The following is a 144,179-nucleotide window of genomic DNA, read 5'->3' as shown; positions in this document are numbered from 1 at the left end:
AAACAGCGAGTAATAATAAATGGGTCTTTTTTGGAGTGGCAGGCAGTGACTACTGGACTACCGCAGGGGTCAGTATTTGGGTCCCAGCTATTCACAATATATATCAATGATTTTGATGAGGGAACCATATGTAATATTTCCAATTTTTCTGGCAACATGAAACTTGGTGGGAATATGAGCGGTGAGGAAGATGTTAAGAGGCTTCAAGGTGACTTAGACAAGTTGAGTGAGTGGACAAATACATGGCAGATGCAGTATAACTTGGATAAGTGTGAAGTTATTTACTTAGGTAGAAAAACAGAATGGCGGAGTATTATTTAAATGGTGATAAATTAGAAAATGTTGATGTACAAAGGGACCAGGGTGTCCTGGTACACCAGTCACTGAAAGCAAGCAAGCAGGTGCAGCAAGCAGTTAAAGAAGGCAACTGGTATATTGGCCTGCATTGTAAGAGGACTTGTGTACAGGAGCAAAATGTCTTACTGCAGCTGTACAGGACCTTGATGAAACCACATCTGGGGCCACAGTGTTATAAATAACTAATGGGATATTTTCCTGCCAAATTAACAATATTGCACAATGTTGTTAAAGTAAAATCTGTACTCTCCAGTTTGTTTAATAGTTGCAATGGGATCTTACCTATGTCAGGTGGGTCGGGCGGGATGGGTGGGGGAGGGCGCGGAGCCGATCACCATCAATTAAGGTCCGCCCAGTGTAAGATGCATTCCGTAGCGCTCAGTGCTACCTGTGCGGGCGGTGGGAGGAGGGGGAGTCGGGACCTGCGCTCTTTTGCGCATGCGTGCGAAAGAGCATAGCAATCTCCCTGAGGCACGGAGCTGCCTCAGGGGGATTAAGTACATATTGAAACTTCATAAGAAATAAAGAGAAAAATTAGTTAGACATGTCCCCTCATGTGGCGGTGTCACATGAGCTGGGGCATGTTTGTACACTTAGCAAAACTTATTTAAAGATTTTATTAAACATTCAGGATATCTCATCCTGCCCGTGGATGAGGTTTCCTGGAAAAGGCAAAGGCCCCTTGGGCTCTTCGCCTGCCCGCCAACCTTAAGGTTGGACAGGCAACGGCGTTAATGATGTTAATGACTTCCTTAATGGCCTTAATAGGTTTTGACAATTCGGGCGAACGCAATATAGGAATGACGCGCGATGATGTCAAGACACACGCCCAACGTCATCTTGTGTCATTTTGCGCACCAGCATGTCTGGCCCACCCCCGCATGCCGACAGCAGTAGTCTGGCCCTGGAGTATTGTTTTAGTCTCCTTATGGAAGAAAGGATACACTTGCCATAGAGGGGGTGCAGCGAAGATTCATCTGACTGATTCCTCGGGTGGCAGGATTGTTGTATAAGGAGAGATTGGGTCAGCTAGGCTTGTATTCATTGGAGTTTAGAAGGATGAGAGGGGATCTCATTGAAACGTATAAAATTCTGACAGGGCTGGACAGACTGGAAGCAGGGTTGATGTTTCCGCTGGCTGGGGGGGTCTAGAACAAGGGGTCACAGTCTCAGGATTCAGGGTAGGTCATTTAGGACTGAGATGAGGAGAAACTTCTTCACTTAGAGGGTGGTGAGCCTGTAGAATTCTCTGCCACAGAAGGCTGTGGAGGCCAAGTCACTGAATATATTTAAGAAGGAACTAGATAGATTTATGGACTCTGAAGATGTCAAGGGGTATGGGGAGACAGCAGGAGTCAGACGTTAAGGTAGGGGATCAGCCATGATCATATTGAATGGCGGAGCAGGCTTGAAGGAACAAATGATCTATTCCTGCTCCTAGTTTCTATTTTTCTGAGTTTCTATGATAATGGCAACATGCAACACAACTTTATCGTGATATTTTAATACCTCAAAACACTCATAAAACTACCAAGATAGAGTGAGATAATAGGTAAGTAGACAAAAGGACAAGATTCAAGTCAATGGAAAAGGTTCTTGAGAATCACGTGCAGTGTAAAACAGGTTACTGGTTCACTCTGAACCCATTTTGCACTCCTGTCCTGGCAATTTCACCCCACAAAGCCTACTCACAGGAAACTTTCATTAGCAACAAATTAAACAGAGCTCCAGCCATGATTCCACCCTCTGTTCACAAGCTAATTACGGATGACAAAGTCTATCTAGCCCATTTCATCCCATCTATCCAGAATAACATGCAAACATATATATTAGGAGCAGGAGTAGGCCATTCAGGCCCTTGCACCTGCTCTACTATTTGATAACCATGCTTACATTATATGAGTGATTACAACTCAAAAGTACTTAATTGGCTCTGAAGCAATTTGAGACATCATGAAAGGTGATGTACAAATTTAGGTTTTGTTTTTCTTTCATCACATCTGCTTGCAGTAAGTGACTGTAACAATGATGAAATTAGAGGCCCAATACTGATTCTGTAAGGATAATTAATCACAGAGCAATGAACCGATACTAGGAAAGTGGCTACAAAGAAATCACTACATTGACAAAAACAATTCAAGTCTGTAGCTAATATAACCTTTCCATTCTGACTTCCCTGACACCAACCCACTGTTGTACAATTGTATTGTACACTGTGGGTAGAATCAGCCTGGGTTTGCACTAAGTGCAGTAGTGGACAGGTAAAATGATGTTTTACCTGCCAGCCACAATGACGGCTTCTCACGCCATATCATCCCAAACCGGCCGCATTAATTATGCATTCCCATGTTTCCGTGGCGGGCGGGCTCTCGTTCACCCACCATGCCATCACCTCACTTTTCTTCACACCAGGCGCCATATTTAGAGTGCAGCCAGGCGCCCACCTCCCCGTGCTTCCAGCCCAAGACTGCTGCATGGAAGACATGGCCCCAAAGGGCAAGCCCAATGACGACTCCCTCAAGCACCATTTCAATGAAGTAAAGACCCATGATGTCCTCTAACCCCACTCTGGCTGCAGGATGGGCAGCAACATTACCAATCTGGTTTGGGAGGTGGTGGCTGCAGTGATCAGTGCCAATGCCCTGCAAAAGAGGACAGCCACCCAGTGCTGCAAGAGGATGAATGATCTCCTCCGTTCCTCCAGGGTAAGTCACTCTTCATCACTCTCAACTCACACACTCAGAAACCCATCACACATCCATAGGGCTCTCATTCACTGCCAGTGCAAGGGACATCACCATTCGCTCTCTCACACACACCTTCATTGTCCTCATCCCATCCATGAGACCACTCACCGCCCACACATGCCAGGCATCCTTATCGTCTAGCTTGGAAGGCACCCTGCATACACTCTTCCATCTGTCTTCATGCAGGACAAGTTGGCGTACAACAAGAGGGAGAGGTCGCAGACCGGAGGAGGAATGCCTGAATTCAAGGTGCTCACTAGCTGGCTGGTGAGCATCTGGACCATTCCTGTGCTGACAGTGAGGTCGGCAGTGCTCAACCAAGTGAGGATCCAACAGTGCAACGTCCATTGGACAACCATGCTGTGAGTGATGTGTCCTTTTTCACAGGCCACTGCCGTGCACTAATTTTCTCCCCTTGCTTTCGCAGGCACATCTGGGAAACAGCTGAGGGGGTCCACGACCCAGGACCTCTAATCAAGCCCCGAGGGAAGTTCAGTAGAGGGGTCTGCTGAGACAGTCCCTGAAGTCCCACCACAGCACCCACCCTCCGCCAATACAGAGACACACACCTCGGTGGGACCTAGCTTCAGAGTAGCCTCAGGATTGCAATGTTGAGAGCACATTGCACTTTCTGATCCGCGGCAGGGAATTCCCAGGTCCCTGGCACTCAGAGGACTGCTGGAGCCCAGAAATGTTTTGAGTCCGACTCAGATGACGAGCCTCTGGACTCGGTCATGTCACAGTTGCTGGAGCTGCAAAGGCAAGCTCAGGAACATTAGGAAGGGATGTCCACTGCACCTCTCAGATTGCAAAGCACGATGGAGGATCCTGTCCACCTTCAGGCTGAGGTAATAGCACCGGCATGCCAACACACCGAGGTCAACGCGGGTAGAATGATGGCCGCTATGGAGACCTTGGTCCAGGACATCGCCCCTGCACTGCTGCACTGGCTGAACTCCATCGCCGACGCCAGAGTTGGCCTCCAACAGTGTGGAAACGAGAGGGGTGCGGGGCAGCTCGGTCTCACTCCAGTTACCCCTTCTTCTCAAGGAGTCAGCCTGGGGCCCCTCAGGCACCCATAGGGAGGAGGATCAGCAGGTGTACCCCCTGGGGCCATCCATGTGGGTGACTCCAGGAGTGTCCGATTCCTGTCTTCCTTTGACCTCAGCAGCTCCAGCTCCACAGGCCGAGGAGGGTGTCACTGCCCCACAGCAGGACCCTGAAAACAAGCCGGGGCCCTCCCGGTCTTGGGCCTCCAGAGGCCACCAGCCAAGGTCATTACAGACAGGGCACAGCAATCAGCAGGCTGCCTCCAGCTCTGTTGTGGATGTCCAGGGAGTACCAAGACTTAGCGGCAGAGTTGGGAAGGTTAAGAAGAGGTAGTTGCACAGCCTGAGCATGGATGTTAGTCACTTGAATGTGATGTTTACTATTGTAAATAAACTCCCAAAAATGTCTCCTTGCCTGTGGCTCCTTTTTCTGATGAGCAGTGTTTGTGTCACTCAGATGTGAAATCTTTATGCACAAGATAAAGGCAGGTGTCTCAGTCCAGGCCCTCTTTCCTGTGCTTTGTGCAGCCTTCAGGCCAAAGACACATTACTGATGCCTGCACCTCGATGGTGCTTGTCATTGCTGCCAGAATGTAGTGGGCAGGTGTCACAGAGTTCAGTCGTTCTCTCTGGGTGCTCTCAGCACCTTTAAGGTGGGGCTGGCCCCCATTTCTTCAACATCTGTGACCAGTGAAGCTGTGCCCCTGAAGGGCTCAGGTGTTAAAGGCTGACAAAGGGCTATGTGCTCTATCTCGATATGACCCTGATCACAGAGTGCAAGCAAGCTGCCCTCGGCCAGACAGGAGTCAGACATTCTCAGAAGCTATGTGAAGATCTATGGAGTGTCCTCACTGCATGTCATCATCATCATCCTCCTGCAATCGAGCGACTATTAGGGCCTCCACTGTGTCTTCATGACAGAAGCATTATCAGAGAGGATATGTGCGCTGCCATAAGCCAGACTGGAGTCAAATGTTCACAGATTCAATATGAGGACCCATGGCATCTCCTCACTGCATGTCTTCATCATCCTCCACAAATCTATCAGCTATGAGGGTCTCCCGAGTGCACCAGCTTCGTCTGGCCAGTGCGAGAGCCTCACGCCGTCATCATCACCTTCAAGAACCTTCTCACCCTCATGCTCATCAACATCCTCCTCATCGGAGGAGGCTTCCAGCTCCTGCATCTCCTCCTCAGCCAGCCCCACACCCCATTGCAGTGCCAGGTTGTAAAGGATGCAGCAGGCGACAACGATGTGTGACACCCTCGGTATTGCAGGGCTCCACCAGACCGGCCTCAACCTTGAAGCCCAACAGGCAACCCAGGTGAGCGCTGCACAACGTCATTCTGCAGTCACCTCTGAGTTCCCCTCAAAGTGCAGCCCACCAAGTGCACGCCTTTTATATGTTGTTGTCAAACACGTGGGCGTGATGGGTGGACAATCCAGTGGGGAGATGAGTCTGGCGGGCTGGCCTTATAATGATAAGCAGATGTATTACAATGAGGTTCCCGATGTCCGATGGTGGGAGACACGGCCCATGATCGACTGGCTGTGCGGGCAATTGCAAACTGGTTTCACGACATCGTGAAACTGATTTTTGGCCTTCTTGTCATATTGTGCACTCACACCACCGAGCACGGACGATTCCCCCCTGTGAATTTACAGCTTATCAGAAGGTTCCGTATGATGTTGCATTACATTTGTACCAAATTAATGTGTAAATAGCATTTCTTAAAATTCTAATTGCTGTTTGAGGTGTGGGAGAAACAGGCAAATTAAATTGAGAAATGGAATTAATAAATAAGAATCTCCAACAGCAAAAAAGGTGTGACAGCAATATCTTGAGAGAAATCATTTCTAGAAGCTTTTAAGTCTATAAAGACCCTTTATGGTAATAACCCTTTTTTCTGTTTCTCTGGGATTTCAATGGATTTTTTTTTTGCCAAAAGTTACAATGGATGCTCGGGAATCCTCCCCCCAGAGACATTTTAGTTCCACAGTGTGACCGTCTTCAGCTAGATTTTAAACAAGATGGTGCAGGGTGGGGTGAACCTGGGAGGTAGAACCTTTCTTTCAGCAATCTCTTATTGATAAATAGAGATTTCATTCCAAACTTTGCAAGAGTAATAAAATGGGCGATAGTGAGTCAACGTCCTGTTTTCTATCACTCCTGGCTTTTAGTTCCTTACATTGGTTTTGATGAGGCCCAAGATTCTCAAGCCTCTGGTACATCAACACAGCACGTCATCAGAATCAGGCTACTTTAGGACACAAGGAAAATTTATACTGCTGTTTATATGCTTTTAAATTCAAAAGAGAATTTTGAGAAATGTACTCCCTTCCTCCCACCCCCACCAATCCACTCCAAACTCCCACGGACCCCCCGACCTCCTCTCACCCAATGCTCCCCCAACCCTAACTCTAACACCCCGACCACCCTCGACCCTGACAACACACACACACACACTCACTCAGCATCTAATTGGTTCTAAAATTACAGAGATTTCACTTACCGTTTTTCAACTGAAAGCACTCTCATGAGTGCCACACTGCCGCTGACCTTTGGGCAGCTTTGTAGTTTTCTGGCGGGCTTTCATAAAAAAAAAACAATTGGAACCACGAAGCTGCCTGAAGGTCAGAGGCAACAGTGCTGCAACTAGTGAAACTGAGCTGACAGACCAGCTTTAAAACAATTGGAACTCCCAGCCTGATGGGTCCAATTATTTTAAAGCTGATCTTTCAGGTTTGCAGTTCTGGCTGCTCAGTCTAGACAACTTGAGAACTCCATTTAAAACACTGAATCTGGCCTCCTCTATCCCACAGGACCCAATGTTTGGCAATGCCCCTCCCATGCCCTGATTACCCTTACCAAGAAAAAACCATCAAACCCAGTTTAGCTTCCATTTGGAGAGAGTTCCAGGTTTCCACTTCCCATTTGTGAAGAAGTGCTTCCTGACATGACCCCTGAATGGCCTAGCCGTAACTGTTAGGTTACACTGCCTTGTTCTGAACTCCCCAACCAGGGGAAATAGTTTCTCTCTCCATCTACCCTATCAACTCCGTCAACTATCCGCCTGAATTAGTTAATCACCCCTTAATCTTCTATAGTCAAAGGAATACAAAAATAATAAGAACTTATAACACCTTTGAGGTAATAAAACATCCCAAGGTGCTTCACAGAGGCATGATCAAACAAAATATGACACCAAACTTCATGAGAAATTAGGGCAGATGACTAAAAGCTTGATCAAAGATATAGGTTTTAAGGAATGTCTTAAATGAGGAATTCCAGAGTTTAGGGCCTAGGCAGCTGAAGGCAGGGCCTCCAATGGTGATGCGATTAAAATCAGAAATGTCCAAGAGGCCAGTGTAGATCAGCAAGTACAAGGGTGATGGATGAACAGGACTTGGTATTCAGACACAAAGAGATTTGGATGGCCTCAAGTTTACAGAGGGTAAAATGTGGGAGGCTGGCCAGGGTGCATTAGAATAATTAAGTCTAGAGCCAAGTCTAGGCCTCCTATCATCAAAATTTAACTCATTTAGCCCCAGTATCACTTTGAGTTCTGGAACCCTTCAGCGAGAACAGTGCCAAATATTAACTGTTGTTGATGCCCCAGTCTCTGTCCACTGGGACAAAGCCCAGGGACAGAAGAAAAAACAGAATAAAACTGCCAGCTCCACAGCATATTTTAAAATGGCTACACAAAAGTAATTTTGAAGATGTAACCTCATCGATGGCTGTAAATGACAGCTCGCTGTTACATTAACCTAGTAGCTGCAGCTCCCTGGGTATATTCTTGCCTTAGGGTCAAAAGGTTGTAGGTTCAAGGTGCACCCCAGTGACTTGAACACAAAAATCTTGTTTGACGTTCCCAGTACAGAGAGACTGCTGCACTGTGGGAGATGCCATCTTTCAGACATTAAAGGGGGACCCTGTCTGGCCTCTCTCAAGTGAATGTAAGGGACTCCATGGCGCTATTTCAAAGAAAAGCAGTGGGATGCTTTGGCCAATAATTATCCTTCAAATAACATCACTAAAGAACAACAGATAATCAAGTCATGATCACAGAGCTGTTTGTGGGGCCTTGCTGTGATCAGATTGGCTGCTGTATTTCCAACATTACAAACACTCCGCTTGAACACTATTTGAATTCCCTTCAACATCTAATAAACAAGCGGTAAAATCTATTGTCAGGCTTACCGCACCAGTTCAGCTTGTATAAAGAAGGCTTTTCAGACTAACAACCCTCTCCTTTCAAGATCACAGGGTTAAATTGTATGAAGGCATGTTTGATTTCATCTTTGCCCTTCCGTCTTTTAGAATCACAGAGCTGGTTGAAGATTATAAGATATGTTCAAAGTTTGAGTTCCCATTTTAAGTTGACATAAATACATGCGAAATCTGAGCTTTTATTTAGTTGTTCTGGTGGGTGGAGGTGAAATTGATGAGCCTGCGAAGCCTGTAAATTAAACTGTTTTGAAACTCCCATCTCAATTATTATACACACGGTCTAATAATATACTTTTATTGAAGCGCCTCCATAAGGCTACAAGAAATGTATTGGATTCCTCCAGAGCTCTGAGTTCTTATCGGCAATTGCATGCTTATGATTAACAAGGTAAGTTAGGCTTTGATACACCCCAAGTGAGTTCACTAACTATAGGATCTTGATAGAGTGTAAGGATTTGAAGTAAATTAAAAGAAAGACTTCCATTTCTATAGCGCCTTTCATGACCTCAGGACATCCAAAAGTGCTTTACAGCCAATGAAGTCATTTTGAAGTGTAGTCAGGGTAGGAAATGCGGCAGCCAATTTGTGCACAGCAAGCTCCCACAAATAGCAATGTGATCATCCATTTTTGATTGAAGGGTAAATATTGACCGGGACTCCAGGGACAACCCGCCTGTTTATCTCCAAGACGGTGCCCTGGGATCTTATATGTCTGCCTAAGAAAACAGACAAGACCTCAGTTTAGCATCTCATCCAAAAGATGCAAGAAGCCCCGACAGTGTAGCACTCTCTCAGTACAACATTGGAAGCGTCAGCCTAGATTGCATGCTCAAGTCTAAATGGAGTGAGATTGAACTCACAAGCTTCAGATGCAGAGGCAAGAGTGCCACCCACTGAGCCGCAGCTAGCACAGATGTACAGGCCGTTAATTGATCAGCCAGCGTGAAATCGCGGTCAGGGCCCGATTGCGGGTGGCAGACTGTTGAGCAGCCGCTCCTGGCCCCGCTCGCCCGACGAGGGGAAAATCCTCCCCATGGAATCATTTAGCCTCAGTTAGGTGGTGCGATGGGCACCTGTAAGGTCCTCTGGAGTAGCAGGAACGGTCAGATGGATGCGTCTCTGTATGTCTTGTGATCATAATGTTCAATTCGAGCATTTCCACTGGGTGTTGGCAGTTTTGTATTTTTAATCAGTGCAACCACAAAGTATATATAGCACAGAGACAGGCCACTCTGCCCAGCAGGAACATGCTCCTTTGGCCATGCCCATGTTTACGCTCCGCACATTCTTCTACCCACCCCTCTTCCTTTAATCCCAACAACATATCATTTTAACATATTATGACTGAACAAAGTCACTTCTACAAAGTACATGGTTAAAAACTGCCTGACATACATCTTGTTGATTCATGTGCATGGGACCATATTACAATATTACAATTAGAACCAGTTCAGGGGGAAAGACTAACTGCAATTAAAAATAATTTAAAGCAGCCACGTGCTGTGGCTCCACAAGTGATTTTGCTGATTCTCCCACAATGAGCCTCACATGTGAATAACTGGCACAAACCTATAAGGTTAAATGCTTACCAGCAACACTCGAAAGACGGGAACTTAACAACAACATAATGTCAGCCAGGTTGATAAGAAGCTCTTAGGACATCCCAAAGCACTTGACAGCCAGTTAAATAATTTTGTACTGGTATAATGTAGGAAATGTGGCGGCTAATTTGTGCACAGAGAGGTCCCAGAAACAACAATGAGAAATAATGATCTGCTACGATGGTATTGATTGAGGAACATCAGGGAGAATGCACTTCCTCTTCTTCAATTTGTGGCTGTAGGCTTGTTGCCGTCCATGTGAGAGAGTAGACAGGGCCTCGGAGTAACGTCTCATTTGACAGATGGCGCATTCAACAGTGCCACACTCTCTTGGTACTGGCACTGGGAGTGCCAACCTAGACTTTGTTTCCCAAGACCACAGAGCAGGACTTGAACCCACAGCCCCCTAACTTGGAGGCAAGGCTGCTACCCACAGACATGGCTGACAAGACCAAGGGTGTGTCCTGGCCTCCGAAGAAGGGTACACAGCTAAACATGAGAACCTTTCACTGTTGTTGACTGACCAGCTATATACTTGCAACACCTTTTGTTTTTGGATTTCCAGCAATTGAGGTTTATCTTTTTATTCATTCACAAGATCCGGTATCTCTGGCAAGGCCAGCATTTATAGTCTGTCCAAATTTGCTCTTGAGAACGTGATGGTGAAATGCCATCTTGAATGCAGCTAAGTGACTCGCTAAGCCATTTCAGAGGGCAGTTAAGAGTCAACCATATTGCTGTGGGACTGGAATCACATATAGGCCAGGTTACCTTCCCTAAAAGAGCATCAGTGAACCAGATGGGTGTTCTGACAATCTGACAATCATTATCACTAATTTCTTACTGTACATTTATTTAATTGAATTTAAATTCCCTACCACTGTGGTGGGATTTGGACCCATGGCTGGGTAATTAGCCCAGTCCAGCAACATTATGCTACCAAACCTCTACCGCTGTGCTCCTACAGAATCCTATCTCAATGTGAATGCAATTCTTTAACAGAAGTTTTGTGAATAGCAATCTGTTTGTAAAATTGCTAGCCTAGCTTTTGCTAGAAAATTCACTGACTATGCACAACCTCTTCACAAATAAGGCCCACCGAGGATACTTGACATGACATGTTGACTCATGTTATACTTGACACAGGACTGCTTAATATCAGTGCTATGTGTGAAGTAGAACATTATCTATTCCTTTTCATCGAGGCTGTCCAACACAACTATGAAACCCAGTCATGCTAAGAAGCTTTTTGCTTTTCTTACAAGCTATTTTGATTCATATCCATCAATAATTTAAAGAATACAATCACAGACAGCATCCTGATTGGCAGCCTTGTGTCAATTTCCCCAAGAACCCCCCCATTCTTTATACCAGGAGGCAAAATACTGTGGATGCTGTATATCTGAAATATAAACAGATAGTGCTGGAAACACGTAGCAGGTCAGGCAACATCTGTGGAGAGAGAAACAGAGTTCATGTTTCAGGGTAATTGCACGACATCCCTGATTTTCATTTCCACCATTGGCCTCTATGCCTTCAGCTGTTTGAGCCCCAAGCTCAGGAATTCCCTTCCTAAACCTCTCCAGCCTCTTCCTTTAAAATTCTGCTTAAAGCTTACCTGTTTGACTAAGCTTTTGATCATCTGTCTCCATATGATGCCCAGTATCAAATCTTTCATGGCCTTGTTAATTTCCTTGGAGTGCTTTATTGCATTAAAGGTGCTATCTAAATACAAGTTGTTGCTGCTGAAGCTTTAACTCTGTTACTGTCTCCACAAACTCTCCTCAGTCTCGCCTGACCTGCTGGGTATTTCCAGCATTTTCTGTTTGTAGCCTGTTCTTTATGCCAACCATGCAGGCATTCAACCTTGGGAGGGGCACATCAGAGCTAAACTCGGATGTTCTCCTCACCCCATATCTACACAGATGATCTGTTTGGCAGGAATTGCTGCCTCAGGGTCGGGAATGAAAGGTGATGATTCTTTAATTCCTTCCTTCCCTAGATCTGAGGCACTGAGGTCAGGTGTAAAGCACCTTTCAAAGCCTTGGCTGAGAACAGGTTAAGTGGAAGCACAAAGGCCATTTTCACCTTGCCCAGCTTGGATGGTAAAACTCATCATTTGTTTGTTATGGAAAGGTCCCGATTTTCATTTCACTGACCTGCCTCACTCAGGCAGTAAAGATAAAAATTACTCCTATGTTAGCAGTCTTTGCAATTTTGTACTCAGGATCCCCACTAAGGTAACTCATAATAGCATAATCTTTGGCCACTATATCTCATATTGTGGCATTCCCTTCTCTAAACCGTTCAACCTTGGTCCATCTCCCCCAACTTTCAAAAGCTTCCTTAAAATCTATCACTTCACTCATGCTTCTGGGCTCATTGTCTTTCATCTATTTTGAAGTTCACTCCCTCTGTCTTATATCAATGGTATTGGATGAGCAACATTTGCTATGACGTTGGGATTCATTCGACATTTTCAACACTGGGATCAACAGTTTTTTGATGGGTAAGGCCATCAAGAGATATTGAGAAGGCAGATCAATGGTGTCAAGGTATAGGTCAGCGACAATCTGGAAGAATAACGGAGCAGGCTCGATGGGCTGAATGTCCTGTTACTAATGATCTGAAATGGCACCAGAGAGGTGATCTGTGACATGTGTCATTGATATTAATTTGTAGCTCAAGATCAGCTACTGATCCCAGGTACTGAACATTACAGGTGGACAACCTACCTCTCAGAAGAAAAGCTCAGGCACCCAGATTTAATGTGTGTTGACATTGTGCTGTGTGATAATTATGTTGAGGGCACAATTCTTGCACATCTGTCTGTACAGGGTAGAGATTTTAACTTGAGTGCAAGCTTGATTAAGATCACGGCCAATGTATAGAAAGGATCAGTTAGCTGACTTCTAAAGGCTTAAATTAAAGGCAATAACTTCTTCAAATCAAAGCTACATCCCATTTTAGTGTACACATCCTCATAACGTTTTGATTTTTGTTTTAATGAACTAAATTAAAGAAAACCATTCAACCACCTCAAACTATGCTCATCCCCACCCTTCCACCCCACACTATCCCACAGCCAGACTGCCTTTAGTCCCAGTCAATTACAAACTGCTCTGGACACTTGAATTGCAGCAGTATTTTAAGAAATTACAGGTAACTGTTTCAGTAAGTCGGATTATAACATAAGACATGATTTCTACAATTGAGCTCAGATATTTTAGTATTAAGTGAATTAAACACAAGCCATTTCTCCCTTTAATCTCTGTTTAATTAAAATGATTTGTGCTTAACCGATTATTATTGACGAGAACACTATATGCTAAAAGCAAAATACTGCAGATGCTGGAAATCTGAAACAAAAACAAAAATTGCTGGAAAAAACTCAGCAGGTCTGACAGCATCTGCGGAGAGGAAGACAGAGTTAACGTTTTGAATCTGTATGACTCTTCATGCTAACTTGCTTAGCCTGACTAACTTGCAGGGAACCTCTTCAATTTTAGAGGAAGGGTCACCTCAGGGGAAAGGGGCTTCAGTAAACTTCCCTTTACACTTCTCTTGAAGGGTGTCCAGCCGACCTTTCTACAGATCTGTAAATGTATACTCATTGCAATTATACTAGCAGAATGTAGGTTTACTTCTAAGGATACAAGAGAAGGTAAAATATGATTCTTTGCATCTTGGTAAATCAATGGCCACAAAATTGGGCTCTGAGGTGCTCCTGGTTTCAGCTCTATGGGAGCCCCAAGGGGTGAAAATTGTGGCAGATCTGATTGGCTCAGTAGCAGGAATCAAAGGGTGTTTGTCGACGGGTGTTTTTGTGTTTCCAGTGGGATTCTGCAGGGCTCAGTTTTGGGCCCCTTGCTTTCCGTAGTAAATATCAACGATTTAAACTTAAATGTAGGGAATGTGATTAAGAAGTTTGCAGGTGTTACAAGAATTGGCCATGTGGTTAATAAGTGAGAAAGGAAGCTGTAGATTGCAGGATAATAGCAATAGACTGGTCAGGTGGACAGAAAAGTGGCAAATCCAGAGAAACCTGAGGTAATATATTTGGGGAAGACAAACAAAGCAAAAAAATGCACACTAAGTGTTAGGATACTGAACAGTGTACAGTGTAGAGGAACAGAGAGACCCAGAAGTGCATTTCTACAGACCTGAAACTAGCAGAACAGGTAGATAACCTGGTCAAGAAGACATACAGTATACTTTCCTTTATTAATCAAGGCACAGAGCAGGCAGTGTGATTAAGCAGGGCCAGTGACCTGACACTTGAACTCCGTTTCTCTCTCCTCAGACGTGCCAAACATGCTGAGTATTTCCAACATTTTCTATCAATATGTTTCAGTTGGACAAGGGTATTAAGGATTGGATAACCAAGACGGGTAGAAAGAGTTGAGATGCAGATGAGCCATAGCTGGATTAAATGTCGGAACAAGCTCAAGGGGAAGAGTAACCTTCTCCTGTTCTTATGTGGATGGTGCAGGTGGCAGTATTGGGTCTGGCAGTGTTGCTCACCTCCCCAGCCCACACCATGGCTGAACAGGCAGCTGGACACATCACTATCACGACTGGCCAACAATGAACGGTCACTGGGGGGAGGCAAGAAAAGACCACAGCCTTCTGTCATAAGGGAAGAGATGGAAATACAATAAAATGTGAGAAACAGTTGGAATATAGTAGCTGTTCTGTCATTACCTAACTTTTTGCAAACCAACCTTATTTGTCAGCCATGACTCAATTGGTAGCACTTTTGCCTCTGAATTTCAAGGTTCTGGGTTCAAGTCCAGAATGCAGAATTGCACTAAGTGCAGTAGCGGGTGAGAAAGAGGATGTTTTACCCGCTAGTCATAATGGATGCTTTTCACGCCATATCGTACCATCCCCAACGCATCCCTCTTCATTAATAATTAATTCCTGGGAAATATGCGGAGTCGCTCACAGGCAGCCTCTGATTCACCCGTCCTGCTGTCACCTCAGGCCTTCAGTAAACTGGGTGACATATTAAAGGCCGCCCATGCACACAGAGTTAACACTCTTCAAGGCATAGAGAGCTGCTGGGAACTGATGGCTGCCAAAGGGAGGAAACATACTGCCCCCAAACTTAGCGATGCCTCCCTCGAGTGCCTACTAGACACAGTGGAGGCCCACCGTGATGCCCTCTACCACCACCCTGGGCAAAGACCAACAAGCAAATTCACCAATCTAGCATGGGAGGCAGTGGCAGCAGTGGTCAGCACCAATGCCCTGCAGCGCCAACAGCCTGCAAAAAAGGACAGCCATCCAGTGCTTAAAGAGGAAGAATAGTCTCATCCGTTCCACCAGAGTAACTCACTCTTCTCATCATTCTCAACTCTCACATTCACAAACCCATCACACATCCACAAGGATCTCAAACCTCGAGGGACAACACCACTAACTCACACACCCTCACATCTCCATCAGGCTCATAGCCTCTTGAGCTCACGTCCTTATCCCGTCCATGTTCCCGCTCACCACACAAACATTTCATGCAGTACCATGTGTCCTGCTCACACTCTCTCCACCTGTTTTCATGCAAGAGAAGCTGGCTCACAACAGCAGGGAGGGTGGAGTAGCCCACATTACACCCCTCACTCACTTTGAGGAGCGTGCCATACCGCTGACTAGTGGGGATGTGGACCCTGCCTGCGGCAACGGTGAGGTTAGCGGCGAACACCTGCATGAGGATCCTGCACCACATCATCCCTCTCTCAACACAACTGTGAGTGCTCTCTCTCCTGCCTTTGACTCTGCTGCTGTACATTAATCATCTCAACTTTGGTTCACAGGGAGCTCTGCCAAGTGTCAAGAAGATATAATTTTCATAATGTTATTGGAATTTATTGTAGAGTAATAATGGGGTCTGTGTCCATGTCTGTGTATGTGTGTGTGACTTAATTGAATTAAAGGCAGCTGGTTTGAGGGCTTTGATGTATGAGATAAGCTAGGTTTGAAATGTTAAATAGGTAAATATAGGGGAAGTTTGAGAATGTAGGAGGTAAAGGGGACGTTTGCATTTTAAATAAACCAGACTAGCTTGAGTTCAAAGGAGGGATGAAATGTTTCACCTAGCCAGGAGAAGTTATGAAACAATGGGAAGAATTTTCTCCCCGTCCGGGGGGTTGGGCGGGAGCGGGCGCGGGTGTGTGCACAGCTGATCGCCGCCCGTGATTGGCTGGGCGCCGCCATTTTACTTGGGCAGGCCAATTAAGGCCCACCCAGCGTGACGCACACGTTGACCCTATGATTCTGACCCATGTTTCTTTGCTTGAGTCTTTTACAATCTATGTGCCTTGCTGTTGCCTTAACAAAAGTATAACTGGGAGTTAGATTAAAATAGAGGATTTAAAGTTATCATAGTAATAATTTGTAGATCTCTATGTGTACTTTAAATCATTTCTTGATTAATAAAGGCTTATTTCAGTTTTGTAAGAAACCTAGAAAACACTGTGATCTTATTACTACTGAATTCAAGGCACACATCTTGAAATTTATACAAATTGCAAAACAGTTATGGCAGCTGTTTCAAGTTTCCCTTTGGGGTTTGTGCAGCTCAGTATTTATCATCGGCTGTGCCATGACAAAGTTGGGAGCTTGTCCAGGATATATTTGAAATTCCTTGATTGGTTTGCGGTTGGTGAACCTTAAGTTTATGTGTAAGAAAAATACTTTGAATTCAGGTGTGAGGTTTTTTTTTAAAAGTGGAGAGACTGCAATATGGTTTTGGCAGTTGCTAAGACTTGTCTGGGAATTGCAGTTTTAATTTTGGCTGGTTTACAAAAGGTAACTAAAGTTAAGTTAATGGAATTAGCAGACAAGTTACAATTGGGATTACCTGCAGAAGTAAAGAAAGCAGACATATTTGAAGGTATGGCATAGCATTTAAAGTTGAAAGTGATACCTGACACTGGTGAGTCACAGCCGGTGGTAGTGAGACTTCAGTTGGAAATAAAGAGGCTTGAACATGAACAAGCAAAGGAAATGAAAAAAACCTGAACTAGAGGCAGCAGAAAAAGAAAGGGCAGAGAAAGAAAAAGAAGGAGAAAGGGATGACATATGCAGCTCTTAGAGAGGTATTCTTTTGGAAGAATTCAAAGAGTCAATTAGTAGCGAGAACTCATGGGGAGGAACAGAGGGCTCAAATGGTAAGACAAGCAGCAGAGATAGCTGATTATTATGAGTTATTTCGTAGAGCTAAACTTTTTTACTGTCACCCTTTTAAATCAGAGAAGGATAGGAAGTGGAAAGGTGAAAGGAAGGCGGGTGGTCAGGGAAGAGGAGTAGGTGGAATTTCGCGGGAAGTTTTTTCTCAGAATAAAAAGGAAGGTGCTGAAGAAGTGACAACCAAAAATTGAGGAGTTTTCATTGTAATAAAGTTGGACACATGAAATCAGTGTGTTGTAAATTGCAGGGAAAATTTGTTGGAATTATAGGGGTGCAGAAAAGTACTGGAAGTAAAAGTACTGTGTGTTCTGAGGTTCAGGCACAGGAAAAACCAATGTTTTGTGTACAATAAAACAGGGAGAATCAGTGATGGACAAAGAAGTAGGAATGTGTTCACAATTTACCCAAGAGAATTCTGAGGAGCAGGCTGCACAAATGTTTAAAGATTTTGCATGTGAAGGGAAAGTCCTTCCATGTGTACAGTGTAGAGTAGGTAAAGGTGTCAAAATTTTAAGAGACGCAGGGGCTAGTCAATCCTTAATGTTGTGCGATAAGTGACGTTTGTTATTCAGAGGGAGTATTGCAGGAACAGGTGATAATGGGGTTCATGGCGATGCTAAATCTATTCCATTGTAGAAGATAAATTTAAGGAGTAAGTGGAAAACAGGCTAGGTGATTGTTGGAGTAGTGCAAAAATTACCCATTGTAGGGGTTCAATTTAATCTTGGTAATGATATAGCTGGATTACAGATGTGGGTGATGCCTACGGTAGAACAGCCTGTAGAGGTGTTCTCAACAGGAGTGTTGCAGAGAGAGCATCCTGGATTGTTTCCAGATTGTGAGATCACAGGCTCATGGGTTGAAACAGGAAGAACAGGAGGTTCAAAGGCAGAGAGAAGATGTGGAAGGCCAATTAGCTGGCACAGTGTTTGATAAGATTGTTCAGGAAGAAAGCCTGGAAGACAGTTCAACTGAGGTGTTCAACTCAAGGCAGTTAGTACAGTTTCAGAAAAAAAAATCACAAATAAAACAGTTATATCAGACAACTTACTCAGAAACAAAGGCAAAATGTATTCCAGAATGTTATTGCCTTTAGGGTAATGTTTTGATGAGAAATTGAGGCCTTGTCATGCTTCAGCTAATGAAAGCTGGGGGTAGGTGCATCAGATTGTAATCCCATTTGTATATAGAAATGAGATTCTGAGGATAGTTCATGAAATTCCAATGGGAGGTGGTGGGTGGGGGGGGGGGGGGGGGGGGCGGTGTTTAGGAATTAGAAAGACACAGGTGAAAATGCAAAAATATTATTTTACGGCCTGGATTGCATAGACTGTCTGGTCGGTGAGTGGAGGCGGGGCCTGCTCACTGATGCGTGAAATGACATGCGGTGATGTCAGGCGGGTGTCCCGACATCAACGTGCATCATTTAGATTTCCAGTTCGGCGGGCAAACATCCAACTCACCCACGTGCCCGCCAAACTGTCAAAGGCCTATTGAAGCCTGTTGAAAACTAATTAAAGCAATTAAATGAGCTGCCCATCCAATTTAAGGTCGGCGGGCAGGCAAAGAGCCAAGGTGGCCTTTGCATTTTTCATGAAACCTCATCCACGGGCGGGATGAGGTTTCATTAGGTGTTTTAAAATTCAATAAAAATTTTTAAAATAATTCTTTGACATGACCTAGCTCATGTGAGAGTGTCACATGAGGGGACATGTTTTAGAAGTTTTTAATTACTTTATTTCAGTTTTTAAATATCAAACTGTGCTCGCTCATACATGTGCAAAAGGGCACCGGCTGCGACTCAGGGAATCCCCTCGCTGCTCGCGTAGGGAGCACACAGCGCTTCTGGGCGCACATCACAATGGTCGGGACTTAATTGGCTCACCCACGTAAAATGGCGGCATGGCCCCGATTGGGGGCGCCAATCAGGTTTGCACCCACCCCCGAAACCCCCTGACAGGGTGAAAGTTTTTCCCATGTAGTCAAATTCTGTAGAACATGTCACACATGTCAGGTGATAGGGAAGCCACAAGCAGCAATTAAGTCGGCACCATTAATTCCAACTCCAGCATTTGAAGACTCTTTTACTAGGGTCATGATTAATTGTGTAGGATCCCTCCCTGACAATAATGGATGTATCTCAAAGGTTTCCTAAACCAAGACCTTTGAGAAATATTACAACAAAGAGAATTGTGGAAGAGTTGACTAAATTTTTACAAGGCATGGTTTACCAAAAGAAATACAATCAGATCAGGGTTCAGATTTTACAAGTCGGAGGAGTGCGTTTACTTGCTCTCTGATGAAGTGCATGCATTGAGGTGGCCTTGGGAAGGATGGCAGATGCCATCGCTGGTCCAGCAGAACGCGGAGATGCGTGCAGACCTGCACTCCATCGCGGGAGCCATGGCTGAGTTCCTGCGGTGGCAATATGAGAGGGAAACCAACACCTCGACATGCCTCCAGGCACTCCTTCCCTCAAGGTGTCAAGCCGGGGCCCTCGGGTGCCCATAGGTAAGAGGAGTGGCAACTGGACACACCTGGGTCATCCATTCATGAATCTCAGAGACTATCCTCACCCACCGAGTCCTCTGTCACTGCAGAGGGAGCAACTGGTCCACAAGAGGACAGCCAAAGCAAGCCGGAGCCCTTAAGGCCTCAGCTCTCCATAGGACCCATGCTGAGGTTATCTGCAGCAACAGGGCCAACCATTGTACAGGCTGTCTCCACCCCTGCTGCCGATGTCAGGGCAGCACCTCGAAAAAGTGATAGGCCTAGAAAAGTTAAGAATTTCTGATCACAAGTAGTTGCAAGGGTGAACACATTTTATCACTTTATAATCAGAAAATCTATTCACTTTTCACTGAGTAATGTGTATTGGAATCTTTCAGCTTCATTTACAGGCTTCGCGAGTCCTCCCCCTGCATCTGCTCCCCAGCTTCAAGCAGTTCAGCTGCATGCAGCCAGGCTAGGAGTGATTCTGGAGGGAGAAGTGTGTGTGTGGCAGGGTCTTTCGGAACCTCATGCAAGCATTCTCCCACACACGCGGAGCCTTCCTCCATCACACTCATCTCACTGCCCCGAGCATTTTCAATGCTGCCTGCTGGGACTCTCTTTCAGTTGTCCATCTGAGCTGACCTATATCTCCGCCCACCCACTGACTGCACTCCCATACAGTACCTGGTCCCCCCTAACACAAGTCTCTGCTCACTTTTGATTTCAAGGACATGTTTATGATTTGTTTTTTTCTCAACTCCCCTGTCCTTTCCCCTTCCCCAGTCACCCAAGTCCCTTCTCCCATCACAGTTGACACCCAGCATCAACTTCCACCTCTCCACTGTCACCTACCAACCAAAACCCTTTTCTTTCCAGGATGTCCAGGTGAATGTGCACATTCCCTACCTTCCTGAGAATCCGACCCCCAATCACATTGACCAACAACCTCCTTCTTCCCACCCCCAGTGTCTGTGTCTGCTTCTGAGTCCCCACCAATGATCCTCTCTGTCCCTTCTACTGCTACCGCTGCACCCTCAGCTTCCCACTCAGCTCACTCTCTGATTGCTCTCATCTTCACCATTCTCTCCTACCATGCCCGCCCTCGGTTCGATCCCCAGGAGGCAGTTCTTGACTCCACAGATCTTTCCTTTGCACATTCACCTGGACATACCCCCTACTCCCTACTTCCTAGACTCCTTCCTCCCTCTGGACTCCAGCCCCCCATCCAAACTCCTTCCTCCCCCGGACTCCTCCCCCCCTCCAACTTCCTTCCCGTACAACTTCAACCCTCCTTACACCTACCTCCCCAGTTGCCGCATTCTCCCCTGTTTGACCCTCTCCACCCCGTATTCCCTCGCTGCCCTCCCAACTTCACCCTCTCCCGGTGCACCTTCCTCTCTCACTCACAGCCAGGCCTTCCTCTTCCCCCCACCTCCTCGAATATTATCCATAGCAGCCCATGGCCAAGACTGTGATGTCTGGAAGCAGACCCTGGGCATCAACAGTGACCCCCTCCCAACCTTCTATGAGCTGCTTCTCAGTAGAACCATGTCCATGAGAATCCACCCAGCATGCAATGCACATTCCCCTAGTGCCCCGTTGCTATGGGGGTCCAGTATCTCCTGCTCCTCGGATGTCGGTGATGTGAGCAAGGCCCCGACAGTGAGTCCCAACCCCCACACGTCACATTTGTCAAGGCATGTTCTGGGCCAACATGTTTTCCTGCTGGCATGGGCGGTAAATTTGACATGGGGGGGATAATTCCAGCAAACTGGGCTTATAATTAGATGCAATTGTATTAAAATGATGTTCCCGACACGCGGTGGTGGTAAAGGTGGCCCGCCATTGACAGGTGGAGCGGACAATCACAAACTGGTTTCACGACAGCGTGAAACCAATTTTTGGCCTTCTCGCCATATTGTCCGCTCACATCTGCCATGACGCTCAACGCCAACGGGGATGGAAAATTCCGGTCTGGGCCTTGTGTACAAAAATCAAAGCTGTCACTCAGTGCAGTACCGAGGCAGCACTGCACTGTCTGAAGTGCCGTTTTTTGGGTGGGAAGTTAAGCCAAGACTCTATCTTCCCTCTCAGGTGCATATGAAAGATTCCATGGCACTATGCTAAAGCAGAGCAGGGGAATTATCTCTTGGGTCCCAGCCAATATTTATCCCTAAATCTACATCACTAAAACAGGTTATCTGGTCATGTTGGTGGTGGGAGTTTGCTGTGCACAAATTGGCTGCCATGTTTCCTATAATACATTTGACTACACTTCAAAAGTATAGTATTTCATTTGCTGTACAGTGTTTTGAGAGGTCTGGCGGTATCAATGGCACTATATAAATGTAAACCTATCTTTCTTGTATTTTCTTCTAAAATACAGATTTGTCCAAATTTAATACATTAGTGTCTGCAGCAATGTGTCTAGAAGCTGGAGTAAAAAGATATCAGGCGAATGCTCTGCCACCTAATGCACTGGGTAAAACACATGGATTTTCACTGATGTTTTTGGTATGGGGGAGGGGCAAAGGTAAGTAAGAGGGAAGAGGCGCGGGCATTCTCCTGTCGGCTGACAGGTCTGAAATTTCAACTGGTATACAATGCAGGGGTGGAGAACATAAACCCAGTATCAACAAATCTCATTCAATCCTGCTTCGTAAACAAGGAGGGCTTGATGTAAGCATTTTGACAGAACAAGAGATAGAAGGGTTCAGTGAGAGGCTTACATTCAGGAATGTTCTGTCACATCCGTGTAAAGGAAACTGAAAGCAAGTCAGGGAAGTGCAATGGAAGAAAAAGACAAAACAAGCCCAGGGCAGTTACAAAGGTGAATTTTTGCAAAGACTCTCCCCCGATAGTCCATCATAACTTTGGCAGAAAAACCTTGAAAACACAAGGAAAATGGTATGAGCTCATCCCTACCAACACAGTAAGAGGGTAAGAGTTCCATCTATGTCTACATACAGCCCACTTTTTCCATCCATTAATCTTATTTCCCAGTGTGTACTCCTGCAGCCCAGCACCGGCTGTTTTGCAGGAACATTGGAAAATTTTGCCCCTTAGATCTCTATAAGTTTCTTTTAAGTCCAGTCTTTCCCTTCCCCGTATATATCTTCCTCTTTCTTTTTAACTAAGCAACTTATATAAAGGTGATTCACAGTGTAGGATGGATGCTAGGGGAATCAGCTGGAATCTTCAAGGGTAAGATCAATAAATGTTTGCTGGGTACTATAGCATCAGTCAAGGCTCAGCTGGTAGCATTTCTGTCTCTGAATCAACAGGTTTTGGGTTCAAGTCCCAATCCAGGTCTTGAGCAAAAAAATCAAGGTTGACAATCCAGTATTGAGAGGGTGCTGCGGTATCAGAGAAGCCATCTTTCAGATGAGGCATGAAACCGAGGCTCTATCTTCCCTCTCAGGTAGATGTGAAAGATCTCAAAGCACTATGTCAAGGAAGTGTAGGGGCATTCCCCCTGGTGTCCTGACCAATATTTATCCCTCAACCAACATCATCAAGACAGATGATCTGGTGCTTATCACATTGCTGCCTGTCTGTGGGAGATTGCTGTGTACAGATTGACACCTGCCTTTCCTACATTATAATAGTGACTACACTTCAAAAAACTTACTCCATTGGCTATAAATCACTTTGGGACATCCTGTGGTTGTGAAAGATCCAATAAAGTGCAATTCTTACTTTCTGGGTAAAGGTATTAATGGACACCAAATTCCAGCTATCCTGGATTAATTCTGGATCTTAAGGATGATGAACTAGAAAACTCTGTCAACCCAAACACTCCTATGTTGTTATGCATAAAATTTGGCATTGACCCAGGTCTTGATTGCTATATACTTCTGTTGGCAGAATGGTTATGAAGTTTATTAACTCTTTTCTAAAACCTGATTCCCAAAAGCCTGTCCACCATATGCAAGGCACAAGTTAGGAGTGTGATGAAATACTCTCCACTTGCTTGGATGAGTGCAGCTCCAACAGCACTCAAGATGCTCAACATCTTCCATGTCAAAGCAGCCTGCTCGATTGGCACTCCATTCACCATGTTACACATTCACCCCCTGCACCACAAGTGCACAGTGGCAGTAATGTATATCATCTACAAGATGAACTGCAGCAATTTCTCAAAGCTTCTTAAATATTACCTTACAAGCCCATGACCTCTACCACCTAGAATGACAGAGACAGCAAACGCATGGGAACACCATCACTAGCAGGTTTCCCTCCAAGTCACACACATCCTGACTTGGAACTATACCACTGTACCTTCACTATTGCTGAGTCAATATCCTGGAACTCTCTTCCTAGCAACACTCTAGGTGTACCTGAACCATACGGACTGCAGCAGTTCAAAATGGCAGCTCATCACCACCTTCTCAAGGACAATTAGGACTGGACAATGAAAGCTGGTTTTGCTAGCGATGCTCAGAAACCATGAACAAATTAAAAATGATTTAATGCCCAACCACATAGGAGAATTTTAGGTCAGATGACCAAATGTTTAGTCAAAGAGATAGGTTTTAAGGAGCATATTAGAGGAACAGTATGTGGAGAAATGGAAACATTTAGGGAGAGAATTCCAGACCTTAAGACTCAGGCAGTTGAAGGCATGGCCGCAAATAGTGGAGTGATTAAAATTGAGGATGCGCAGGAGGCCAGAATTAGAGGAGCACCGAGAACATTGTAGGGGCTGGAGAACATTACAGAGATAGGGAAGGGTGAAAATGGAGGGATTTGAAAATAATTTGACAATCAAGAATCATACAATTGGTTAATTATTAGTCTATTTACCTTCGAATTGTTGTGGGAAGGCAGGACACTGTGTGTCGGAACATGTTGGGTGACCAATAGCTGCACCATGTGTTGTGGGAGGTGGTGGGTGAGAGATAGCGAGGGAGTTACTTTCGGTGATCGATTTAACTGCATCCTCTATAACTGATTAAAATTAGTGGGAGATTCATATCAAAATTGCCTAACAGCACAAGAGAAAGCAAAGACAACAAGCTGGAAGTGTTTATTGCACAGTCCTCTCTGAGTAAACAACTGAGCTGCCATTTGTACAGATAGAATCACAGTAATGACAGGGGACGAAACTAGGGCTTCAATTGTGATTTTCTTTCTGTGAGTTTTGATTTCTTTCAATTTGGATAAGAGGCAAAATGACTTGACCAAAAATCGATGACAATGAACTGGTGACTCCGAACCAACGTGACCACCTGCAGTGAGTGATTGTCCTTGATCAGTTGCCGTCATTCTCCTTAAAATGATATCAGATGCAAGCTTTGGAGGGCAGTATGAAAGGGGTATTAGGAAGTTAATTGAAACTCAGTGTGGGGTGTCACAATACTTCAGCAGGGACAAAAAGGCATGAAAGACGGAAGTCAAGACTCTTTATAATTCTGCCTTTACTGCAGATCTCCTCTCCTCTCACTACACAGTCAGGTTGTCTGAATGCTTTCTTTCTTCTAAGTTGCAGTTTTGAAAGAATTAGAATATCATAAAGTAAATTTTCCTCTTACTGTAATCAGGTGTAAAAGATTGAAAATCAGCTGTGGCATTGTGAGGTAAATGTTGGCCAGGATATTGGGGAGAACTCCCCTGTCCTTTTCAAAATAATGGCACCAGACCTTTCGCATCCACCTAGAGGGTAGATGGGTCCTTAGTTTAATAACTCCTCCAAAGATACTGCAGAGTTCCCTCAGTTCTACACTGGGAATAGCAGTCAAGATTCTGGAGCGAAACTGAAACCCACAACCTACCTTTAGAGGTGAGAATGCTACCCACTGAGCCACAGCTAACACTAACTTCAGGTTGTGAAAAGCACCTTATAAATGCAAGCACTTTTCCTTTCCTTATTCCAAGGGCGTTGTGACCAGTTACAGCCCCTGATGTAACCTTTTCACATCCAGTGACCTGCAACATTTGAACTATTGGTGTCTTCCAGCCGAGTTTCTGGGACCTCAGTAAGTGCCACCGGAAATCAACTTCCACATCTAAACTCCTGCACGTGCTGGAAGTTGTTGTCCTGTATGTTGAGAAGGCAACGGGTATGAGCCAGATTCCTGCTCCATCCCGTAGTTGCTAAAAATTGGAAACAAACTGCATTTAATTATAGATCCTGTAACGTTATATAGAGAACAGGCACCACTTATGGAAATGATATGTGACATTCAGATCGGAAGGATACTATTGAGGTCTATCATCGAAAGATGTCAAGAATGGGTTAGATATCCTCTGTGGAATAGATCTGGTAAACCACATCCTTGAGTGTTTATAACCACAGTAAACTTTGCAGAAACAAGCTACTTGAAATACTTTAAGAAGCCTCACTTATTTTCAGTGATGAGACTCCTTGATCTTATTTACAGAGATTCCCTTGTGCCCATGCAGCATATCTCAGCAAAACAAGCCAGACGCTGTTCACTGGATTGGCTCCCTACGCTCTGGTTTTCAGAATCATAGAATCACACAGTACAGAAGGAGGCCATCCAGCCCTTTGTGCCTGTGCTAGTTCTTTGAAAGAGTTAATCCTGTTCACCTTGGTCTTTCCCCATCAGCCTGCAACAACAACAACTTGCATTTATGAGGCACCTTTAACATAGTAAAATGGCCAAGAGGCATTATCGGGCAAACTCTGACACTAAATCATATCAGGGCCTATTAGGAAACAAATGACCAAAAGCACCGTAGAGGAGGAGAATGAGATAAAGAGGCAGAGAAGTTAAGGAAGGGAATTCCAGAGCTTGGGGCTTCATTATGGAGGAAGAACTAATGTAAGACAACTTAAAATGTGCCAACCACCTTAAATATTTCAGACATTTATGTCCAATTCATTAGTTGCCTAATTCAGGTCTTCATTAAGGGACATTGCCAGGGAGGCTTACTTTTACCCTCCATACTGTTGACAAGTCCGGATTGGCTGGGGCTCACTCTCTCATTGGGATCACTCCCTCCTTTTGCACTAAACTCACCTCACACTTGAATGCTGCACCTCCTGCAGATACCAAAGGAAGCCTTTCTGCTTCTTGCACAGAGGCTCAAAAAACTCTGAAATTTACCCTAATGAAATCTGGAATGAAGTGTAGGTTCTCAGTGCCTTAACTTCTACCAGCTAATTGAAACTGTGTAGCATTGCGGTCACTGATCCATGGTGCCTTCCTGCAAGGTAGTCAGATTCTCACTATGAAACTCTACCAATAAAATGAAAAGGTGCAATATAAAGTGAAGGATACAATTCTAAATTTGATGCAGGAGCAGAGGGACCTGGGGTTATATGTGCACAAGTCATTGAAGATAGCAGGGCGGGTTGAGAAAGTGGTGAATAAATTAGATGAGACCATGGGCCTTACAAATAAGAGGTATAGAATACAAAAGCAAGGAAGTTATGTTGAACATTTATAAAACACTGGTCCAGCCTCAACTGGAGTATTGTGTCCATTCTGGACAGCACACTTTTGGAAGACTTTGAAGGCATTAGAGAGAGTGCAGAAAAGGTTTACAAGAATAGTTCCAGGGATGACAAACTTCAGCTACATAGATAGATTGAAGAAGATGTGGCTGCGATCCTTGGAGAAGAATAAGAGGGGGTTTGATTGAGGTGCTCAGAATCACGAGGGGTCCGGACAGAGTAGGTAAGGAGAAACTGTTCCCTTTGGCAGAATGATCAAGAACCAGAGGACGCTGGTTTAAGGTGGTTTGCAAAAGAAGCAACGACAAGATGAGGAAAGACTTTCTTACTCAGTAAGTGGTTGGGATCTGCCAGAGAGCATGGTGGAGGTAGGTTCGATAGAGGCCATCAAAAGAAAATTGGAAAATTATCTGAGGAGGAAAAATTTACAGGGCTACAGGGAAAAGATGAGGAAGTGGAACAAGATGAGTTTCTCTTTCAGAAAGCCAGCAATGTCATGATGGGCCAAATGGCCTCCTTCTGTGCCGTAACCATTCTATGATTTTATATCATTCGTCCTTCTTGACATGCTGAGTTAGGAAGCAAGCCTGGAGTACTTCAGTAAACCTGTCTGCTGCACTCCTTCCCACATGAGATGATATCCGAATGTCATTGAATTCCAGGATGGTCAAAATCTCCTATCAAACAGGGATCGCTGCATCTGCTTGGTGGTCACCCAAAGATCCTAGGAAGTATTTCATGTGTTGGGGCGGGGGAGGGGGTGGTGGATTATATTGCTCTGACTGCCTGTCACTCTTCCATTATCTTTTCCTTGCCTGCCCAACCATGGGGAAGGAGCATGTGGTGCATGTTGGTTCAAAAACAAGTGGGCACCACTGGAGGGGACTGGAGTGTTTGGATACACTGGGATTAATGGTATTATTTCAATGTATCAGTTTCCTTTCATTTATGGCTTAGCTCTTTATTGGATGAATCCTTTTAAGAAGGGTTTGATGATGCCCACTGTTTCCCTGTTGATCAGTTTGACAAAAAATGAGTTTGGGCATGCAGTATAATTGATTCAAACAATGGAATGCTGACCCAGTTCACCTCAAACTTTGCTCAGCTTAATTGTTAGATTATTTCAGTAGCGCCTTCTTAAAGGGATAAAAACAAAAAAACTGCGGATGCTGGAAATCCAAAACAAAAACAGAATTACCTGGAAAAACTCAGGAGGTCTGGCAGCATCGGCGGAGAAGAAAAGAGTTGACGTTTCGAGTCCTCATGACCCTTCGACAGAACTTGAGTTCGAGTCCAAGAAAGAGTTGAAATATAAGCTGGTTTAAGGTGTGTGTGTGGGGGGCGGAGAGATAGAGAGAGAGAGAGGTGGAGGGGGGATGTGGTTGTAGACCCTTCTTAAAGGGACACTTGTTGTACTGACTTTTTGTCCAGTAATACTGGGGAAATCTTTGGATTTCCAATTAAAATAGGTACATTTTAGAGGCTTCAGTAATTTGTCTCCATGGTAGCTCATCATGTTCAGATCCAAGAGCCTGGCCGATTGCCAGTCTGGGAGTACAATGACAATGGCAACCTCCAATAATAGCATTATTCCAGCTGCACATCAAATCCTTCCAGCAACAGGAAGAACACTGGACTTTAACATAGTAAATATCGCAGTACTATCATAATACATCATTATCTGTGCAAGGCAGCCAACACTGTGGAGCTAAATAAAATAACATCATGAGTCGTATTTATTGACAAAACATCAGCATCTTATGTCTTCAACATGCCATGGAAGTGAACTGCAAAATCTTCAGGCGCCCTTCCACTTTCTGTCTGCTGTTGACTTTGAGAAGCAAAATGATTGCATATCAATAAGAGAAGCGCGTTATAGCAGTTGCATGCATTATTTTGTCTGCTATTCAATTAAGACATTAATCTGTTCAGCCCTAACTTTTTTATTTTGTGGACATCACTGGCAAGGCTGGCATATATTGTCCATTCCTAATTGCCCTCGAGAAAGTAATGGTGAGCCCCCTTCTTGAACCCCTGCAGTTCATCCACTGTGTTTTGTTGGAGAGGGAGTTCCAGGATTTTGACTCAGCAACAGTGAAGGAACAGCAATAGCAAGTCAGGATGGTGTGTGGCTTGGAGAGGAACTTGGAGATCCTCCTACTGCCCCTGTCCTTTTAGGTGGTAGAGGTCACGGGTTTGGAAGGTGCTGTTGAAGGAACCTTGGCAAATTCCTGTGGTGCATACTGTAGATGGTACACACATGATAACCCAGAGGTTTGGGAAGTCTTTCGACATTCCTGTTGTTAAATATTTGACCCAGAGCCCGGGTATAGTATCTTTAGCATTGCCTCGGATAAGGACAGAAGAGACCTGGAGTTTTTTGGGTCAATGCTACATTACACTTACCAGGCAAGCAATCAGCATGGGGTAGGGGGATATTATTGCTAGGAATTTCTGTGGAACTCCTCCTGGTCCACCATGCAACTCCAATGGAAGGTTATTGAAAGCCCTGTTTACGACGAATTCCTTAAAATTATGAATGGAAGAAGTTTCCAGGAAGTTCCAATCTCTTAATTTATTTTTTAATAGCTTCAAAACTAAATTTAGCTCATGTTATTATCATGGAGCCAACAACCAAATGAGCATTTCTGTAAATTTATAGTTGAGCATGTAAGGGGTTAAAGCCTTTAACAGTCTGAAATGTTTTACCCACTGACCATTTTACAGATGGGTGTTAATTGGGTTGGATTCATCATGAAACAAAACTAGTGAGTCACTTGCAGAGTGATGTCCTTGTAACCACTCCCAACAACATCTCCTTCAGATAGGATTGCCAACTCCACTGACTTTGTGTTAAAAATTGGAGAACAAATCTTCAACTGGTTTAAAATGCCACCAAAATGACCAGCCTACTGTGTCTATCAGATATTTTCATTAATATGGTTTTATAATTTCGATGGCAGGGTCTGTGATTACAAGACCATTTGAAAGGGGGTCCTGCAACCAAAACAGTTTGGTGAACCACTGCTATAAGCATGTCGATGCACCTCTTGTTTCTATTAGTTCTGAAGAAGAGCCTACACCCCAAACATTGACATGTCTGTTTTCTCTAAAGATGTTGACTGAACTGTAATAGAGTTTTTGGCTTGATGTTAATCAGGTTTCACAGTTAGTTATGCATTTACAAAATAATTATCCTGATATAAATGGTACACTTATCCTTCAATATTGACCAAAAACTGGCATTATCTATCTGTGAATTCACTGTCCCACATTCTGATTATGTTTTTTGAAATCTTCCAGTGCCTACAGTTCTAAACAATTGATGGCTGCACGGATATTGCTGGCCAGAAAAAGATTATCCCTGCATCCTTAGAAAGCAAGTGCATCAAGCAGAAGTTTGAATAACAAATAAAAGCTGTACTTCCGAGCTTATCACAATAATGACTGCAGTAGCAGAAAGTATGGGAGTACAGAATGAAATGGTTGGCAGCCCTTCCTGGCAGAAAATCAGTCAGCAATGTGCACTACTTCAGAATAGATTTCTTGTAGTTCTGAAGGGTTTGTGAGGTATGCAAATTTTCCCTCTGCTTCACACTATTAAGACACTGAATAGCTACTGCTTTTATCTGCACTGAAATGTTTGCAAAATGTCAGTCGCTCAGGCAACCCTGTTATATCTCGTTCTGTGTCAGCACAAGTTTTGTCAGTAATGGATACCCTGCAGATAAAGGGTTGCACTTGCTAGACTGATCAATTGAGTCTTGACAGAGGAAATGCTTTCGTAAAGACAGTGTGCCAATTGATCAACACTGCATTAATAAGGGGACAATGGGTTCAGCAAGGGAGAAGGTTTTTATAACGGATTACAACTAATGATGACCCTTCATCTATAATCTCAAAGATTTAAGAATCTATGAAGTGTGTAAAAGAACTGAGAGCTCTGTAGCATATCCAAAGAAGAATTTACTTGACATCCTTTCAAAATTTGCTATATTCAGCAAGGCTGATGGTTGGAGGACACATTGTATGATGATAAAAGGCATGTTATGTAGGGTATAAAAGCAGGGACACCTATTGTGAGTGAAAAAGTCAAATTCTGTTTTTATTACAGAGTATTCTGGGGGTTTATTTTTTTTATTGGATTTGGACGTCACTGGCTAGGCCAGCATTTATTGCCCACCCCTAATTGTCCTGGTTCAGAGGGCATTTAAGAGTCAACCACATTGCTGTGGGTCTGGAGTCACATGTAGGCCAGACCAGATAAGGACACAGATTTTGTTCCCTAAAGGACATTAGTGAACCAGATGGGCTTTTACGACAATCAGCAATGGTTTCATGGTCATCATCAGACTTTTAGTACCAGATTTTTATTGAATTCAAATTTCACCATCTGCCGTGGTAGGATTCGAACCATAGTCCCCAAAGCATTTAATGATGATTTTAGGATTAGATTTTATGAATGTTAATTATTTTGCGAAAAAATTAAACTTAATCCTTTATTTTACACACACACATTCCTTTACCTTTCTGAAAAACTTTACTGAAGACAAAAGAGAAAGACAAAAATTAGACTCAATGAGTAAATGTTACTTGCATAGTGGCTGTAAAATAGTATTGTGAATTGTTATTCTGAAATGTGCTGTTTTAATTTTGCTTAATTTTACCTTTATTTTGGACATTAGAAAATTCAGATACTGAAAAAATGGTGGGTGATTTTCTTTTAAAAAGGGCAGTTGGAGTCATTTAATTAATTTGTCTTTTTAGTTGTTTTTTGCTGTAGTTATTTTTACTGTTAGGCTCTCCCAATTAGTTATTCAGGATTGTTTGTTTTACTAAGTCCTCAGTGGTTTATCATTTATTTATTCTAGCAAATTTCCTTGTTTTTGGTTCCTAACTTATCAATTTTGATTTGCTGCTGTTGAGAAAAGAGAGAGATGTATTTTTATGATCTTCTGCATATCTCAAGATTGCTTGACAACAAACGAATTACTTTTGGAATGCACACTATTGTTTTGTAGGCAGAACATTAACCAAATGAACGTGGCAAGGTCCCAGAAACAGTAAATGAGATGAATGATCAGTTAATGTGTTTTTCTAATTTGATGATTGAGAAAATGATGATAAATTGAGTCTCCTGTTGGTGTTTGCCTGGGTTTAGTGATGCATTTGCAGAAGTAGAAGAATCTTGTGCCTCGTTCATCATGGAGTTAACTCACCTTGTGCAAGGCATAACTTAATACTACAACCTGGGGAACATGGCATACATTCCCTTTGGCACAGAAACAGAAAACTGTGCCCCATGCATCAGTGTGGGATTCTCCAGGCATTCAATACGTGGAACTGCCCAACTTGGATAAAATTAGACAAATGGCAAATCAAAAATCTGTTTCTGTACTGGCAGGAAAGTCAGTGATCAGAGGAACCAGATTTAAGATAATTAGCAAGAAAATCCAGGGAAAAATAGGGGATTTTTTTTTACGCAGTAAGTTGTTATGATCTGGAAATTGTTGCCTAAAAGAGTGATAGAAGCTGATTCAGTCATAACTCTCAAAAGAGAATTTGATATATACCTGACAAGACAAATTTGGAGGGACATAGGAAAAGAGCAAGAGGTGTGGCACTAGTTGGATAGCTCTTTCAAAGAGTTAACACCAGTTAAGGTGTTGATGAGACAAATGGCCTCCTTCTGTGCTGCATGATTCTATGCAGCATGGACAACTTCTCTGCCAACTTATTGCAGGCAGCACCTGAGATTCACTTGTTTCAGAATTTACAACATTTAAAATATCACATTCAATTTAGTTTTTTTTTCAAAAAACTGACATGCATTGCACTAATTTAACTTTGCTTGTGCTGATTAAATCCAGTTTGACATGTACCCAGATACACGTACCACGTAGCAATTTGGAAAATGCAGAAAGCTACCCTAACCTGAGCCCTAATATTAAACTACATTGATGTGCTCATTTCACCAACATAAAATATTTACTACCACACTAAACCATGGTGGAAAATTCAAAGCAACATGAACATTGCCTGAATGTGCCAAGACAGGGCAATATCCGGAAGGCAGTGATTTTGTGTAATAATTGCTACCAGGTGGAAGTAATCAAACATAGTAATTCAGTTCGACAATTAAGTATACAAAGTAAGTGAAGACTGCAGCACACTCTTATAATTCTATGCTATTCAGCATCTAAGTTCTTTGCATATATCTCGTAATGTGCCAGAGTGTTGATTGTCAATTAGAGGAATAAATGTGTCATTATTCAGGCTATGGCTCTTCCAACTGTCACTTGTAAACCCTGAATCCCGCTCCCCTGAACTCATGTCACACAGGCCTAAGAATTTGATGACGTGGTGGCCATTTTACAGGCATAAAGCAGGTGCCAGTGGGCAATATAGTCAGCATCAGCAAAGTCAAATTAGTGCAATGTATGTCGGTTTTTAAAAAAAAACTAAATCGAATGTGACATTTTATATGTTGTAAATTCTGAGGCGAGTGAATCCCAGGTGGGCAATATCATGTAAGGGCACTAATTTGGGCTGGAAGTGTGCTGCTCCCATCATTTTGGCATGAGTATCCTATGAGGCATCCCGAGCCTGCGACATAAACTGGTCCTTCACACGTGTCAGCCATGGCTCAGTGTCATCTCTAAGGCAAAAAGGTTCAAGCTTGTTTCCAGGAATTTGAGATCAAAATCCAGGCTGACACTGGAAGGTGCTGCTCTGTTGGAGATGCTGTCCTTCAGATGAGACATTAGATCAAAGCCATAACTGTCTGACAAACATGAAGGGTTTCATGAAACTGTTTAAGAAAGAGCAAAGTAGTCCCCCAGTGTCCTGGTCAAAAATCATTCCTCAAACACTAAAAACATATTATCTGGGGAATTATCTCTGTGTTGTTTGTGGGAGCTTGCTGAGTGCATATTGGCTGCTGTGTTTCCCACATATAGTGACTTCGCTTCAGAAGTACTCCATTGACTGTAAATCACTTTGGGACATTCTGAGGCTGTGAAAAGTGCTAAATAAATTCAAGTTCTTTCTATAAAGGACTTACTGCTTGCTTAATGCCTCCTTTATCAAATTGGCTTGCCCTAAAGGCAACCATGGCTGGACTGGCTACTTTCAGTAAAATTTATTCTCCATGCAGCTTAATCAGTTGGGCCCTTGAAGGGGCTGCTACCAAATAATACTTACCTGGATGCAGAACCAGGAGATTCAAGAATGTTTGCATATGCACCAAAGGTCACTGAGGGCAAAGGAGCAAAATTATCTTATCGCAATCTCAATTTGAAGGGGCTTAATGGAAACTGATGCATTAGAAGCAATCCATGATTTGACAGCTTATTGGAAGGCACCTTTGAGAATATTGGTCGTCTAAATATCCACTAACTGCGGGACAATCCAGCTGCAGACTGCGTGGTTTCTCCAGGTAAAGGAAGAGTACAGAAGGCACTGAAGGCACAGTAAAGTGAATTGGAGGAGCAAGTCATTAATGCCCAGGAGGCAAAGCAACCCTAGATAGCCATCGCACAAGAAGTCAACATTGGGTCACACAAAGGAAGACACTAGAAATATATCCCGGAGGAGATGGCAAGACTTCAAGAAAAGTGTTGACAGGTGAAATGAGGATGAGGAGGCTAGAAGTAGTCCCATAAACTAATGCAGTTCATTTTATCCCCAACAGTCCTTAAATTCTGATGCAATTAGATAAAAGTCAAAGCTTGTAGGATTGAATTTTGTTCCTCATAAAAAGGCTTACATTTATATTGTGCCTTTCATGATTTCAAAACATCCCTGAGCACTTTACAGACAGTGAAGTATTTTAAAGTGTAGTCACTATTGTAATGTAGGAAATGTGGCAGCCAACTGGCACACAGCAAGCTCCCACAAAGAACAATATGGTAATATGACCAGATAATCTATTTTAGTGACATTGGATGAGAGATAAATGTTGGCCAAGGCACTGTGGATAAATTCCCTGCTCTTCAAAAGAGTTTTATGGGATCTTTTACTTCTATCTGAGAGAGCAGACAAAGCCTGTTTAACATCTCAGCCAAAAGTTGCAATCCCCACTAGTTATTTATTTTTTATATGGTAACACATCCCCTTAATTGATGTTCTACTGTTTAGGCTAGTTTTCACTGCTGTCAAATTTTATTATTTATAATCAAACTTTCTGTCCCTGAGATAAGTTAGCCACTCACCCACTTGGGGGGAGGTGATGGCGTAGTGGTATTGTCAATGGACTAGTAATCCAGAAACCCAGGGTAATACTCTGAGGACCTGGGTTTGAATCCTGACATGGCAGATGGTGAAATTTGAATATATTAAAAGTCTGGAATTAAAAGTCTAGTGATGGCCATGAAATCATTGTTGATTGTTGTAAAAACCCATCTGGTTCACTAATGCCCTTAAGGGATTTTCTGCCATCCTTACCTTACCTGATCTGGCCTACATGTGACTCAGACCACAGGAATGTGGCTGACTCTTAAATGCCCTCTGAACTAGGATGGCTAATAAATGCTGGCCTGGCTAATGACACCCACATCCCATGAATGAATAAACCTTTGAACTTAAGTTCATAGTTATAAGACAAAGCATAAAAACCTCACAGTGATATAGTGCCATTCACATCCTTGGGGCTTCCCAAAGCCCCACACAGCCAGTGAAACGCAGTCACTGTTGTCATGTAAAAACATTGGCCAGGTTTTCCCCATTGGTGAAGCGATGGGGATCGCTCCAATTCTCAAAGAAAGCTACCCATAAAGATCTAGTAATCTCTGTAGAGTGGATTTCCCCTTGCCTGATGTTAGTTTGAAGCTGGTGCCAATTCAAGGGGATCTCCAAGCATCCAGCAACAGTTATGTCATCAAATAGGGTAAGCAGCCAATCACATTGAAATATTCTCACAGACTACAAACCAGGAAGTAAAATCCACTAATTATCCTTTGCTTTTAAATATATTTTACAGAGAGCAAAGAATGTGATTGTAGAATATAGATAGGATTCAGGTGGAAGTTGAAATATCATCAACAAATGTTAGAAAAATATTTTTAAAATATGATAACTTTTTATCAGAATGGAGAAGTTTAACATTCCATAAATATAAAATTAGATTCCCAGCAGTAAATATGTACTTAATGTATATTGTTAGAAAAAACTCATTCAACAATGTGTACATTTTTCAAGAGCTGTACCATGAGGCTAATAGCATAAAGGGGTAAGACATTGTCTATCCAATAATTTCTACCTAATAGCAATTTGTGAGGACTTCAACAGTGCACCCTATGAAGAAGGGTGGAATCACTGCCAGTAGCTTCTGGGTTTCTGTGTTTAACTGTGAATGTGTGGAGTCCAAAAGCTGCTGCGAGTTTTAGAGGACAGCAAATGTGGCAGTTCATTATCACTGCAAAATTAGTTGTTTATACAGTTGTTTGTACTTTGGACCTGAAGGTATAACATGCAAACTACATCTGGCAGTATATTAACACATGACATACAACAATGTACCTGACCATATATTAGCATATGGCACATACCGCTGCATATACAATACAGGGAAAGATGATGGTGTAGTGGTAATGTTACTGTGCTAGTGATTCAGAAGCCCAGACTAATGCTCTGGGAGATAAAAACAAAAAAACTGCGGATGCTGGAAATCCAAAACAAAAACAAAAACAGAATTACCTGGAAAAACTCAGCAGGTCTGGCAGCATCGGCGGAGAAGAAAAGAGTTGACGTTTCGAGTCCTCATGACCCTTCGACAGTTCTGTCGAAGGGTCATGAGGACTCGAAACGTCAACTCTTTAATGCTCTGGGAGTGTAGGTTCAAATTTCATCACAGCAGCTGGCGGAATTTTAATTCAATTAATAAAATCTGAAGTGTAAAGCTAATCTCAGTAATGGTGACCATGAAGCTATCATCGATTGTTGTAAAAACCCATCTGCTTCACTAATCTGCTATCCTTACCTGCTCTGTACTTCACGTGACCCCCAGATCCACAGCACTGCAATTGATTCTTAACTGTCCTCTGAAATAGCCTAGCAAGTCACTCAGTTCGAGGGCAATTAGGAATGGGCAACAAATGCTAGCCAATGATGCCCACAGCCCATGAAAGAATAAAGAAAAAAATGCACATTTGCTAGTGTATTATCAACACACTCTACCCGACATGATGCCAATTGTTACAACTCACTGGGGATAGTGCACTGCAATATCTAGCCCCACTGCTCCCCAAGCCATGACAAATGTGAAAAAAAATTTGATCAGTCCACCTAATTGTTTAATTTAGGTTAACAGAATACAAGTACCAGATTTGTAAACTTAATAAGTAAATAACTGCTAATTGAACAAATTGTCTTTAACCAGTGGCAAAAGAAATATGAACTGCTAATTTCTAAATCTATAACCTAAACTCCAACCCCTCTTAAATCCCTACAAACACATACTAGACACATAAGACACACAAAAGCATGGATTTTTAAGGATGGGATAAAACAGTTCAATAGCACCAATTCCAGGGTACAGGATTTGATGAGTTGATATTGATCAATTACTTCCCATATTCCATTCAGTTCTTTGTTGATGACATGAGGTGGTCCTCCAGCACGTTCAGTCTTTAGTTCACTGGTTGAGCACTTATCTTTCAATGCCTCTAACAGCGATTTTACCCTTTGCCTCTTGACAGGGATTTTCAGAGAGAAAGCAGGTTATAAAGATATGAGAAGAAAAAGCCAGCTAGCTATAATTGTAGAATTACTGGAATCTTACACACACAGGAGCAAGAGGTTTTAGGTCTTTTTCCTTTCAGGCTAGGAGCTATTCCTGCTGCACTGCTCTCACACAAACCCTGGTCACCTGGTTAGGAGCCAATTAGAATATTGTTGCCTGGCAGTCCCCCATTAGACCAGACTCCTCCTCGACACCATCCTTTCATGGCACACTCTGTTCCAGGACAGCAACATTGTGTATCTCCCTCCCTGAGGGGGGCGGTGGTGTAGTGATATTGTCATTAGACTGGCATTCCAGAAACCCAGGAGTAATACTCCAGGGACCTGGGTTCAAATCCCACCATGGCAGATGGTGGAATTTGAATCTGGTAAAAATCTGGAATTAAGTCTAATGATGACTATGAAACCATTGTCATAAAAACCCATCTGGTTTACTAATGCCCATTAGGGAGGGAAATCTGGTCCTATATGTGAGTCCAGACCATCAAAGTGATTGACTCTTAAATGCCCTCTGAACAAGGGCAAATTAGAAATGGGCAATAAATGCTGGCTGAGCCAGGGGACACCCACATCCCATGAATGAAAAAAACTGTTCCAGTATACATGTTTTTCAAACTGTAGCTATTGCAATTTTAATCCACAGCCCAACAGAAACAAAAAGCAGCCCAACAGAAATAAATTATGTGTTCTTAATGCAATACATTATGTATTCCTTATTCATTCAGGAGATGTGGGCTTCATTGGTAATGTCAGCATTTATTGCCTATTCCTAGTTGCCCTTGAGAAGGTGGTGGTGAGCTGCCTTCTTGAACTTTTGCAGTCCATGTAGTGCCGGTGCACCAGTAGTCCTGTTAGGAAGGGAGTTCCCAGGACTTTTGACCCAGTGATAATGAAGGAACAATGATGTAATTCCAAGTATATATGCTCATGGTGTTCCCCCCTGGTGTACTCATGTGCCTGTAGCCCTTGATCTTCTAAGTGCTAAAGGCCACAAGTTTGGAAGGTGCTCTTGAAGAAGTCACTGCACTGCGTGGTATACTACTACATAATATATAGCACAGTATCTGTCCATTTACTGCAGATGACATATACCACTGCTTCTGGCAATGTACTGATACAAGATATACAACTGCTCCTGAGCATATATTATCACACAACAAATAGCACATTGTCTGTTTTTGGATTTTTTAGAAATATATTTTTGAATGGGATTGTGTTTAGAATAGCTGAAAATCAAGTTTTATTGCAGCATAATGATATTTCAGATACAAAAGAGTTGTTAAGCTTTTAAAATGAGAGGATTATAAACGTGAGCTGTTCGAGTGGCTGGCGTCACCTGACATGGGACATGTTGGCTTATGATGCTGGGCTGTTACTGCAGGCTGTAATCTGGGGCTCCATTTCAGGGCTGAGTAATCCTTTCATGTGTCATCCTGCTCACGGGCATGCAGCACTCTTAGTTACTCAGCAACATGCTCAGACTGAGCTATTCTTAATGGACTGCAACCAACATGTGATCAGGCAATACAACTCAAAGGTAAACAGACAAACAAGTTCATCTCCTCGAAGGGCGAATTTGTTTAAGTTCCTTGTCACATCCTCAGCACACCCTGAAGCACTTCATCCACAGCCATATTGTACTTAGAAAGTGCAGTGCTGTAGGTGCACAGAAAGAGGTCACAACAAAATGGAATGAATATGAGCAGAGACATGCAGGGTCAAGGAAGGAATATTGACCAGGACATCACAGAACCCCCTATCCTTCTTTGAATTGAGTTGTGGAATCAGAAGTAACACATAGGCTGGCATTTTATGCCACCCCCATGAGTGAGCTGGCAGGTGCAAAATTGGGTACCATGGCAATGATGCCATGCCCATCACCTACTTTCCTCTGTTGGTTTTTTACTGGTGGTGGGGATGCATCTGCAATAGGGCCATATTAATGGCCACTTAGGGGCCTCTTCCCACCACCACTGGTATTTTACCAGCAGCCGGAGGCCTCAAGGCATTATGGTGTCACCTGCCGGCATTTTAGCAGACTGAGACGGGGACCCTCCTGTTCGGGCACCCTAATGGAGGCCCGTTGTAAGGTAGTCCACCCACTGGGTGCAAACCCCTCCTCCCACTGCTGTATCATGTCGCAGCCGCACCTCACTGGGGGCTGTTAGCCTAGCCCTGGCAAAACTCTGGATTTATCTGCATTGCTGGGTCCCTGGCTTCCTCGTCAATGATGGCCACCTGTAATACCAGAAATGGCCACCATTCCCAGTGGCGCCACTGGGACTAGAGAACTGCCAGCTATTTGAATGGCAGACAGCTCTTGAAGGCAGGACTTCCTCCCAGATGAGGGTGGAAGTCCCACCCGGAACCAATTAACTGCCCAACAGTCATTAAATCGATGCTGGGCGACCCAGCCATGCGGAGGCAGGCTCAGCCCTGACTTTTCAGGTTGGGGGGGTGGGGGGGGCGGGCACCATCTCCATGTAAAATTCCGGTCCTAGTCTTGTGTCAATAAGATCATGAGAGATATGCCTGCAGAAATCCAGTCTGCTGAAGGTCAGGTTATTTTAAAGTAATAATAAATTAGCCCTTGTGATAAAGCTGTGGTCAGACCCCAGTTGGAGTTCTTTGCACCACACCTCAGGATGGAGGGCAGTATAGATTCACCAAAAGGATACTGGGCCTGAAAGTTGTAAATTATGTGGACATGTTGACTGGACCTGCTGAGTTTCTCCAGCAGTTTCTGGTTTTGTTTCAGATGTCCAACATACACAGTATTTTGCTTTTATCTTTTTTGTCTAAGCCTGCCTTGTATTCCCTTGATTCTAGAAGATTAAGGAGTTATTAACTAAACTGAGGTGTTCAAGGTAGTTAAAGGAGCTGATACAGGGGAGGGGAGTCCAGAACAAAGGGCAAAACCTTAAAATTAGAGCAAAACCATCCAAGGGTGATATCAGGAAGCACTTCTTCACACAAAGTCTGGTGGAAGTCTGGAACTCTCTCCTCCAAAAAGCTGGGAGTCATTTGAAATTTTGAAAACTTGACTAGGTTTGGTTAGGTAATGGTATTAAGGGAGAGGGGCAGCCTTGTGTAAATGGAATTAACAGTGTGGATCAGTCATGATCTGGATGAATGGCAGAATGGGCTCCAGGGGCTGAATAGCCTCCCCAACTATCCTTCTTGCATGGTTAAACTGATGAGGCATTGACATCTTTACCAGACACCCAGAGTGAGCTAATACATATGATGTTGAATTCGCCTACCTAACAATGGTTACTGAATCTCCAAAATAATTCATTCGAAGAAAGGTTTTGATAAAGGGCCGTACAAATTCAAGCACCGGTAAAAGCACAAGAAAAGGCAGTGAAAAGACATCACCAGCACTCTTTCCCATTCTCCCTTGAGGTGCTGAGACAATGGCGACCTTGTATATTGTGCATGTGCACGGGAATAAAAATCTACGAGGGCTATTTTAACAGAAGCTGAGAACTCTTGAAAACCCATCTTGTTCAACTGCACGGCCAGGAGGTTAATTATGACCCGAGATTTATCGCCGCCTGTACCAAGTATTAACCGCTGTTACCTGCAACTTTGGAAATTGCTTTTGGACTGCTTGTCAGTGTGGCAGATAGAAGGGGGATTTATTGCTCGTTCATGCAACGGTATGGGCAATGAACTTTTAACAGTTGCTATCGAGCAATAATACAATAATCAATAAACAAAAATCGTCCTGGCAAAACAAGATAATAATTACTGAACCTCCCTGCTGCATGGTTAATCATTGTGGATTTTGTTGTGCAGGCTCCGCTGTCTTTAAGAAATGGATGGAATCGTGGAATCATCGGAAGACTTACGGCACAGAAAGGGGACCGTTCGGCCCATCGTGTCTGTGCCGGCCGGGAGGAAGATCTGGAGACTGACTTGGGAGGACAAGGCAAGAACAGGACATGGTTGTATCAAAATAATGTATCCAAAAAGTGAGGGGTTGGTTTCATCTGGATAATTTATGCAGAAATTGAGAAACTGATTGGTTCGTCATAATTTATGCAAAAAATTAAGAAACTGATTGGTTTGATTCCTTTTGTGACATCACATGGTAAGTTTACCAACAGCTGGGGCCGGCTGGGGGGGCTAATGTTTGCCAAATTTTCTCATCTGAAGGCGAAGTCCCTCTAATGGATGTCCCTGCCTCTTCTTCACACGAGTCGAGATGTGGGTGGTTGTAAAGTAAAGGAATTAGAGCGATCACCATAACTGTAGAGCTTTCTTTGCTCCTATTCTCTCCCCGGAATCTACAACAGAGACTGCCAGCCAGCCAAAACTCTGAGTCATGAAGGAGTTCAATGAGCAGAATTAAGTACCAGATGTCTTTCGATTAAGACATAGTTTAAAAGGGGAGAGATTCTCAATTGTCACTGCTAAGATTGGCAGATGACAAATCCTTTAGCCGAAGGGATACCCAGCGACTTAACAAATTCCCTCACTTTTCTATTAATACTGCTGCTTTGTAAATTACAGTGTTCTGGCATTGTAACAAGGGATACACTTAGGGTCAGTACCTCGTATGATTAGAATATAACAATGTGTATCTCTCGAATTGTCAGCGAGTGCGGGGATGGTATGAGCTGGGACAGGCAGGTCTCAATAGTAAGAAAGATAGGCAGACCGGGGAGGGTGGCTGCACATTACTGGGACAAAAATATTCTAACGAAAAGTCATCGTTCTGAAGTTTCAACTCAGTTTCTCTCTCCACAGATGCTGCCTGTTCGGCTGAGTATTTCCAGCACTTCTGTTTTTATTACAGAAGCTCGATATTATCTCCGCCTTTCCAATATGTAATGGTCATTCATGGGGGGTAGAGGGGATGGGGAGGGGGGAACTAACTTGCCTGTTTCTAACGGACAGACTGAATCGGAGTCTCCCCTCCCTTCCGAGAGTGACAGATAGACGCTGTTGATAATTCTCCTGCACCTTTTCCCCTAGTATTTTACGCATGCTCTCTCATCCCAACAGCTAAAACTAAGAGGTTCGACAAAGAAAGCAAAGCCCAACTTGTTTGAAAAGTTGTCTGATTATTTGAAATGTTCACTCATTTCTTGCCTGCTACACAGAATTCAACATCCGATATTGGCCCGGCCATTGCATTTTAACTAAATAAAAATTAACCTACTTTCAAATATTTGTTTTAAAACCCCGTTCAAAGTAGCTCATGGTCGGCACTTTTCGCGGTCTGGATTATACTGCTCCCGGGGACTGCATTTGCTATTATGATCTTGGTTTCATCTAAATATATAGAAATGACAGAATGTCCTTTCCTCCTGATCTGTTCTGACAGGGAGAAGAAAAGCGGGCCGCCGGCGGCGAGACTTGGCCAGGGAATGGAGTCAGACAGGAGCAAGGAGACACATTCCACGGGCGGTGATTGTGCAAGTCTCACTGTGTCTGATCCTCACCCCACCCCCTCTCTCTGTTTCTCAGTCTTTCTGTCTCCCTCGTTCCCCCGTCTCTCAGTTTCTCTCTGTCCCTTTTCCAGTCCCTCTCTTCGCCTCTCTGTCTCTTGCTCCACCTCTGCACTTGTCTTTTTTTTCTGTTTGTCTCTCCCTGGGTCTCCCTCTGACTGCCTCTATCTCCCCGCCCACCCCGGTTTACCTCTGTCTCTGACGCTCTCAGTATCTCGTTCTGTCTCTGTCTTGCTTTCTCTATCTGTGTCTCTCTCTATCTCTATATCTACTCCTGTCTATCTCCCTGACTCTCTTTATCTCTCTATATATATCTCGTGGGTTTTTTTTTGCAATTCTGTTTTTTTTGGGGGGGGGGTGGTATGGGGAGGTGGGGAAGGGGGGGGGGGGGGGGCGGGGGCGGTGGTTAAAAGCCGCCCCTTTACTCTGATTGGAAGCCGGGGCTGAGATCTGGGATGGGGAGGAGGGGTTGAGGTTGTCATCGGCTGCAAAACGCCTGGGAGCCCAGCTCTCCGCCCAACGTGACGCTTTCCTGCTTTCATGAGGGGGGCCGTTGAATAAAACATTTGCACATCTGGCCAGCTTCATCCTCCCAGCCCGGAGACAGGGAGACAGAGAGAGAGAGAGAGAGGAAGAGAGACTTGGCTGCAAGGCTTCATTCACTCTGATCTTTACAACAATCACAGAGCCTCACACCTCTCCCTCTCTGTCAGGTCCAGAGACTGAGGAGGGAGCGAAGTGCCGGAGCTCCCTCGCCCTGTTGGAGGAGGGCAGTGAGGGCCCTCAGCACTCTCACAGAGAGGAGAAGATTTAGTGTGTGTGTATCTGTGGACACTCGACCATTGCAGAGGAGCCGTCACCGACTTGGTTTTTTTTTAAAAATATAGGCTGTTTTTTTTCTTTTGGAAGATTGTTGTGTCTGGCTTTCTGAGTTAATGTAAGGTTAAGGACAAGAGGAAAACATACACACACACACACACACACACACACTGCGCCAAATAAATGCATTTTTCCGCAACTGGGAAGTGGCAGGTCTAAGGATGGAGCCAAGCTCACTGCGGATCCTTCTCAAACACACGGGCCGCTCGGCAGATGACCTGAAATTGTTTTAATCTTTGCACGGTTCGGTTCGGGACCTTTTGCCTTTCTTCCCCTTTCGCAATCTCGGCTGTTTTGTCTCCTTGCCCTCGATCCCAGCCAGCATGATGCTGCTCCGCAGATTCCGGCTGCTCATCGTGATGGTTTTCCTGATCGCCTGCACCATGCACATCCTGATCGACCTACTGCCCAGGCTGGAGAGGAGACCGGACCCCGGGCCAGGAGCAGCGGCCGCTGCCGGCTGCCCCTGTCTGCACCGGGACAGGCTGCTGGCGGCCGAGCTGCAGCCGGGGCTCCCGGGCTGGGGGAAGCTGATGCCCGGAGCCGCCTCGCCAGGAGGTGGAGGTGGAGGAGGTGGCGGCGGCGGTGGCGGTGGTGGAAGGGATGCAGCCTGGCCCAACAAACACACCCTCCGGATCCTGCAGGATTTCAGCAGCCACCAGTCTCCCGGCTCCAACCGCAGCGGCTCTCACCCTCTGGCCAAAGGCGAAGAAACCGGCCTGAAATGGGCCAAGGAGAACAGCAAGGAGCTGATCCCAGGGCATGGGGAGGAAGCTGTCTTCCTGGCTCCCGTCCACTACTCCAAACTGACTGCTCTCTTCAAACACCCGCTCTACCAGAGCCCGATCCCACCACTCACACCGGGAGAAATCTTGTTTAACATTCAATCAGACATCAAATTTAACCCGAAAGTCGCTGTTCCCCGGGACTGGTAAGTCATTTTGGCTTTTGAACCACTTTTTAACCACCAACCCTGATCCAGCCTTTTAATTCTCTCACTAACAATACTTTTGCAGTTAAATATGTGAATCAGAAAGCGGTGTTGCCGAGGGAGGTTGAGCCCCAGGCTAACCCCAGGTTGTGTTCCTGCTTCATTCACTCAGCGGGATTGTTGCTTGTTGTTGCCCGCCCTGCTCTGCAGACATATCCTGCACCTACTTTTCCCAGCACTTGGTGCTGTCAAGAGTCTGGAATGCTCGGTGAATTACCCGGTCACTCTGGATCCCACCGCCGCCGGGGAGGAAGAGATAGGCAAGTTTCCCAATGGCAGGAACCGACATCGATGGCCTTGTGCACAGAGAGAGAGAGAGAGAGAGACGGGGATAGAGGGGCAAGAGGCTGGAGAGTGACAGACTGTGGGGGGTGGCAAGGGAGGGAGTAACAAGCAGTGAGAGACAGAGGGGCAAGAGGGAGGAGAGTGACAATGAGAGGGGGCGAGGGGTAGGGGAGTGACAGACAGTGAGAGGGGGTGAGGGGTAGGGGAGTGACAGACAGTGGGAGGGGGTGAGGGGTAGGGGAGTGACAGACAGTGAGAGGGGGTGAGGGGTAGGGGAGTGACAGACAGTGGGAGGGGGTGAGGGGTAGGGGAGTGACAGACAGTGGGAGGGGGTGAGGGGTAGGGGAGTGACAGACAGTGGGAGGGGGTGAGGGGTAGGTGAGTGATGGACAGTGAGGAACGAGGGGTAGGGGAGTGACAGAGTGAGAGGGGAGCGAGGGGTAGGAGAGTGAGTGACAGTGGGAGGGGGTGAGGGGTAGGTGAGTGACAGACAGTGGGAGGGGGTGAGGGGTAGGGGAGTGATGGAGTGAGGGGGCGAGGGGTAGGGGAGTGACAGACAGTGAGAGGGAGAGAGCGAGGGGTAGGGGAGTGACAGACAGTGAGAGGGGGACGAGGGGTAGGGGAGTGACAGACAGTGAGAGGGAGAGAGCGAGGGGTAGGGGAGTGACAGACAGTGAGAGGGGGACGAGGGGTAGGGGAGTGATGGAGTGAGGGGGGCGAGGGGTAGGGGAGTGACAGACAGTGAGAGGGGGACGAGGGGTAGGGGAGTGATGGAGTGAAGGGGGCGAGGGGTAGGGGAGTGACAGACAGTGAGAGGGAGAGAGCGAGGGGTAGGGGAGTGACAGACAGTGAGAGGGGGACGAGGGGTAGGTGAGTGATGGAGTGAGGGGGGCGAGGGGTAGGGGAGTGACAGACAGTGAGAGGGGGACGAGGGGTAGGGGAGTGACAGACAGTGAGAGGGGAGTGAGTGGCAGGGAGTGACAGAAATGAGAGGGGTGCGAGGGGTAGGGGAGTGACAGACAGTGAGAGGGGGGCGAGGGGTAGGAGAGTGAGTGACAGTGAGAGGGGGCGAGGGGTAGGGGAGTGACAGATTGAGAGGGGAGTGAGTGGCAGGGAGTGACAGACAGTGAGAGGGGAGTGAGTGGCAGGGAGTGACAGACAGTGAGAGGGGAGTGAGTGGCAGGGAGTGACAGAAATGAGAGGGGGGCGAGGGGTAGGGGAGTGACAGACAGTGACGGGTATGGGAGTGACACAGTGAGAGGGGAGCAAGGGAAGTGACAAACAGCGGGAGAGGGAGAGACAGAGAGGTAGATAAACAAAGCGAAACAGAGATGGAGGAGAGAGAGAGAAACACCAAGAGACAGGCAGAAAAAGAGACATATCCAGAGAGAGAGAGAGAGAACAGAAAGGGGGTCAGAAAGAGAGAATGACAGAAAGACAGAGAGAGAGAGAAGCAGAGAGGCTGAAGAAGATACAAAGAGCTGGAAAATACACATTAATTAACAGAGATAGAGAAACTGGGACAGAAAACAACCATACAGAGAGCGAGAGAAAGAGCCTGAGGTAGATGGAAAGACAAGGAAAGAATGTTCCGCCCTATATTTCCTGACGCAAGCTGTTTTTTAAGTCATCATTTTGGTCTGAATGGAGCTCTGCTATCGAGATTGTCATTCCGCATATCTCCATGTCTCTGGAGAAGGGACTTCTGTTTTGGACGGGTAAAATCGTACATAATTTACACCTTCCCATCCTTCCCCTTTTAACGAAAAAAAAAACTCCCGTGTCCTACAGAAGTCATCGCCGATCACCCTGTCTGTGAGGGGCAAATACTGAAGCTGTGTATGGAGCAGGTTCACTGACAACTGGGACCGGGACTTGCCGAATAAACGCGCCCATTTCTGCGCCCCCACCCCCCGCCGCCTCTCTCTCTCTCTTAGTATTTTCCTTCCTCCTCCCTCCCCTATCAGTTTCTGTGTATGTCTGTTTCTCACTCTTTCCTGCTTTGTATCATTTCTTCTCTCTCTGCCTCTGCCATCTTTCCGTTACCTTTACCAGCTTTTTATCTGTATCACGTTCTCCTTTTCACACTGTCTGCTCTGCCTACTTTCTATCTGTATCATTCTCTCCTTTTCACACTGTCTGCTCTACCTGCTTTCTCTCTGTATCACTCTCCCCTTCTCACACTGTCTGCGCTACCTGTTTTCTATCTCTCAATCTTTCCATTTGTTCTATTGCTATCTACTCTATTTCTCTCTGTCTGCTCTCTCAGTCTGCATGCACTCTGCATTTATTTTCTACCTACTTCAATCATTCACTTTCTTCTCTTTCCACTTGCCCTGTACAGCTTCCCCTGACCACTGAACAGATTATTGGCTCATTATTATAATGGGACATCACAAACACCTGAGATGGTATTATAGTTACTGGGTGGGTGACAGAGGGAGACAATTAGAGATATACTGTATCTTGTGGAAGGGAGGGTTGGGTCATTGTTTTCTCTTGGTAATAAATTTAAAGAGCATTCTGTCACTAAAGTGGCATTAGAAGCTGAGGGCAGGTAAAGACAATTTTTCCAACTTTGCAGAAAGAGCGTGTCGCTATTGTAGAAAACATGGGTATATTGGTTTTATATTGGTACCCAGTCTTCATCAGCTCATCCTGAAAGCTCAACCCCGCTGATTTTTCCTTGTCGATTAAATAGGTGAAAAAGGAGAGAATCTGGGTGTGTCTCTCCTCTTTGTCTCTCTCTTTCCCCATCTCTCTTCACCATATTCCACTCTTCTCTCTTGCTTCCTTTTTCTCCCTTTTTGCCCATTTTTCTCCCCCCCTCTCTCTCTCCCTTCTCTCCAATTTCCTGCCTGCAGCCACAAATGGGGGTGGGAGACACTTTAAGAGAAAAACCCCACCTTACTCCTATTCCTTTATTTCTAGCCTGCACCTGGAACCCAGGTACTGTTACAACTCCATGAACAGGTTTGACCCCACACTCTTTCTCTTTCAGGGCCAATGATGAGGAAGATGATATTGCACCCACCGGTGACCCCCCCATAGATTCGTACCCCAACTGGTTAAAATTTCACATCGGGATAAACCGTTATGAGTTATATTCTCGCCACAATCCAGTGATTGATGCGTTGCTGGGGGACCTGGTGACCCAGCGGATCTCAAGCGTAGGTGAGGAAAACCTCTATTTGAATACCTGCTCCCTTCCTCCCTTCTTCGCCCTTTCATATTTTAATTCCCTAATTAAAGTTTCCTCCAGTGTGCCAAGATGGAGAAATGCTGTTAAATGTAATCTGTCTTTGTCAGTGGGACTGTAATGAGATAAATTGGAAGTGAGTGTGCCTCAGAGGGTACGATTCTGAGATTATGGATCTCTCATTGAAAATTATTCCTTGTCTGAGATCATTATCTCTAATAAGAAGTGCCAGAGTGTGGAGGATGGGAGTTGATCGGCTTTCTTGCACTGACCTGTCCAACCAAATAAATAAAGGTTGATGTCTCAAAGGAGAGATGCCAACAGACACATACAATAGAATATTATTATATACAAACCTTAAGGTGCGATTGCTGAGATTGCATACTAAATATGGTTGGTAACAGGTACTGACAGCTGAGAGTACTGTGTAAGTGCTTCCAACTCTCATCATATATTATAATATTTTAAATAAGATTATCATTTTAAAGCAGGGGTTGTCTCCACTCAAAAAGGTTGATTCTAACTCAAGGTCTATTTAAAAATTGATCTTGGACCAAGAAACCAAAGATGGGGGACTTCAGTTATGTGGAGAACTTGGGGAAGCTGAGGTTGTTCTCCTCAGGGCAGAGAAGATTCAGAGGACATTTAATAGAGGTGCTTAAATCCTGAACTGTTTTGATAGAGCAAATAAAGAGAGACTGTTTACAGTAGCAGAATGGTTTGTCACCAGAGGACACAGATTTAAGGTAATTGGTTAAAGGACCAAAAACAACATGAGGAAACATTTATTTATAAAACGAGTTGTTGTGATCTAGAGCAGGCTACCTAATAAAGTTATGGAAGTGGATTCAATATTAACTTTCAAAAGAGAGTTGAATAAATACTTGAAGGGGAAAGAACAGGAGAGTCTGGATAATTGGATAGCTCTACCAAACAGGCACAAAGGGCAGAATGTCCTCCTTTAGACCAGATCATTCTATGACTATAAAAGGTTTCTAGGCTTTGTACACACACTCAATTATCTCTAATATTGATATCAAATTATTAACAATCAATCAGTCATGATCTAGGTTCAAATTATAGTCGGTCCTTTCAAATTATGATCCCTTTTCTTCCCTTTTCTATTTAAATTTAAACCCTGACTGTAATTGGTTCAAGTAACTGGCTGCTTTGTGAATGAACGTGTTCCCACTGATGCTTACTTGTACAGTGCTGACTGCAATTTCTTCATATTGCCTTGTACAAACTATTATGAAGAATGAGTATGTGCATTTACTTAATTAGTATTTATCTGGTTATGCAGTGGTCCATCATTCACCATTCATTATGCTGCAGATCTCGGCTGGCCCTGCCCTAATTTGCACCAATTCCCCATTGCTCCTGTGCATGCAGAGCTACCTTGGCTCCCAATCCACCAATGCCTCAATTTTAAAATTCTGAACCTTGTTTTTAAATCCCTCCATGGTCTCGCCCTCACTATTTCTAAAACTTCCTCCAGCCCTACAACCGTCCGAGATCTTCGTTTCTCTAATTCTGGCCTCTTGCTCGTCCCAATTTCCCTTGTAACATCACTAGTGTCCTTGGCTTCAACCCTCTCGGCCCTTAGCTCTGGAATTCACCCCCAAACCTCTCCGCCTGTCTCCCTGTCTTTTCTCTAAGTTGCCCCTTTATCTTTGACCAAGCTTTTGGCTATCTGCCCTAACATCCCTTGCGTGACTTGGGATCAAATTTTGCCTGATAACAGTCCTGAGATATTTTACTATGTTAAAGGTGCTATATAAATGCAATTTCCTGTTCAGTTATAACACACTGTATCCCTTAACCTTATCTACATGGGTATGTGCCAACTTGGACGCGCTCTTATTTCTTAACAATTGGTGCTAAAGGTTGACTTGCTGACAAAGTCTTTTATTAATTTGCTGCTGAAAAATTCCTGCAACTGGCCTGTGACCTCTTCTCGTGATAATGTTTCACCATCACTCTTCTCTCTGAGTTCCTCCTCTCCTCTCCTGAAGACAATCACTCTTTCTGGGATATAGATCCAGCAATTCTGCTGTGCCAGCCCCAAGAAGCTATTCTTGAAGGGTAAACCAAGGTTGTCAGCTGCCTGTGAAGAACACCATAGCCGAGGCTGGTTGCACAACAGCAGGAATGCACATATACATTATTCAGCAGGTGACCCCGGAGGGAACAGGGATCAACCCCCCCCCCGCTGCCCCAAGTCTGAAGCATTGTTCTACTAATCAGGGGAAGGGATCAGGAGAGTTCTCCCAGCCTCCTGGGCCAATGTTTATCTCTCAACCAATACCAACAAAAAGTAAATGATCTGGTCATTATCACATTGTTGTTTGCGTGACCTTGCTGTGTATAAATTGGCTGCCGCAATTCTTAGATTGCCACCCACTCTTCAAAAGCTTTGGGACATCTTGATATTTTTGAAAGGTGCTGCGAGCCTATGTAATCATGTTTTAATGGTTTTTATGTATGCTTGCTTTTAACAACTTATGGATTTTTGGGACAAAATGGAAAATGCTGGAAAAACTCAGTAGGTCTGACAGCTTCTGTGGAGAGAAAAACAGAGTTAACATTTCGAGTCCGTATGACCCTTCTTCAGAGCCATTCGAGTCATGTGGGCTGGAAACGTTAACTCTGTTTCCCTCTCCACAGATGCTGTTAGACCTCTTGGGTTTTTCCAGCATTTTCTGTTTTTGTTTCAGGTTTGCAGCATCAGCAGTGTTTTGCTTTTATGGATTTTTGGGATGTGGGTGCCGCTGACACTTATTGTCTATCCCTAGTTGTCCCTTCGGGGATATGGTGCTGGGCCCACTCCTTTAAGCTTTGAAGTTCTTGTGGTGATAAATCTCACTGAACCATTTCATAAGCCTGTTTTTGGCTTGGAAAATAGGAGTAATGCCCGACATAGAATCATAAAAATCATAGAAACTTTATTGCACAGAGAGAAGCCCATTGTGCCTATGCCAGCAGAAAAGGAGCCACCCAGCCTGATCCAACTTCCCAGCATTTGATCCATAGTCCTGCAGGTTATGGCACTTGAGGTGCATATTCAGACTCCTTATAAGTGAGTTGGGGGTTTCTTCCTCTATTACCCTTTCAGACAGTGAGTTCCAGACTCCTACCACCCTCTGGGTGAAAAATGGTTTTCCTCATCTTCCCTCTAATTTTTCTATCAATCACTTTAAATCTATGACCCCACCTAGTCACTGACCTTTCTGCTAAGGTAAATAGGCCCTTCCCATCCACTCTATCCAAGCCCCTCACATTTTGGTACATCTCAATCAAAAAATCTCCCCTCACCCTCCTCTGTTCCAAGGAGAACAAGCCAAGCCTATCCAATCTCTCTTCATAGCTGCATTTCCCAGCCCTGACAACAACCTTGTAAATCTGGGTCAAAATCCTGGAACTCCCTCCCAAACAGCCCTCTGGGCGTACCTACACCACATGGACTGCAGCGGCTCAAGAAGGCAGCTCACCACCACCTTCTCAAGGGCAATTAGGGATGGGCAATAAATGCTGGCCTAGCCAGCAATGCCCACATCCCATGAATGAATAATTTGTAAAAAAAATCTCCTCTGTATACTCTCTAATGCAATTACATCCTTTCTGTAATAAGGTGACCAGAACTGCACATAGTACTCAAGTTGTGGCCTAATACATTATTTGTACAGCTCCAGCATAACCTCCCTGCTCTTATATTCTATACCTCGGCTAATAAAGGAAAGAATTTGCTATGCCTTCTTACGGCATGGTCTTCAGGAGTACAATGATTTAAATTTATATCGGTAAACTTTTATATATCATTGTTTAAACATTAGCTGGAGTACCACGTCCATTTCCAGGCACTACATTATAGAAAGAATAACAGGGGATAAAAGAATAGTAAGGGAGACAATGGCAAGTGGTAATGTCACCACGCTAGCAATACAGGCTAATGCTCTTGGTACAAGGGTTCAAATTGCACCATGACAACTGGTGGAATTTGGATCCAAATTAACAATTTTTAAAAAGTCTGGAATTGAAAGCTAATCTCTGTAATGGTGACCACAGACGTTATCATTGCTTGTTGTAATCTGTTTACTAATGCCCCTTTAGGGAAGGAAATCTGCTATCCTTACCTGGTGTGGCCTACATGTGACTCCAGACTCAGACCCACAGCAGCGTGGCTGAGGTTTAATTGCCCTCTGAAATAGCCTAGCAAACTACTCAGCCCAAAGGCAATTAGGGATGGGCAACAAATGCTAGCCTTGCCAGTGATGCCCACATCCTTTGAAAGAATAAAGGAAAGAGATGTAAGACAGGAAGTGGAGGGAACTTACCAGAATGTGTCATAGAATCATTACAGCACAGATGGAGGCCATTCATCCCATCGAAGCCATGCCATCTCTCTGTAGCACAATCCAGTCCCCCCACCCTATCCCCAGTTTATTTCCCTCAGGTGCCCATCCAATTTCCTTTTGAGATCATTGATTGTCATCACTTTAACCACCCTTGTAGGCAACGACCTCCAGGTTATAAGCACTCACGTAAAGAAAGGCCTTCCTCACAACCCCCACGCATCTTTTGCCCAAAATCCTAAACCTGTGTTCCCCAGTCCTAGTACCATCATGGGAACAGATATTCTTTAGGTCATCTACCACATCTAAACCTGTCATAATCTTGTACACTTCAATCAAGTCTCCTTTCAACCTTCTTTGCTTCAAGGAGGCCAACCCCAGCTTCTTCAACCTAACGTGTAGCGAAAATCCCTCATCCCTCACTGGAACTATTCTGGTAAATCGCCTCGGCACCCTCTCAGCAACTCTCACATCCTTCCTAAAGTGTGGTGACCAGAACTGAATGCAGTACTCTCGTTGTGGCCTAACCAGAGCTTTATAAAGATTCCGCAAAATTTCCCCTGCTTTTGTACTTATTGCTTCTATTTAATGAAGCCCATGATCCCAAGTGCTTTGCTAACTACTCTCTCAATATGTCCTACCATGCTGAGAAATTAGAGAAGCTGAGATTGTTCTCCTTAGAGCAGAGAAGGTTAAAGGGTATATAATAGAGCTGTTCAAAATAAGGAGGGCTTTTGACAGAGTAAATAGAGAGAAACTGTTTATAACGTCAAAAGGGTCAATAACAGTACAACATAGATTGAAGATAATTGGCAAAAAAAGAACAAATTAATAAAACTTTTTATGCAATGAGTTGTAATCTGGAATGCGCTGCCTGAAAGGGTGGTGGAAGCAGAATCAATAATGGCTTAAAGTTACTATCGATTCCGCTTCCACCATCCTTTCAGGCAGTGCATTCCAGATCATAACAATTCATTGTAAAAAATATACATATATAATATTAAAATATATATATATATATATATATATATATACACATATACACACTAAGGAAAATTTTGCAGGGCTGTAGGTAAATAGCAGGGCAGTGGCACTAATTGGATAGTGTGAGTGATGGGGGTATTTCCAGGCTATTAAGCAACAGTACAAACGCTTGGTATCTACCGTGATTAAATCTACATGTTCATATCCAAATAAACTATTGAAATAAGAACCAATGCAGAAGGTCACACTGGAGTACAAATATACTCTTGAGTCCATTCTGGTAGACTTCGATAAATACTTTCAGGACCCATTGTTCCAAAGTGCAGGCCATGTGGAGGCTCTGGAAATGTAAAGCATACACCTTTTTCTCTTCTAGATTTGAAGATTCTATGCCACCCTGGTGTAAGGCTTAAAGGCTTCTCTGTTGCCTATGTCTTAACTCACACCAAGACACACCCCATGCTCACTGACAAATGTTGGCTCCTGGTCAAGCAAACTGTTGATTTTAAATACTCACCCTCATCCAACTTGCCAATCTTGATGTACAGAAAGAAAGATTTTGCATTTATATAGTACCTTTCACAACCTCAACGTACTTTTTAGTCAACTAAGTACTCTTTCAAGTGTAGCCACTGTTGTAATGTAGGAAACGCAGCAGCCAAGATGCACGCAGCAAGGTCCCACAAATGACATTGGGATGGTGAACAGATAATTTCAATAGTGATATTGGTTTTGGGTAAAGTATTTTTACTGCTCTACTCTTTCATGGGGCACGGGCATTGCCGGCAAAGCCAGCATTGGTTGCCCATCCCTAATTGCCCCTTGAATTGAACATTTCAGAGAACAGTTAATGGTCACCCATGACCAGGTAAGGAAGGCAGATTTCCTCCCCTAAAGGGCATTAGTGAACCAGATGGGTCTTTGCAATAATTGATGATAGTTTCATGCTTTTTAAAAAAAAAACCATGTCCCCAGAGCATTCGCCTTAGGCCTCTGGATTACTAGCTTGGTGACATTACCATTACACCACCATTCTTCTCTATTTGCCCAGGACATTTGGGAGAACTCCCCTGCTCTTCTTTGAAATAGTGCCAATGGCTCTTTTGCACCCTGAGGGCAGTCATGATTTCACAGGGCTTGACATCTCACCTGAAAAATGGCGCCTCCAACAGCATGAGTCTAGAAAGTGAATAGCTCAGGCTGTTCAACCCTTCAAGGCATTGCAGCAAAGCCTGCTCCTATCATCAGCCAGCATCCCCATTTGCATGTGCTCCATCTGTACTAGCTGAATAACAATCAGGAATGGGAAACCTCTCTTTACTGTAGAATTGCCGAAGCCAATTGAGCTCTTCCATGCAGGCTGAATCAGAAACTCAGTCCAGAGATTGGGGGACATTGAACCCAGGAACCCTCACTGCTCCAGATGGTTCCCTTCCACACTGAACAGGGCACTGACCAAACGAGTCTTCAAGGAAGATAACAATCGCCTATTAGAACTCAAAAAGTTAAGGAACAGTTCACCTAGTTGGTAATAGCCCCAACAATGGCTTTTGGAGGCCTGAGTGAATAATTGAGATTTTTTTTTTGAAAGGCCAGCTCGATCTCAAAATCCAGTATCTAAGTCTAGGGAGTTCTACCAGCTGTTCCCACCTTTTCCACTTCATCCATGTTTCAAATGGGAACACCCCCAAATGGAGCAGATTTGTGTTTAAATCATTATAAAATACACCTAACAGACTAACAGTAATGGGAACCAAAATAAAGAAAAACTTGTATTTTTATTTCACCTTTTATGACCACAAGATGTCCCAAAGTGCTTTACAGCCAATGAAGTACTTTTGAAGTGTAGTCACTGTTGTATGTAGGAAACATGACAGCCAGTTTGTGCACAGCAAGCTCCCACAGGTAGCAATGTGATCAGGTTATTTGTTTTTGTGATTTTGGTTGAGAGACAGTTATTGGGTAGCATAACTTCCCCGCTGTCCTTTGAAATAGTGCTATAGGATCTTTCACATTCACCTGAAAGGGCAGATCAGGCCTCGGTTTAATGTCTCACCCAAGAAGAGTAGTGGAATCCTTTGAACAGGACTGGGAATGTCAGCCGAGATTGTTGTGTTCTGATTTAGGAGTGGGACTTGAATCCACAACCTCTGACTCAGTTGATTCAATGTCCATTATGCAAAAGATACACCCACTGAGCCGTAGCTTTGTACTTCAGTATTGAAGCAAAATAGATGCAGCAGAAAACAGCTTTAATTAAAGCCAGGGGGGATGAAAAGAAGAGTCAAATACAAATAACAAAGATGTTTCTAAATAATGCAACAAATTATCCACACTGAAATAAAGATGTGCCCTTAAAACCGTCCTACTTCTGACTCCGGATTGAGATATTATAATTCAAACTGAGAACAGTCGGCGTACATATACAACAAGGCTCAGCATTCAGTACTCCACAGAATGTCAATTTATATCTGGTTATATCCCTGTGAAGTGCCTTGGGTCATTTTCCTACTTTAAAGTTACTTTATACATTGACATTGTTGTTAATAGATTGCTTCAAAAAAGATTGCAATTATGGCTTCTAATTGAACACCTCTCCATCACATTAAGACATATGATTATAATAAAGTATGCAATATTTAAAAAAAATTAAATGTTGAAAGTTAAAAGGATCATGGATTTTTGTTTTACAAAGCAACTAGTCAAATAACTCCCAGGTAATAACATCACAAGGGAACTAACAGGTCCAAAGGCAGAAATAAAATAGCAAAGTAATAGATGGCGTGGGAGTTATAAGGCTGCATTTCAATCAATGCTTTTCAATGACACAGTCACTTGCAAGAGCCCAGGTCACAATCTTACCTGATGGAATATATGCCATCTACGCTTTTGAATTAAAAAATAAATTGAAAATATACAGCTTTTACAAATGTGTTGCCAGAGAGGCCATTATTGGGAGCCACTAGCATTAGCACAGTGGTGCTGGGAATATAACACAATAGTTGATTCAATGTCCATTATGCAGAATGATAGGAGCAAATGATTGACAGGAGGGCACAAAGAAGTAGTTTGGCAATGACTTATCATGCCATTCCGGAACTACAGTAAATTCTAAATGCAACATAGGGAACATGGCAACAGGAAGAGGCCATTCAGCCCCTCCAGCCTGTTTCAACAGCCAATTAGATCATGGCTGATCTGTACCTCAACTCTAATTACCCGTCATATTTCTGTAATCCTTAGTCCCCTTGCCAACAAAAGTATATCAATCTCAGTTTTGACATTTTCAATTGACCTCCAGCCATAACAGTTTTTTGGGGGAGAGAGTTTCAGATATCCACTATCCATTGTGCGAAGAAGTGATTCTTGACATCACCCCTGAATGGCCTAACTCTATTATGCCCCCATGTTCTGGACTCACCCGATCAGAGGAAATACTTTCCGTCTATCTATCCTATCAATTCCTTTAATCATCTTAAAAACCATGATTAGATCACCTTTAACTTCAATATTCAAGGGAGTACAAGCCTAGTCTATGCAACCTGCCCCCATTATTTAACTTATTAGCCCAGTTTAAAAAATATATTTCCTGCTTGGTTTTTTAGTCAAAAACATTAGTTTACTTGTTCTTTATTTTAGTGATATTTGAAACTTCTAAACTAGTAACAATGAAGAGCCAGTGTATTGTCATTAGATCAAAATTTATAGTTCTATTCCTGGGAGCCGCTACACTTGTTCCAATAGTGCTTTACAATGTCCTGTGTGAACTAGTTAAGACTAATTACTCAGTTAGCAAATGCTAATATTTCAATGTTGTAAACGGTGGCCTGATTTGTTGAGTTTCCTACTCATTTCACCATTTTACTGTATGCAACCAATCTGAAAACCATTGTGAATCAGTGGCAAAATAAGCCAGCTTGGTCCTGTAGTTCAGTTGAAAGGAAACACTTGGACAATGTATGAGAGCTATTGTCCATGGTAATATTGGATTATTCCCTACACCAGTCCCAAGGGAGAGGTGCTGGCATGGTGGTATTGTTGCTAGGCTAGCAGTCCAAAGACTCAAGGTATTGTCCTAGGGACCAGGGTTCAAGTCCCGCCATGGCCAAAGGTGGAGTTTGAATTTAATTTGATTAAAATTCTTAATGATAACCATGAAATAATTGTTGTGAAAACCCATCTGGTTCACTAATGTTCTTTAGGGTTGGAAATCTGGCCAGACCCACAGCAATGTGGTTGACTCTTAAGTGCCCTCTGAACAAGAGCAATAAATGCTGGCCTAGCCAGTGACACCCACATCTGATGAATAAAGGCAATTCTTGTTTCTATACCTGGGATTTAGCCTTTTGAATAAGATCATGGCTGATGTGTGATGTAACTCCATATACCTGTCTTTGTCCCGTATCCTGTAATACCTTTGGTAAACAGAAATCTGTGGAGTTTCAGATGTAAAATTAACAATTAACCTAGCATTATTTGCCGTTTGCAGGAGAGAGTTCCAAACTTCTACCACCCTTTCTGTATGTAGAAATGTTTTCTAACTTCGCTCCTGAAAGCCTGGCTGTAACCTTTAGGCCATGTCCCCTTCTCCTAGACTTCCCAACCAGTGGAAATATTTTCTCTCCATCTACCATTTTGGTTCCCCTTAACATCTTGAAACATTTTATCAAGCCACCCTTTAATCTTCTCAATTCCAGGGAATACAACCCTACTTTGTGTAATCTCTGCTCAGAATTTCAACCAGTCTTCAGGTATCATTCTGTTAAACAGAGCCTGCGTTTCCTCCAATGCCAATATATACTTTATAATGTGTGGTGTCTAGAACTGAACAGAGTTCACCTCTGGACAGGATATAGGAGAATATGATGTGCTTTTTCAAGCTTCCCCCATCTGTTTTACTGTTTTCTCCAATTCACTGATACTCTTAAATTCTTCGAAGTTGTAACTTAACCATTTGCTCTTGCTCATTGCCATAAGGGACTTAAGAATTGTCTCTTATGACCAAGCTTTAGATCATCTGTCCTAATATCTCCTTCTGTGGTTTGATGTCATATTTTGTCTGATAATGCTCCTGTGAAGAACCTTGGGGCAATATATAAATGCAAGTTATTGGATCTTCATCTTGTTCAGATCATGAATCAATACAATGTTTCCCACTCCTCACATCCTTTCTTCTTGCATTCCTGCTATAATATTCAGGCCCTTTGTTTCCAATGTTAGAGTCATTCACTTACCTCTTGAGTTACCTTGAGCTTCTTTCCTGCTCTGTTCTTTAAAATTTCTTATTATCAACAACAGGTTACATTTATATAGCATCTTTAATATAATAAAACATCCCAAGGCATCTCACAGGAGCATTATAAAACAAAATATAACACTGATCCATGTAAATGTATATTAGATCAGATGACCATAAGCTTGGTCAAAGGCGTAAGTGTGAAGGAGTATCTTAAAAGAGGAAAGTAAGGTAGAGAAGTGGAGTGGTTTATGGAGGGTATTCCAAGCTTAGGGCATAAGGTGCAACCTCTAATGGTATTGCAATTAAAATCAGGGATCCTCCAGCAGCCCGAGTTACGGGAGCACGGATATCTGAAAGGGCTATGGGGCTGGAGAAGATTACACAGATAGGGAGGAGCAATGCCATGGAAGGATTTGAAAACAAGGATGAGAATTTTGAGAACATAAGAAATAGGTGCAGGAATAGACCATGTGGTACATTGGGCCTGCTCCGCCATTATGTCTGACCATCTTTGACCTCGACCCCACCTTCCTACCTGCTCCTTATATCCCTTGACTACCTGAGAGACCAAAAATCTGTCCTTTTTTAGCCTTAAATAGCAATAGAACATTACAACTCTCTGGCATTGAGAATTCCAAAGAGTCACAACCATTTGAGTTAAGAAATTTTTCTTCATCTCAGTCCTATCCTGGGCCTGTGCCCCCACGTTCTATGTTCCTCAGCCAGGGGAAACAACTTCTCAGTGTCTACACCATCAAGCTCCTTCAGAATCCTATATGTTTCAACAAGATCACTTCTAATTCTTATAAAGTCCAGAGAATACAGGCCCAATTTACTCAGCTTCTAATCATAGGACAACACACTCATTCATGTGAACCTTTACTGCATTACAGCAAGTATATCATTCCTTAAATATGGAAACCAGAACCGTATACAGTACTCCAGGTGTGGTCTCACCAAAGCCCTGTATAATTGTAGCAAGACTTCCTTATTCTTGTATTCCAATTCTCTTGCAATAATGGCCAATTCCTGTTTGTATGCTGCATCCGCATACTAGCTCTCTGTGTTCCTTATACAAGTACACCCAACTCCCTCTGAGCATCAACACTTACAAGTTTCAAGCCTTTTAAAAATATTCTGCTTTTCTGTTCTTACTGCCAGAGTGAATAACCTTGCACTTCTCCACATCATACTCCAAGTGCAAGTGCAGCCTTGTTGCCCACTCACTTGTCCTCTCCACAGTTTACATTCCCACCCAGCACTATATCATCAGCAAACATAGATACATTACTCTCTGTCTCTTCATCTAAGTCATTAATATAGGTTGTAAATAGCTGAGGCCCCAGCACTGATTCTTGTGGTACTCCACTAGTCACAGCATAACATCTTGAAAATAGCCCATTTATCTCTTTGCTTCCTGTCCTTTAATCAATCCTCTATATATCACCCCCAACTCTATGGATCTTTATCTTTGTTTTAATTTGTTCATGGGATGTGGGTATCATTGCCCATCCTAATTGTCCTTGTTCAGAGGGCATTGTTAAGAGTCAATCACATTGCTGTGGGTCTGGAGTCACATGTAGACCAGACCAGGTAAGGACAGCAGATTTCCTTCCCTAAAGGGCATTAGTGAACCAGGTGGTTTTTTTTTTTACAACAATCAACGATAACTTCATGGTCATCATTAGACTTTTAATTCCAGATTATTTTTTATTGAATTCAAATTCCACCATCTGCCATGGCAGGATTCAAACCCAGGTCCACAGACCATTACCCTGGTTTCTGGATTACCAGTCCAGTGACAATACCACTACACCACTGCCTCCCCCTGTGTAATAACCTTTTGCGTAGCACCTTGTCGAATGCTGTTTAGAAATCCATGTACACTATATCTACTGGTTCCCGTTACCCATCCTACTAGCAACATCCTCAAAAGCCCAAAAAAGTTCAATAAACACAATTTCCCTTTCATAAAACCATGTGGACTTTGCTTGATCATACTATGATTTTCTAAGTGCATTGTTCCGACTTCCTTAATAATAGATTGCAGCATTTTCCTGATGACTGCTAACTGTCTAAGTGGCCTGCAATTTGCTGTTTTCTCTCTCTCTCTCTCTCTGCTTTCTTGGATAGTGGAGTGACATTTGCCAACTTAGAATCTTCTGGGACCATTCTGGAATCCAGGGAATTTTGGAAATCATAACCAGTGCATTCACTATCTCTGCAGCTACCTCTCTTAGGTCTTTAGTAGGATGTGGGCCATCAGGTCCTGGGGATTTGTTGGATTTTAGTCACTTAAGTTTCTCCAATACTTTTTCTCTGCTGATATTAATTCATTCCTCACTCTTAATAGCCTCTAGGTTACATTCTATTTCTGGTATGTAATTTGTGGTCTTCTACTGTGAAGACAGACACAAAATATTTGTTCAATATCTCTGTCATTTCCTCATTTCCCATGATGAAGTCTCCTGTCTCTGCCTCTAAGGGATCGATGTTTACTTTAGCTACTCTCCTTTTTATATACTTGTAAGGGCTTATTCAATGTGTTTTTATATTCCTGGCTTGTTTTCTCTCATATTCCATTTTTTCCCTTTTTATCAAATTTTTGATGGTCCTTTGCTGGTTAATACAACAGTCCCAATTGTGATGTTCACTATTAATCCTTTCAAAATTGTAAGATTAACAGTGAGTCAATGTAGGTCAGTAAACACAGGATTGATAGGTGAACTGAACTTAGTGCGAGTTAAGACATGGGAAGCAGGGTTTTGTATGACCCCAAGTTTATGGAAGTTAGAATGTGGGAGACCAGCTAAGAGTGCATTGGAATAGTTAAGCCTAGAGGTAACAAAGGCATGAATGTGGATTTCAACAGATGAATTAAGATAGGGGTGAAGTCAGGTGATGTAATGGAGGTGGAAATAGGCGGTCTTAGTGATTGTGCGAATATGTGGTTGAAAGCTCATCTTGGAGTCAAATATGGTATCAAAGATGTGAACAGACTAGTTTCATCTCAAGTAGAGGGATGGAGTTTGTAGCTAAGGAACAGAGTTTGGAGTAGGGACAAAACAAATGGCTCAATCTTCCCTGTATTTGATTGGAGGAAATTTCTGCTCATCCAGTGCTAGATGTCGAATAAGCAACCTGATAATTTAGCAACAGTGGTGGAGTTGAGAGAGATGGTGGTGATATAGAACTGGGTGTCATCAGTGTACATGTGAAAACTAAATACTGTCCTTTTGGAAAATAGTGTGGAGGGGCAGCCTGCACATGAGAAATAGGAGGGAGCCAAGGTTAGATCCTTGGGGAACACCAGAGGTAACGGTGCGGGAGCAGGAAGAGGAGCCATTGCAAGTGATACTTTGGCTATGATTAGATAGATAAGAATGGAACCAGAAGAGAGCAGTCCTGCCCAGCTGGACAACAGCAGAGGAGGATGGTGTGGTCATCTGTGTCAAAGGCTACAGACAGGTTGAGAAGAATGAGGAGGAAAAGTTTTCCTTTGTCACACGAATATAAGATGTTATTTGTGACTGAGGTAAGAGTCTTTTTGATACTGTGGCATGGGCGGAAACCTGATTGGAGGAATTCAAACATGGCGTTCCGGGAAAGATGGGAATGGATCTGGGAGGCAACAACATGTTCAAAGACTTTGGAAGGGAAAGGGAGGTTGCGGGGGGGGGGGGGGGGGCGGGGTTGATAGTTTGCAAGGATGGAGGGGCCAACAGTTTTTTTTGAGGGGAGGGGTGCTGATGGCAGATTTAAAGGAACAACACCTGAAGGGAGACACCGTTTACAATGTTGGCTAACATGGGGAACTGGAGAGGAAGTTGGGTGATCAGTTTAGTGGGAATAGGTTTGAGGGAACAGGAGGTGGGCCTCATGGACAAGATGAGCTTGGAAAGGGCTGGTGGAGAGAAAAGGAGGGAAACTAGAAGAAGATGTGAGTTAAGGGTTAGGGCAAGGGGGTCCTTTAAAGGAAGTTTGGCCAGGTGGGCTAGGGAAGGACACAGCAGAGGCTGCTGATTGAATTTTATGAATGTTAGTGAGAAAGAAGTCCATGAGCTCCTTACACATCATTGGACATGAGGGTGGAGGAGAAAGGCCGAGTGTGGGGGTCGGGATTTAAAAAGGTGGTTTGCAATGGAGAAAAGAAGCCAAGAGGGATCTTTTCATTCCAGGATGGTCCTGGAATATTGAATAGTTTTAGCAGTTTTATTTAGAGCAGGACTTGATTATGCTTTATGTGGTCTAGCCAGACCTGGTGTTGCATGGCTAAACAACTTATCCACCAAATCCTTTCGAGTCTGCGTGCCTTGAACCTAAGGAAGTGGTGATGAGGGCTATACTGGGGGAACAGTGAGAGAGGATCATACATCAGTCACGTCCTCACCTGAGTACCAGCTGCTTTCCCTTAGCCTGTGCTGACTTGCTGGACTTTGCAACATGAATGAGGCAGACAAAGACTTGGACAATCCACTCTCCTAATGGATCAAGCAGTTGATCAGAGAGTTTTCTCAGCACAGTTTTATAAATGTCAAATGGCTAAAGTTGGAAGCTAAATTCTTGCCTGAGATATCACTTCTGTCGCCATGTTAACATCTCAACACTGAGGACAAACCCTGAAGCTTTCTCATCCACCCAGTCTAGCATTAAATCATGCTTGTATAGCCCTAAAGTCTAGATTATACTGCCAACTGGCTCCTCAACCATTCAAAACCCTCTATGTAAAGAAATGCCTTTGATAGACAATCTCTAAATGTGGTTCCCATTCATTTCCAAGGGTATCTTCTGCTCTTATTGTCCAGGGTTAAGTCAAACAAGTATTCTTACCTTACTATTTTCTACACATGCTGCATCATCTCCTTCTTAGAATCAACTTATTCAACTTCTCTTCATACTATTATCCTTGTTCCTCTGTCCCTACTTCAACGCTTGCAGCTCCCTTAGTTTCACATGGTAACCAGCACACGTTGGCCAGAATTTGACGTCTCGTGGGGGGGGCACGGGCGAAATAGCGCAAGATGATGTCAGGCGAACATCAGCGGGCACGCACAGGTTTTGAAGCCGCACCCGTCAACAAATTAAGTGCCGCTTAAGGTCATTAAAAAGCCAATAGTACTTGATCCCACATTGCCCGTGCCATTTCACACTTGTCACATGGGCAAAATGGGCAGCCCACTTTTAACAAAACTTCATTCACGGGCGGTTTAAATCAAGGTCAGCAGCATTACCAGTGTGAGTAGTCAGGAGTTTAGGAGGTAGTTTGCTGCTGGTTGCTTATTTCTACTTGACAGCTTCATCTCTGTTCTGAGCTTTAGCCTTAGTATTTCTAGGCTTCATTTCAAGACTCACTGGTGTCTCCAAGGCCCCCAGAGGATTTTGACCGTATGGAGCCTTCCAGGCACCAAACAGCCTTCTGTTACCCTGGTAATGGGGAGGTGCCGCTGGAGGGACCTCCTCTGAGGAGGAAGAGAGGGGCAGAAGGGAGAGGAGGCCTGGTGTCCATTCCAGGGGAGGGACCTGTGGGAGGAGAGGCGCAGGCACAGGGGGTGCAGGGCCAGCTGGCAGCCCAAGGTGGAAGGCGCCACGGAAGATGCCACAATTTGCTGCCAGGGTTTACAGGCAGCGATGCAACTACCTCAATATGTCTGAGGTGCAATGCCGAAGGAGGCTCCACCTCTCCAGGGAGACTGTGACCTCCATTTGTCAGATGGTTGAGCCTGAGATCAGCTCCTACTGTGTGGGTGGACACCCCATGTCAGTGGCTCTGAAGGTCACAGTGGCCCTCAACTTCTATGCCATCAGTTCTTTCTAGGGCTCAGTGGGCGATCTGTGTGGAGTCTCCCAATCAGCTGTCCACAGTTGTGTCAAGCTGGTGACAGAAGCTCTCTTCAGGCAGGTACTGGCCTTCATTCTTTACTGTATGGATGAGGCCAGCCAGGCTGAGAGAGCCAGAGGTTTTGCAGTGATTGCTGGGTTCCCCCGTGTCCAGGGTGCAATTGACTGCATACAAGTGGCCATCAAGGCACCAGCGGGTCAGCCGGGTGCCTTCGTCAACAGGAGGGGCTTCCACTCGATGAACATCCAGATAGTTTATGACCAAAAGACGCTTATTCTGCAAAACCGTGCAGGGTACTCTGGCAGCTCCCATGGCGCTTACATCTTCAGACACTCACAGGTGCTGAGGCTGTTCACTGCTCCAGTTTGACTGGATGGATGTCTGCTGGGTGACAAGGGGTATCCCTTGAAAGGATGGCTTCTGACGCCTCTCCCCTACCCAAGAACAGAGGCAGAGAAGCGTTGCAATACGAGTCTCGCCTCCACAAAGGCAGTGATAGAGAGTGGACCATAGGTCTTCTGAAGATTCCAATGCCTGGACCATTCAGGGGGAGCACTACAATATCCTCTAGAGCAGGTGTCACTGATAGTAGTTGCATGCTGCGCTCTCCACAATCTGGCTCTGGCAAGTGGGGGGGGCCCACTGGAGGAAGAGGATTTTGAGGCAGCTCCACAGGACACAGAGGATGCATCCAGTTGTGAGTCAGAAGAGGAGCATGGCAAGGAGAACAGTCAGGATGTGGGGGCAGACCTCTGGATCCTTCATTGAGGTAGGGCTACCAGAGATGCCTTGATCCAATGCTCCTTCAGCTAGGCTGCCAAAGACCTGCTTCCACCTCATGCCAGGGCTGCGTCCTCCATCCTGCATAATTGAAATGACCCTTTCCTTTGAAGCCAAAGTCCACTCAGTGCCTGTGCAATGAAGTTTAGAGCCACTCACGTCCAGCATTAGATACTGGTGCACCATGCACCCACAAGACAAGTGAAACATATTCAGGCCATTAAGGCAAAAACAAAATTTATATCATGTTGGCACTCATGTCAAATGAACATAACAATAAATGCGGTAATGGTCACACCAGTAAACATTAATATAACATGGCTGAACCGAATCCTCCATGCCTAACGTAGACAGGTGGAACCAAACTCAACATTTTGTTCATCCTTAAACTTTATGGGGAAAATATCTTAAGAGCAAAGGCATTTTAGTTAGCTTTGCTTCATTAACCAATGGCTGAATGATTAGACCAAAGATTTAATTTCACTAGAGTTTAACTTATTACAATAAGTTAACTGAGAAATTATTCAAATTTTCTATTCTAACAAATAGAAACAAGTATGTACAAACGTGATTTGTAATGCCTTGTTGGTAAAATGGGGAATATGGCAACTAAAGAAAAGACATGAAGGAGGAAATATTCAAAGAGAAGAAATAGAATTTCTGCCACAATTCCAGGAGGAGGCATGGAGGCAGAGTGAGAGACGCACTGACCACGTTCTTGATCTTTGGGATTCACCAAGGGTACAGTAGCATTTTAGTATGTTACTGGAGTAGTTATCCAGAGAAGATCAGCTGACATTTCCAGTCACTGGTGAGGCCATTGTTCCAGTTTCCTGGACAGATTCTGAAGATTCTCCCCAGCAGCCTTCAAGGAGCTGCCTCTGTTGGTTTTAAAGCACCCGCTGGGTGGCAATTGGACCCGATGCCCAACAGGCTCCCGCCCCCACCCATTAAGCCATCCAGCATGAAATCGCATTAGCAACGCAGCTGTGGCCGGGAGTGGATTCCACATCCACTTCCGCTACCACCAACTTGGCACGCTCGCCAAGCGTAAAATTCAGGCCATACAGTACTGCAGATGTGGTCTGTCTGGTGAGTTCTGCCCTCTCAGCCTATTACATAATATTCACAACACAGAAACAGGCCATTTAGCCCAACTGGTCCCTGATGGTGTTTATAGTCCACACATGCTTCCTCCCAGCCTTCATCATCTCACTCTATCAGCATACCCTTCTATTCCTTTCTCCCTCATGTGTTAACCTAGCTTCCACTTAAATTAGTGAGTTCCACCTTCACACCACTCTCTGGATAAAGAAGTTTCTCTTGAATTCCCTATTAGATTTATTGAAAAAAAATTTATATTTATATTTATTTGCCTTGGTTCTGTTCTCCCCTGCAAGTGGAAACATATTCTCTATCAAACCATTTAATAACCTTGAAGAGCTCTATCTGGTCACCCCTCAGTCTTTTCTAGAGAAAAGAGCCCCAGCCTTTTCAAAATTTCCTGGTAGGTATAACCTCCCAGTCCTGGTATCATTCTAGAAAATCTTATCTCCAGTGCCGCTATATCCTTTTGATAATCTGCAGACCGGGACTCCCACGTGTGGTCTAATCAAGGTTCTATACAAGTTTAACCTAACTTCCCTGCTTTTTAATTCCATCCCCCTAAAATGAACCCCAGTGTTCTGTATGCTTTTAATGGCCTTATTAACTTGCATTGCTGGTTTTAATATTTGTGTGTCCGTCAGCCCCTGTTTAGATCCTCCTGCATCTCGACATCATTTAGACACTTATTTTCCAAGATGGCCTCCTTATTCTTCTGAACAAAATGTGCAATCTCACATTTATTTATCTTGAAATTAACTTGCTAGTTCAGACTTATATCCCATCGCTCTGGCTATACATAACCAAGGATTTTGCTAGCTGTTTTAATTGCCTCACCACACTGTCTAGACATTGGCCGTGATTTTCCAGCCCCACGTTATTAACTGAATCTTCAAACCCTCTCACTAAATCCTTTGTTTTACCGTTCTCCCCGTATTGGTGCCATCTGGAGATCTGATGATCGAGCAGTGGGTTTCAGAATCCAGGTCATTTATGAAATTAAAAAGCAAAGGTTTTGCTTTAAATAGAATGTGTGCTCTGTGATTAAACAACTTCTGTTTGAGGTGTCAGCCTGGTTCTGTGTCAGCCTGTCCCAGTCAATATTTATCCTTCAAACCAAACACTAAGAGCAGATACTCTGGTCACTATCACGTTTTGAGATCTTGTGGTAAAGCATTTTGGGACATTCTGAAGCCATCAAAAGGACCATATATATGCAAGTCTTCCTTTCCTTTTTAACCAGTAATTTATGTTAAGAAATCGACTGAAGGTTGTCAACATTTTGTAAATTACTTGAAGTGTGGAATTCTTCACCGCAGAGGGCTATAGATGCTGGCTTGTTGAGTATATTCAAGGCTGAGATAGACAGATTTTTAATCAGTAAGGGAGTCAAGGCGCATAGGGAAAAGGCAGGAAAGTGGAGTTGAGGATTATCAGATCAGCCAAGATCTTATTGAATGACAGTGCAGAATCAATGGGCTGAATGGCCTACTTCTGCCCCTACATCTTATGGTTTTATAGCCTAATTGAATATTCCTCGCAGATTGCTCCAGTAATACCACCTGGGCACGTTGAATTGTGAACAGAAGCCTCACGTTTGTGATGTGACAGCGTGGAATGCAGTGGCATCACTGAAGGAACAGCTCCACACTAATAAAATGGCCAATCCAGAAGAGCTCATAACCAGCAGTTATCAAAGCATAAAACAGGGTCGGAAAGTTGATTGAGACACACTCGGAGGACAATTTAAACCTGATCTAGCCAGAGGAAAGCCAACAGGATCAAATGGGTTGCGTGGTTTATCTGCCTTTCACCTTGCCCTGATTTTGGCTTCAGCCAGCTTCAATGCAGAGTTAAATGGAACAAATGGAGAGCCAGGTGGCGTAAGTAGAGAGTAGAGTGGAATAAATGGAGGATTAAGTGGGGTACATGGAGAGTAAAGTAAGCAACCCATCCAATCCCCAGTTTCCTGCTGTGAAGGCAAAGTTAACCTGACTGTCTCAACTCACTCCCACCCACCCACTCCCAACCCCATTCCCCCAGCCACCCACTCCCACCCCCATTCCCCCACCCACCCACTCCCACCCCCATTCCCCCACCCACCCACTCCCACCCCCATTCCCCCACCCACCCACTCCCACCCTCATTCCCCCACCCATCATTTCCCCCGCCCCCATTCCCCCACCCACCCACTCCCACCCCCATTCCACCACCCACCCACTCCCACCCCCATTCCACCACCCACCCACTCCCACCCCCATTCCCCCACCCACCCACTCCCACCCCCATTCCCCCACCCACCCACTCCCACCCCCATTCCACCACCCACCCACTCCCATCCCCATTCCACCAGCCACCCACTCCCACCCCATTCCACCTCCCACTGCTCACTCCCACCCCCATTCCACCTCCCGCACCCACTCCCACCCCCATTCCACCTCCCCCTCCCCCACCCAGTGCCGGTAAACTGGAGATTTCCCTCAGAGTTATTCCCCCTCCACTGCCCTCACTTAGCTGGAAGTGCGCTGGAATTGCAATTCATGCCCGTGAGTGGGATTTCTGGCTGACTTCAGACCAAGTTACAGCAGAGTTATCGAAGCAACTCTGAGGAAATTTCCAGGCCCTAGAATATAGGCTCCCTTTATAGGTGATGGGCAATTCAACAAAACTGACTTCTCCCACAAATAATGAGGAAACTCCCAAGCGAGTCCTTTGATTGAAAGCAGCTCTGTGAGACGTGTTGGACGAACGGATTACAATGGCACCATTAATGGTTTGACTAAAGGATAGAGGTTTCAGAGGCAACCCCCCCCCGCCCCTTTCCCCCCGGAATATTGCGGGTTTCCAGTAAACAATATTCCAATTATTAATCATCAGTTATTACTTTCCGCCTGGAAAATAACACTTCCTTGCAAGATGGCTGGTCACAATGATATAGTGCTGGTGGGGTGAGATGTAAGGGGGTGGGTGTGACTCGTATAAACACCAGCGTGGACCCCATTTCTGTGCTTGTAGACACAATGTAATTGTAAGTAAAATGCAGCATTGAACACAACCATCTCCCACAAAGGAGCTGTAAAGTGCTTTGGTTAAATGTCCTGACACTCACCAGCTGGAGGCACAGCTTTACTGGTGAAGGAGTGCTGGGTCATAGGGAGGGTGGGTGCTGCCAGCCCTGCACAATTCCCCCTATTATGAGCTCCTCCCGTGGTGAGACGTCAAATGGAGAGAAAGCCCGTTCTCAGGGGGAGGGGAGGAAGATGGGAGCGCAGGTACAGCTCACGCGCTGCCCTCACAGTCCGGTTCTAAACCCGCACTGGCAGAACCATTACCAGACGTGCAGCAGCCTGCACCGCCCCCCCCTTACCTGGAGGGCTGGAGCGCGACTGAACGAGTGATGCTAAAAAAATAGGCTGAAAACTCAGGGAAGGAGAAAAGAAATTGAAGCAGGTTTTTTTTTCAATGTTGTGTCGGGATTAATTTTCTCCACTCCTGGGAATTATCCTGGACTTCCTCTTTATTAAAGGTCCTAAGCAGCCTGTCGTGTTAATTGAGCCAATATATAGAATGGCCCTGGGCATGCATTCAAATGAGACGAAGTGATGCTAAACCTTTACAAATTACTGCTTAGGCTTCAGCTGGTGTATGGTGTTCAGTTCTGGGCACCACAGTGTTAGGAAAGAGGTCAAGGCCTTGGAGAGTGTACAGAGATTTACTAAAATGGTACCAGGCGGAGGGATTGCAGTTACACGGAGAGAATGCAGAAGCTGGAGTTGTTCTCCGCACAGCAGAAAAGGCTAAGGGAGATTTCAGTCAAGGTGTTCAAATTTTGATAGAGTAGATAGGGAGAAACCACTTCCACTGGACAGTCAGAAACCAGAGAATATAGATTTCCAAGAATGGGCAAAAATATCCCAGACGGGAGATGAGGAGGCCTGTTTTTAAAGCAGTGAGTTGTTGATCTGAAAAGCACTGCCTGAAAGGATGGGGAAGCAGATTACCAGTAGTAACTTTCCAAAGGGAACTAGAATGCAAACATTTTCTGAACTTGGGGGTGCGGTTGGGGGGTGTGGGTGGTGGAGTTGGTGGGGGGGAAGCAGAAAGGAGTGGGACTAATTGGACAGCCCTTCCAAAGAGCTGGTACAAACATAATGGGCTGAATGGCCTCTTTCTGTGCTGTAAGTTTCTCTGACTTTTACCAGAGTGTCCACATTTCCAAGTGCATATTCCATTATAAATCAGACAAAAATATAGCACACACGGAGGAGAAGGAAGAGCAATGACTGAACACAGTGAATGTGAACAAGTAAGCTGCACCATCTTCACTTGACTGACTTCACTGGAGCAATGGACATTTTGAGATGAATAGACATCTTGAGCCCACTTAAATTCAGGAGGTAATCTGAGGTAGACTGGGCACTTTTCAGGGCTGAAAGCAACAGTCTTATGCCTATTCATGGGTTTACAGTTCATGATATACAGCACGAAATGATCTGATCAGCGTAGCATTATCCTGCAGGATTACCCTGGAAGGACAAGGTATCTCAAAAATTTGAGCGTTAGGAGAAGCTAGCTGTTTCACGCTGCTACTATGCAGGAGCAACACGAGTGGTATTCACCACCAACAGGATGCTGCCATCAAGCCAAAAAGATGTTCTGCCTATCACACAAATGAGTAACATGGTATATGAATTTCAGTGCCTGTGTGATGCTAGGTATATAGGCTGTACGTCCCAAAGGCTGGCAGATCATATCAAACAGCATGTCCCAGCTGCTGTTCGCAACAGGCAAGGTACAGCCTGTGCTTGCAAAACTCAAAACACTGTGCCCAACATTAGATGTGATTCTGCGATTGGATAACATTTGCTAAACAATCCCCAGTGTACTAAGAATTACGCTGACAATTTAAAATTGTCAGTCGGGCCCGCAGTGTGGCGCATTTCTGTGTACTGGAAGCTACATATATTAATACACAGGGCCCTGTTCTTGGCAGACAGAAAGAACATGTACACACATTGTGCCTGTTTCAACTAAACCAAATAATTGACAGCCATTCGCTGACTCGTTCCTCAGGGAAATGTCTTGAGCAATCAGGATCAAACTGCCTGGTTTAAATTTCAAACAATTCTTGACAGTTAACTGTCAGTCACTATCACTGGTGCTTACTCCATGGCAATGCCTCTACCAATCAGAGTCAACTTGCCAACCAATCAACACTCTCTTCCCAAACAGTGTAAATTGTTGTTTCCCCTTTTATTGTTATTCTTGCAAAGTGTCCTGATAAGTGCAAGATGAAAAGCTTCGACATGTCTCTTTTTTCAGCAACACTCAAGCTCTGTACTACCAGAAGAAACTTCTTTACAGGGAGAGTGATGAGAATGTGGAACTCACTGCCTCGTGGAATGGTTAAGATAAATAGCATAGATGCATTTAAGGGGAAGCTTGATAAACACATGAGGGAGAAAGGAATAGAAGGTTATGTTGATGGAGTGAGATTAAGATGGTTAGGTGGAGGCCTGTATGTAGCATAAACACTCATATGGATAGCTGTGCTGTAAATTCTACCTAAATGTATGTAAGGATGTAATCTGAACAATTCCTGGTAGACATCATTAGAGAAATTCAATTTAGGGCAGCTGTAGGCACATGGTGCTCTTGATATTTCCATATGAAGGGTAGTGGCCAGCTTGTAAGTGGTCCCTATCCATTCACTTTCCCCAGATAAAGCAACCATCATTGCGATAGTTAAACTAAAGACCGAGTCTGTCACTACGATCCAGTTACATCCACATGACAACTATGTTTGCAGATGTGAATGGATTCACTTGCAATGTCTGGACTGATAACTGAATGACCCCTATGTGTCCCCTAAACAGTGGTCTCCTTTCATGGCTGACTGCCCACTGTCCTTGACGTGCTTGTAGATGGCTGAGATATATCTCCCCAAGTCAGTCCTGTGCTCTGTCTGCATTGCTAAAATGGAAGTCCTGAAATGAAAGCCATATATTCTGTCCAGTGCACTGACAGCTGAGATAGCGTTGCAGCTCGCCTGACTATCATTCAACCTGGGACAGCAATCTGGGACAGCATATTTCTGTCTTTCAGAGATAACTCTGTAGGTGATAGGGATGACCCCTGGAGAAGGATGACGTCAAGTTACATTGAGTCTACAGCACAGAAAGCGGCCATTCAGCCCAACCAGTCCAATCTGGTGTGTATGCTGTACACAAGTCTCCTATCAACCTACTTCATCTCAGCCTATCAGCATGCCCTTCTATTCCTTTCTCCCTCACGTGCTTCTCTAAATTTGCCTTAAATGCATCTCATTGCTCAGCCCCTCTGTTGTACCCTTCAAGTCATTTCTGTATCTCCACATTGCCACCTCTGCCTTGCTAGGATCAAGTGATGATAAAATGGAGTTTATATCCCCTGGAATTGAGAAGGTTAAGGAGCAATTTGATCAGAGTTTTCAGAGTATTAAGGGGAACTGATAGTTTCTCCCACTCCATCCTATTTCTGCTGGTTGGGGAGTCTACTATTAGGCAACATGGCCTAAAACTTAGAGCCAGGCTTTTCAAGAGTGAGATTAGGAAACACTTCTACACACAAAGGGTGGTGGAAGTATGAAACTCTCTTCTGTATCAGGCAGTTGGAGCTGGATCAATTGTAATTCTACACCTGAGATTGAGAGGTTTTTGTGAACCAAAGGTTTCAGGGACATGAGGCAAAGTTGGGTAATATGGAGTTAGATCACAGGTCAGCCATCATCTCATTGAATGGCAGGATAGACCCAAGGGGCTATAACTGATCTCCCCCTGTTCCTATCACATACTGAGGGGATTTTTTTTTCTTTATTTTTTTTCCATTGGACATGGGCACTACTGGCAAGGCCAGCATTTGATGCCCATCCCTAAATGCAACTGAGTGGCTTGCTAGGCCATTTCAGAGGGCAGTTAAGAAGTTAAGAGTCAACCACATTGCTGCGGGTCTGGAGTCACATGTAGGCCAGACCAGGTAAGGATGGCAGATTTCCTTCCCTAAAGGACATTAGTGAACCAGATGGGTTTTTACGACAATGGATGATAGTTTCATGGTCACCATTACTGAGACTAGCTTTATATTTCCAGATTTTATTAATTGAATTTAAATTCCACCAGCTGCTATGCTTGAATTTGAACCCACCAGGCACTAGCCTGGGCCTCTGCATTACTAGTCCAGTGACATTAACACTACAACACCCTCTCCTGCCTCAGGAGCATTTGCTTCAGAAGCAATTCCAACATATAAAAAAAGGTGAACTTCACTTCTCTAACAAATTCATGATTAAGGAGACGCTTGAACCAAGGCTGCTCTTGAAGGAGTGACTCTTCACAAGCAGAGTAAGTGAGAATAGGGCTTTTCCTGAAAGAGCTGTGATGCCCCAGAGTGATGTATGCTTGACTGATGGAGTCAGGCAGGGCTATAGGTTGAAGAACTGTGCAATTCTCATCCTTCAAGGCACTCGTACAATGAGTCTTATTGAGAATGAAAGAGTAATTTTTATCCCAGAAGCTTAATGTCACTTGTAAAATGCTCACAGCAGAGTGCTGGCCTCAGAAACACAGAAGCGAATGATGCAACAATTAAGGCTTTTGTTTAATCTGTATGTGTCCCAATATGTCGTTAGACAAAGTCAAACATCACAGACAATAGTATTGATTTGTGCATCAGCAGTAAGGTACCACAACCATTGTCGCTTCAACCCCTTTTTATCAGGCAACACATGAGAGATTTTGGACAGCAATGCTGTGGCCAGTGACCTCCTGAGCTGAGTTACAAGTGAAATCTTTTTACTAGAAAGCACTGCAACCTATACAATCGATCGCTCTGTAATCATAGGCTATCCACCTCTTTTAATTTCAACATTCCCCTAAACTCTCTCCATTGCCCTTAGCAACGCTTTATGCAGGTCGTTACTAGGGCACAACCAAGTGAACTTATATAGGGGTTGTCAACTCTCCAGGATTGCCCTGGCCTCTCCAGGAATTGAAGATATTTTTATTTAGCATGTGCATAGTCACAGAGCCTTGGAATAGTCTTGCCAGATAAAGGTCTTTAAGGCCGCCTTCAAGCTTAGTTAGTGGACATTCCTCGACAATGTGAGTCATTGCTTGGACTGCACCACGTATGCAGCCGGGATGGTCATGGTGACCCTATGATGTCAGGTGGCTGCACAGAGGCCTTGGCCAGTCAAGAAATGGTTTAAAATGGCCATGGGTGATCAAAGCCGGGTGGACGAGCAGTGGGGTCCACAATGAGACAGTGGATAGTTTTCTCCTGCCAACCCTCCTGCCAGAGGTCCTCAGCTGTTACCCCTTGGCACGGTGAGTTTTACAATATGGGGGGTCATGAGGGAAGGCATATTGCTGGAGGATTGAGGAGGTCATTGAACAAGGGCAAGCTTAGGTTGGAGTAGACCAAATTTGAAACTTTAAAATTTTAAAAATTGAAGATTAATCTCCAGGGCGCTACGAAGAGCAAAACACAGGAGCGATTTTAAACAAAATTGTGTTTGATAAGAACTTAGTGAACATTTTTGTTTATTCGTTATAAAATATAAAATATCGAACTTGGGAAAATAAAAGCAATTCGACTGAGAGTCAAGATTCATCCAATCAGATAATGAAGAGTCTCTTCAGTTTCCTATTGGTGTATGACGGCGAGGCACTGTGAGGATGAAGTGTTGGGTGACCAATGGCGACAATGGTGGAGGCAAGAGGTCATGTGATCCGGAAAGCTGTAAAGTCTCAATTTGCATCACATGACATATTTCTATCATCCGCATGGACTCCGTGTAATCATAGAATCATAGACATTTACACTATGGAATGAGGCCATTCAGTCCATCATATGTGTACTGACTAACAGGAAGCCGTCCAGCCTAATCGAACTTTCCAGCAATTGGTCTATGGCCTTGTAGATTCAAGTGCATATCCAGTTACTTTTTAAATGTTATGAGGAGTTCTGCCTCAACCACCATTTCAGGTATATAGTGCCTTTGATAAAGTAAAACATCGCTGGGCACTTCATAGGAGCATTAGCGAAGCAAAATTGACATTGAGCTACAGAAGGAGATATTAGGACCAGTGATAAAACACTTAAAGAGGTAAATTTGAAGGAGCATCTGAAAGGAGGAGAGGTACAGAGGCAGAGAGGTGTAGGGAGGGAATCACAGAGCTCAGCACCTAGGCAGCTGAAGCTAGGCTGCCAATGGTGGGATGATTAAAACCAGGGATACTCAAGAGGTCAGAATCAAAGGACCTTAGAGAGCTTGGAAGGTTGTAGGGTTGGAGATGAAGGTGGTTACAGAGGTAGGAAGGGGTAAGGCTATGGAGGGGTGTAAGTTGCTGTTATTGTTGAGTTCTTTGTCTTTCTTTTAGTAATTGGGTAGTTGTTTTATGAATCTGACTTGGCTAACTGTGCATCTAATGTATCATTATTAACTAGGCCCAGGGACAAATTAAGACAAACAATTTTTGGCAGATTACAAGTCAGAAACAATATTAATTCAATAAAGTGTATCACAAGCTGCAAGGTTAACTGGGACTTGCCAATGTGCAAGTGTGGTGAAGGATCTGTACCGATAACAGCTGGCCGATGTCCATCTCCACCAGAACATATAACTGCTTCGCTCAGCAAAAATACAGGCAGGACCAAGCATCTATTTCTTTTTAAAGCTTCTTTTTCTTCTCACCTTCATCTGAAGGTACTTTTCCCCTACTCGAGCACAGGGCACTGGATGCCCGTGTGATACAGCGGCCGGATAACCTGAATTGGATACCTGAATGTAATAGTGTCCAAGTGACCTGTACTGGACACATGAGTGATACATTATCCAAATGACCTCTACTGGATGCTCAAGAGATACACAGTCCGAGTGACCTGTACTGGACACACAAGTATTACAGTGTCTGAGTGACCAGTAGTGGACACACGAGTGATACAGTATCCATGTGACCAGTACTGGAAACGAACCAATTTGTGTCTGTCCAAGGTCGTTTTTGTCCCCTTGTATTGGGATCAAGCAGGCAAGCTCTGACGTTGACTATCAGTTGTCTTTATATCTAAGTTTGGGGCATCCTCTATTGTGTGATCTCGTGCTTAGCTGGCTGTAACATACTGCCTTATATGCAGGAGATGGAATGGACAGAAAATGAAAGCTAGATGCCAAAGGATAGAGTCGATATGGTTTTGCTCACTGTAGGGATAAATCTTCATGATTTCCAAAGTGCAGTAATATTTCGACATACAAATAAAATATTTCTCCGGGGTACTGGGTGGAGGGAGTGTAAGGTAAGGAGTAACAGAGCCTCATTTTGTGTTAATGTACTCCAAAGATGTCTGCTCCATTCAGCTGTGCAATTAATCTGATTTTAAAATGTTTGCAAGGGGCACCAAACTGTTCTGATGACAGACACTGATAGAGCACCAAGGGCTTCAATATTAAATCCTAGCTCTTCCATGGTGACAAGTCAGAGAATAGAAGGATAAACTGTTTACACCCATATATAAGGAGATTGTACAGCAGTTCCTGAATGATGAAATGTATCTCCAGTCAACATTAGTCTATGGGTGATTTGTCGCTGAGTATATTCAAGGCTAAGATCAATAGATTTTGTACTCGAAAGGAATGGAGGGATATTGAGATCAGGAATAAAGCAGAGTTTTTTAATTCTTTCATGGGAGACGCTGGCTAAGCCAACATTTATTGCCCATCCCTAACTGCCCTTGAGAAGGTGGTGGTGAGCCACCTTCTTGAACTGTTGGCGAAGGTACACCCAGAGTGCTGTGAGGGAGGGAGTTCCAGGATTTTGACCCAGCGACAGTGAAGGAACGGCAATATATTTCCAAGTCAGGATGATGAGTGACTTGGAGGGAAACTCCCAGGTGGTTGTATTCCCACATATCTGCTGCCTTTGTCCGTCTAGATGATAGAGGTCGTGGGTTTGGAAGGTGCTGCCTAAGGAGGCTTGATGAGTTCCTGCAGTGCATCTTGTAGATGGTACACACTGCTGCTACTGTGCATCGGTGGTAGAGGGAGTAGCTGTTTGTGGTTGGGGTACCAATCAAGCGGGCTGCTTTGTCCTGGATGGTGTCAAGCTTCTTGAGTGCTGCACACATCCAGGTAAGTGGGGAGTATTCTATCACACTCCTGACTTGTGCCGTGCAGATATGGACAGGTTTGGGGGAATCAGGAGGTGAGTTACTTGCCATAGGATTTCTAGCCTCTGACCTGCTCTTGTAGCCACGGTATTTATCTAGCTAGTCCATTTCGGTTTTTGGTCAATGGTAACCCCCAGGATGTTGGCAGTGGGGAATTCAGCAATGGTAATTCTATTGAAGATCATGGGGCGATGGTTAGATTCTCTCTTGTTGGAGATGGTCATTGCCTGGCACTTGTGTGGCATGAATGTTACTTGCCACTCGTCAGCCCAAGTCTGGATATTGTCCAGATCTTGCTGCATTTGGACAGCAATTGCTTCAGTATCTAAGGAATCATGAATGATGCTGTCCATTGTGCAATCATCAGCAAACATCCCCACTTCTGATCTTATGATGGAAGGAAGGTCATTGATGAAGCAGCTGAAGATGGTTGGGCCGAGGACACTACCCCGAGGAACACCTGCAGCGATGTCCTGGAGCTGTGATGATTGACCTCCAACAACCACAACCATCTTCCTTTGTGCTAGGTATGACTCCAACCAGTGGAAAGTTTTCCCCCTGATTCCCTTTGACTGCAGTTTTGCTGGGGCTCCTTGATGCCACACTCGGTCAAATGCTGCCTTGGTGTCAAGGGCAGTCATTCTCACCTCTCCTGGTGTGTGGCTTGAAGGGGAACTTGCAGTTCCAGTTAAGGTCAAAGATCATGCGTGATCTTATTAAATAGCAGAGCAGGCTCGATGAGCTGTGTGACCTACTCCTGCTCCAATTTTTTATTTTACTAGGTAATGTGCAAAGCATGGCAGCCAATTTGTGCACAGTAAGCTTCCACAGACGGGAATGAGATAAACATTTTAGTGACTGCTGTGGGATAAACATTAGCTCCCCTGCCCTTCTTCGAATAACACTGTAGGTTTTTTTTCAACATTCATCTGAGAGAGCAGTTGGTTTAAAATCTCACTTCTGACAATGCAGCACTCCCTCAGTACTGCACTGGGAGTATCACCTAGCCTGCTGCCCACTGATCCATGGCTGGCACAAAAACAAAATGTAGAAAAGTGCAGAAACGCTGGCTAAACATGAGGAAAATAAACCAGAAGTTAACCTGAGATAGAAAACTGAAAATATGGAGGAAAGGCTGCACAAGTAAAAAGAATGGCAGCAAGAGGAGGATAGAAAATATACGCAAGGTGAAAGGAAAACACAAGTGGCCTCAAGATGTTGAGGGCTGAGGAGGCAGTCTCCAGAGATGAAGCCAGATGGACATGTGAGGGTATGCAGTGATGTCCCTTGAGCTGGCAGTGAGTGAGATGCCAGTGAATGTGTGATGGGCTTGTGAGTGTGAGAGTTTAGAGTGATGAGATGGTTGCCATACCCTGGCTGCACAGATGAGATCATTCATCATCTATCTGCATTGGACGGCCGACCCCTTCTGTGCAGCGTTGGCACTGATCATCCCTACCACCGGCTACCAAGCTGGAGTGGTGAGATTGCTGGTGAGATGGCTCCCAAATTGGGGGTGAGGACATCACGGCAGGCCTCCAAAAGGCATTCCAGTGAAGGGCCTCTGAACCCTTCTTGGTTTTCAGGGGCATGTCTTCACTGGAGCAGTCCTGGGCTGCAAGCATTGAGAACTGTGTGCGCGGCTGCAGTTTAGATATGGCACCCGGAGTGAGGAAACAGTGAGGTAACGGCCTGGCGGGTGATTCAGAGGCCGCCCACCAGCCAGACAGCGTGGTTCCTGTGGCTGCATAATTAATGAGGCGGGAAACGGTCGATATGGTGCAAAAACCCGTCTTCGCGGCCGCCGGGTAAAACTTCGTCTTTCACACCCGCTGCCACATTTAGCGCGATTCTGGGACGATTCCGTTGAAAGCATGGGAGGAAGAGTTTTAGTGCGGAGAAGAGGTCCTGCGACATTCTTTCCAAAAAGCCTCCACCAGACCAAAAGTTACGAATATATAATATAAACTGTCCTAGATAAGATCAAGTGAAGAAGCCATTGTGCTTGTAAATCTGGTGTGCTGCACTGATTTTTGCTGAAATATTCTACTTGTCACCAGTTAATTCAAGATGACGTTTTCATCTCAGGAGAACGAAGTGAAGATTACTTCTTTTTTCCTCAGGTCGACCACTAATTTCATCAGGTGCACACAATAAAAAAAACTGTTTTAAAATTTATAAAGCCCTGCAGCTGATCTCAGGCCTTCTCATCACTACCTAAGGAAGGAAAGAGATTATGTACACTGGCTGCGTTCCAGAATTGCCCTGCACTAAATATGAAAATCTATCTTTTGAATTGCAAAGCAGGCAGCCTGAAAAGCACCTCATGTTTTTCAAACTGGAGGAAGGGGATGAACAAGATTGTTCATTTTTGCTACAATGAAGTCACATGCACGAACGGTGCGATTCCATGTTTCCACACAATGTACCTCACTGTTCCTCTCATCATCAGATGAGAAAGAAGGAAGAGGCCCTTTGGCCCATTGAGCCTGTTCTGCCATTCAGTTCGATCATGACTGGTCCGCCTCTTAACTCCGTCCACCCGCCTTGGTTCCGTAACCCTTAACATTCTTCACCTAACAAAAATAAATCATTCTCCGTTTGAAATTTCCAAATGAGCCCCAGCTTTTTGGGGAGGGGGTGTGGGGGAAGTGTTCCAGATCTGTGTGAAGAAGTGCTTCCTGGCACCACCCATCAAGGCCCTAGTTCTAATTTTAAGAATACAAAACGGACCATTATTCATCATGAACACAAAAGAGGGGAAGAGGAACAAAGATTAGAAGAAAGAAAGAGAAGCATGACACAAAAGGAACAGTCATTCTAATTTTCCTTCATTCCAGAAATCTCTCGATGTCTCCATTCATTTAATGGTAATCACTTAGGTGCTTTGGGTCTAACAGTAAAATGTAGGAAAAAGTGAACTTAGGGAGGGAAAATTCATTTCATCTGGGGGCTCCTTCTTCTTATTAATGTAGCACATACTACTGTAGAGGTCAGGAATGATGCTCTGTACACTAACAAAAACTTCCATTTATATAGCACCTTTGATGGCGGAAGACACCCAAAGGCACTGCACAAGAGTGATTATCGAGCAGAATTTGACACAGAGTCACATAAGGAGATTGCTGAAAAAAGAGACATGTTGAAGCTTTTCATCTTGCGCTGATCAGGACACTTCACAAGAATACCACTATAAGGGGAAAGCAACAATTTATACTTCATGAGAAGAGAGTGCTGATTGGTTGGCAAGTGGACTCTGATTGATGGAGGCATTGCCATGAAGAATGCAGCATGGAACGTGCATGTCTCTTCTTTCAGCAATACTTGAGGGGAGAAGGGTGGAGAGGTGCGGGAGCGAATGCGAGAGCTTAGGGTCCAGGCAGCTGAAGGCACAGTCATCAATGATGAGGCAAGGGAAATCGGGGATGAACAAGGGGCCAGAATTGGAGGAACACAGAGATTTCACAGATTCTGGGGGCTGCAGGAGATTACAGAGATAGGGAAGGATTTGAAAACAAGGCTGAGAATTTTGAAATCAAGGTGTTGCTGAACTGGGAGCCAATGTAGATCAGCAAGCACAGGTGTGATGGGTGAACAGAACATGGTATGAGTTAGGAGACAGGTAGCAGAGTATTGGATCAGTTCAAGTTTACAGAGGTTGTGAGAACAGCCTGCCACAAAGATTCACACATACAGAATGACCTTCTAGGGGAGGAATAGAATCATGCAGTGTCCCCAGGGAGAGGATTGGGGAATATCCAGAATAAGATGATTGAATATATTTCCATGTGATAGATTGAAGGAAGCGTCCCCGCTCCATGTTAGCCCTTACTAACTGATTTTCCAGTGTTCTCCATTCCCTTCAGTCACCACATTGATGCAGGCCACACCTTCCCATTCATGTACAGCAAACAAGTGTTTCACTCGTATTCGGACCCAATCAGTGACAAAGAATCATTGTACTCGAATGTAATGGTAATAAATTGATTGTGTGACCAAATGCCTGAAGGCATGGCCACTGACCCACACAGGCCTCAATTTTGACCTGTTCCTATCCAAACAGTGTAAGCACCTCCTTTGCCTTCAATGGGAGCTACTGGCCACATTGAGGCTGTGTCACAGGTGAGCATCATCTCACTGGCACAGAGTTAGAATCATAGAATCATGCTCCACAGAAGGAGCCCATTATGCCTGTGACAGCTCACTGAAAGAGCTATCCAATTAGTTCCACTCTCCCTGCTTTCTCCCCATAGACTTGCAACATTTTATTTTTCAAGGAAAATTTAACCAACTCCCTTTTGTAAGTTATTATTAAGTCTGCTTCCACCACCCTTTCAGGCAGTGCATTCTAGATCACAACTCACTGCATTAAAAGAAACTAATGTTCCCTCTAGTCCTTTGACCAATCACCTTGAATCTGCGTCCTCTAGTTGCCATCTCTTTTACCAGTTCAAGTTTCTTCTTATTCACCATCTCAAAACCCTTAATAGTTTTGATCATCTCTATGTTAAATCTCTCGTTAACCACACTGCTCAAAGGAGAACAACCCTCGCTTCTCCAGTTTGTCCATGGAACCGCTTGACAAGCAAAAGAGAGGGAAAAATAGCGTGATTTCTGATTTGGAATGGATTATGTACATTTGATGTAATCTGTCTCAATTGCGTTCCTGCCAGGGTAGGCACGGAGAAGCTATTTCCTCATGCGAGGGGAAATTGAGAATAAAATGACACTATGTCAAAATTAGAGTGAGACAATTTAGGAGTGAAATAAGGAAACGTTTTCTCACACACAGGGCATTGGAAGCTTGCAAGTCTCTCCCCAAGAAGGCCGTGCATTTTAGATCAATGAAAATGTCGAAGACTGAGAGCGATAGATTTTAGTCAGGTAGCTGTTCAGGGAATATGAAACAAAGGCAGGTGAATGGAATTTGTGAAAGTGATTAACCTTGAATGGTGGACTATGTTTGAGGGGTTGATGACCTACTCCTGTTCTTATGTTGTGTCATATAACCTGAGAGAAAGGGCTAATCGCTCAAATTGGGAAATAATTTGCATTTTGATTAGAATACATGTTGCATATTAATTAATTATCCACCTGTGTTTTCCTCACAGCGATGAAATCTGGAGGCACACAGCTAAAACTCATCATGTCTTTCCAGAACTATGGGCAGGCACTCTTTAAACCAATGAAGTGAGTATGTTTCTCAGCTATTTTCTTCACTTATTAAGCCACTGTCTATCTGTGTAAATTAGCAGTAGACATATTCCTTTGGTGTCACTACACGTTCCAATCGTCTTCCAGTCATTATCACAATCTTTAGTGTCTATAGCCTGAACTTTCTGTTAGTTGGGTGCGCGTCATCGGTGGGTCTGGACATGGACGGGAAATGAACCCCCAACCGCAATCGGCACCCCCCCCCCAACTGCAATTTCACACTGGCTGGTCAATTAACGGCCAGCCAGCGGGAAACACACACTGAAATGCTCAGCGCTGCCGGGGTGGGATTGGGAAGAGCGTTGGGCGGTGACCGGACTGAGTGTGTGGGTGAGTGAGATCCCTGAAGGCAGACAGCTGCTCCAGGGAGCTGCAGACCTCCAGCCTTAATGAAGAAGAGATCATAAACCTTGTGAACATGTTTGAAGCTCGATTTTCTTTTCTGTTGTTTCAACTTATCGAACTACTGACCTCAAAAAGGAAAAGCAGTGGTGTTAGTGATGATCGAATAATATTGAGAAACTACAAGCATACGAAATAAATGAAACGACAAAAGTGCTTCAAAACACGTTCGTGCAGGACAATCAAGCACCGGAAAGCATACCTCATAAAAAAACCCGTTACCCAGATATACCTTTTTATTTTATTTCCGCACGGAGATTTCATCCCACCCTGGATCGAGTTTCGAGCAAAAATGGGAATGCCGCCTGGGAGAATGGCCCATCCGCCAGCCGTAAATGTGGACGGGTCACATTAAATCGCTGTTAATTGCATCGTTATGGGCCGAATTGCCCACCTAATTGTCGGCGGGCATGCGTCCGTCTGCCACGCGCGCCCGCCAAGTGAAATATCGCAAGAGTGCGCGATGACGTTGGGACACTCGCCCGACATCATCCCGCGCTATTTCACATGCGTTTGGGTCAGGCGGCTGCGAGGAGTCAAATTCTGGCCTATGAGTTTCGATTTGTTTGAATAGTTTGTTTCTTAGCAACAACGTCATTTATATAGCACCCTTAATGTAGTGAAAAGTTCCTGGGTGCTTCACAGGATTATCATCAAACAAAATTTGAGAGTGAGCCACATAAGGAGCAAAAATAGGGCCAAAAAGCTAGGTCAAAGAGATATGTTTTAATGGTCATCTTAACAGAGGAGAGAGTGGGGCGGCTTAGGAGGGAAATTCCGGAGCTGAGGGTCTAGACAGCTGAAAGCATGACCGACTATCCTCAGTCGGCCAACAGAGGTCAGCATTGGAGGAGTGGAGGTGTTGGCGGGCTGTAGGGTGGGAGGGAGAATGGAGAGGCAAGACCAGGGAGTGGCTTGAAAATGAAGATGAGAACTTTAAAATTGAGCTATTGCTGGACAGAGAACTAGTGTTGGTCAGCGAGCACAGGGCATGATGGGCGAACGGGAGCCTATCTGCCTTCCTTATCTGAATGGCAAGCATGGAGGCAGCCAATGAGGAGACTGTCTCCAGGGCAACTGCACTGACAGGCACACCTCCAGCAAGCACACAAACCAGACCCTCATTTTGGTCTTGACATCAGATCCTGAAGCCAGGAGGAAAATCCAAACAAGTGATTTCTTCTTGTGGGAGAGCCCAGAACTGGGGGCGGTGGGGGGATTGGAGGAAGGTGGGGGAGAATGTAGCTAGGCCATTCATGGGTGATGTCAGGAGATATTTCTTCATACAAAGGATAGTGGGAATCTGGAAATCTCCCCGATAAAGTAATTGATGTTGGAGGTCAACATCTTGGGGTTCCCATTGACCAGAAACTGAACTGGACCAGCCAATAAATACCACGACTACAAGAGCAGGTCAGAGGCTCGGAATTCAGTGGTGAGTAACCCACCTCCTGACTCCCCAAAGCCTGTCCGCTATCTACAAGGCACAAGTCAGGAATGTGATGGAATATTCCCCACTTGCCTGGATGAGTGCAGCTCCAACAACACTCAAGAAGCTCAATACCATTCAGGACAAAGCAGCCCGCTTGATTGTCACCACATCCACCACCTTAAACATTTGGTTCCTCTGCCACTGTCACAAAGTGGTAGCAGTGTGTATCATCTGCAAGATGTACTGCATCACTTTGACAGCACTTTCCAAACCCGTGACTTCTACCACCTAGAAGGACAAGGGCAGTAGCTGCATGGGAACACCACCAACTGAAAGTTCCCCTCCAAGCCACACAATATCCTGAGTTGGAACTATATTGCTGTTCCAAACCTGTTGCTGGTCCAAAATCCTGGAACTCCCTCCCAAACAGCTTTGTGGGCATACCTACAACACATGGACTGCAGTGATTCAAGGGAGCATTGCTTTTTTTAGGGATGGGCAATAAATGCTGGCCTAGCCAGCAATGCCCACACCCTGTGAAATAATAAATTTTTAAAAAATTGAATTTGATGGATTTTTGTTGGATAATGTATATGGAACCAAGGTGGGTAGATGAAGATAAGAAACAGAGCAGGCATGATCTAATTAAATGGCAGAATAGCTCAAGGAGCTGAATGGCCTCCTCCTGTCCCCATAACCCTAGGACACCTGAATATCGGGGAGATACCTTTTGAAAACGTATTTAATATTCCACACCACCCAATCCCACCCCAATCAATATTGGAGGCAGGATTGTATCATCGTTCCAGTTTCAAGGCTTCAAAATTATTGATCCCTGCATTGAAAAGATTTCAGCAAGATCACAAGAAAGCATAACTGTTAAGGAAGTTTACAGGAATGTAATTCATTATGTAAGAATGCAGGTTGTGGAATGAGGAAGGGACTTTCACCTGATGAACTTCAACCTTTCCACTCTGCCCTGTTGAGTGTTAGATGCCCCTGGATGAGTCTTTCTGGAATTTGGAGGAGTTAGGAGAGGGGAGTTACAGCCAAAGCCAAGATCGTCTCCCTCCCACCCTGGATGTCTCCCGGTCGCTGTAACCCATCTGTCACCTCCCTAGTGTCCATCTCACTGTGTGTAGGTGGTACTGAGGCAGGAGGAGTCAACGGGAATCCTGAGACCCTCTCATCATTATTTCAAAGCAGGGTGGACAAAGGGGAAGGACAGCCAACATTTGTGCTAGTGAGGTGTGGGAGAATGTGAGCAAAAGTTTAGGGACCGCTTATGGGCTGGGGATTTAGTATTAGACCTCACTCCCCACATTATCTTGCGACAAACTGAAAATAGTGCTACAATCCCAGCTGACGTTAATACTGGATAAGTCAGATCCCAGAGTGAAACTTGGCTTTATAGATCATAACCTTATGCTGTTTAGAAATGTGGAGGGAAGTTATTGAAGAAATTCACAGGGGTGTGATGATGAACTTTTTATACAAAGAATAAAATATTTATTAAAACAAGAAAAGTGAACTGTATTACACCAGACATAAAGGTTGGAGGAATCAAAACAAGCACAAGGAGACGAATCAAATTTGTACCCTTTAAGTTCCTTTACCCCCAGCAATATCTTTACAAGCATAAACCAATGAACAGTTACCATTAGCTTGACACAAAGGCTTCCCGTTTGGGACTCGCAGGTGCAAACGATTTTCTTCTGGTGAATTCCTGAACATTCACATGATGCTTCTCCCCGAGACACCCAAAAGCCAGACTCTAAACTCACTGTTTCTTCAACTGCTGAGCAAACAAATGGGTTTCCTAAACTCAGTCTTTCAGTAGCACCTCTGCTAAACTGATCACCTGACTGAATCTCATAACTGATTATTCAATAACCATTGTCCCACTGGCCTTGTAGGTTTTTCTTCTCAGAGAGCTACAAACCCATGTCTTTCTTTCTGACACACACACTGAACACTGCCCCTCTCAACTCCTGTCTTTCCTGTGTCTGTCCCTGGATCACCGTCACTAAGCAACGGTAAAGCTTTTTTACTTTTTTTTTCAAAACCACTGAACTTTTAACCCCTTTTAACCCATCTCTTGTGGTCTTCACTGGCTGGGCCAGCATTTATTGCCCATCCCTAGATGCCCTTGAGAAGGTGGTGGTGAGCTGCCTTCTTGAACAGCTGCGGTCCCTGTGGTGCAGATACACCCACAGTGCTGTTAGGGAGGGAGTTCCAGGATTTTGACCCAGCAACAGTGAAGGAACAGTGATATATTTCCAAGTAAGGATGGTGAGCGACTTGGAGGGGAACTTCTAGGTGGTGGTGTTCCCATCTATCTGCTGCCTTTGTCCTTCTAGATGGTACTGGTTGTGGGTTTGGAAGATGCTGTCAATGGAGCCTTGATGAATTCCTGCAGTGCATCTTGTAGATGGTACACACTGCTGCTACTGTACGTCGGTGGTGAAGGGAGTGAATGTTTGTGGATTTGGTGGCAATCAATCAAGCGGGCTGCTTTGTCCTGGATGGTGACAAGCTTCTTGAGTGTTGTGGGAGCTGCGCTTATCCAGGCAAGTGGGAAATATTCCATCGCACTCCTAACTTGTGCCTTGTAGATGGTGAACAGGCTTTGGGGAATCAGGAAGTGAGTTACTCATCGCACGATTCCTAGCATCTGACCTGCTCGTGTAGCCACTGTATTTATATGGCTAGTCCAGATCAGTTTCTGGTCAATGGTAACCCCCTGGATGTTGATAGAGGAGGATTCAGCGGTGATGCCATTAAATAGCAAGGGTCGATAGTTGGTCTCTCTCACTGGAGATGGTCATTGCCTGACATATGTGTGGCGTGAATGTTAATTGTCACTTGTCAGCCCAAGCCTGGATATTGTCCAGGTCTTGCTGCATTTGGATATGGACTGCTTCAGTGTCTGAGGAGTCGCGAATGGTGCTGAACATTGTGCAATCATCAGCAAACATCCCCACTTCTGACCTTATGATGGAAGGAAGGTCATTGAGGAAGCAGCTGAAGATGGTTGGGCTGAGGACACTATCGTGAGAACTCCTGCAGTGATGTCCTGGAGCTGAGATGATTGACCTCCAACAACCACAATCATCTTCCTTTGTGCTGTGTATGATTCTAACCAGCGGAGAGTTTTCCCCCTGATTCCCATTGACTCCAGTTTTGCTGGGGCTCCTTGATGCCACACTCAGTCAAATGCTGCCTTGATGTCAAGGGCAGTCACTCTCACCTCACTTTGGGAATTCAGCTGTTTTGCCCATGTTTGAACCAAGGCTGTAATGAGGTCAGGAGCTGAGTGGCCCTGGCGGAACCTAAATTGGGTGTCAGTGAGCAGGTTATTGCTAAGTAAGTGCTGCTTGATAGCACTGTTGATGACCCCTCCATTACTTTATGTGAGAAAGAATATCCTGATCTCAGTCCTGTGTTTGCCATTCACAAATTTGAATTTATGCCCTTCCTTATCTTACTGTCACAATTTCACCGAAGTAGCATTTCAGATTGAACTCTTTCTGTACTGTTATTTTTCAAAGCTCTGTGAGAGCCCTTCTCAGTGGCCTGCCCTTCAAAGCTAAAAAGCCCAACTTCCACCAGCTTTTCCTCCTAATACTGACATAGTTTCATGCCTTTGCTCCATTCTGCCTCAGCTCCAGGGTTTAATGTTGCCCTGGTTTCTCAGTGACCAGAACGTGGTACTGTGCTCAAATGGGCATCTAGCCAGAGCACTTGACGCTAGCATCAGCCACAATTCAGTGGGTAACACTCTCACTGCTGGGTGAAAAGGCTGTAGGTTCAAGTCCCACTCCATAAATCTGACCACAAAATCTAGATTGACACACCCAGGGTAGTACTGATGAAGTGCTGCACTGTCAAAGATGGCATCATTTGGATAGGTGAGGACCTGTCTGTCCTCTCAGATGGACATAAACAATTCCATGGCACTATTTCGTAAAAGAGCAGGAGAGTTCTACCCGGTGACTTGGCCAATATTTAACTATCAACCAACAACACTAAAACAGATTATCCGATCATATTCACATTGCAGATTGTGGGATCTTGCTGTGCGGTGAACTAGCTGCGACATTTCCCCGCATTATAACAGCAACAACACTCCAAAAGACACTTAATTGGCTGTAAAGCACTTTGGGACACCCCTAGATCATGAAAGGTGCCATAACAATGCAAGTTCTCTTTTTCCTGGAATGTCCCATTTCCTTGCACATTGAATGAATTCCCACATTAGACTGATCTATATTATGTTTTCCAGTTGAAGCATGCACCTCGAACTGAAGCATCTTAATCTGAATGCTTCTGGCACTCTGGTACAAGCACAAACTCGTGCTGCAATTTGACTCTAACCTCAGATCGTTTTGTTTCTTTTGTGTGTTTACTTTGCCACAATTTACTTTCTCCATTACATTCCCGTCCTCCATTTGGACACAAACCAAGTCCTGCCTGTCTACTTTAATATCATAGTGTTCACCTTAAATGAAGGTTTTCCATCAAGTGCTCTACCATTCAGGAGATGCGAGGCAGCAATCGGGACCCATTTACTTTCTGAAACAGCTGGTGCGAGTGAGAAAACAAACTGGTTACTCCAGATCCAAAATGAGCAACGTTTTAGCAACTGCCCCCATGACCTTCATATTTAGTCCATCATGTACTTTAATGTTAATATAGGTTGTTGGTCACTAGAGATAGTGGAATAAGCGCAGTACTCCAGCGGAGTGTTGGGTTGGATTCTGTGCTTAAGTCTCTGGACTGGAACCTGATCCACAAACTTTTGACATTAGAGGTGAGAGTGTTACTCAGCGAGCCATAGGGATTACAGAGCTCATTACAGGAGACAGGTCCAAACTGACCATAAATATGGTCACAATAGCCTCTCTGTTTACAGAAATAGAACCCAAGGCCATGGATTACAACCAGAATGAACAATGGCCTGCTGCAATGTTCCAGTGAAGCTCAACGCAAACTGGAGGAACAGCACCTCATCTTCCGATTAGGCACTTTACAGCCTTCTGGACTGAATATTGAGTTCAACAACTTTAGATCATGAACCCTCTCCTCCACCCCCACGCCTTTCCGATCCCACTTTTTTCCAATAATTTATATATATTTTTCTTTTACCACCTATTTCCATCATTTTTAAATGTATTTCCATCCATTGTTTTATCTCTACCCTTTAGCCTATTTTGATCCCTTCCCCCCACCCCACCCCCACCAGGGCTACCTGTACCTTGCTCGTCCTGCTTTCTACCCTTAAAGTCACCTGTTAGCACATTCCTTAGCTAATATCACCACCTTCAACACCTCTTTGTCCTTTTGTCTATAACATCTTTTGGCAATCTCCACCTATCACTGGCCCTCTATCCAGCTCTACCTGTCCCACCCCACCTTAAACCAGTTTGTATTTCATCTCTTTTCTATTTTTCCTTAGTTCTGATGAAGAGTCATACGGACTCGAAACGTTAACTGTATTCCTCTCCGCAGATGCTGTCAGACCTGCTGAGTTTTTCCAAGCATTTTTGTTTTTGTAATGGAAAAGGCAAATGATGACTGAGAGAGACATAATTTTCTTTAACAGTGTCACATTCAGTCTGGGCAATGGTGGGGGCGAGGGGCACAGAAGCTGGAGAGTCCTTTCATATCTGGCCTGAAATCTGTCTCTCAGAAAGTGCACTCAGCTAATTGAGCTATGGTCTAATTACACCGTAGACCATTCTGTGACACGATGATGTTTTGTTCTGGAACAACACTCTCAGATACAAAGGATCCTGCTGTAAGCCAGGTGCCCCAAGGGTTAGAATGGCATGGTGCCAAAACATTTCAAATAATGTCTCAAAATTTTAACTCTTAAGGTGCTTGGGCCAATATTTCAACACCATGCACTCAAGCCTACATTAAAATTATTTTTCCGGGTAACCTCATTATTATTCGGAATTAAGAGTCTGCTCTTAATTTTCCATTCGGTTTGCAGGCGCGCGCCCAACACGCTCGAGCATAAAATAACGCGCGATGACATCGGGTGAGCATCCCGACGTCATCACACACTCGCGCGAAATTTCGCTCGGCGGGTGCAGGCAGGAGTTGGAGCTGCACCCGCCCATCAATTACAAGGCCAGTTAAGAGGCTGCTAAAAAGGCATTGGGCTGTATTTTGCCCTCGTGCAATTTTACGCTCGTCGCATGGGCAACATGGGCAGGTGGGCAGGCAACAATTTCAAAAGCCTCAAGGGGACGGGAAATAGAGGACTGAAGGTGTTGTATCTGAATGCACGCAGTGTACAAAATAAGGTAAATGAGCTTGTGGCGCTGATTGAAATTGGCAGGTATGATGCGGTGGGCATCACGGAGACATGGCTGCAAGGGGATCAGGACTGGGAACTAAATATCCAAGGACATACATCCTATCGAAAAGATAGGCAGGTTGGCAGAGGGGGTGGGGTTGCTTTGTTAGTAAGAAATTAAATTAAATCGATAGCAAGAAACGACGTAGGGTCAGATGATGTAGACTCTGTGTGGGTAGAGTTGAGGAATCGCAAAGGTGAAGAAAACCATATTGGGAGTTATGTACAGGCCTCCGAACAGTAGTCAGGATGTGGGGCACAAGATACACCAGGAGATAGAAAAGGCATGTAAGAAAGGCAAGGTTACAGTGATCATGGAGGATTTCAATATGCAGGTAGACTGGGAAAATAAGGTTGGTAGTGGATCCCAAGAAAAGGAATTTGTGGAATGTCTACGAGATGGCTTTTTGGAGCAGCTTGTGGTGGAGCCCACTAGGGAACAGGCAATTCTAGATTTAGTGATGTGTAATGAGGCAGATTTGATAAGGGAGCTTAAGGTGAAGGAACCCTTAGGAGGAAGTGACCATAATATGATAGAATTTACCCTGCAATTTGAGAGGAAAAAGCTGGAATCAGATGTAACAGTATTACAGTTGAATAAAGGCAACTACAGAGGCATGAGGGAGGAGCTGGCCAGAATTGACTGGGAGATGAGCCTAGCAGGAAAGACAGTGGAACAGCAATGGCAGGAGTTTCTAGGAGTAATTTGGGAGACACAGCAAAAATTCATCCCTAGGAAGAAGAAGCATACTAAAGGGAGGATGAGGCAACCATGTTGACAAGGGAAGTCAGGGACAGCATAAAAGCTAAAGAGAAAGCATACAATGCGGCGAAGAGCAGTGGGAAACCAGGGGATTGGGAAGCCTACAAAGACCAACAGAGGACAACTAAAAAAGAAATAAGGAAGGAGAAGATTAAATATGAGGGTAAACTAGCCAGTAATATAAAAGAAGATTGCAAGAGTTTTTTTAGATATATAAAGGTTAAGAGAGAGGCAAAAGTGGACATTGGGCCGCTGGAAAATGACGCTGGAGAAGTAGTAGTGGGGAACAAAGAAATGACGGAGGAACTGAATAGGTACTTTGCATCAGAAATCACTGTGGAAGACATGAGTAACATCCCCAAAGTTCAAGAGAGTCTGTGGGCAGAGGTGAGTATGGTGGCCAATACCAAGGAGAAGGTGCTTGGAAAACTGAAAGGTCTGAAGGTGGATAAATCACCTGGACCAGATGGATTACACCCCAGAGTTCTGAAGCAGATAGCTGAAGAGATAGTGGAGGCGTTAGTGGTGATCTTTCAGGAATCACTGGAGTCAGGGAGGGTCCCAGAGGACTGGAAAATCGTGAATGTAACCCCCCTGTTTAAGAAGGGAGTGAGGCAAAAGACGGGAAATTACAGGCCGATTAGCCTGACCTCGGTTGTTGGTAGGATTTTAGAGTCCATTATCAAGGATGAGATTTCAGAATACTTGGAAGTGCGTGGTAAAATAGAGCAAAGACAGCATGGTTTCATCAAGGGGAGGTCATGCCTGACAAATCTGTTAGAATTCTTTGAGGAGGTAACGAGTAGGTTAGACAAAGGAGAGCCAATGGATGTTATCTACTTAGACTTCCAGAAGGCCTTTGACAAGGTGCCGCACAGGAGACTGCTCAGTAAGATAAGAGCCTATGGTGTTAGAGGCAAGGTACTAGCATGGATAGAAGATTGGCTGTCTGGCAGGAGGCAAAGAGTGGGATAAGGGGGTCCTTCTCAGGATGGCGGCCAGTGAGTAGTGGAGTTCCGCAGGGGTCAGTGTTGGGACCACAACTTTTCACTTTATGCATTAATGATCTAGATGATACAAAGATAGGTGGAGGGACAGGTAGTATTGAGGAGGCGGGGAGGCTGCAGAAGGATTTAGACAGGTTAGGAGAATGGGCAAAGAAGTGGCAGATGGAATACAACATGGGGAAGTGTGAGGTCATGCACTTTGGTAGGAAGAATAGAGGCATAGACTATTTTCTAAATGGGGAGAGAATTCAGAAATCTGGAGTGCAAAGGGACTTGGAAGTCCTAGTCCAGCATTCTTTAAGGTTAACTTGTAGGTTGAGTCAGTAGTTAGGAAGGCAAATGCAATGTTGGCATTTATTTCGAGAGTACTAGAATATAAAAGCAGGGATATGCTGCTGAGGCTTTATAAGGCTTTGGTCAGACCACATTTAGAATATTGTGAGCAATTTTGGGCCCCATATCTCAGGAAGGATGTGCTAGCCCTGGAGAGGGTCCAGAGGAGGTTCATGAGAACAATTGCAGGAACGAAAGGCTTAACATATGAGGAACGTTTGAGGACTCTGGGTCTATACACGATGGAGTTTAGAAGGATGAGGGGGGATCTGATTGAAACTTACAGAATACTGAAAGGCCTGGATAGAGTGGACGCGGGGAAGATGTTTCCATTAGTAGGAGAGACTAGGACCCGAGGGCACAACCTCAGAGTAAAGGGAAGACCTTTTAGAACAGAGATGAGGAGAAACTTCTTTAGCCAGAGAGTGGTGAATCTATGGAATTCATTGCCACAGAAGGCAGTGGAGGCCAGGTCATTGAGTGTATTTAAGACGGAGATAGATAGGTTCTTTATTGGTAAGGGGATCAAAGGTTACGGGGAAAAGGTGGGAGAATGGGTTTGAGGAACTTATCAGTCATGATTGAATGGCGGAGCAGACTCAATGGGCTGAATGGCCTAATTTCTGCTCCTCTGTCTTATGGTGTTATGGTCATGATTCAATTTTTTTTGATCCAAGGGCAGGATAAAAAATGTCAGCAGCATTGTCAGTCTGAGTAGTGAGGAGTTTTGAAGATCGTTTGCTGCTGGTTGCTTATTGGTTTTTAGCAGCTTCTTCTCTGTTCAGGGCTTCACTCTTAGTGTTTCCAGGCTTCATTTCAGGACTTATTTGTGTCTGCAAGGAGGATTCAGACCGTGTGGACCTTTCCACGTATCAGAGAGCCTTCTGCGACCACAGCAGTGCGGATTGTGGTCTCTGCTGGTGGCACCTCCTCTGAGGAGGAAGAGAGGGGCAGAAGGGTGAGGAGGTCAGGTGTCCCAATGCAGGGGAGCGACCTGTGGGAGGAGAGGTGCAGGCACAAGAGGTGCAGGTAGTCAAAGGCGGAAGGGGCTTCAGAAGACATCACTATCCTGCTGCCAGGGTTTACAGACGGCGATGCAGCTACCTCAATATGTCCGAGGTGCAATGCTGAAGGAGGCTCTACCTCTCAAGGGAGACAGTCACCTCCATTTGTCAGATGATTGGGCCTGAGATCAGCTCCAGTGTGGGTGGACATCCCATGCCAGTGGCTCTAAAGGTCACAGTGACCCTCAACTTCTATGCCTCCGTCTCTTTCCAGGGGTCAGTGGAAGATCTTTATGGAGTCTCCCAATCAGCTGTCCACAGTTCCATCAAGCTGGTGACAGAAGCTCTGTTCAGGCAGGTACTGACCTTTATTCTTTACCGTATGGACGAGGCCAGCCAGGCTGTGTGAGCCAGAGGTTTTGCAGTGATTGCTGGGTTCCCCCGTGTCCAGGGTGCAATTGACTGCACACATGTGGCCATCAAGGCACCAGCGGGTCAGCCGGGTGCCTTCATCAACAGGAAGGGATTCCACTCCCTGAACATGCAGATAGTGTGTGACCACAGGATGCAGATTCTGCAAGTCTGTGCAAGGTGCCCTGGCAGCTCCCATAACGCTTACATCCTGAGACACTCCCAGGTGCCGAGGCTCTTCAGTGCTCCAGCCTGAGTGGATGGGTGGCTGCTGGATGACCAGGGTTATCCCTTGTAAAGGTGGCTTTTGCTGTCTCTCCACCACCAAAGAACAGAGGCAGAGAAGTGTTACAATAGGAGTCATGTCTCCACAAGGGCGGTAGTAGAGAGGACCACAGGTCTTCTCAAGATGTGCTTCCGATGCCTGTACCATTCATGGGGAGCACTGCAATACCCCCCAGAGCGAGTGTCAGTGATCGTGGTTGCAAGCTGTGCTCTCCACAATATGTCACTGGCAAAGTGGGACGCAGTGGAGGAAGAGGATCTTGATGCAGCTGCACAGGCCACAGGTGATGAATCCAGTGGTGTCAGAAGAGGAGTACAATGAGGAGAACGCTGAGGGCGTGGAACCAGACCTTGGTAACCTCCAGGGAGGGAGGGACACCTTGATCCATCGCTCCTTCAGCTAGGCTACCAAAGATCTGCTTCCACCTCACACTGCTGCCTCCATCCCGGATGTCTGAAATGACCCTTTCATTTGCACCCAAAGTCCACTCAATGCCTGTGCAATAAAGTATCCAGCCACTCACGTCCAGCATTACATACTGGCATACCCTGCACCAGAAAGGAAAATGGTGACTTATACTCAGGCCATCAGAACCAAAGCAAATGTAATGTTATTGTCACATTGAAAGCATAATAACATTACTGGTGTTGATGTTCTCACCAGCAGACATATAAACCAAAAATAAATGAGAAGAAAATCACTCATGAACTGCCCCTCTCATGTTCATGGTGCCTTTAACTTCTGTTTGTGAGTGCTACAGCTTGGTGTCCACCCCTCGCTGGCATCGGCATTGGAGACAGCTGCTGACTCTGCTGCCTTGTTGGCCTTGATGACCTTGGCAGTCGTCCTCTGGCCTGTGGAGCCTGTGCTTGTCCCACCTGGGAGGGAGCAGCCAGTGCCATCGCTGGTATCTCCCCAGTCATCGCAGCCTCATCAGATGTGACGGTCACAGGCAGAGGGGTGGAGGAGCTGCTGCCATCATCCAGAGCGCCCTGAAGGGAGCCGGCAGAGATGACAAGCAGCTTGTGCGCCAACGTAAGTTCGTTCTAGATCTTCCTGCTCACCATGGATGGACGGGCACCTAGCTGGGATATTGGGTGCCTCATCCATCTCCCACGTTCACACTGACCACCTGAGGTCATTACCTGTGTGAGGGCTTGCAGGTCCGAGCAGAACCCCAGGAACCCCTCATTCTGTCCCTGGAGCTGCCTCTCCATGAGAGTCACCACTTTCTCAATTAAGGAGACAGTGCGCTCGGCCATGACAGTCAATGCAGTGCTCACGCTCCGCATGGACTCCTCCATCATGGAGACCATGGCACGTTGACCCTCATGCATATGCACCAGAGCCTCCCACACATCCCACTGGACATCCAGCATCTGCCGCCTAATGGACAACTCCAGAGGCTCATCACCTGCCTTTGACTGAGCATCATCCTGGTCCCCAGCAATCCTCTGACTGCCAGCACCCTGGGCACTCTCTGCCTCTGCCTGCACCTCAAGCGAGTGTGAAGTGCCCTCTCCAATGTGCACTGAGATACTAGCCACTGATCTAATGTTCACCGAGTTGCTGGTATCTGCGCTGGTGCCTGGTTCAGAGAGCAGGTGTGACACAGGTACAAATGAAGCCTGGTGGTCCTCCAGTGTCAGGGGTGGTCCTTCGGGGGCCAGAGAGGTTCACATGCTGGTGAGCCTAAAGGGGAGAACAAGGACCTGTCATTAGTTAAAGTTATCACACTGTCCCTCTGCATGCCAGGCACACGGGTGAGACAATGGAGATCTGCATCATGGTGTCATCATCTTTCAATGATCAATGGGGTCTCCAGGTTCGAGACTCCCATCAATGAAGACACTACACTAGAATGGTTGCACAATCTGAAACTCTCACCTCTGTGCGCTGCACTCTTACCTTGTCTGGCACCCCAGTCTCTCCATGCTCGGTTGCACAAGGACCGTGCCAGCTCTCCAGCTCAAGGGCATCCTGCTCAAACCTGGTGAGCAGTAGCAGGCTGGGTGGGCCTCCGCCTGTCCATGACCTCTCCAATTGGTTATGGCTTGTCTGCTCCTGAAAGGACAGAGGAGCATTGATGAGTCCACTCTCTACCTGCAGCACCATTGCAGCCTGGCCAACCCCACCTGAGGAACACCTCGCAGTGCACAGCCAGGCACAGCAAGGCACTCAGGCCCAGCAGCCAGGGCTCACCCCCTTGGCCAGCTCCAGCATCATTGACAGTTGGCACTCAGACTCCAGCACCCCTGAGCTCCACAGCGGGACGGCCACACCTCAACACTTCAACACACTGATCCATGCCAACATGGTACTCACCCATTCCTGAGCGCAGCAGATCATTGAACCTCTTCTGGCCCAGCACCCATGCGCGCCACAGCACGTCTGGCTGCTAACCAGCGCTGCAACCTCCTCCCATGCCCTCTTTGTGAGGTGCGGTGGCCTCGTCCTCCCATCTCTGGCAGCCACCTCCTCCAGGAGGACAGCGAGACACTCATCCAAAAAGCAGGGGGCCGAGTGCCCACCTGACCTGCTGCGTCCAGCTGCACTCGACTCCCTAGCTTGAATGTTGAAGAGACAGAGGATATGTTCTTCCTTGGCAGTCTCCCAGGGTCTGCCTGGGCCGTTTTTAAACCAGCCGTGGGTTGCCATTGGACCCAGCAGGCGACGGGCACCCACTCCTGCCCGCTTCCTCTGGACCAGTGCAAGCTGCATTTCACGCAGTGCGGGTCTTCACCATGTGAAGGTGAAAGAGGGGTTGAAATCGGAAGAAAATTGATAAATCTTTCCAGACGAGACTTTGAAGCGGCTCCAATACAGTCATCAATGTACCAGAGAAAGAGTTGTGGGAGGAGGCCTGAGTAGGAATGGAATAAGGAATGCTCCACATACCCCATAAAGAGACAGGCATAACTGGGGCCCATGCGGATACCCATAGCCACACCTTTTATTTGAAGAAAGCGAAGAAGGTCAAAGGAGAAGTTGTTTGTTGAGAGAACAGGTTCAGCCAGACGGAGGAGAGTGGTGGTGGATGGGGATTGTTCCGGCCTCTGTTCAAGGAAGAAGCGGAGATCCCTCAGACCATCCTGATGGGTGTCGAGGGATTGGATATCCATGGTGAAGAATGTAGCCCTACCCGCCTCCTCTTCATCATGGATGTTGGCTGCAGTCATACATCAACTGTACTGTCCGTGTGTAATGGCTCCCCTTTGCACCCACACTGCAGTTAGTGTAATTGCAGCCTGAGTCTGGAACCAAGGCCCTGGCTTGATCCTGGAGCCAAATCCCGGGCCAAATCCAAAACCTACAGGAAGGTTTAGGGAGTCCATCTGAAAGAATTGGCCTCCCTCCTTTCCACTTCAGACAGCCCTTGGGCCTTTGTGCCTGTTCTGGCCTCCACAAGCCTAGCATCACTGCACAACCAAATACTAAACCTGCAAGGATCCAAATTGCCAGTCGAATACTTGCAGAGAATCATGGGACCCCACAGTGTCTGTTGCTCCACCCTCAAATTTAAATGGAGGGAAAAGCAGGGCAATCACTTGCCCGCAAAATCCCAGCTAATGGCAATGACATTATGGTATAGACCCTGCCTAATATGGTGCATAGTATGGTGCACTGTACAATTTCTAGCCTGATACCTGTTAAATTAATTGTTTGAAAACTAAATCTGTCAGAAATTAATCACTGCACAAAGCATGTGCCCAGGGAGGATTTTTCTCCTTTAAGGCCATCTGGAGCGCAATTGCTTCAAACCCAGATGCAGCAGCCACAGATTGTATTTATTTAGCACCATTAATGTAGAAAAACATCCTAAGGCATTTTGCAGCAGAATAATCAGGCCAAATGTGACACTGAGCCATATGACAAGGTATTAAGACAGGTGACTAAAAACTTCGTCCAAGAGATAAGGTTTTAAAGCACATCTGAGAGATGGAAAGTTTTATGGAGGGAATTCCAGAGCTTAGGGCCCAGGCAGCTAAAGGCAGGGCTGCCAATGATGGAGTGAGGGAAATCATGGATTTGCAATAGGTCAGAATAGAATGATGTTTTAGGATTGGAGAAGGTTACAGAGATAGGGAGCAGCGAAGCCGTGGAGATACTTGAACGTAATCCAGGCATGGCTGGACCAGGAATCAGTGTAGGTCAGCGAGCACAGGGATGAATGGGACTTGGTGTAAATTTGGATACAAGGAGCAAGAGTTTTATTCTGTATTCTGTGATAAAAGGGCTTGGTCATTTTTTCCAGATGTTCTTGTTGATGGAAAGCAGGTGGCTTTTGAAAGCTGCAAACAACACTCTTAGCTCGCAATGTTAGTGATGCTTCCTGGATGTTGCGTTTACAAAAATTAAAAACGGATATATTTTCCGATCGAAGAAGCTGTACTGTATCAATCTGTAGTCACCAGTCAGAGTGAACAACTCACACAACGGCTGTCCGTGAATATTTCAACCAGCATTTCATTATTCGTAGCACTTTTAAGGTCTTTTAAAAATATTCATACCATTTGCGCCACGTGTCATTAACTTTTGGAAGAGAATGTGTAAATAGCTTGCAGAATGCTCAGTGGTTCTGCAGACAGCAGTTAATAGTGTCAGCAGTGGCTCAGTGCAGAACTCTTGCTCTTCGAGTCAGAAGGTTGTGGGTTCATAGTCCCAGCCTGGAGACTTAAGCACAAAAATCAAGGGCTGATACTCCTTGTGCAGCACTGAGGGAGTTCTGCACTGTCATTATCAGATGAGATGTGAAACTGAGGTCACATCTGCCCTCTCAGATAGATATAGAAGATCCTGTGGTGATTTCTTGAATATGAGTAGCAACTGTTCTCCCAGGCTTTTTGATTAAAATATTTCTCCCTCAATCAACGTCACAAAACCAGATTGTCTGGCCATTATCACCTTGCTGTTTGTGGGATTTCGCTGTGTGTGAATTGACAGCCATGTTCCCTACATAACAACATGGACTATACTTCAAAAAGTGCTTTAGTGGCTCTAAAGCACTTTGGGGTGCCCAAAGGGCACTATAGAAATGCAAATCTTTTCTTTTGATGTGGCATTGGACAAGAGATTAGAAACTCCCAGAGCAAACCCCTGGTCTGTGGTGGGGTGGCCGAGCACAGATTAGAGCAATGTAACTTGCCTCAGTACCTTTGCACCCCCTGCCCCCACCATCATCCCTGCCAAACTGGGGAGGTTGGGGGAGGGGAATGAGACAGGGCTCTTGCTCCCATTTAATCCCGTAAGTGTACGGCTGGAGAGAGTACAGATCCAGATGTGTCTATGAATGCCCCTCCCTCTCATCTTCTGGTCAGGGGGTTTGGAGCGGTGGGGGGGGGGGGGCGGCGTTGGTACGGAGTGATGTCTTCTGAACGGGGGAAGGGTAAGGTGGATTAGGAGGGAGGGGATTAGGGGGAGTTAGGATGGGCGTCTTGTTCCTGAATGATTCCTACAGGACTGGACTTGGCTGTGGTGATCAACCCCACCCATCCTGGCCAAATAGCCCACTTGTACTCATTATCTTACTTTATGCTGGAATGTCCGCTTGCCTGATGTCCTGGAGAGTCGACAATTCATAGCAAACTCCAAGAGGGGAGAGGGGTGTTAATTTGCAAAATACATAAATGACTTTGAATAAGGAATTCTGTTCAATACTATGAGAAGCATCAATTATCTTCTTATCATCTCAAAGACTTTTAAGTCAGCCAAGGATAAGGGGATAGCATTACTGGGGGTCATTAAATTTATGAATCTCTCATGGACGGTATGCAGTAGAGACAGTGCACTATCTGATAAAGGTTGGGAATGGTACCACCGAGCTAAAGACTTGCCCCATTTTAGCTCAGTGAGGAGCCAAGATGTGCAAGCCACAGCATTTACCTAGCATGAAGAAAACCCTAGGCCAAATGCAGCTAGTGAGAAGCAAAGATGGCCGCTATCTGACCCAGTCATTAGTAATCAATCCTGAGCCCTGCAGAGGCCTAGAACATTCTGATTATAGCTCCTACGTCCTCCAACATACACCATTACAGCAGAGATGTGTCCCAGCTTATTATTTTTATTTCATTATACTTCATAGTAAAGAACTGGATTTGTTCCGGGGAAAACCTAACAAGAATGCAATCTGTGGTTTAATGGTAGTTAATTGATTAGCAGCTGATTCACAGAGTTCACGTACAGGTTGTCAGGGTGAACTGGTTACTCCTCCAGGGGAATTGATGGTTGTTTCTGTATAATAGTGTGTTGGTGAAATAGATTTCAGGTTTGGCTGCCATCCACTGCTGGTTCTTGGTTGGTAATCTAAATGCTCAATTACTAGCAACTGGCAACTATAGAGAAGTCCTTTATTCCACTTGGTGAAATTTCGTGCATGTTAAGAAATGATTGTGAGTGTTCAAATGAAGCTGTGCAATGATTAGTGACTGCATGCCTAATAGTTTTCTATGAAGTTCCTTAAATGAATTAACCCAACTGAGAAAAGAAGTTTTGTATGTTAGGCGTTGGGAGATTAATAATTTTGTTAAGCATTGGGAGATTGATATTCACACCCCATAATTTCAAAAAATCATAGAATGATATAGCACAGAAGGAGGCTATTCAGCCCATCATGCCAGCTCTTTGAAAGAGCTACCCATTCAATCCCACTCCTCCTGCTGTTTCTCTGTAACTCTGTGAACTTTACCCCTTCAAGTATTTATCCAATTCCTTTTTTGAAAGTTACGATTGAATCTGCTTCCATCATCCTTTCAGGCAGCAGGTTCCAGATTGTAACAACTTGCTGTGTAAACATTGTTTTCCTCATATTGCCTCTGGTTTTTCTGCCAATTAAATTTCATGGTCTTGATCAAAGTAAACCAATGAGTATGATGTTAATGGAGCATTCAGGCTAACCTGGTGGGTAGGCGGAGTTAAGAAACAGATCAGCCATGATCTAATGAATGGAATAGAGGGGCTGAATGGCCACTTCATGTTCCTATTTTCCTAACCTGTGCCAACAAGTTTTCTTCAATGGTATTTTTAAAGCAGTTGAATGGAGAGAGAACCCTTGACAACTCCGATTAAATACAACAGCCAGTGTCATACTGACCCAGAGGCTTTACTGAGTCTTGTAACTGTAGCCTGGGTTGCTTCAGTTTGAAAAAGCCTCCTAAGTGGAAGAAGGATTCATAACAGTCAAGATTCCTACCTCTCAGCTCCCCAGATTAAGTATTGTACATGTATGGAAGTCGGGACTTTAGCCTGTTTGGAGAGTTTGCGCATGAAAGATTGCCCCTTGCGCCAGGCACCTTTGGGTACTGGCACCCACAGAATGATCATATAAGTAGGAGCCAACACCCTTATTCCAGAAGGGAGCAGGATTTGCTATGAACCCCGTATGGGGTTTTTCTTTTAATTTCTTTTAAAAAGAAATTCAAACTTCCAGTGAATGACATGACAAGATTTCACGTTTTTAGACCTTTATTGTAACACACAAACTAAAGCAACATTGACTAAACACTATTTCAGTAGACAACTTATACTCTAAACTACAGAAAAGATGCCCCATTAACATTGAAAACAGTTGAAAATATCCCTCCATGCTTATTCTTTACTGTGTCACTTAAGTAGAAGCTACATTTTCCAGGAACCAGTCCAAAGTGATTATTAGCTCCTTCTTCCTTTTCCAGCCATATAACTTCTAATCCCTGAACTGACTTTAAAGATCTGAGCTACTCTGGAAACCCCTCCCTTCAGCCAAAGCTAGGTAAATCTTTTAGCTTCGTTTAAACCCTCATGACCTTGATCTCTTCAATTTGAGCACAAGCCCCACCCATGTTCTTGCGTCGTGAACCACAGAGACTCACTGCCTCTGTCTCTCAGCTCCCACTCTCTCTCTCTCTCTCTCTCAGATTCTTGCAGACTGACCCTATTTGTGAGTTTCAGTGATATTTAGGAAAACCTGTAACCCGATCCTACAATGGCTTCGCCTCTCAAAGCCCATTTCCATGGCAACATGAATCACACGGGCCCCGTAATCATGTAGATATGCAAATTAGTCTTCTCTAGACCCCCAACTTCATTCTATCTTGAAATTAAGTAGACAGGTTAAAGTAAACATGACATTCCTAACATCCCCCAGGACTTGGAGACTAAGGGCAGAATCGTCCCAGCTTTGTGGCAGCAGGCAGGGAAATGACGTTTTACCTGTCGACTGCAATGGTGGCTTCTCACGCCACATCATCCCAATCCCACCACATTAATTATGCATTCCTGGGAAACACGCCATTTCAATGGTGGGTGGGCTCTCATCTGCCCACCATGCCATCACCTCGCCACTTTATCACACCGGGCACCATATTTAAAGTGCAGCCGCGTGCACACCTCTCAGCGCTTCTAGCCCAGGACTGCTGCACAGAAGACAGGATGGCCCAAAAGGCAAAATGACTGCAGCCGTCGGTTTAGTGACACATCCCTTGAGTCCCTTTGGGATGCTGTGGAGGCCCACCTTGATGTCCTCTACCCCCGCTCTGGTCATAGGATGGGCAATAACAGCACTAATCCAGCAGGGAAGATGGTGGCTGCTGTGGTCAGTGCCAACGCCCTGCCAAGGAGAACAGCCACCCAGTGCCACAAGAGGATGAATGATCTCCTCCGTTCCACCAGGGTAAGTCACTCTTTTCATCACTCTCAACTCACACACTCACAAACCCATCACACATCCGCAGGGCCCTCACTCACTGCCAGCTCAAGGGACATCACCATTCACTCTCCCACAGACACCTTCATTGTCCTCATCCCATCCATGGGACCACTCACCACCCACACAGGCCAGACATACTTATCATCTGGCCTGGCACGTGTCTATTCATGCAGGACAAGCTGGCACAAAATAAGAGGGAGAGTTCGCAGACTGGTGGAAGTATGACTGAATTCAAGGTCCTCACGATATTGAAAACAGAGCCATCCAGCTGGCCAGTGAGGGTCTGGACCGTTCCTGTGCTGACAGTGAGGTCGCTGATGCTCTACCAAGTGAGGATCCAGCAGTGCAACATCCATCAGACAACCATGCTGTGAGTGATGTGTCCTGCTCTGCAGTCCCCTGCCATGCACTAATTCTCTACTTGCTTTCGCAGGCACATCTGGGAAACAGCCAATCGAGTCCATGGCCCAGGGCTTCCAATCAAATCCCAAAGAAACCACAGAAGAGGAATCTGGAGGCATCCTCCTTGAAAATCTGTCACAGCGCTCACCCACACCCTCCGCCAACACAGAGACACATCTCGGTGGGACCTAGCTTTAGAGTAACCTCAGGATCACAATCTGGTGAACACATCAGGGTGTCTGATCCATAGCAGGTGGTGGCAGGGACTTCCCAGGTCCCCAGCACTCGGAGGACTGCTGGAGGCCAGAAATTTGCTGAGTCCGAGTCAGATGACGAGCCTCTGGACTCGGTCATACCTAAGTTGCTGGAGCTGCAAAGGCAAGCTCGGGAACATCAGGAAGGGATGTCCGCTGCACTCCTCAGATTGCAAGGCACAATGGGGGAGCAACAGCTCACTGTGGCTCTTCGGCAGCATGTGTGGGAGCCCCAGCTGCCTCTTCTTCCTGAGGGTGCTGCTCCTTTCTCTGCGCAACAAGGCACTTCCGTCGCTCTCTTCCCTGTCGTCTCTGCTCTCTGGACACCATGAGGCAAACAGGCTCCATTCTCCTGATGTACTCCTTCTGCAGGGTGAAAGAGAGAGATGCGTGGGTTAGCACGGGTGTTCTGAGGCCCTCTCTTGGTTAAGTCTGAAGGCCCCTTAACCCATCCCAGAGAGTGCTGGCCACCACTTGGATGACTAGAGATTAATGCGCTTCATGGCTGCTCAAAACCCAACCCACCTCCACCCCACTCCACCTGACTGATTGGCAGCAGCTTTGCCCATTGGTCTGCATGCTGTGCTCTCAGCTCAGGTGCAAACATTCTCCTAACCCGCACTATAAGGCTGCACTGTTAGCTTGAACCATGGGGCAGACTGGGATGATGACATTGCAAGGGGCTGTGAGCAGCTCCACCAGTGACTGCTCCACGGCCAGCTTTAGCAAGGAGATTGTACAACATGTGCAATCATCCAATTGTTCTGCAGTTCACTAAAATGCTCATTAGTTTGCAGTCGGTGCCCAAGGTGTGAAAAATTCTTGAGCACTTGGTGGTATTTTTGTGCCTTTGCGTTGTCTGAGTGGGCAGATGAACTGGAGGCCCGACTCCAATCATATCAATGTGGCTGCGTCTGAACTGTCTCAGCTGCGGAGGAATGGTCACTTTATACATGGTGTCCCTAGTATGTGGCCTCTTCCTTCCCCTCCACCTCGCACATGCTTGTGCACTACGTTCAACCACAGGGCAGCACTTGCCACCACCTCCCCAAGTCACCTCAACCACAGGGCAGCCCTTTCCCCCCCTCCATTTCGCCTCAACCGCAGGGCAGCTCACAAACAGGTTTCACAACGTCGTGAAACCAATTTTTGGCCTTCTCGCCATATTGTCCGCTCACGCGGCCGAACACGCCCGACACCAGCGAGCACGGAAAATTCCGCCCCAGCAGTCTATCCACCATCAATACAGCTGCTCAGGACATTGTTTACAGGTGTGAATATCTTCCTCGTGTACACCCTGGGCCTCCCTCTAACCTTTAACAACCAAGCCACTCAGGTTTGTCAGCAGAATTCGAAGGACCCCCTTCATCCATCTTACCCTAAATTTAAGACAGTTTCAAAACGTAACAGCCTTACAAACTTCATATTTGTAACACTCTCCCGGCAAAGATGAAATGTTATCACTGAAGCCGCGACATAGTTGAGAGCTACCCCGATAGTACTCTGAGCTTTGCGATAAGCAGCTGGGCCTGGAGAATTGACTGTGGTCAACTTTCATGGTTATTTCAATCATCCTCTGCATGCAATCACATTAAAACAAAGCTGATGCATTTAAAAAAAAAACAGAGTGTGACTTTGCTAAAACGTTATCTCTGGTGGATTAAACAGTACTTTAATTAAACTATAGCATTTGATAAATGGCATCTTCCAGTTGTCTAGTGCAACATAATAGGCATTTATTCCCAGCAATTCAATTAAATTATGCAAAATGCTTTGCAACGTGATGGTTTTTGTTAAATTCAATGGCCCATTTATAACCAGTGGTATGTTGTTAGGAGGAGACCAGCTCCCAGAGTACAAGCCAAGTCTGATAAATGGCATCTTCAGGCATAGGGAGGGCTCAGAATCTGCATCCCACTGCACCCATGTTTCTGATTATTTTTTCCAGCAGAAACCCATTTGATTCTGGGCCATGCAGTGAAGCTGTGGAAAAACAGAGTCACAGGCATTCTCACTATGCTTGGCCTGGCTATTTTGTTATGTGCTCTAGGCCTTTGTGGCTGAGTGGGGCAGTATTCATACCTCTGAGTTGGAAGGTTATGGGTTTGAGTCCCACTCCAGAGGCTTGAGCATGAAAATTTAGACCGGTGCTTTAATGCAGTGCTGAAGGTGTGCTGTGCTGTTGGAAGTGCCATCATTTGGATGAGAGTTAAATTGAGGCCCCATATGCCCTCTCAGGTCGACTTGAGATCCCAGTGCACCATTCAAAGAGGAACAGGTGAGTTCTCCCCAGTGTCTGGGCCAATATTTAGCTCATAAAAAACAGATTATCTGGCCATTATCACACTGCTGTTTGTGGGAGCTTGCAGTGCACAAGTTGGCAGCTGTGTTTTTTTTTAAATAAACCAATTAAACTCAATTAGGGAAAACAAGGGGCAAAACAAGATGCAGTGTCTTAAAGTGACACTGCGAACAGATGGTCAAATGTTAATGGACATTTATAAACATTAAACCAAAACGTGATTGAAGCAGTGTATAAAGAACCCCAGTCCCCACAGTGCCCACTGAGTACAGGACAGCTGTGTTTCTTATATCACAACAATGACTAGATTTCAAAAGAATTTCATTGGCTGTAAAGTACTGTGGGGCATCCTGTGATTGGGAAGGATGCGATAGAAGTACAAGCCAGTGGGTAGGGCAGCAGCTTAGCAACCTGATTGCTCAGTTTATTGATCCAATTTTCTCTTGGTCCTCTTACAATGGCATGGACTTCCAGCCCACACCACACCCCCCTTCTCCCAAAGTGGCTGCAATTAATTTAATTTTATTCATGCACGGCATGTGTGGGCATTGCTGGCAAGGCCAGCCCTTGTTGCCCATCCCTAATTGCCCTTGAACTGAGTGGCCTGCTTGGCCATTTCAGAGGGCTGTTAAGTGTCAACCCATTTGCTGTGGGGTCTGGAGTCACATGTAGGCCGGGCCAGGCCTCCTTTCAACTACCAGGCCTCTTTTTAACTATCATTCAAAAGAATTAACTCGCATTTCTATAGCCCCTTCCACAACCTCAGGATGTTCCTAAGCACTTTACAGCCAATGAAACAGGTGAGCCAGATGGGTTTTTACAACAAACAATGATAGTTTCATAGTCATCAATACAGACACTAGCTTCAAATCCAGATTTATTAATTGAATTTAAATTCTACCAGCTGCTATGATGGGAAACCCTGTTTTTGACGCGTAGTCACTGTTGTAATGCAGGAAATATGGCAGCAAATTTACACACAGCAAACTCCCACAAACAGAAATGTGATAATGACCAGAAAACCTGTTTTGTGGTAGTTAACTTTTAAATCCATCTAAGAGGGCACACAGGTCCTCAGTTTAATGTCTCATCTGAAAGATGATACCTCCAATAGTGTAGAGCTCTCTCAGTATTTGCTCTGACGGAAGTATCAGCCGAGATTTTGTCCTCAAGTCTCTGTATCTGAGCGAGTTATAGATCCCACCCTTGTCTCCTTGTAATAATAGCTATCCCTCGAAGCCACAACCATCTGACTCAGAAGCAAGAGTGCTACCCACTGAGCCACCACTGACTTCAGTTGTGAGCTTTCATATTGTTTCAGATTGCAGTAATAAAATCAATCTTGTCAGGCCAAAGGTTGCCCAGCAGCCAGAGGGGAAGGACTGACATTGGGGTAAAAATTTGTGGGTCTTGAGCTTCAGTTCAGGGCCTCAAGATCACAGCTTCTTCTAACAACTCAAACTTCATTTGAGAGAAACCACGTAATTTGAGAGAAATGTCAACTTCGGTTGTGGATGCTTGGCCTACGTCACAGGCCTTATATCCGAAGAGGCCAGAATTCAAATCCACATCAACATTCAATTGTTCTTTTAGAAGCAGAGAAGGTTGACAGGAGGTTTAATAAAGGTGTTCAAAATTTTGAGGGGTTTTGACAGAGTAAATAAGGAGAAACGGTTGCACTGGCTGGAGGGTTGGTGATCAAAGAATACAGCTTTAAGATAATTGGCCAAAGAACAGGGGAGGAGATCAGGGGAATTTTGTTTCCACAGCGAGTTGTTCTGATTTGGAATGCACTGCCTGAAAGGGCAGTGGAAGCAAATCCAATCGTAGCTTTTGAAAATTTGCAGGGCCATGGGGTAAGAGCAGGGAAGTCGGACTCTTCCAAAGAGCTACACAGGCATAATGGACCAAATGGCCTCCTGCTGGGCTGGATCATTCTGCACATTTTATGAGGAAAACTATTGGCAAGAGAAGGAAGAATAATGTGCTGGTTCTGACTCCCAAATGTTTTTTGCCTAGGATATAAAATGGTCAACCGGTGAGCAATGCTATTTGCAGAGGAGGTGGCTTGATCTGTGACGGAGTCAAAGTAGATAACTAATCCCAGAATAAAAGGCTTCTGGCTTATTGTAATTCTTCACTGAGTCAGACCGAGGACACACAAAACCCATCAAAACCGATACACCTCGACTGTTGGATCTGAGTCAAGAAGTAAACAAGCATGAAGAGGGCAGCTCGTCACTGAGTGCAGCTAGGTGCAGAGTGTGAGCATGGGAATTGGATGAGTGATGGAATTTTAAGGGTTAACCTCTTTCTAAAATCTAGGGACGGAATTTTCCGCCTCGCGGGCCGGAGCGCGCCCGAACCAAACGGACGTGAAATAGCGCGGGATGATGTCAGGCGAGTGTCCTGACATCACCCCCGCACGCAAGCGATCTTCAGGTCGGCGGGCACACGCGTCAGTCGGAAGCACGCCTGCCCAGAATTAAGCAGGCAATTAAGCCCATTAAGGATGCAACTGAAAGTGATTTTTCATGGCCTGCCCTCTTTTACAGTTGGTGGACAGGCCAATCGGCCAGGTGGCCTTTACAGTTTTGCTCAAATCTCGATCCAGGGTGGGATGAAGTCTCTGTGGGGAAATAAAATAAGAGCTAAAAATGGAAAATGCTGGTAAATCGCCTAGCAGGACAAAGGCAGCAGATAGATGGGAACACCACCACCTGGAGGTTCCTCTCCAAGTCACTCACCATCCTGACTTGGAAATATATCGCCGTTCCTTCAATGTTGCTGAGTCAAAATCCTGAAACCCCCTCCCTAACAGCGCTGTGGATATACCTACACCACATGGACTGCAGCGGTTCAAGAAGGCAGCTCACCACCCTCTTCTCAAGGGCAACTAGGTATAAGCAATAAATGCTGACCCAGCCAGTGAAGCCCACATCGCGTGAATGAATAAAAACAAAGATACAGCAAGTGATTAGGAAGGCAAATGGAATGTTGGCAATTATTGCAAGGGGAGTTGAATATAAAAGTAGGGAAGTGTTGCTACAGCTGTACAGGGCCTTAGTGTGACTGCAGCTGGAGTACTGTGTACAATTTTGGTCTTCTTACTTTAAAAAATATATATAATTTTATTAGAAGCAGTTAAGAGAAGGTTCCCCCAATTGATTCCTGGGATGAAGAGGGAAGATTGGGTCTCTACCCATTAGAGTTTAGAAGAATGAGAAGAATAAGAGGTGAATCCTGAGGGGACTTGACAGGGTGGATTCTGAGAGGATGTTTCCCCTTGTTGGGGAGTGTAGAAGCGGAGGACACAGTTTAAAAATTAGGGGTCTCCCATTTAAGACTGCAATGAGAAGAAATGTTTTCTTTTAGAGGGTCCTTTGTCTGTGGAATTATTTTCCCCAGAGAGCAGTGGAAGCTGGGTCACTGAATATATTCAAGGCTGAATTAGACAGATTTTTGATTGACAGGGGAGTCAAGGGCTATTGGTGGGGTGCAGACAGGAAAGCAGAGTTGAGACCACATTTAGATCAGCCGTAATCTTATCGAATGGTGGAGCAGGCTCAAGGGGCCAAATGGCCTACTCCTGCTCCTAATTCTTGTGCTCATATTCTTATCTCCTGTTTGGCTAGCAGGAAGTCACAAATCAAGGAGGAGGCACTACAATGTAAAAACAGAAGACTTGACAGGTTGGAGAGAGGGTGCGTAGAGTGTTTGGGGCGTGATAGCAGAGTGTTGGAGAGAGATCGGGGACCGAGATGGCTGATGGCTTGGGAGTTGGATGATCATGACGGCGGGGGGGGGGGGGGGTGGAGGTTTTGTCTGATTGGAGGGAAGGGAATCAGGTAACCTTGGAGAGAGGAGGAGGGAAGCATCCTGCTCCTCCTGGCCTGCAAGCAGTGCTGCAGACAGCTACCTCTGCAGTGGTCCTCACCTCCTCTTAGCTGCTGGGTTTCCCAAGGCTGATCAGCATTAAACCTCGGAAGAGGGATAAAATCGGAGGCACACAGATTCACTAAAATATTTAAGTGAGGAAGCTGCCTCAAGGGAATGGATTCATCTTCCACCCTCATCCTGCCTCCATTAAAACCAGAGTGGGTGGGTTCGAGGTAGATTAGATTCAGATGTCAGATTTTTTGACATTTTAACACCCACCCAAACTCATTTATTTTTGAGAGTTAAAATTGCCCACCATATTTCAGCGGGGTGGCTTTTCACCAGCTGTTCAATGTAAATTCAGCATGCATTCCAATCGTACGCTCTTCTTAAGTCCTCAGCCAGCATTTCAACCCCAGCATCAGCCGGTCACCACAACTCAGATCACCTTACACCACTGAAATGGAGGCTACCAGTTTGGGGAAATGGATTAAAGGCTGTTGGAACCAAATGGAAGGTGGTTGTCCCGAACTTGGTTGTTCAGAAGGACAGAGCCAAAAGCTTTCACTGCCAGCAAATTGTTACTTACTCACATGGTCGGCTGCAGATAAATTTGAGCCAGAACAGGGTTAAGATAAGCTGATGGTCTCTGAGTCACAGGGCAGAATTTTGCCCTTGGCGTGCGAGATGGGCGCGGGTGGCTGGGGAGCTGCCTCAGAGAGATGACGAGATATTCAAAAAAATAATAAAGGGCAGAAAAATGTAACGAAACATGTTCCCTCGTGTCACTCTGTGACACGTTTTTAATTTAAAAAATTACGTTTTTGTTCTATTTGTATTTGCTCCTGGAAACCTCACCCCGGCTGGGGATGAGCTTTTCCAAAAGAATGCAAGGGCCGCTTGGCCTTTTCGCCTGCCCGCCAACCGTTGGGTCGAACAGGCAGTGAAACATTAACAACAATTGATAACTTAATGGCCTTAAGAGGCCATTTAATCGTCGGCAGATGTGCTGCCGGCTCCGACGACTGCGCCTTGACATGGGCGCGCTCGGCCGACATCACCGCGTGTCATTTCACACTGGGTCAGGTCTGGTGCGTGCCCACCCGCCAAGCTAAATACTCTGGCCACAGTTTACAGATATGTTTATTTAATGTTTAAGCTTACAGTTGAAAAATGCAGATTTTAATAGCTTCTCATTTTCATCAAACAACTTCCTAGTGCAAGTCAACTGGTCTCTTTTGGGATTGATTATTGAGTCCCACAATACAGTCTGTGAGGCACTGGCCTATTTGGGCTATGTGGACTAACACAGGTGCAGTACTGAGGGAGTGCTGTACTGTGAGAGGTGCCATCTTGCCGATGAGATATTAAACCGAGTCTGCCCTTTCAGGTGGATGTAAAAGATCCCGTGGTGCTATTTCGAAGAAGAGTGGGGGAAAGTATCTCCCCGGTGTCCAGGTCAGCATTTATCCCTCAGCCAACAGCTTGAACTTGTGTGGGCTTGAACCCCTGCACTCTTTAGATTGACAGTGGATAGGCTTGAGCTAAATCTGTGCAGCAGAGCTTTAAATAAAGCAAGGAGCACAGCCGAACATGTTGGAAATTCAGTGACGTAGATAGAGACAGCACTTTGTGTTCTGCTCGGTTGGGAAATAACTCTGGTTGGACATTGTAACCACAAATATGACTGGAGCCTGTTTCCACCATCACAGCACAGAACAGACTCTTCCAATATTATCAGCTGCCAGCTAGAAAAACAGCTCAACTTTAATTATTCAGGCGAGTCATTCTTTTTAAAATGAGAGCCTGCCACAAATGACGAACCAACTATTTAATCCCCAGACTCATCCTTCCCCTTTCATTTTATTTCATGTTTAACAAACCTCTGATTTACTTGGGCTATACAAAAGCTAAGATTTATAGGAGAATAAATCATGCTGGGTATTTGATGTTTACAGAATTGCACTGTTATGTTCATCAGAATGTTTCATTTTATTTATTAATATATTAACGTCAGGTTATAAACTTTTCTTTGGTGGGCTTTTGTCCGGCTGCTTGCGGCTTGGAAGATGCCTAGGAGTTCAGTGAGTTCTTACAGTCCGGTTATTTTTCCTGGATTTCAGGCCTGTTCATTCATGCTGTGATTATGTGAAGGAGACGATGTCACAGGAAATGATGCTGTAGCATGTGTCAATTTTACAGCCCCATTCATCAGGGAGCACTCAGCAATGTAGAGCAAGCTGCACACAGACAAAATTCACACACACACGCACACACACACACCCCATAACAACAAAATACATCACACAGACACACAGACACACACAACCCCCACCCCCCGCACCCCCCCAACACCAACCCCTCCACCCGCCCCCCCCCCCCCCCCCCCCCCCCCCCCCCGCCCCCACACAACCGTAATTACAAGATACATCTCTCACACACATGGTAACTACAAGATACATCACACACACACACACCGTAGGTACAAGATACATCTCACATCTCACACACACCATAACTACAAGGTACATCTCACACACAACCCGTTAATACAACACACACACACACACACACACACACACACACACACACACAACATACAACATAACTACAAGATGCATCACACACACACACCGTAATTACAAGGTACATCACACAAAGACATACACACAGAGTCACAATAAGATTCACATGTACATACACACAGACATATAGGCCAGAATCTTTCAGGCCTCCCCCATGGCGAGTTCCCCCGTAGTGGGGCTGATGAGCCATTGAAATCTCTATTCACATCAACGGGACAGGTAAAATTCCAGCTGTAGACACTGTAACTACCTACAGGGGAAATTCATACACACATATGCAAACACACACATTGGCACCATAACTACACAGAATTGTTACAGTGCAGAAGGAGGCCACTCGGTCCATCGTGTCTGCACCGGCTCTCCCAGTGAGCAATTCACTTAGTTCCATTCTCCCCATAACCCTGCATTCTTCCTTTTCAGATAACAGTCTAATTCCCTTTGTAATGCTTCGATTGAACCTGTCTCCACGACACTCTCAGGCAGTGCATTTCAGACCTTAACAACCTTGCTGAGAGAAGGCTTTTCCTCGTGTCACCTTTGCTTCTTTTGCCAATTATTTTAAATTCGTGTCCCCTCATTCTCAATCCTTTCATGAGTGGGAACAGTTTTTCCTTATCCACTCTGTCCAGACACCTCATGATTTTGAATACCCCTATCAAATCTCCCTCCTGCCTTCTATTCTCAAAGGAAGAGTCCTAACTTCTCCAATCTGTCTTCATACTGAAGTTCCTCATCCTGGAACCATTCTCGTGAGTCCTTTCTGCACTCTCTCCAATGTCTTCACATCCTTTACATGGGGAGGAGTTTAATGGGGATGCATTCTTTGCCATTCACCCCCCTCCCCCGCTGGTTGAAAAGTCAGTCAGCACCATGCCAACCTTAAATCTGGCTGACCCACAGCGATAATAGGCTGGGGCGGCCTTAATGGGGCAAGAGTGGGACTTCTGCCCCTCAAGGGCAGGAAGTTCCATCCTCAAGAGTGGCTGGCCAATCTGATTGGCTGGCAGCTCTGCAGTCCCAGCAGCACCAGAAGCAAGTAATGGTTGTTGCTGGGACTGCAAGCAGCTCCCAGGAAGGAAAGCCATGGATAGAAACATAGAAACTAGGAGCAGAAGTATGCCATTCAGCCCTTCAAGCCTGCTCCGCCATTCATTATGATCATGGCTGATCATCCAACTCAATAGCTGCTCCCTTTTTCTCCCCATATCCTTTGATCCCTTTCGCCCCAAGAGCTATATCTAACTCCTTCTTGAAAACAAACAATGTTTTGGCCTCAACTACTTTCTGTGGTAGTGAATTCCACAGGCTCACCACTCTCTGGGTGAAGAAATTTCTCCTCATCTCGGTCCTAAATGGTCTACCCCGTACCCTCAGACTGTGACCCCTGGTTCTGGACTCCCCCACCATCGGGAACATCGTTCCTGCATCAACCCTGTCTAGTCCTGTTAGAATTTTATAGGTTTCTATGAGACCCCCCTCATTCTTATGAGCTCCAGTGAATATAATCCTAACCTGCTCAATCTCCCCTCACATGTCAGTCCTGCCATCCCAGGAATCAGTCTGGTAAACCTTCACTGCACTCCCTCTATAGCAAGAACATCCTTCCTCAGATAAGGAGACCAAAATTGCACACAATATTCCAGGTGTGGTCTCACTAAGGCCTTGTATAATTGCAGCAAGACATCCCTGCTCCTGTACTCGAATCGTCTCACCATGAAGGCCAACATCCCATTTGCCTTCTTTACCGCCTGCTGCACCTGCATGCTTACCTTCAGCGACTGGTATACGAGGACACCCAGGTCTCGTTGCACATTCCCCTCTCTCAATTTATAGCCATTCAGATAATAATCTGCCTTCCTGTTTTTAATACCAAAATGGATAACCTCACATTTATCCACATTATACTGCATCTGCCATGCACTTTCCCACTCACTCAACTTGTCCAAATCACACTGAAGCATCTCTGCATCCTCCTCACAGCTCACCCTCCCACCCAGCTTTGTGTCATCTGCAAATTTGGAGATATTACATTTAGTTCCTTATTCTAAATCATTAATATATATTGTGAAAGATACAGGATTTTAAATAAATCTGGGCATTTTGGTCAGGGAGGGATTGGAGACCCCAGCGAAGTTGGTGAGGGCAGGGGGTGAGGAGGGAGAGGGGGAGAGTTTTAGAGGCCATTATGCAGACACAAAGTTGGGGGGTACTATCTAGGGGGTGTGAGGGGGAGGAGCTACCCTAATGGACACAGGGACCACCTCCACCCCCCCCCCCCCCACCCCCCCCCCCCCCCCCCCCCCCCCCCCCCCCCCCCCCCCCCCCCCCCCCCCCCCCCGTACCCAATCCATTTTCCTTCCTGCTTTTACCCGTGCACAGCTGGGCTGGCCGCCTTCTTTCTGACTTCCCCAGCTGCACATTTTATTGCAGCGGAGGTGGAATGAGGTCCTCCTGTGCCCATTAATGTGCTACTTAATGGCCTCAATAGGCCTAAGGGCAGGGGAACTGGCTGACACCTTACCCTCCCTCCGTAATATGGGGGACAGGTCAGGAGTGGGCAGGAGGGCAGTTGGCTGGCCACACACTTTATTGTTTGTATTTCCTCACCTTCAAATACACCAGCAGGTGGGGTGGGGGGTGATAAGGGGGTGTAAAATCCACCCCACAGTAACTGCAAACAGGACCTCCTACAGTACAGAGCTACACCGGCCTATTATCAAAGAACCAGGCAGCAAACCTTCTCCACTGGGGCCACTATGCTCTGCCTCAACACCACCACCTTGTGGGAAGTGGCATCTTCAACCTCTCTCTCTCTCTCTCTCTCTCTCCTGATGGCAGACTGCAGTTGAGAAACCAAGTCGAATTACAGTGACCCCATTTCCAACTTGGTTGAGATAAGCTCAGTCAGCAAAGTCCCTCCTTGGCTCAGTGTCACATTGTAAAACACTTCGACAGACAAATCCAAAATTGCAGCTTTCAAAAGTTGTAGATTGCTTCAGCCACAACCTTAGGACATCCCAAAACCAATGAAGGATGTTTGAAACATCGCACTATAGGAAGCCCTGCAATCAGTTTTCACACAGCAAGTTTCCACAAACAGCAATGAGATAAAATACCTAATTTTTATCGATGTTGATTGAGGGATAAACATTGGCCAGAATCCCAGGGCAATCTGCTCTTCTTCAAAATACCATTGTGATATCTTTCACATTCACCAGAGAGGACAGAGAGCATCTTGGTTTAATGTCTTATCTGAAAGATAGCACCTCCAACAGTGCAGCACTCCCTCATTACTGGCACCAGGAGTATCTGACTCAGAGTCAGAGCACTTACCACTGAGCCATAGCTGACACAACTCAATTATCTACAGCAAATCTTCAAACATGGTAACTTCCCACAGTGGGACAACGGCTTGGAAACTTGTGTAGTGCTGGAGAAAAATAATTAACATGAAGTTATGACCATCATTTCCCACTGACCACATCTTAAAAGACAACACGATTAAGTTTTCCAATTAATGTCCAGTATCAGAAATAAGTGAAACTCATGAATCCTATCCAAACGTAAACAAAAGGTGTTTCCGGATCCTGTAGTAGCTACAAAAAAGACTTATTGTGACTCCCTCTCCCTTTTCCTTAGGGCAGAATTTTGCTCTTGGTGGGGGTTGCTCAGCGGGGGTGGGGCGGTCAGGAAGCCGACCACTGCCCACGATCTGCACCGGCCCGTGATTTCACACTGGCAAGCCAGTTAAGGCCCACCCAGTGTGAAACACGAGCAGCAGCGCTGAGCACTGCCTGTGCAGGGGTCGGAGGAGGGTGAGCAGGCCAAGTGCAAACTTCAGTCATGCGCGCGAGTGAACCCTGCCCCTGAGGCACAGAAGCTGCCTCAGGGAGATGAAGAGATATAAAAATATAAAGAAATTAAAAATATAATAAAACATGTCCCCCCATGTGACTCTGTCACATGAGCAGGGACATGTTATGAATGAAAAATTAAAGTTTTTATTATATTTTTATTTGCTTTTGGAAACCTCATCCCACCCGCGGATGAGGTTTCCAAAAAATGCAAAGGCTGCTGGGTCTTTTCGCCTGCCCGCCAGCCGTAAGGCAAAAAAATTACATTAATTGATTACTTAATGGCCTTAACAGGCCTTTTAATTATCTATCGCCTGACTGCGTGTTGAGGTTGGCCCACTTGGACGACGTCAACGGTGTCATTTCACACTCAAGTGGGTTGCACACGCGCCCACCGAGCGAAAATTTCTGCCCTTAGAGTTACCAACTCTGGTTGGACGTATTCCTGGAGCTGACATCACATGGCTTCCCACCTCCAACTGCCCCACCCCCACACTTCTACCATTGGTTGCCTGAAATGTCAATCCTCATAGTGCCCTGTCTTCCCATGGCCAATGGTCAGAATCTTCATTATCCAATTAGTGATTCTTGATGACCAGTCAACCAATTAATCCCATCCTCATCCACATCCAATGATTTATAATTAATAAACAAAAGTGTTCAAAATTTCCTTTTAGAAATTATCACAAATTTTTAATGTCCCTGATGATTTTATAAATATGAATAATGGGCCACTATTTGAAGATGAGCAGGATGGATTCCCCCCCAGTGTCCAGTATTTATCCCAAATTAGCATAACAGAAACAGATTATCTGGTCATTATCACAGAAACTAGGAGCAGGAGTAGGCTATTCGGCCCTTCAAGCCTACTCCGCCATTCAATATGATTATGGCTGATCCTCTATCGTAACGCTATACTTCCACTCTCTTCCCATACCCCTTTACTCCTTTAGTGTCTAGAAATCTATTTCCTTCTTAACTATATTCAGTGACTTGTCCTCCACAGCCTTATGTGGTAGAGAATTCCATAAGTTCACCACTCTCTGCATGAAGAAATTTCTCCTCATCTCAGTCCTAAATGGCCTACTCCATGTCCTGAGACTGTGACCCCTTGTTCTAGACTCCCCCAGCCAGAGGAAATGTCATCCCTGCATCCAGTCTGTTCATCCCTGTCAGAATTTTATACATTTCAATGAGGTCCCCTCTCATTCTTTTAAACCCCAGTGAATCCAGGCCTAGTCGACCCAATCTCTCCTCATATGACAATCCTGCCAACCCAGGAATCAGTTTGATGAACCTTCGCTGCACTCCCTCTATGGCAAGTACATCCTTCCTTGGGTAAGGAGTCCAAAACTCACACAACACTGCAGTGTGGTCTCACAAAGGCCCTGTAAAGTTGCAGTAAGACATCCTTGCTCCTGTACTCAAGTCCTCTCACAATGAAAGTCAACATACCATTTGCCTTCTTAACTGCTTGCTACACCTGCTTGCTTGCTTTCAGTGATTGGTGTACAAGGACACCCAGGTCCCTTTGTACATCAACATTTCCCAATTCATCACCATTTAAATAATACCCTGCCATTCTGTTTTTCCTACCGAAGTGCATAACTTTAAACACACCACCTTATACTACATCTGCCGTCGTTGTTTGTGGGGGCTTGCTATAATCAAATTGGCTGCTGCATTTCTTACATTACAAGACATCAAAAATATTCAAAATTGGCTGTAAAGCACTTTGGGACGTCCGTAGGTTGTGAAAGGCATTATATAAATGCAAATTCTTCCTTCCTTTCTCATCCATGCAGTTACAGAATGGGAATTGGACTCTACTATCCCATCGGGCACATCTTTGGGGTCTACAAAGGGATAAGGAAGCCTGGCCTGTTTATGGGATGCCGGCAAAGCCTGTATCTCTGAGCTCGCCCCCATTCCTGCACACTGTCTCTGAGACCACTTCACTCACGCAGGCAATCAGACCCCTGCCCTGTTAATAGCGTTTAGCCTGGGCTGTCAACTTAAGCACTTCTCTGTATGGAGAAGCTTCACACCACATGATGTCTGAAGGCTTTCACAGTCGGTGCCTGTCGAAATCTAGCGAGGAGACTCCTGTGTTTTGTTCGTTAAGAAATTATATATTTGGATTCTGCAGGAAAAGGCTCAATTCAATTAATCTGACGGAAACCTATGATTTTCTCACCGACATTTCTCGGGTCACATTCATTAAATTAAGATTGGAGTAAACCCAGAATTAAAGGAGCAATTATTTCAGCCATGATGATTTGCAATTACTGATGCTCCTGTTGTGAGTTTGACATTTGGCCCACTATTATCGTACAGGAGGGAACTTGGCTGGTTTGAATACTGATGGCAAGGATGTGAATATTCAGAATAATATTCAGTGATAAGGGATCTCATTTTCTCAGCTGGGAGAAGGATTTTCTCCTCCTCTCTGTAATTTGAGGCTGTGCGACTCTGCCTCGCAGCACAGGCCAGTTCTCATTCTCCGGCTTCCCATCCTGTGCTGAGACCTCATTTCCAAACATGTGAGACAGTCGCTATCAATTTCCAGAATGAGAAAACAGTAACAACTGGGAAATCAGAATACTGGTCTTGTGTATCTTAAAGTGGAACACCAGTAAAAAATGGGAAATAAAATCGCAGGGCTGAACTGTTTTTCCTTCTGGGCTATTGGGGTGGCCAGGCTGCTCAGCAGCCCCATGGCCTCCTGTGTTCTATCCCCAGTCCTCTGGTCTGGTGCCAGCTGTGGCTCAGTGAGTAGCACGCTCAGCTTTAAATTCAGAGTTGACCTGGGAGCATACCCCACTGCAGCGACTTGAGCACCAAACCTCAGCCAACACTCCAGTGCAGTACTGAGGGAGTGCTACATTGTTGGCAGTGCCATTCTTTCAGAACAGACGTTCAACAGAAGCCATGCCCTCCCTCTCAGGTGGATGTAAACAATCCCATTGCCACTATTTTGAAGAAGAGTGGAGGAGTTGTCCTCAATTATCCTGGTCCATATTCACCCACAATCAACATAAAAAACAGATTATCTAACAATTATCACATTGCCGTTTTGGGAGCTTGCTGTGTGAAAAAGTCTGCTTTGTTTCCTACATTATAATAGTGACTACTCTTCATAATGTAATTCACTGGGTGTAAAGTGCTTTGGGACATCCTGAGGTCATGAAAGGCACTATGGAAATGCAAGTTCTTTTTTTCTTTGTGAGTTGTAACAGTTAAATTCTGTTTGGTTTGCTTCCCTGACACATGAAAACTGGCAACATTAACAAGCTCAACTCTTCCTTATTCCTGTAGAGGCCAAATCGATTGGCTCTGGACCATCGCTCCCAGTGTGGTACTTAGGGAGTGCTGCACTGCCAGAGGCACCAACTTTCTGATGAAGTGTTAAAACGACACTCCATCTGCCCTCTCAGGTGGATGTAAAAGACCCCACATCAAAGATGGGCAGGGGAGTTCTCCCTGGTGTCGTGGTCAATATTTATCCCTCAGTCAATGTCACTTAAACAGATGATCTGGTCATTTTCACTTTGGTGTCTATGGGGGCTTGCTGTACATAAATTGTATAATTGTAAATTGTATAAACATATGCTACATTACAAAGTTTACTACATTTCAATCATACTCCATTGGCTATAAAATTCTTTGGGACAACCTGAGACCATGAAAGGGACCATTGAAGTGCAAGTCTTTCTGATTGACCATTCCTGAAGCCATGTTCTATTGGATACGGCACAGCTTCTTGATGCTAATTGCATTTGTTTTTGATGTTTGTAGCTGTTTCACAATTTAAAATTCTCACACCAAGGATCAATTCAATACTGAGAACCCTGATAGAACCCTCTCATCAGATTTCCCACTGACACTGTAAGGCCAGGGAGCCAGTACCTGCCAAAGCCAATCAGTCCCTCTGGACCACTCCCCAGTGACCCCCTTCTCTGTCCCATTATATTAAGTGCAGTGGCCAATGCACCAGGGGCCTGGTCCTCCACACACTCTCCATTGGCAGGAGGATCAGTAGCCAGAGGACACAGATTTAACATATTGGGCAAAGGAACCAGAGGAGATATTCTTTTCACAGCTGGTTGTTGTGATCTGAAGTGTGCTGTCTGAAGGTGGTGGTGCAAGCAGATTCAACAGGTACTTTCAAAAAGCAATTGGATAAATAGATAAAGGGGGGAAATTTCTACTTGGAAAGAGAAGGGAAGTGGGATTAAACAGATAGCTCTCTCAAAGAATCAGCAAGGGTACAAATGGGCTGAATGGCTTCCATCTGTGCCACATCATTCTAGGAATGATCCTCATTGCTGCCTCTATGCTGGAGCTGTGAGATCTCTAGAATGGGATCTTCTGCCTATGCTATCCAAGGGAAATATCCTGGCCGCTAGCTGTGGAAAGAGCCCGGTGTGGCTGGGGCCTAAACCGTGGAATGATGGGAGCAAGTGGGGAGCAGCAACTGTTAGCAAAGCGAGGGCACTGAAAGGGAAAGTGATTGTGAGAGACATGGGGAAAGCATTGTTAATGAAGGAGGAGGTAAATGAATAATAGTACAAGGAAGAAGGGTTGTAAGGGCAGAGAATGTGCACTCTGCTTTGAGAATAGGGTGTTACCGCAAACAGGTAACTATTAAGAGATGGGACTGCGGTGAGGGTGATGGGCAGGGGTTTAGCTACAATGAGCTTGGTTGAATAATGGGTAATTTTAATCTAGAGTACAATGTCACAGTGGTTATGTTACTGGAGCAGTGATACAGAAGACTGGACTAATCATCCAAAGACATGAGTTCAAATCCCACCTTGGCAACTTAAATCCAATCATTAAATACATCTGGAAATTATTGATGGTGACTGTAAAACTACCAGATTGTAGTAAAAGCCCATCTAGTTCACTAATGCCCTTTAGGGAAGAAAATCTGCCATCCTTACCTGGTCTGGCCTACATGTGACTCCAGACCCACAACAATATTGACTCTTAACTGTGAAAAGGCATTTGGAACCGTTTGATCGTATTTAAGAAGATAGCTCACCACCACCTTCCTAAGAGAAGTTAGGTATTAAATGTTGGCCTTGCCAGTCATGTCCATCCTGTGAAAGAAAACAACCTTAAACCTCGTGTTCTTTTCCAGACAAACCAGAGAGCAGGAGACACCTCCAGATTTCTTCTATTTCTCTGATTACGAGCGACACAACTCAGAGATTGCTGCTTTCCACCTAGACAGGTAAGGTCGCTGGTAAAAGAAAGGATATTTATCATTGCTCCCTTGCTCTCATTGTGGTGTAACTTTCTGGCTTTTCCCTCTCAAAGAATTCTGGATTTTCGGCGTGTGCCGCCTGTTGCTGGGAGGCTGGTCAACATGACAAGAGAAATCAGAGACGTGACTCGTGACAAAAAACTCTGGAGGACGTTCTTCATCTCACCAGGTAAGGAAGCTGATTTAACGGGGCCTGCACTCCCACTTCACATGGCCACACGGCACCTTTCAACCCTTGTGGGAGGGGCTGATCAATGGACCGACCATTGGTGGGTCAAGGAGGAGTCACACAGGCAAGGTGATTGGCTCACATGGTCACATGGTGTGCAGCACCACCACCTTAACCTACAGAAGGTCGTGGGTTCAAAACCCACTCCAGAAACTTCAGCACGTAATCCAATCTGACACTCCCAGTGATTTGCACACTTCAACTCAATCTCCCCATAACTTTCTTTGCTCTAAGGAGAACTTATCCCAGCTTCTCTAGTCCCTTGGCTCTCTGAAATCCCTCATCCCCAGTATCATAGGTGTCAGCTGTGCCTCAAGGTGCAGCACTCTCACCTTTTGAGCCAGAAAGTCGTGGGTTCAAGTCCCATTCTAGAACATAGCATTCAGATTGACTCTCCCAGGAATTGTACTGAGGGAGTACTGTACTGTCAGAAATGCTGTCTTTTGAATGAGACTACTGCCCTGTCAGGTGAAGATAAAAGATTCCTTGGCCATTATTTCAAAAAAGAGCAGTGGGAGTTCTCCAGGGTGTCATGGCCAATACTGATCCCTCATTCTGACAGCCTCACTGGTTAACATGAGCCAAGGATCAATACTGCCCCTAATTTGGCTCAGGATGGCATCTTCCCATCGTGGAGAATCGTGCTATCAGTGAGCACAGGTCAGAGAATTCCAGCTCTGCATTGCACGCCTAGTTCCAGAAAGAACTCTTTTCAGGTGTGACTTTACCATTAGGATTGCAAAATTAACCCCTTCAGAGAGGCCAGAAGTTAGGCTGGTGTGGGAAACAGTGCAGTTGGAGGAGGGGGTGTTCCCCTGAGATTCAGATTGAGGTAAGTTGTGGGGCCAAAGTAAGGAGAATTTTATTCTGCAACTAGGCATGTTAAACCTCACAGACGGGCATTGGCTGCCCTGTTAGTGTTTTGCCAGTGGGTTCAAAAGGCACAGCTGCCTTACAGGGAGTCATGCCCATTGAAAATTAGAACCCCTTTTTCCCAAACATTTGCTGCCATTCAGGATTATTTGGAAGTGCTTGTGGAGTTCAAGCCCTTTGCGTAGACAGCAGTGCTGGTTACCAGAGGACAGTACTGCAAATCGGAGCTCTTGCATCAAAATAATAGTGAAAGACACCGTCTGCTTGATAATCACCTTATGGCCATTCTGTTTGGCCCTGCACACAACTTAGCACATTCCCCAGAGATTGCGTCCAACAAACTGCAGTTGCAATGCCCCAGCTCACCTGCGATGTCCTTGAATCAGGTAACTTAAGTGCAACTTGCATCAAGTCCCATTCACCCACAGGATGTTGGGGGTCTGGAACTCATTCCCTGAAAATGGGGTAGAGGCAGAAATCCTCATTGCATTTAAGAAATGCTTGCATATTCACTTGAAGTACTGTAACCTACAGGGCTCCAGGACAGACAGGAAGGGCCCAATGTACTCCTTCTGTGCCGTAAATATTTCCATGTTCTATGATTTGTTGTTGCTGACTGTGTTTGTACATCTCTCTTTCCTCAACCAGCCAACAATGTGTGCTTCTACGGAGAGTGTTCCTATTACTGTTCCACTGAGCACGCACTATGCGGGAAGCCTGACCAGATCGAAGGCTCACTGGCTGCATTCCTACCTGACCTAGCACTGGCAAAAAGGAAAACCTGGAGGAATCCATGGCGACGGTCATACCATAAACGCAAGAGAGCTGAGTAAGTTCAAGTAGGAGCAGATTGTTAAAAGGACAAAGGCTCTCTAAAGAACAGAATAAGTTTGAATTAGGGCAGTTTGTTAAAGGGACAGCTTCTGTTTAAGGTCCATGGTAACAGCAATTTACCAAAGGGACAATGGTTCTTTGAAGAATCATAGAAAGAGCACAGTAGGTTCGATTATGACTGTATTTGTGGAAGGGATGATGCCTCTTTAAACATTGGATTGACACATTCATCACCCTCTTAGCTACCTCAACCTATCCAGAGCCAGGAAAAGGTCAGGAATCTGAGACTAACACTGCTGTGTATTGCTTCCTGATTGGCCATCTTAACTGTGGAATCTTATCAAATGCTTTTCAAAATCTATATCCACTGCATTGAATGTACTTGACTGAAATTCCTCCCAAGGACTTCTGAACCACAACCTGTTCTTTCAAAATCCATGCTTCAATTAATTCATTTTCCAAGCGCTTAGTAATTTCATCTGAGACATAGACAGTGGAGCTAGAGCCAAACTGTAAGGTCAAACTGTTACCCACTTGTGAGCTCCCTTCATGAAGCAACATTTCCTTCTGAAACTATCCATCAATGATGCCTTTAATGTGATAAAACATCCCAAGGCCCTTCACAGGAGTGTTTATCAAACAAAATTTGATGCCAAGCCACATAAGGACATATTAGGGCAAGTGATCAAAAACTTGGTCAAAGTTTGTAGGTTTTAAGCAGCATCTCAAAGGAAGAGAGCGAGAGGTAGTCCAATTAATTGTTGAATCCTCCAACTCCAGGATAGATGAATAGAGATAGAATCCACAAAATATGGAATTAACATTGAAATCCAGAAGCCTCAGTAATGGCTGTTGTGATACAGACTGTTGTATCTGTTTAAATAGATTCCAGGATCAGCTGCCTGCAAAGTTACTATTAAGTGCTGGGATAAACGGAGACATTAGCACCAGGTGACTGCCTCAGCTCAGGAAGGTTAGCGGAGAAGGGACCAGGCACTGAGATTTCACTCGCTGCACAGCGGTAGCACACCCTTTTACAACAGTTTTCTGTTTCCTTTCAACAGGTGGGAAGTTGATCCTGACTATTGTGAGGAAGTCAAACAGACTGCCCCTTACAACAGTGGCACCCGTCTCCTTGATCTCATCGACATGACTATTTTTGATTTTCTTATGGGTAAGTAAGTTTGCTTTGCTTCTGAAAATAGGAAGAAAGGAAAACTTGCATTTATATAGCACCTTTCATGAGGCCCCAAAGCACTCTGCAGCCAATGAAGTATTTTTGAAGTGTAGTCACTGTTGCAACATGGAAAACGTGGGCAGCCAATTTATGCACAGCAAGCTCCCACAAGCAACAATGACTTCTTCAAAATAGCAGTGGAATCTTTTACAACTACCTAAGAGAGCAGATGGCACCACAGACAGTGCAGCACTCCATCAGAACTGCACTGGGAGTGTCAGCCTTGATTTTTGAGCTCAAGACCTGGAGAAACACTTGAAGTCCCAACCTTTTGACTCAAAGGTGAATGTACGGCCCACTGAGAAATGGCTGAAATGTTTGGGAAGACGTGTGCTCTGTTGGTAATGGCACTGGACAGAAAGAATGCAGGTTTGATTCTCAATCTGTGCTAAGTCAGTTGACCTCACCCAGAACACAGGAGCAGGAGGAGAGGCCATTCAGCCCCTTGAGCCTGTACCACCATTCAATGAGATCATGGCTGATCTGCATCTTAACTTCATTTACCTGCCTTGTTTCCATAACATTTAATCCTTACGTAACAAACATCAATGAATCTCAGTTCCGAAGTTTTCAGCTGATGCCCAGATTCAACAGCTTTCTGGGTGGGGTTGCCAACCCTCCAGGATTGTCCTGGAGTCTCCAGGAATTGAAGATTCATCTCCAGGACATTACTGTGAGAAAAAACCTGTGGAGGAAAATCAAGGGGGCCTGAAAGCAAATTGTGTGGCTTTTGTTTCATTTTCTTGGAGCACTTCATTAGTTATTAAAAAAATCTGAGTTGAGAAAATAGGCCTAATTGACAGTCAAGAACCATCCAATCGAGTAATTGATCATGATTTCTAACACAAGAGAAGGCGGGGCTCCATAAGGGTGGGCACATCAGGCAACCAATCGAGGGTGGCTAGGGGCAGGGCAATTGGAAGTAGGTCATGTAATGAAACCTTCAGGAATTTGTCCAACCAACGTTAGCGACCCCAAGATGGTGGTCAAAGGGCTACAGTTGGCCTGAGACATCTCTCTGGAACGGACGGATCGGGTTGCACACCCAACCTTGATCCATGTCTAGTGATTCCTGTTAGAAAGTTAGGCATGAATGAGGACGGGACGGGATTGAGCTTGCCCTCAGAGCCCCCACCCTCCCACTGACACCCACTGTCTGGGCTCACTTTGGAGAAAGGACGGGCACCAGGATGTGGAATCAAGCCTGAGGCAGGCAGTGGGACTAAGCCAGGATTGGTCTCCGTGGTGTTAAGCATATCACACACCGACTGCCTTCAGTCTGATTGCTTTCCTGCTCCTTCCTATTACAGGAAATATGGATCGGCACCATTATGAAACTTTTGAAAAGTTTGGAAATGATTCATTTATTATTCATCTGGATAATGGACGAGGGTAAGGATTAACAAAAGATAGTGCCTTCTGATTCAAATAGTGTAAATACATGTGTGTGCATGTGTGTGTATATGTGTGCTCATGAGAGCGTATTCTGTGCGTGTGTTTGAGTGTGCGTGAACGTGTGTATGTGTGTTTGAGAATGTGTGTGAGAGAGTGCACTCATGATCATGTGTGTGTGTGTGAGCAGGAGTGTGTGCATGTGTGTGTGTGTATGTGTGTGCATGTGCGTGTGTGAGTCCTTAAATGCGTGTTCATGTACTTGTGTATCTGTGTGTCTAGGAAGGTTGACATAACTTTAACTCTATCATACTTATTTTTTTTTAGTTACAGTTTATCTCCAAGAGTCTGTAAAAAATAGAACCAAATGCCAGCTACTTGGTGAATGCAGAGATCCAGGGTGGCACAGGGAAGTTCCTTGTTCAATTGGCAGTTTGTGCTGAGTGAATTGCTCAAGGAAAGAAATTTACAGGACTTTTTTTTTTCTCTTTGAAAGATTAAAATTTCCATGGTGAAGCTGGGCAGGACTCAAGGGCCATGTGGCTGCTGTGGATGATCAGAGCTCAGCTCTGAAGCACCCTGACCTTCTATACCACTGATAGCAGCAATGCCTTCCATCCTGAGTGCAGTGAGTCAGTGGCAATGTCCTGGCCTGAATATCGATGCTGCCATTGGGCAGGCGAATCATACTGTTCACTGTGTCTCCTGCCCTCACTGCACCAATCAATCCTTGACTGGGCACAAAATTAGGTCCCCGAGTCCGGCGGAAGGGTCCACTACTCAAGCCATTCTTCAAGAAAATGTCCATGCATCACTCAATCCATCACCTGCAACACAGCAGGAATCAGCACCAAGCATTACTGGTTCAAAAATAGCTGCCAAAGATGATTTATTCACTGAGCAGTTCATCGGTGAGGCAGAGCATCACACTCTTTCCTGAATTAACAATGTCCTATCACTTTGCCCAAGAAACATGGGCAGCAGCTAAAGGCTGCTAGCTCACCAGTGTCTGGAAACAACGCTGATGAGAGCCTCCCATTATCTAAATGAACGAGAGGCCCAAGGCCGTAGTTGAATGACGGCTGCTTGGCCTCACCAGGTAAAGGAAGCTGGGGATAGAACTAGGTGGCTGGTGTCTCCCTGACATCTACAGCTTGTCAGTTCTACCACAGCAAGAGACTTAGTCTGCTCAAGAACCTTGAGAGAGGCAGAGAGTTACAGAAACAAGGAAGTTTTGTTATGAATCACTACTTAGCCTTTGGCTGGGATATTACATCCAATTCTGTACACTAGCCTTTAAGAAGGCTGTCAAGGCCTTGGAAAGGGCGCAGAGGAGATTCAGGAAGAAAGAACTTGCAATTTTGTGGCACCTTTCAATACCTCAAGAGTCCCAAAGCACTTCACGGCCAGTGAGGTACTTTTGAAGTGGAGTCACTGTTCTTTGAAGGAGCCACATGTGCTGCGGATAAAGGGGAACCGGTGGATGTCCTGTACTTAGATTTCCCGAAGGCATTTGATAAAGTGCCACATCAAAGGTTATGGCGGAAAATAAAAGCTCATGGTATAAGGGGTATAAGGCATGGATAGAAGATTGGCTGGCTAACAGGGAGCAGAGCATTGGCATAAATGGGTCTTTTTCTGGTTGGCAGGATGTGACAAGTGGTGTACCACAGGGGTTAGTGCTGGGGCCTCAGCTTTTTACAAATGACAGGGATGAGGGGACCGAAGGGATGGCTGTGAAATTTGCTGACGACACAAAGATAGGTAGGAAAGTAAGTTGTGAAGATGACATAGGCCGGGATTTTTCCCCTTGTCGGGCGGGCTCAGTGGGGGCGCGAGGGAGCAGTCGGGAAGCCGACCACCAAATGCAATCGGGGCCCAGCTGCAATTTCACGCTGGTGGGCCAATTAAAGCCTGACCAGCATGAAAAGCCTGCTGCAGTGCTGCCTGTATGGGAGGGGAGGGGGGGAAGGGAAGCGATGGAGGGTGAGCACGCTAAAGTCAAGCAGGTGCGCGCAGGAAAAACTCCCTGAGGCACAGAGCTGCCTCAGGGAGATGAAGAGTTCTGAAAATTAACAATAAGGATTTTTAAAATGTTAAAAAAAAACACGTCCCCTCATGTGACTCTCAAGGCCATTAACAATCCAATTGATTTAAATTCTTCGCTACCCGTCCAACCTTACGGTTGGTGGGCAGGTGAAAAAGGCCAAGGCGGCCTTTGCATTTCTCGCGAAACCTCATCCACTCCGTCACACGTTAGAAGTTAGTACAAAAATTTCTCATTTTTTTAAATGACAGATCGAAAACCTCATCCCGCCCGTGCAAGAGGTTTTTGCAAAAAATGCAAAGGTGGGGACAGGCAGTGAAAAATTTAAATCAATTGGATTATTAATAGCCTTAACAGGCCAACTGCCACGCGTACCTGCCGACTGAAATATCCCACGAGTGCGCGCTGACGGCGGGATGCTCACCCAATGTCATTGCACCCGAGCCGCTCAGCGAAAAATCCTGCCCTTAAGGAGGCTACAAAGTGACATAGGTAGGTTAATGAGTGGGCAAAGATCTGGCAAATACAGTATAATGTGGGCAAATGTGAAATGTTCCGTTTTGGTAAGAAGAATTAAAAAAGAAACTTATTATCTAAACGATGAGAGATTGCAGACCTCTGAGATTCAGAGGGATCTGGGTGTCCCAATGCATGAATCACAAAAGGCTAGAATGCAGGTACAGCAGGTAATTAGGAAAGCTAATAGAATGTTACATTTATTGTGAGGGGAATTGAACACAAAAGTAGGGAGGCTATGCTTCAGTTGTACAGGGCACTGGTGAGACCATATCTGGAGTATTGTGTACAGCACTGGTCTCCTTATTTAAGGAAAGGTGTAAATGCATTAGAAGCAGGTCAGAGAAGGTTTACCAGACTAATACCAGGAATGGGCGGGGTGTCTTATGAGGAAGGTTGGACAGACTAGGCTTGTATCCACTGGAATTTAGAAGAGTAAGAGGCAACTTGATTGAAACATACAAAATCCTGAGGAGTCTTGACAGGGTGGTTATGGACAGGATGTTTCCTCTTGTGGGAGAATCTAGAACTAGGGGGTCACTGATTAAAAATAAGGGGTCACTTATTTAAGACAGAGACGAGGAAAAATTTTTTCTCTCAGAGTCATGAGTCTTTGGAACTCTCTCAAAAGGCGGTGGAAGCAGAGTCTTTGAATATTTTTGACTAACTCTTGACTAACAAGGGGGTGAAAGGTCATTGGGGGTAGGCAGGAATGTGGGGTTGAGGTTACAATCAGATCAGCCATGACCTTATTGAATGGCAGAGCAGGCTCGAGAGGCCGAGTGGCCTACTCCAGCTCTTAATTCGTATGTTCTTATGTAATGTAGGAAACACGGCAGCAAATTTGTGCATAGCAAGCTTCCACAAACAGCAGTGCGATAATGGCCAGATCATTTCCTGAGAACGTATAAGAGCAGTAGACCAGACAACCCTTCGAGCCCGTTCCACCTCAATGAATAAAGCTAAGGCTCCTGCAAGCTCCTGAGCAGAGTAAATCTGTTGCAGTGGCCTGGTTCAGGATTGATAAGCTGTCAATTGTCAGGTTTACATCAGTCACTAGTTAAATTTATTGATTTTGGTGGAGGGATAAATATTGGACAGGACTCCAGGGAGAACTCTCCTGCTCTTCTCCGAAACAGTGCAGTGGGATTGTTCACATCCACCTGCAAGGGCAAACAGGGCCTTGGTTTAACATTTCAGCTGAATTCCAGCCATGCAGCACTGCCTCGGTATGCACAGGTACAGTCAGCCTGGATAATGTGCGCACCTTGCTGAAGTGGAGCTTAAACCCCCTGACCTCCTGTCTCAGGAATGAAAGCACCACCCATCGAGCCACAGCTGGCACCTAGATTTAGCAGAATGGCACTGCATGGATGACGGTCTTCAGTTACGTGAAGTGATTAGAGAAGCTGGGATTGGTTTTAGAGCAGAGACGGTCAAGGGAAGATTTCATAGAGGCATTCAAAATTATGAGGGATTATGCTAGAGTAGATAGGGAGAAAATGTTTTCACAGCAGTGAGAGAGAATGAGAGAGAGAAGGAGAGAGGGAGAGATAGTGCAGCAGTACTCACCGTGTGTATTCTTACTAACCTGGTCACAAAAGCTTTTATGTCAACCTGTGCTGAACACCAGGAGCTGAATGAGCCTCCATGTCTGAATACTGAATGCTTGTTGCCACATTTAGTTTACCTGATTGAAGCCTTCAAGATTAAATGAAGGGGAGTGACAAAGCAGATCAATGGCGCTTTGTTTACCAGAGCAAAGGCTTCAAATTCAATGGACTGAAGTAAAAAATTAGGAAACCAAGTGGAACATTTTCAACCAAAGATAATAAATAGGTGTATGGAGTAGGTTACTAAGGAAAGCTGGCAGAATGGGTTCCAGGAGACATTAAAGAGATCAGAAGCTGTGTTTCTGAATAGCGAGAGGGAGCAGCACTGTGGGTGTACCTACACCACATGGACTACTGTGATACTCAGCTCGCCAACGCCTTCTCAAGGGCAATTAGGGATGGGCAATAAATGCTGGCCTTGCCAATGACACCTGCATCCCATGAAAAAAAATTTTAAAAGGCATTGAGAGATATCGGGCGAAATTTCCCAGCAGCGGGATTTTACATTCCCACCGAAGCCGGTGAGGTTTAGAATGTCTCGTCACATTTTACTGCCCTGTCCCCACTGAAATGGGACCATAAAATTCTGCCCATTGGGTGTGAATTCAGTCTGCACTTGCAAGATAATACTTTGCTTAATGGCAGACTGCATGTTGTTTAAGTGACTTCAGCTGTCAGAATTGTGTGTTAGTGCTTGCGTTGTCTCAACCTGGAAGCTGTTGTGTAAACTGTGAGGAGTGCTAACACAGTTGTGTGAACTGTGAGGAGTGTTAACGCTGTGTGTTTTGTGAATTGAGAGGAATGTTAACACTAGACGTTGTCTGAACACAGGGGTTTTAGCACTATGCATTAGCACTGAAGTACCATTAAAGCCTCTAATGGGTCTGACTGATGGAAAGAGGAGATCGATAGATTTTTGGATACGAAGGGACTATAGATTGCTTGTAATACATTTCACTGCACAGGAAAACTCATATTGAGTGACCATACAATTCTTTCAAGGTCTCACACAGTACCCGTGAGCTTGCAATACAATTTGTGGATTACGAATGTGTAAGTGTCACAACCTGTTTTATTCAACTGCATTCCAAAAGCCGTGTTTATGAGAACATTTGCAAAAATATATAGGAACATAAGAAACATGAGCAGGAGTTGGCCATTCAGCTCTTCAAGCCTGCTCTGCCTTCCAATAAGATCATGGCTGATTTTCTACCTCAACTCCAGCTTCCCATCCCACCTCCTTGTCCATTGATTCCCTCAGTATCCATGAGAATATTGATCTCAGTCTTGAGTATATTCAATGACTGAACATCTTCAGCTCTCTGACGTCAATAATTCCAAAGATTGACAACCTTCTGAATGAAAGAATTTCTCCTCATCTCAGTCCTAAGTGGTTGACCCCTTATTTTGAGACTTGACCCCTTGTTTTTGATGCCCCAGTCGGGGGGAAACATCCTCCTAGCATCTGCCCTGTCAAGCTCCTGAAGAATTTTCTATGATTCATTGAGATCAGCTCTCGTTATTCGAAGCTCCAAGGATTGTAGCCCTAGTCTATTTAATCTCTCCTCATAGGACAATCCTTTCATCCCAGAAATCAGTCATTTGAAACTTTATTGCACTCCCTCTATGGCAGGTACATCCTTCCTTAGATAAGGAGACTAAAATTGTACACAGTATTCCAGGTATGGCCTCACCAAGGCTGCACAATCACAGTAAGATTTCTTTACTCTTGTACTCCAATCCTTTTAAAATAAAGACCTATGTATCATTTGCCTTCCTAATGGCTTGCTGTATCGGCATATTAACTTTCTGTGATACGTGTATAAGGACACCCAGATTCCCTTGAATATCAACATTTCCCAGTCTCTTCCCCAGATAAAAAATATTCTGCTTTTTGATTTGTCCTACCAAAGTGGATAACCTCACATTTCTCCACATTATACACTATAATTTCTCCACTTTATACATTATAAGGTCCTTGTGCAAATTTAAACTTTATTAACTTTGGATGTGGAAAGGATAGAAGCAAACTGTAATCCGCAAATGAAAGCATAATTCATTCAGTTTTTACACAATACCTTTCAAATTTCCCGATTTCCACATAACCGCCAAGTTTGTAACATGTTGTTCAATCGATTTCCCAATAATTCACCTTTTCTTACACCGTCACTATTTCAGCTTCATAACAGCAAGAACATTAAAAACACTTATGAATTATGTTTTTACAAACCATTTACAGTTTGCTTCTATCATGTGTGCATCCAAAGTCATTAAAGTTTCAAGTTGCACAAGGACGTTGTAAACACCTTCTATTCTATTTATCATATTCTTGTCCATTCGCTTAACCTGTTTAAATCCTTTTGCCTCCTCCTTACAGCTTACTTGCCCGCCTAACCCTGTGGCATTAGCAGCAAACCTGGATGCATTATATCACTCTGACGAAGAGTCATTCGGACTCGAAACATCAACTCTATTTCTCTCTCCACAGATGCTGTCAGACCTGCTGAGTTTTTCCAGCATTTTCTGTTTCTGTTTCAGATTTCCAGCGTCCGCAGTGTTTTGCTTTTATATTTGCAGAAAATTACCACCCATCTTAGTAATAAATAGTAAATAGCTGTGAACCAAGTACACATCAATTCTGTACTCACTAGTTACTGCCAACCTGAAAATGACCCATTTATTCCAACTCTCTATTTTCCATTCATTAACCAGTCCTTATTCCATGAAAATATATTACTCCCAATCTCATCAGCCCTAATTTTGTGTAAAAACCTCTTGTGTTGTACCTTATCGAATGCTTTTTAAAAATCCAGTTGTAAACAGGATTTGAGTTGTAAATTCAACAGATTTATCAAATGCAGTTTCTCTTTCACAAATTCATGTTGACTTTGCACAAGCATATTTTGATTTTCTAAGTGTCCTGCTAGCATGTTCCTGATAGATTCTGTCATTTCCCCTATTGCTGATATCAAGGTTGTGGTGAGCTCCATGTATAAGGTGGTTTACACATAATTCTCCTTGATTTCAGGTGGAATACTTGGAAATGGGTCAAAGCTTTCTAATGTTTTCTTGATGCCCTCCCACAGGTTTGGAAAACATTCGCATGATGAGCTCTCCATCCTGGTGCCGCTGAATCAGTGCTGTAGGTAAGTGCAGAGAGTGGGAGAGTTGCTCTGTTGGCTTTCCTGTGTCCTCCATGCCTGCAGCCTCCATTAACAGTTCAGAGTGCTTCTTTCCAATGCAGAATCTTGCATTCCCAATTACAGAAATCATTGTTTGTGCTACAAGCTCCTTTTGGTGATATAATGCCGGACTGATCGGCCACGGCAACTGTGAACTAGCTTGAGGTGAAGAGGCATAAGTTTTCACATGTATGCTGACGACACCCACCACCTCACTCGACTCCTGCACTGTTGCTAATTTATCAGACTGCCTAACTGGCTGACGCCCAGTGATGGATAAGCGGAAATGCCTCCAATTAAATATTGGGAAGGCTGAAGCCATTGTTTTCGGTCCTGTCTCCCAACTCCATTAGCTAGCTACCAACTCCATCCCTCCTTCTGACAATGGTCTGAAATTAAGCCAGCAAGCTTGGTGTCACAGTTGAAGCCCTCAGATGGGCTTCCAACCTCATATTTGTGCTAGCACTAAGACCACCTATTTCCATCTGCATCCACTTTTCCCCTGCCTCAGCTCATCTGCTGCTGAACTCCTCATCCACGCCTTTGTTACCTCTGGATTCGACTATCAATGCATGCCTGGCTGGTCTCCCACATTCTACCCTCTGTAAAGCTGAGGTCTTCCAAAACTCTGCTGCACATGTCTTACCTCGTAGGAAGTCCCATTCTCCTATCACCCTGTATTTACTGACCTACATTGGCTCCCATTCAAGCAATGTTTAGTTTTTAAATTCTCATCCTCACTTTACCTCCTCCAACCCCACACCCTGCAAGATATCTGCACTCCTCTAATTCTGGCCTCTTATGCATTCCCAATTATAACTTCTCCATCATTGGTCACCAAGCCTTCAGCTGCCCAGGCCCCAAGCTCTGGAATTCCCTCCCTACATGTCTCCGCCTTCCTCTTGTTTTTCTCCTTAAGATACTTCTTAAAGCCTACCTCTTTGACCAAGCTTCTTTGATTTCTTCATTTAATAATGCCCCTCTGAAGCACCTTGGGATATTTCATACATTAAATGCCATGTAATTATATGTTGTTGTTGTCGTCCAGTCAGCTGGATCTCATCTGGACCCAACATCAACCCAGAAGTCTTCCAATTATAGCAATGAGCTGCTTATTGTATGTGCCAGGGATAAAGTGGGAGGTCATTGTGTGCCAAGGTCACATTGGTTCACGGAGGCTATTGTAGTGCAGAGATTATTGTGCACAAAGGTCACTATGGTGATGGAGTCACCTCTGCAGTTATCTTTCTCCCTTAAGTCCCTTGAATACACAAATATGCTGCAGTTCAGCTCTGTTGGACCCTGGGCATCATTTTAAATGTGGCCTTACCTCAGTAACAGAAGCTTGTCCAATCACAGGTGTGTGAAATTCAGACACTCAGAGATGTAGAAATAAAATGGAATGACCTGTTTGCAGTAAAGTTATTTAACCCATTCTTTCTGGCCTCCAGAACTGTTGGTGCACTTTCTGGACATGGTCACACCTCAGCTGCCATATAAAATCTTACTCTTATTGTACCGGTTGGGTTTTTCTCATGCTGATACGTGCATGCAACAACTTTACAGGAGATTTGTTTTATCCTCATGAGAAAATTTGTGAGTTGTACTATGCACACTGACCAGTCAGCTCTGAGACACGAACACTACTCTGTACCGCTCTCAGCTACAGACTCCAGGGGTACAACAATTGACGTCATACCATTGGTTTAGGGGAAGGGGGAAAATTATACAGAACTCCCATTCCTGATCATTATCCAGCGATTGCTGCTGAAAAATGCATGTAAAATAAGTTGATTTAGGGGATTATCAGACTATCTTCTTCCCTCCCTTTCCGCCCTCACCTCATGTCCAAACAGGCTTCCAGCCACAACCTAGGTCGATGAATTAAGATCAGGCAAGGGGGCTAACAGTGATCCTCCAAACACTCTACCCCCCGCCACAAGTACAAGTCTTTGAAAGAGAGATCAGAATAAGGAAAGAGTAAGGAAAGAAACCTGAAAATCCTTGGCCTCTTGAACATCCCCAATTTCAATTTCCACCATTGGTGGTCGGGCCTCCAGCTGCCTGGGCCCTAAGTTCTGGAATTCCTTCCGCAAACCTCTCCACATCTGTATATCTCTCTCTCCACCATTAAGATGCTCCTTAAAACCAACCTCTGATCAAGCTTTTAGTCATCTGCCCTAATTTCTCCTTCCATGGTTTGGTGTCAAATTTTGTTTGATATTTGCTCCTTTGAAGTTTTTGATTTATTGACCTCTCAAAGATTTAGCAGTAATAGCCTGTTCTCAGATCCTAAGAATTTCGAACAATTGGCAAAACTGCATGAGGTTAATTCCATGTTTCAAATGTTTGTCTAACATTAGACGAAGAAATAAGGATGACAAGTTTGAATCCCTTTCAGCCTCTGACACTGCACTGAAACAATTCTAATCAAAGTCACAGATGACATCTCTTGTGACTGAGCCATGGTAAGCTAATCCTCCATATCCTTCGTGACCTATCTGTTGCCTTTGACCCAAGCTGACCACGCCATCCTTCTTTCCTGCCTCTCCTCCATTATTCAGCCATCGCCTGGTTCCATTCTTATCAATCCAGTCTTTGCCAGAGTACCTCCTGCAATGGCTTCTCTCCCCACCCCCTCACTGTTATTTCTGGAGGCTCCCAATGATCTAGACTTGCCCCCACCACCCCCCACACCCACCCCCCTCCCACCCCCACAACCACCGACTTCTTGGACTCATAGACGTTTACAGGACAGAAGGAGGCCTTTCAGCCCAGCATGTGCATGCCAGTCAACAAAGATCTGGCTACGTTAATCCCATTTTTCCAGCGTTTGGCCCATAGCCCTGGAGACTATGGCAACACAAGTGAATATCTAAATACTTCTTAAATGTTACAAGAGTTTCTAACTCAATCACCTTTTCAGACAGTGAGTTCCAGACTCCCACCACCCTGTGGTGCAAACATTTCTCCTCAACTCCCTCTTACCTTTCTACCTCTTACCTTAAATCTATGCCCCCTGGTTATTGACCCCTGTACTAATGGAAAAACTGCCTTCCTATCCAACCTATCTATGCCCCTCATAATCTTATATTCTATCAGGACTCTTCTCAACAACCCCAGCCTATCCAATCTTTCCTCATAGCTCGGACCCTCCAGCACAGGCAGCATCCTGGTAAATTTCCTCTGCACCCTGTCCAGTGCAATCACATCCTTCCTATAATGTGGTGACAAGAACTGCACACAGAACTCCAGCTGTGGCTGATCCACATGCTGCTCCTCAATGGCATCGATAGTAAGCACAACGACAGGTTCCACATGTATGCTGATGACACTCACCACCTTTCTCGACCCATCCACAACCTCTCTTGTCACGCTACTTGTTCAACGTCGACTTCTGAATGAACTGCAATTTCCTTCAGTTAAACAATGAGAAACAAAACTATTGTCCTCTGGCCCCGGCACATACTCTGTTCCCTTGCTACCAACTCCATTCCCCCAGAGAGGCCACAGTCTGAGACAGAGTCAGACCCTTTCAACAGCAACAACAGCTTGCACTAATATAGTGCCTTTAATACAATAAAAAAAAACCAAAGTGCTTCACAGCATCAGTAATTAGGAGATGGTAGCATAGTGGTAATGTCACTGGACTAGAAATCCAGAGGCCCAGGCTAATCCTTTGGGACATGGGTTCAAACCCCACTACAGCAGCTGGTGGAATTTAAATTCAATTCATGAAAAAATTTGTGATTGTGGGTTAGTCCATGAAACTATCATCAGTTGTTAAAACCTATCTGATTCACTAATGCCCTTTAGGGAAGGAAATCTACCATCCTTACCTGGTCTGGCCTACATGTGACTCCAAATCCATAGCAGTGTAGTTTACTCTTAACTGCCCTCTGAAAAGGCCTAGCAAGCCACTCAGTTCAAGGGCAAGTAGGGATGGGCAACAAATGCTGGCCTTGCCAATGATGCCTATGTCCCATGAAAGAATTAAAAAAAAATGACACTAAGTCACACATGGAGACGTTAGGGCAGATAACCATAAGCTTGATCAAAGAGGTAGGCTTTAAGGAGCTGGAGGCACATCTGTCAGTGGTAAAGCGCTCGAAGATTAGGGATGTGGAAGAGGCCAAAATTAGAGGAGTTCAGACATTTTGTAAGGCTGGAGGAGATTACGGAGGTGGGAACAGGCAGGGCCATGCAGGGATTTGAAAACAAGGATGAGAATTTCAAAAATTGAGACGTTGCCAGAGCTAATCTAGATCAGTGGGTGATGGATGAACAGGACTTGGTGCAAGTTAGGATACGCGTGGCAAAGCTCAAGTTTAGAGAGAAACCATCATTGACACATTAATTGTTGAATCCCTGCAGTTAATGCCATTACCTTCCATTGCTCTATCCGACAGAATAAAGGAATCGACATATCTCCGGCTACAGCTTCTGGCAAAGGAAGAGTACAAGCTGAGTGAGGTGATGGCAGAATCACTCCAACGGGACAAACTCTCGCCCATCCTAATAGAGGCGCACCTGAAGGCCATGGACAGGAGGTTACGAATCATTTTAAAGTCAGTCAGCGATTGCGTGGAAAAAGAAGGGCGCAACATTGTGGTGGAGAACGACGTAGACTACAATATCAATTCAATCACGACCAATAGGTAGTAGAGGGAGAGGGACCTCTTCTCTCACATTTTTTTACTCGTGTAAGTGAAAAATGGAAAGTCTTGCAGAGACTGGCTATTTATGTTACTTTTTGAATTCAGTGAATTCAGAACAGAGATGTAATTGTTCCCAAATATGTAAAGTATAGACTCCATCCCAGATTATTATAACTAAAGTTTCTAAGTTAAACCATTTATTTGTTTTTCTCAATGGTATCCAGTGCTGAGATGTGAATATTGAACAGGTAGGAGTGTGCAATCCCAAAAGAGAAGAAAAATTTCCAAATAGATATATATATATGTATATATATATATAGATATATATATAAAGGGGAAACATGCTGATGAGCAAAATACTTGAAAGCTGGTAAAACTGATTTGAGCAACCTGGGCATTGCTCTTATTATTAAATGAAGCAGCAAAGCTGTAATGTTGATTTTCCTTGGAACCTCCCGACACATGTTAATCGGCCACTTCCAGCTTTGCTTTCCGAGTTCTTTGTGTACAAGTACAGACGGACGAGCTGGTTTCTGCGGCTGTGGGCTTTTGCGTTAGCAATGTTTTCGGGGTGGTGTTGGGGTTTTGTGGTAATTGTTTTTGCGATTTGGTGAAAGTGCAATAAAGATTATGGCAACAACCTGTGTCTGGTCTGCATCTCCAGATTAATTCGGTGGGGTGGGCTGGAGGGGATTGGGGGGGGCGGGGGGGCGGCTGCTGGTGTTTGGCAGGGGCTGAGCGATTTTCTAAGCGCTGGTCTTCAAAAATCAAATTCGGCCTAATGAAAGCTGCTCTGCAATTTCCTGTCGTGGTTCCCACTGGGACACTGCTCCACTGCTGCTGATTGTCCTCTAACTCTTCACCCAAAGGACTATTGAAGGCCAAGAGAGAGGGTGTTGGCAAGTTGGAATCATAAAGTCACACAGCACAGGAGGAAAAGGCCATTCTGCCCATTGTGACTCTGCCAGCTCTTGGACAGGGCTATCCAATTAATTCTAATCCTCCCTGTTCTGTTTCTACAGCCTGGCAAATATTTGCTTTTCAATAATTTATCCAATTCACTTTGGATCATTACTATTGGATCTGCCACCACTATCCTGTCAGGTAGCGCATGCCAGATCATAATAACTTCATTGGGTTAAAAAAAAGTCTCCTCATTTCTGCACCTGTTTCTTTTCTTAATTGTCTAAAACCTGGTTGCTGACCCTCCTCCCGGTGGACACAGTTTCTCCCTCTTTACTCACTAAAAGCCCTTCATAATTTTGAATATCGCTATTAAATCTCCCCTTAACCTTCTCTTGCCTGAGGAGAATGACCTCATCTCCTCTAACCTCTCCACATAATTGAAGCCCCTCATTCCTGGTAACTCTCTAGGAAATCATCCTTCCTAAAGGGTGGTACGTTAATAGCAATGGGTACTTGGAGGACATCGTTTGGCATTATCCTCATGAGATGTTCATGCATGCCCCAGGAGTGGGACCTTCCCTATTCCAGGGCTGATTAAAGAGATAACAACAACTTGCATTCATGTAGCACCTTGAACATAGTAATCCATCGCAAGATGCTCCGCAGGAGAATTGTCAAATGAAATTTAACACTGGGCCATAAAAGGAGGATATCAGGATAGCTAACCAAAAGCTTGGTCAAAAAAGTAGGTTTCAAGGACCGTGTTAAAGGTGGAGAGAGAGGTAGAGTGGCAGGGAGAGAATCCCAGAGCTTAGGGCCTAGGCAGCTGAAGGCATGGTCTCCAGTGATGGAGTGATTAACACTGGGAATGCTCAGATAGCCAGAATTGGAGAGGCAGAGAGACCTCCAGGAACTGGAGGAGATGACAGAGATAGGGATGGAGCAGGGCCGTAGAGGGATTTGAAAACAAGGATGAGAATTTTAAAATGGAACCAGCTGAGAGGAATGGACTTGGCTGCGAGCTGGGGTTGTACCCAGGTCCTTCCTTGGGACAGATTCAGGACAAATAGTAATCCCTAAACGATCTTGCTCCATCCTGTATCTACAAAGCTCTCCAACCTCTCAACATCTCTTTCTGCTGTTATAAGCCTTTTGAAAGGCCATCTCATCAAGCAAGCTCAAGGTCAAAGAGCAAACATTCATTCCTTTTGCCACTGAAACATCTTGCATTATATGTATTTGGGGATGGGAATGTTTAGTCATGATACTCTAGCCATTATGGTGCATGGCTTAGGTTTGCTAAGCTGGTCTTTTCCTGCTCATGTATGTGCGTTCATATCCTTCGGCATTAAAGGTGCTGTATAAACTGTTGACATCATCGTCCCCACAACACTGACCTTGAGAATCTCACAGAACAGACCATAGCAAAGGATGGATGATAAGGGAGCCATTCTATATAGCTTCTCCAACAACAGGGAGTGTTATCCTGCAAAATACTGGCTGCCTCTGTCCAGTGGAATACTCTCCACTTGCCTGGATGAATGCAACTCCAACAACACTTAAGAAGGTCGACAATATTCAGGATAAAGCAGCCGCTTGATCCACCACCTTAAATATTCAGTCCCTCCACAATCCATGCACTGGCTTCAGTGTGTACCATCTACAGGCTGCCTCACAGCAATTTGCTAAGGCCCCTTCAACAGCATCTTCCAACACCACATCTCTAACTCCTAGAAAGACAAGGGCAGTAGATGCATGGAAACACCACCAAATTCCCCTCCAAGTCATACTTGGAACCATATCACGGTTCCTTCACTGTCGCTGGGTCAAAATCCTGGAACTCCCTTGCAAAAAGCACTGTGGGTGTGTATACACCACATAGACTGCAGCACTTTAATAAAGTGGTTCAGCACCACCTTCTCGAGGGCAATGAGGGTTGGACAATAAATGCTGGCCTTGTCAGCATTGCTTATATCCCATGAGCAAATAAAAAAAGTGAAGCAGGGTTCCTTCCTAAAATTCAACAGCTGTAAATGGCACAAGGAAAGAAGAAAGAATGCAAGATCTCAATTCCAACAATAGTACTAAGAAGTATTATTCCATGATTGTTTGATAAGAAAAGATGTGATAAGGGTCTAAAAATTTTGAAAGGCTTGGATAGAGTGGATATGGAGAGACTGTTTCCACTTGTGAGCCAAGAACAAATGAAGTATGAATATAAGAAAGTTAAATCAATAGAGAGTTTAGGAGGAATTTCTTTACACAAAGAATGGTGAAAATGTGGAACTTGCTGCTAGATTGAAGCAATAGTATAAGAAGTGTGCACTTCAGTAGGTCTCATGAAGAAGTTCTGAATCTTATATAGTTTAACAGCAAGTGTTTATTAGTAACACATAACTATGTACATATATACAGGGTATAGCCTAAGCTAGGAACTGTCTCCATGCTTGCTCCTACACATGTCTCTGTCCAGTACAAGATTGACTTCTAGACTCAGATCATGTGTCCCTTTCCATCACGCTGCGGGCAGTACTGTGCCCTGTGCCAAACCCTTATACAACAGATAGGACTGGTGCATTTAAAGGGAGGCTTGAGGGTTAGGAGAGGCACTTAGGGTGGTGGGAGAATCATGTGAAGTGTAGACACTTGCATAGTACAGTTGGGCAAAGTAACATGTTTCTGCACTGTAGATCTGAAGTATTTAAAATGACCCTGTTCCAAAATGTTAAAGGGACTGCCTGACTTTTCCATTCCATAGCCCAAGGATAATGAAGCCTTTGTTGAACATGAATGGAACTCTGAAACTGGCTGCTGGTGGCAGTCTGGCTCACATACACTAACCAAGGGTGAAAATAATCTAAGGCAATAAATACATCTCACAATCATAGAACCTTCCAATACACAAGGAGGGCATTTGGCCCTGGGCTGGCTCTTTGGAAGAGCTTTCCAATTCGTCCCACTCCTCTCCTCTCTCCACATAGCCCTGCAAATTTTTCATATCAAGTAGTTATCCAACTTGCTTTTGGTAGTTACTATTGAATCTGTTTCCACTGCCCTTTTAAGCAGTGAATTATATTACATGAATTGCAACAACTCATTGCAAGACAAGAAGTTCCCCTCATTTCCCTCTGCTTCGTTTGCCAGTTATCTTTGACTTGGTTACTAACCTTCCTGTCAATGAAAACAGTTTCTCCTTACCTACGTTATCAAAACCCCTTAACAATTTGAACAGATCTAAAGCAGTTTAAAGAAATGCTGATTTATGGCTGGTAACAAAAAAGAGACTGCAAAAAAAAATTTCACTGAGCAGAACAGAAACAGCCGGCAATGGGGGGGGGGGGGCGGTGTGGCTGAGAATTGTTTTATATGCACACATAAACCACACAAAGCTGGGTCATGGCCAGCCAAAGGCAGCTGCAGATATGAAGGGCTTTTTAAACTTTGCTCCAGAAGTGGGGGGGGGTTCGAGGGGGAGGTGCTGTTTCCCCTTTCAAACACACACACGCACACACAGGCACACGCACACATGCACACACATGCATACATGCACACACGCATACATGCACACACACGCATACATGCACACACATGCACACATATATGCTCACACGTGCACACACGTGCACACACACACAAACAGATACCCACATGCACACACCACACACACACACACACACGTACTCACACAGATACACACAAACTCACAGATGTACACACGCAGACACAAAATCACCATTTGCTGTTGCAGGCGAGTGAAACAGAGCAACTCAAGAAGAAACATTAAAGCCTTGTGATTCAACAGAAACCTGCCTACTTACAGGTAGCTTGCTGAAGAAAACATCATTTTTTAGCATCTTGTTTGGGACTTTCTGCAAATTGTACATTAGAATAAAACCCAGTCTAGAATCTAATCAAGGAACCTGATGCAGTGTGTATAAAATATAATGGATCGCTGGGAGTGAGTTACAGGCTGGAATCTAATTGAGACCTTCAAATGGTTTATGTAAGGAATAATGGGGTGAATTATAGGCAGGAGTTCAGTTAATTTATACAGAGAATAATGGATATAATTAAGAATGATTACCAGGCA

At 44.9% G+C, this 144,179-nt stretch overlaps 1 protein-coding gene across 2 annotated transcripts; it reads left to right on the top strand.

The window, feature by feature from the left end:
• Positions 1-43,809: 43,809 nt before the first annotated feature.
• On the top strand, positions 43,810-139,823 carry fam20cb (FAM20C golgi associated secretory pathway kinase b). Of its 2 annotated transcripts, XM_041207138.1 has the most exons (10): positions 43,812-45,105; positions 48,452-48,624; positions 83,261-83,339; positions 122,477-122,569; positions 122,656-122,771; positions 124,353-124,533; positions 125,603-125,712; positions 127,086-127,167; positions 134,430-134,489; positions 138,935-139,823. In XM_041207138.1, the coding sequence occupies exons 1-10, from the start codon at positions 44,498-44,500 to the stop codon at positions 139,185-139,187; spliced, it is 1,755 nt and encodes a 584-aa protein (XP_041063072.1). In that variant the 5' UTR covers positions 43,812-44,497; the 3' UTR covers positions 139,188-139,823. The 2 variants fall into 2 exon arrangements, with proteins under 2 accessions (XP_041063073.1, XP_041063072.1); XM_041207139.1 differs by lacking the exons at positions 127,086-127,167; positions 138,935-139,823 and having other exon boundaries at positions 43,810-45,105.
• Positions 139,824-144,179: the final 4,356 nt, after the last annotated feature.

The sequence above is a fragment of the Carcharodon carcharias genome, chromosome 15, assembly GCF_017639515.1.
Source record: "Carcharodon carcharias isolate sCarCar2 chromosome 15, sCarCar2.pri, whole genome shotgun sequence".
In the NCBI taxonomy this organism is placed as follows: Eukaryota; Metazoa; Chordata; class Chondrichthyes; order Lamniformes; family Lamnidae; genus Carcharodon; species Carcharodon carcharias.
Note: the sequence above shows the minus strand (reverse complement) of the source record. Positions and strands in the feature narration are given on the sequence as shown.

Bases quoted from the DNA above. Each gene is read 5' to 3' on its own strand.
- fam20cb (XM_041207138.1), top strand. From the start codon at position 44,498: ATGATGCTGCTCCGCAGATTCCGGCTGCTCATCGTGATGGTTTTCCTG. The intron at 45,106-48,451 runs GTAAGTCATTTT...TTTCTCTTTCAG, and splicing joins GTCGCTGTTCCCCGGGACTG to GGCCAATGATGAGGAAGATG. The intron at 125,713-127,085 runs GTAAGTAAGTTT...TTCCTATTACAG, and splicing joins TATTTTTGATTTTCTTATGG to GAAATATGGATCGGCACCAT.